At 38.5% G+C, this 144,179-nt stretch overlaps 2 protein-coding genes and 4 pseudogenes across 2 annotated transcripts in view; 3 read left to right on the top strand and 3 right to left on the bottom strand.

Annotated features, from left to right (window-relative positions):
* LOC121140865 (UDP-glucuronosyltransferase 2B17-like) overlaps positions 1-11,538 on the top strand; it is a 23,683-nt gene extending 12,145 nt beyond the window's left edge. Inside the window, exons 5-7 of the mRNA XM_040747304.1 lie at positions 7,056-7,143; positions 7,916-8,135; positions 9,762-11,538. Of these exons, the coding sequence (XP_040603238.1) occupies positions 7,056-7,143; positions 7,916-8,135; positions 9,762-10,041 (588 nt within the window). The 3' untranslated portion in view covers positions 10,042-11,538. The remainder of the gene's footprint in view (positions 1-7,055; positions 7,144-7,915; positions 8,136-9,761) is intronic.
* A 21,277-nt stretch (positions 11,539-32,815) lies between these two features.
* Positions 32,816-33,189, top strand: LOC121140864 (annotated as a pseudogene).
* Positions 33,190-56,623: 23,434 nt separating this feature from the next.
* On the bottom strand, positions 56,624-59,050 carry LOC106020960 (annotated as a pseudogene).
* On the bottom strand, positions 58,676-68,883 carry LOC110340534 (UDP-glucuronosyltransferase 2B17-like). The gene is made up of 7 exons (XM_040747875.1): positions 68,157-68,883; positions 66,560-66,708; positions 64,927-65,058; positions 61,472-61,559; positions 60,505-60,679; positions 59,774-59,939; positions 58,676-58,867 (listed from the first exon to the last, which is right to left on the bottom strand). The coding sequence occupies exons 1-7, from the start codon at positions 68,881-68,883 to the stop codon at positions 58,676-58,678; spliced, it is 1,629 nt and encodes a 542-aa protein (XP_040603809.1).
* Positions 68,884-85,191: 16,308 nt separating this feature from the next.
* Positions 85,192-102,320, bottom strand: LOC106020959 (annotated as a pseudogene).
* Positions 102,321-121,189: 18,869 nt separating this feature from the next.
* Positions 121,190-121,522, top strand: LOC101844183 (annotated as a pseudogene).
* The last annotated feature ends 22,657 nt before the right edge of the window (positions 121,523-144,179 follow it).

Below are 144,179 nucleotides of genomic sequence, written 5' to 3'. Positions count from 1 at the left end.
GACTGCAAATAATTCTTCAGGGATTAATATACTCATCAAATCAGTTCCAATTCAGCCCCCAGATATGGTAATAATTTTAGAACTCCCTGACAAACCTCATAAAAAGGAGCATTTACTACATGTGAATATCTATTTGTCACAATAAATGAATTTCCAAACTAGAGAAATGGCTCAGTATGTTAAACATTTTCAGTGCAGTGTTATTACCTCAGTTTGAATCCTCCAAACCCAAATCAAATCTGGCATGGTATTGTATGTGTCTGTAATGCCAGCACTCCCATCAGAAATATCAGAAATGGAAGTCAGAAATAGGAGAATTCATGTGGGCCAGGAGCAGAAAAATTGAAACAAACAAATATGAAACTCTTCTCGAAGTAGAGAAACATCACAATAAATATCTGTAGTCCTCACCATTCTACACAATCACCTTGAAGTATTTAAACATGCATTCACACACATGAATTGGTTCATATATCCTCCAACACATGGAGAACAACCAAGGAATGACAGAGACAACTAGACAGAACGGGAGGAAGAAATTTGAGGATCTGGAAACTATTTCAATGTGATTAGCATTCAAAATTCTACATACAATATTGCCTGCCCTTAGTGACTAGAGATCTGTATATCTTCATTATTTTCTCAAAAAAGACAATGATTGCATATGTTTGAATTAATGTGAATAAAAAATTAGTGTGAACAAAACTTGTGCAAACAAAAACAAACAAAATATAAGCAGGGAGATGGGTGGAGGATACACAATCCCACACAAAGCTAAGGAACTACTGACAATTATTAGCTGTGAGAGGTGAAGATTGTACTCCTTGTAAGCTAATCAGTCTCTCCTGGCAAACCACATATCCAAGAATATTTGGAGTATATAAACTGTTCTTCAAATATTCTTTTTTAAAAGGCCGAGTTGAATGGTAAAGGAAGGGGGTGATTTAGGAAAGATTGGGGTAGGAAGTGAGTATGATAAGAGTATATTACATTAGTTTTACTCAGTGTTATCATAGTCACCAGGGACAGCAGATGGAATTCCAATGTACAGATAATGCAGGCATGTTCTGAGCCTGTTTGTCCACAGCATTGATCTACAAAGAACTTATGTCTTTTGGGGTGAAATGGATACAGCAGGTTTACTCTCTTGTTTTGAAACCCACACTGTCACAGGTTTGGTGGCAGTGGCTATTGGGAGAACAGAGCTGATAAATGAGGCAGATTAAAATTTCATGCAATATTCAGCTTTATACAGAGAACCAGACAACTTACACTCTGAGGGTTAACAAACTTCATGAGTAAAGGTCATTCAAGCTATATGCCATCATAACGACAACCTATGTGTGTGGCAAAAATATTCTTTCTACAGAGGCATGCAAAGGACACTTTAAACATTTTTTGATAACAATAGCAAGCAATAGTGGTTAACTAGAAGTAGACACACACTCCTTCTGCTACATGTCATCAGAGGGTAAAAACACTGCAAGAAATTAAAGGATGTAATGATGAAAATAAAAGTTTCCTGTCCTTCCATAGTAATGTATAAATGAAATTTAAAAATCCATAGAGTACTGAAACTCTCTTTTAAACTAGAGGTAATATAATACAGCAAGGATTAAATCCATATCATTGTTGATATTAGGTCCTCCCCTGATTTACTAGCTGAGCAAGAAGAGTAAGGTAAGCAGTTAGTATTTTAGGGTCCTTTTGCTGTAAATAAATCCACTCAAAAGATTTATCGTTTTGTGCTACAAAACTGTAGGAGACAATTTAGTGGTGAAAATAAATAAGTTTAAAGGATTCGCCCAATACACAAACACCTTTTTTTAGTTTCTTTCTTTTCATTTTAAGATAAATTAAGGGCTATCCAATGCTGTCTATCCTATCAGAGTTTTAAGTAGATTAGTTAGATTAGTTAGGGCATAATTAGGTTTTCCCAAATTGGTATGTAGATAATTTATAGTTCCTATTAATTTTTGAAAGTCATTGGGTGTTTTAAAATTGTCTAATGGACATTTGCGCGGTAAGAAAGGTTTGCACTTAGTAGTTATTCCAGTAACTAGTTGCCCAAGATATTACACAGTGTCTGATCATTGTACTTTGTGGTGTGTAGTAATAAGCCTATTTTTATGTAACATATCCTGAGTCGTGTCATATATGGATTGTAACTCTCTTTTGGGGTGGCTAACAGGATGTCATCTATATAACAAATAATATTGAATGAAAAAAAGAAATAAAGAGAAAAGGAAGGACATGATAGCTCTTATGCGTGGTGGAGGAAAAAGTGTATTATACATATATGAGAGAGTATAGCAAGAAGCAGGGACAAGAACATCTGGGAAAGTCAAGAGAGGTCATGAGTGGGCGTTGGTGACGCACGCCTTTAATCCCAGCACTCGGAGGCAGAGGCAGGCAGATCTCTGTGAGTTCGAGGCCAGGCTGGACCGACAGCCTCCAAAACAATACAGAGAAACCCTGTCTCGTAAAAACCGAGAGAGAGAGAGAGAGAGAGAGAGAGAGAGAGAGAGAGAGAGAGAGAGAGAGAGAGAGAGAGAGAGAGAGAGAGAGAGAGAGGTCATGACCAGACGGAGCTATGTCTTGTGAGGAGAAGGAAGAGACGAGAGAGGACCAGGTGAAGCAGCCAGGAGGCCAAATATACAAAAAAGAATGGGTAACAAAAATGGTTGCATTATATCAGGAAGTGCAGCTCAGCCCCCTGGGCCAGAGAGTTCAAGACAGGGTGCAGGGTTTGAGAGTCAGGAGAGCCCTGTAACAGGTAGGAACTGAGGGACACAGGGCTTTGAATAGTTAAATAGGCACCTTAGCCATTTGTTGTTGGTTTGAAACTTAACACATGTAAGCCCCAGGGTAGGCCTCCCTCATGTGCTCTAAAACCTTTCCTGCATTGTACTGATACACAATAAGGAGTTTTGTCATGCCTTGAGGATACACAGTCCACTGATATCAGAGCTGCAATTTTTTATGATTGGATGAAAGAACAGAAAAGCCAAAAATTAGCTTGTTATCTGCATGAATAGGTATAGTATAAAATCAAACTTTTGTAAACGCAGAACTATTAAATGCCAATATGTAAAAAGGCTGTAAAGCTCCCATTGGCCACATAGTGGCAATAACATTTAATAAATCAATCGACAATCTCCATTTGCCAGATTCTTTTTAATGATGAAACCAGGAGGATTCCAGGGAGAAGAAAGAGGGATCTATGTGCTCATTCTGCACTGTTTTCTGACAACCTTATAAAGACTCCATACCTTTCTTTAGAAGTATGCTATTGAGGGATCCAAGCAAGGTTGCTGGATTTTTAGGGAATTTTTAGCTCCTATGAAAATCCCAAACCCTGCTCATCTTTGTAATTCTTTTTCTAGTCCTTTTCATTTTGATAACCCAATCTTACCATTAGAAATCATCATAATTGTGAAGAATGGGTAGCATTAGAGTGGGAATATAGATTTCTTCATGAGCTTGTATTTGAAAATCTCTTCCCCAAATATTAATCATAACATGAGTAACATAAGGCTATAGGACTTCCATTATGCCTTCTGGGCTCATACATTGAAATTCTGTAGCATTCTGTTTCATCTTGTTAGAGCTCATATCTCCACACCCTGTCAGTGTTGAATTTACTCCCATAACAGACCATTCAGGTGGCAATTCTTCCATGGTTATAATATAAATATCAGTTCCATAACCAACTGACCCTATAAACATTTTTTCTTATTTTAAATCCAATAATGGTTTATCATTTTTCTTTAGTAGGGGGGCTTAAGGCCACAGTTTTATTTGTACTACTGAAGCCTTCCTTATGAAGCACATGTCTTCATGAATGGATTATATAGACAATAATAATAACTGCAGTCTTTTCCTCTCACTTTAAATGGCCAATTAGTAGGTACTGTGATCATGACTGCAATTGCTCCTGTATAATAATCATCAAAGACTCCTGTATGATCTATTATTCCTTTCATGTATAAACTACTGCATGTCAATGGAAGTTCACCAGTTTGAGGTAATATAGGTCTCCAGTATCCTGTGTGTATCTTAAAAGGATACTGAAGGGAGGAAACAGCAATACTTTAGAACAAGTACTATCAATAGCAGTACTTCCTTGAGTAACAGCTTGTAACAAAAGAACAGATTGATTACAAACTGAAGCTGGCATAAATGTTATTGCTTTAGATTTAAAGCCTTTAATTTTGTGGGCCCTTTAGGGGAACCCTCATTTTTTTTGACTGGCACTGTTAGTGTTGCCAGGCTACGTAATAAAATCCTTATCATATTTAGACCAGAATTTCTTAACTCAATGTTTTCCTTTCTTGCATATAGGTCATCAGTCAGGAGCTCATTGATACTGAGCATTCAATCATTGCAAGGAAAATTTACATTGTTTTTTCAAGTGGCCACTTTGCTAACATCTGTTTTTGTACAGCATAGATTTCTATAGCAGCTAATTTTGCTCTATGTTTATAGATCTCCACATTTCTACATACCTTTGGAAAGTCCATAACATTTTCTGTCTCACTTTGACGATTAATTAATCCATGGTAAACTTGACTGGCATTGTCAAAATCTAACTGGTTTAATAACTCATGAGTTTGTCCTCCCTTTACTTATTATTTAATAGCATCTTTGAGTCTCCCTATGAAATTAGCATAAGTTTCAAGGTAATTTTGTATATTTTTATGTAATTTGACCCAAAGTCATCCTCCATATCAATTTTCATTCAGGCAGTAATAAGATAGCTACATTCCTAATGTGTGGCAGCAAGCAAATTGTGCAGCTGAGAAACTGTGATAACCTTCTACCAGTTCTTGTCAGCATTTCATATGTGACATTTCTAGAATTACCACTCAGTCTTAGCTGTAGACTTTTTATGGACTTTATCAGTGAGAGCTGACACTTAAGGAATTGGAAAGAGCTAAGAATAATTTTAACAATTATATGACAATCATATAGAAAGTATTGTACATTATTGTTCCAGTAAAAAGATATTAGTAACTACAGGGAGCAGTAGGTCCACATGAAGAGCAAATCCTCTTAAAATCTTTAATCGTATCCCTGTCTAGTCCATGATAAATATTTTGATTTTATTGAAATTTCACTGGAAATAGTAAGCTTAGTTCAGGAGGAACACAAGTTTAGATTTATTATCAGATTCTTCACACCATGCTTCAGAATTGTCTTTAGGCAATAAAGGAAACATATTTAAAGAAATTTCCAGTGAGGGAGCTGGGAGAGCTATCAGCTGCATAGTTGTGCAGGGTGCTGTTTTTACTTTTGATTTACCTACATTAGAAAAGTCATCTCTTCCTCATTTTTTGCTTATTTTACCCATTTAAAGATATAATCATCTAGTTTATATTCATGCAAAGAATTAGACATGTCTTCTTCATGATTAATAATCTTATTAATACTCTTTTTATCTTCTTTACATATGTTATTAATAGTCCAACTCAATGTACAAGTGACCCAAAACTTAATGGGGTCTCCTCTCCTTATGCCTTTTCAATATTCATTCAGACTCTGTCCCATACATTATCTGAGGTGCCTTCTTCTGGAAAATAGGGATTATGATCACAGGCTATTTCTATACAGTTGTAATTTTGATACTTTTCCTCCTTTTTTTTAAACATAAAAGGATACACAAGCCTTGACACAACTCAAAGTCTTCCCTAGTTTCAGCCCCAATATTCTCCATCATCTCCTTCTATGAGGTTTCCCACTCTCCTATTGTGTAGCCAACTCCATCTCTTTGTGCAGGAACAATTTGTCACATCTCCAGAGAAAGTGAGCCTTAGGAGAATAGAGCCAATAAATGAGGCAAACTAAAGTCTCATGTGATAGCCAGCTTCATCATAGAACCAGGAATGTATACTCTGAGGGTTAAGAAGGGACATATGAGTAAAAATCACATGAATTGGAGCCATATACAATCACAAGGACAAGCCACGTGTGAAAAACAAAAAGAAAAAAAGCAAACAAAAAATGTTTTTGCGTAGAGGTTGTCTGAGTTAGGTTTTTATTGCTGCGAAGACAGATCATCACAAGGTGCCTCTTATAAAGACAACATTTATTTTTGGTGGCTCACTTACAGTTTCAAGATATTTAGTCCATTACCATCATGAAGATGAATGTGGCAGCATTCAGGCAAATGTGATGTGGGAGCTGACAGTTGCAGGCAACAGGAAGTCTTCTGAAAGGCACACAGAGGGAAGCTTGAGCAGAAGACACCTCAAGCCTGCACCCACAGAGATACAATTCCTCCAACATGGCCACACCTCCTAATAGTGCCATGCTCTTAGGAGGCCATTTTTTTCCAACTACCACAGAGGCACACAAAGGACAGTTTAAACATTATCTGGATAAAAACAGCAAGCTGCAATGGTTAAACTAGAATATAAAAGCCCCTATCTGGTATACCTGGAAAGAAGATGAAAATACATTCCAAAAAATCATGTATTTTGAAGAAATTGAGGTCATAAGACTTTTGACCTGTTTTCTTAGAGTGTTCTCTCAAATACGCAGAATTCTCCTCATGTGACTCCATTCCAGGATCATGCTCCAAAACTATACAAGTTTACTCCTAATATGTGTCCAATAACTGACTCCATATTCTCATTGGCCAACATTATGGCATTGTTTCAAAGAAGTCCAGACCACAGAGAATTATTGATCAGGAATGTTTCTCATAAATAAATAAAGACAAAAAGTTAAAAAATTCAGTAAGAATAGCATAGGAGAAGCAAATAAAAGTAAACTGTAAAGTATTTAGAACATAATATTAACACTGACTAATAGAGCTATCAAGATATATTTATGTAAAATATAAATTAGTAGTAATGCGCCACTCTTTTCCTTTCACTGCTCCTCCCCAGGTCCCCTCATATCCATTCTGCCTTTCAAATTCATAGCATCTATTTTTTCATTAATGTTGTTATATACAAATTCATTTACATTTAAATTCCTAAATATAACCTGTTCAGCTTTTATAATGTTAAATTGGGCTCTAGCAATAAAGACTAAACAACCTTTAACAGGTTCTTTGGAGATTCGATGGCAAAACACCAGACACCTTAGGACCCAATACCAGAGTCTACAAATGGCTCCCCCAGAATGACCTTCTAGGTAAGACTCTGGAAAGCAAACCTATTCTAGTTGACTTCAAAATCCTTTCTATTTCACTTACTGAATGGCTTATCTAAAATAATAATTTCTGATATGCACTTTGTCTTTTTTAACATTCATTTTCCCTTAACTACCATGTATTCCATGTGTTCAACTGGAAATCAATATTTCATAATTTAAGACTCAAGTCACAAGTAAATCTGCAGGATATCTGCCTGTACATTTACTTTCTTCGTGCTCTAAGAAAGGAAAGAAATAAAACTGAGGTTATGAGTATAAGAATCTTCATGTAGGTTTTCATTTCATGAGACACGTAGGCAACCTGCAGTCATGATACAAACTAAATTAATAAATCCAATTATTAACAAAAGAATCTTCATGTAAAATAATGTTCTTTCAGTTCCTCATAGGACACATTTCTCATTTCATGTCTAAGACTGTTATGGGACCTCTGGCAGTGGATCAGCACTTATCCATATTATGCAAATGGATTTGGGAGCCCATTCCACATGGAGGGATCTCTTAGTCTAGACACACAGGGGAGAGCCTAGGCCCTACTCCAAATGATATGACAGTCTTTGAAGATGTCCATGGAAGGCCTCACTCTCCCTTGGGAGCAGAATGGGGATAGGATAGGGGGTCAGTAGGGGCCATGGAAGGGAGGGAAGGAGAGGGATTGACATGTAAAACAAGCTTTTTTTCTAATTTAAAGAAAATATGAAGGTAAAAAAGGGCTGCCAATTAATATTAATCTGAATTCATCTTATTCTAGGTCATCCAAAAACCAAAGCCTTTGTAACTCATGGTGGAGCTAATGGCATCTATGAGGCAATTCATTTTGGAATCCCTATGATTGGCATTCCTTTGTTTGGAGAACAACATGATAACATTGCCTACATGGTGGCCAAAGGAGCAGCTGTTGCATTAAATTTCAGAACACTGACAAGGTCAGATTTGCTCAGCGCACTGGAGGCAGTCATAGATAATCCTTTGTGAGTATAATCTTTTAAAAAATCATCATTCATTTATTTCTTATTCATTGTGCTTCTTACTGAAGGCCAAAGGAGCAAGAATTATCCTGAAGGCAAAAATAATGGTAAGTACAAAGACAGGTTAGGGCATGTAGAAGGACAACAGAACTCCGCCATTAGGATTCACTGTCATAGGTTTTTCTCTCTTTTGTTCCTGTGTTTTATTTGCATGTTATACTTTATATTTCTTTCTTATGTAAATATGACAGGTCCTAAATGTGTAACCCTTCTACTTCAACCACCAAACTGCTTGGTCAACAGGCACATGCCACCAGCTGTCACCAATTTTTCTTTTAAATTCTTTTAGTAAACTAACTGATCAGAGTTTTAAGAATAATACAAAACTTAAATAGCCAATAAATGAAGTAAAATGAAACATTATGGGTGGTACCAGATGTATTATACCTAGAAGCTATAGGAAAACATTAATACAGAGAAACTTGAAAGTTATAGAGATATGTATGGAAGTTGAAACTTTCTGCATTGAAATAACATAGATATTAACATAAAAGTAGGTGTATGGCTAAATATTTAAATATACAATCTGTTTTAGGATATTTCAAATAGTGAAAACATATTAGAGTGAAGCAAATTATATGATAATATGCCCATCATTATTTTTCTTTAATTTAAAAAAATACCATGTGGAAGCTCTTTCCTGGAAAAGACTATTTCTCTCCCACTCTCAGCATTACTTGAGTGCCTATAATAATTTTGGATAGAGTTGGAAACATTGTGAGATTGACCTCTTTCCACGTTTGCCTGACTATTGGTGTCAACCTTTTTTAGATCTTGTTTAGGGACAAATGTTGTTGAGAATGACTATTGGTGACACCATTATTGAGATCTTGTTTAGACATCCATATTGCTGACACTTCGAGATTATAGCTTATCAAAGATGCAACTTCACCACAAATATCTTGGCCCTCTCTGGCTTTTAAAATCTTTCAATCCTCTCTTCTATGTTATACAATGAAAGCTAGTTTTAAGTAAGGAGCTTTCAAATCAGTTCCAGCTCAAAGATCCCTGGGCTCTGTTTCTCAGTTCATGTCCTTTCAGCAATAGAAATTGTGTTCCATCCCTGGAGAATAAGCATCATCTATAAGTTGTAAGTTTTGGGAGTCTCTTTAACAGATGGGGCCACTACTCACTGATAGTGCTCCATAGAAGTTTCATTTCAAGTCTTCATCAGCTTTACCACCATTGAGACTTGAGAGGGACTTTCTTTTGACTTATACATACTGACACTACTATATGCTTTGAAAACAAAGTTTATTAATAGTTGCTTATGCATAACTGAAGTTTTATATACTCAAATATCTCTTTTTGATATTTTGTATTTAAGGCTTAGCTGGTCTTCAAACTCTACTTTGGGAATATTTTACCTTCCAATTTTCTTTTTAGATGCTTATTCTTGCATGCTCAAGGAGCTCAAATATACCTCTGAAGATCTTCCTAATCATAAATGTAAAGCATAATTAATTTTCCTTCTATGTTTGTGCAATTTACTTTACTATTTACACAAAAATTACACATGTGCATCTTTCATTCATTATATAAGCTGATGTCCCATTTTATTTCTTTCAGCTATAAAGAGAATGCTATGTGGTTATCAACCATTCACAATGACCAGCCCATGAAGCCTCTGGACAGAGCCATCTTCTGGATTGAGTTTGTCATGCGACACAAAGGGGCCAAGCACCTGAGACCACTTGCATACAACCTCACCTGGTACCAGTACTACTCTCTGGATGTGATTGGATTCCTAATGGCCTGTGTGGCAGCCATAGCTTTCCTTGTTATAAAATCCTGCTTATTCATTTATCAAAAGTTTGTAAAGATGGGAAAGAAAATGAAGAATGACTAGAGCTCATTAAGAATGTACTACATAAACTAAATTTCAGCATCATTCTAGTTTACAAACCACTTTCTGAACATTCACTGATTACTTGATCAAGGAATATATTCTTTGGATGGAAGAAAGGGAAGGGATAATAATAGATTATGTTACAATCTCAAAAAAAGGCATAATGAAAAGAAAAAGTCTGAGATAGCTGTAAGGAACAATCTAGTAAGCAGAGTTCCTCCATCTGTCTCAGTCCATTATCCTGATTCCTGCCTTTAACTCCTGACCTATTTTTCCTCAGTAGTTTACAGAGAGCTATGATATTAAGTAAACCCTCACCTTAATCAAAGAAAAATTAAAATTTTACAAACTCATAAAAAGGAGGACACTGGATTGAGTCAGATCAGGCAAAACTATGATGAGCAAATATGTGTTTGAGAAATTAAGAGCAAAAGCAAAAGATAAAATCAAAGGAAGTCATAAAATATATTGCAGTAACAAAGTACAAATCATATTTTAGGAAACCGTAAGATAGTGTGTCTTAAAACCACAACCTGTGGCCATTTAATCAAGCTTAGTATGTTATAAATAATAAAAATGTTTTGATTTAACGTTGGAAATTGCATTTTAGCATAGATTTTGAAAGTAAACAAGATATTAGGCTGGTACGTTTAGGGCTAACTGATGAAATTTTGTTAATTCATGTTAATAGATACTAACCATTAGATTACCACCCTAGTGGTGTGATAAGATTTAATATTTGCAGCGTAACTCCTCTATTTATTGCTTTGTGTTTCTGATTAGATCTCACAATTCTGAGAAGCCAAGTGGAATTAATGTCTGACTGCATGAGTATGAAAAGTTGGTCTTAGGATATGGTGAATCTATTGTTTCTTTTCTATGCTCTTATGTATATGCAAATTCTCTGTCTGAAATTTTCAACTGAGCTGAAAATTTAACACTAGTTAGCATTACTTCAGATATACTTCTCCCTGCCTCTCCCTTTCCCTTTCCTTCTCTCCCTCCCTCTTCTTCTCTCTCCCTCTACTGATTCTCCCCTTACACCTTTTCTCCCTTCCTCCCCCCCTCTCTTGCTGCAGATACCTATAAATCACAAAGTATAAACTCAATAGGTTCCTTTCTTTTGGTGCCGATAGGTGCACTGTTGACTATTCAGTACTCATGAAGAGCCTCCCTCCACTTAATGACTTATAACAACATCTTTCCAGAAAGCTAAATTTAAGGTAGCTAAATGGAAGGGCTGATTGTGTTCCCATTCCGGTATTAGATACACTCACTTGCTTATTTCCAACTACTTCACCTATGCCAGGACTGCTTTACTTTTTTAATATAAAGTTATATACAAGTATTTTTTGTGAATTATGTGAGTTTATATCATGTCATCTCTATTACTGGTGTAAATTAATGGACAAGGCTGCTTCTCACTTTAAGTTCAAAGACAATCTACATATTTGAGTGAGCATTTATACATTATTAAAATAAGTAATTTAATTTTAAGAGTGCCTTTTTCTTTAAATACATATAGTGTTCCGTTTATACATCTTTCTGTATGTCTTTCCTTATTTGCAACAAATAAAATATTACCTAAAATTCCTGGTCTTGTCCTATATTTCCATTGGGACATCTTTTTCTAACATCTTATCAAGTTTCACGGGTGTACCATAAAAATTATTGACATTGGAAGTGATTTTATTTTATATACTTTACATAAAATAAGCTCAACCAAAACTTGGGAGATGTTCACCAAATATCAAAAGAGAAGTGACTCCAAGACAGGAAATACCTAATATGTAGGCTTTCCATTTCTAATGACCATATTCTCATTACTTGTGATTTGGAATGGTGAGTTATACATACAGATTGGAACTCATGTGGACAATGGCTATACTTATGTTTAATACTGCTGTCCTATACAGGCATACTATACTTGCATATCATGTAGTTACCATGACATATTATGCATTATCAGGAAACATGGGCCATGGCAAACTATTGACTAAAAGGTATGTCAAATTTTTGCACGATCTCTCCAATATCATTAACAACACCATAATCCTAACTCCTGTTGGCTACCTAGGATTAATACACATCCTCTTCCTTAATAGGAAGAAGTTTTATTGTTTTGTTAAAAGATTTTAGATATGACATAGAAAGAACCCAGGAAGGGGATTTCTGTGGGTAGATTTATAATAGGGTTTTATCTGTATAAAAATTTAAACAAAAAGTTTAAATAATGACTAAAACTGGGAGAATTATTCATATCTTCAAAATTTCACCATTTTCTTTGTATATAGACTTGGTTTAATAGGGTGAAGGTTTTATAAGCATGCATTCACAAAAATACATACACAGCTCATTGAGAAGAGACAATGACATTATTATTTGTAGGGATCAAATGAAATCCTGAGTGAATTGTTACTGAAATGAGAATGTCACATCACCAAGAAATGTATCTAATTAAAAAATGGTACCAGGAAGGAAAGCTACTGCCGGGGTAAGTCTGAGCATAGGTCTTTAGGAATTGATATGCATGAGGGATGTGGAGTGTTAGATCAGAATGCTATAGGCAGACCTTAACGAGCTATTGGGCTTTGTAGAACAAATGAGAATGTATGGAAAATGTCAACAACTGAGATTTGACTCATAAGAATTCAGAAAGGAGGGAGGACTCTATGGACAATCGGATTATGGGCCTTTTAAGTTGTATTTTGGCAAATAATCTGACTGTTTTCTTCTGCCCATGTCCTGAGAAGTTGATTGAAGACAAATTAAAAAATAGGGGGCTGATTAATTTGGCAGGAGAAATTTTTTCTCTTTTTTTTAGTTAAAAACAATCTTATATTATATAGCAATCCCATGTCTCTCTCCCTCCTGTCCTCCAACTCCCCCCAACAACCTACCATCCCACCCTCCTACTCACTCCCCAGGAAGGTTGAGGCCTCCCATAGGGGATCAAAAATGTATATCACATCACTTGATGCAGAGCCTAGGTGTTCCTCCATGTTTCTAGGCTGAAAGATTATCCCTGCATAGGAAATGGGCTCCCAAATTTCCTTCACTAGGGATAAATACTGGTTCCACTGTCAGTGGTCCCATAGACTGCCCAGGCATCCCAACTGACATTCACGTTCAGTGAGCCTGGTTCAGTCCTGTGCTTGTTCCACAGCTGTCAGACTGAGGTCCATGAGCTCTCACTTGCTCAGGTTAGCTATTTTTGTGGGTTTCCCCAGCATGGTCTTGACCCCTTTGCTCATCACCCTTCCCTCTCTATAACTGGATTCCAGTAGTTCAGCTCAGTGCTTAGCTGTGGAACTCTCTCAGGAGAAACTTAAAACAACTTGCACTCAGGATGCGGTATGGCTATGACTCACTGTTTTAATTCAGATCTGCACTGAGATACAGCAGATAGTTATGAAAAATGGGAAAACTGTCAAGGAAAGGAGTATGACAAAGTTTTAAGTTGCCAACAAGAAGGGTTGTTGAAAAAGTAGCTGTAATTGCTGAAGAGGTTAGCACCATTAGAGAGAAACAATGTGCCTTGTACTATTCCAACTTGAAAAGTACTTTTCAGCATAATTCACCCATTGAAAGCTCTAATTAATGAAAATTTAAAGCAAGTAGAAAAGAAAGAGCCCAAATTAAAACTATTGCACAAAGTGTTCCCTCTCAGAAACAAAAGCCCAGAAATGTAGTTAGTGAGGGTTAGCACATCTCCAGATACAACCATTTTCCAGGGTGACTGGGGCACATATTTATCTTGCCTGAAAATTTGGCAGCATCACTCACATAGTGGTGGTTTTACAGACATGAAAGATATGATATCAAGATGATCATGAAGGCATCTGCTGGACTTCCTGGCCTCAGACAGAATGTGAGCCTATGTTAGGATGTCCTGATAGGCTTATTGCATGATGCTGTTAAGGTGAAGCCTAAGTTACAGTGGAGATACCAAGCTATTGGAGATGCCAGGGCCATGGGACATCCACTGATAAAAAAACCTATATGTACAGAATATAGTATAAATAATATAAAGGATCCTTATCCACCACACCCAATCCCTCCACTCAGCCAGGACATATGCATCTTGTGTCATAACCTAGCTGTAGAAGTCTATCAAATCCTCCCTTAATTCACTACATATCCCATCTGGGTTCCATAGCCAGTACCCTGAACTTGTCTAGACAGCCCTGCTTGTCATGCTCTCATTCTCCAGTCTCCACCCCAGACTCATATCACCCATGTTCAAAATACAACTGTCACATTCAACCCCTTAGTCAAATAATATACATTCAACTCAGCACCTCTTGCAAGATTATCCAAAATAGGCAGCATACTGAGACACAAAACAAATATATCAAATTTTGGCCCTCCATGGAGGATCTCTAGAGTTTGTCATTTCATTCTGGGGAGGGACCAGGCCCTCCCCAAAGTGTCCGAATTAAAAAAGCATTTGGGATGGGTCCCCAAAGTCCATTTGTGTGCCAGGGATAAATATTGATCTACTACCCAAAAAACCCATAGATTGCCTGAGTCTCCTCACTGACACCCACATTCAGGGGGTCTGGATCAGTCCTATGTTGGACTCTAAGCCATCAGGCTGGGGTCTAAGTTCTTCCCCTTGTACAGGTCAGCTGTTTCTCTGGAATTCACCAGTCCAGGCTTGACCTCTTTGCTCATCATTGCTCCCTCTCGGTCACTGATTTCCAGTTCAGTTCAGTGCTTGGCTATGGGTGTCTGCCTCTGCTTCTGTCTGTCACTGGATGGAGGTTCTAGGATGGTATGCAAGATCGTCATCAAAGTCATTATTAGGGAGGGGCATTTAAAGTAGTCTCTCCACTACTGCTTAGTTTGCCCAGTGGTGTCATTCTTGTAGATCTCTGGAGTTTACATTAGTGCCTGATCTCCCCTCAAACCTAGAATGGCTCCATCTATTATAGTATCTCTCATCCTGCTCTCCTCTATTCTTCCCCCAACTCAACTTTCCTGCTCCCCCATGTCCTCCTCTCCCTTCCTCTTGTCTCCCTCCCTTTTTCCTGGCTCTCTTTCCCCTCCTCCACCCCATGCTCCAAATCTGCTGAGGAGATCCTGCCTCATTCCACCTTCTCTGGGGTACTATGTATCTCTCTTAGGGTGCTTCTGGTTTCCCTGCCTTTCTGGCAGTGGGATTGTATACAGACACTCCCATGATTCATGTCTAAATCTATATATGAGTGAGTACATACAATGTTTGTCTTTTTGTGACTGGGTTACCTCATTCAGGATGGTTTTCTTCTAGTGCAATTCATTTGCCAGCAGATTTCAGGATTCCATTGGTTTTTTTTCTGCTGAATAGCATTCCATTGTGTAAATGTACCACATTTTCTCTATCCACTCTTCAGTTGAGGGGCATCTAGGTTGCTTCCAGGTTCTGGCTATTACAAATAGTGCTGCTATAAGCATAGAGGAACAGACATCCTTGTTGTATGAATGAGCATTTTGGGGTATATGCCTAAGAGTGGAATTGCTGGATCTTGTGGTAGACTGATTCCCATTTTCCTAAAGAATCTCCATACTGATTTCCATAGTGGCTGTACGAGTTGGCACTCCTACCAGCAGTGGAGTAGTGTTCCCCTTTCTTCAAATCCTCTCCAGCAGGAACTATCATTGGTGTTATTGATTTTAGCCATTCTGACAGAAGTAAGATGGTATCTCAGAATTGTTTTTATTTGCATTTTCCAGATGGCTGAGAATGTTGAGCACTTTCTTAAATGTCTCTCAGCCATTTTGGTCTCCTCTACTGAGAATTCTGTATTTAGTTCTGTACCGCATTTTTCATTGGATCTTTTGGTACTTTGGAGACTTGCTTCTTGAGTTCTTTGTAGATTTTGGAGATCAGCCCTCTGTCAGATGTGGGGTTAGTGAATATCTTTTCTCATTCTATGGGCTGCCTTGCTGTATTGTTGAATGTGTCCTTTGCCTTGCAAAAGCTTCTCAGCTTCAGCAGGTCCCATTTATTAATTGTTGATCTCGATGTCTGTGCTGCTGGTGTGATGTTCAGGAAGCAGTCTCCTGTACCAATTCGTTCAAGGGTACCTCCCACTTTCATTTCTAACAGGTTCAGTGTTACTGGATTTATGTTGAAGTCTTTAATCCATTTGGACTTAAGCTTTGTGCATGAGCATAGACATGGATCTATCTACAGTCATCTACATACCAGCATCCAGTTATGGCATCACCATTTGTTGAAGGTGCCTTCTTTTTTCCATTGTATAATTTTTGTTTCTCTGTCAAAAACCAAGTGTTCATATGTGTGTGGGTTAATATCATGGTTTTATATTCAATTCCATTGGTCTACATGTCTATTTTTGTGCCAATACCAAGGGGTTTTCAGGACTATAGCTCTATAAAATAGCTTGAAGTCAGGGATGGTGATGCCTCCAGATGTTGCCTTGTTGAAAAGGGTGGTTTTGGCTATCCTGGGCCTTTTGTTTTTCAATATAAGGGTGGTTTTGGCTATCCTGGGTCTTTTGTTTTTCCATATAAAGGTGAAATAAGACTTTTTAAAATTTAAATAGAAATTAACTAAAAAAATCCCTTTGTTCACATACCAAATCCTGCATGGGACTATTTCAGACAATTTCAGCTGCTGGGAGGTAATGACTACACAGGCTGTGAAGCAATTTCATAACCTTCCTCCCTATGCATAGGGTCACAATATTTGTGTTTCCCCTTCTATGATATTTCTTCACCCACAGATATGGTTATGAAAATGCCCTTTCTGGACATGATGATGTAGTGAGATTGTTGTACAATACTTTATTTAAAATTTTCAGTATTAAAGATATATTTGCATCAAAAATATCTTTAAGAGCAATGAAAGTTATTCCATCACCCTGCTGATGAGAGACATAACTTACCTAAAATTTTACTGAATATTGGATCCCAATCCTTAGCAGGAAATGACTCATATAAAAGTCAAAATAAGGCAAACATATCATATTTTCTACCAGCTCCATGAATGTCATCTGACCACTTAATCCTTACAAAATAATAGGTACATATGAGGGAGGGAATAGAAGTCCTGCACTGTGCTTTTCTATTGCCTAGCCATTACCAAGGGAAGATTGTACACAAAGGATATTTGGAATAACTCAGCTATTAGCTCACCACAGGGATCAATAGCATTTGAAAGAACAACATCAAAATTGGAGTCTTTTAGTTTTGCCATAAGTTGTTTGTTTGAAGCTACTTCTCTACAAAAGTTTAACCACAAATCAGAAAATCATCCAAACATTATGTTTTTTGATTTTAATATGTCCAACATGTATCTTTTGGCATATCATATACCCACATATATACCCACTGGGTAAAAAAACTTTTATGTTCCATCTTTATTGGAAGCTGTAGGAAATGGGGATTACAGGGATCAAATTACGGTCACCAGACTTGCTAACATGCATCCTCCCAACGAAGCCATCTCACTGGCCACTGAAATAGTTTTAAATGATTAATATATAACAATGGTTTTGAATGTTAGTCACTTAGACTACACACAGTAATTTTCCACAATCAAAAGTTGATTCCACATGTGTGTAGGCTTTACACATATTATCCAGTACTTGAAGGATTCCTTGATTTCCATTAAGAGAAACAGTGTTAGTATTAAAAAAGGGAAAGAAAACAATAAAACAATGTTTATAATTGGTATAACAATTGCTATAATTATGTTTCACAAACAAGATTTAACCTAATACATATTATAAACTTCTTTACTTTGTCTTATGTTGTATTAAAATTTTTGTATTTAAAACCAGGGGTGGGGTGGGGTTTGGGGGTTGGGGGTGGCACATGCCTTAAATCCCAGCACTCAGGAGGCAGAGGCAGGCAGATCTCTGTGATTTCAAGACCAGCCTGATCTACAAGAGCTAGTTCAAGAACAGCCTCCAAAGCCACAGAAAAGAATTGTCTCGAAAAACGGGAAAAAAAGGAAAATTCTGTATTTAGTCTGCAAATATAGCTCAGCAGATAAAGGACAAGAGTAAAGGTCTGATAACCCGAGTTTCAGTCTTAGAAATAAACACAGTGATGGAAGGGGAAATCTTCTGAAGGTTGTTTTTTCATCTTCTGTCCTTCTCATGGTTACTGTTACACACACACACACACACACACACACACACACACACATATATACACACACACTAAATAAAAATAATTGTTATAATGTGTATTTTCTTTCTATCAGAATATGTTTTTACATCACTTATCAAATGTTCTTGTGATTTTTTCTTTAAAAAAATCAGAAGTTTAGAAATTATATCAAGTGTCCCATCAATATTTATATAAGAACACTACATAGTATATATATCAGAACTATACATAGTAAAGTAAATTTGTGTATAATCAAAGTGTATCATAATTTTATGAACAGTGGAAATGTCTTCTTCAAACACTGTTTCAGAAAATTATTATATAAATTGCATATGTAAATACCACATTTTAATTGTTTTAACAGAATTCTTTAGTACCCTAAAACAATAAGGGTACAAAATTTATATTAAGTTACTCAAATACAAATATGTCAGAGCAATAAGTTGTTTTATACCACTGTACTTATTAATATAAAATCAACAGTCACAGGAAGTGTGGTTGTAAATGAAGAAGAGACAATCATATTTTCTATAGTTTAAGAAATAATGGACACCCCCATGGAAGGCCTCACCCTCCCTGGAGGAATGAGGGGATAACGGGGGGTTTGGGGGGAGGGCACGGGAGGAGGGGAGGGAATGGGAGAGGGACCTGGAACTGACTTGTGAAGCAACCTCGTTTCTTATCTAAATTTAAACTGGAAAATAAAATATAAAAAAAAGAAATGCAAAAAAAAGTAATAAATGTAAATGAGGATTGCGATTTTTCAATAACCTCTTATGATATACATACTGCAGTTTCAATTTTTTTCAGATAATATTTGGAAAACTTGTTGCTCAAAGATGAGCATGAGATGATTAAGACAGCAATAACTGTCTTATGAGTGCTTGACCAAAAAGTAAAAGGTGCGCCACGGGAGGTGATCTACTGAATTTATTAAAGTCTGGAAAGGTCTCTTGCTTGAAGGACCCTTTGTGTAAAATCAAGTATTATGATTTGCCTTGGCCAATTTAAAAGTAAAGATAAATACAGCAAATTCCACGGAATGTGTTTTTGATAACAATAACAGTGGCACAAACATCATGATTACAGAGAAACATGATGAGTGAACAAAATCTAAATTTTTTTTCTATTCTGGCAATATGGTAAGCAAAATCACACAAAAAAATAAAAAAACTCTCAACAGTCACTGCTTTTCCTTCAACCTTGTTTGAATTCAGTGAAAACAAATAAGTTTTATTAATAACTTTATTAGCTAACACTGAAAAAGAAATGTTTGCAGCATAACATGTAGTAGACTTCTAGACATGTAGTAGAATATAGATTTGCCAGGTAATCCTTCCCTCTTTATGAGAATCCTGCAATGGTGTTGCTTAGTTACCATTTAGAATACTTTTAAGAGAAAGGGGGAAGAGGTTAGCCATCTCATTCCTTTTGTACTATATTCACTGAGAAAAATAGAAGAATCAGCCCTTCTAGAATCTGACAAAACCTAAAACAGGAAGTTGTAAAAAAGAACATGGAGTGGTCCCTGTCCTTATGGTGAACCATATATAACCAATCATCATTCATTGGACTATGTCTCTAACCTAGTAGAGGAAAATGCCTGCCATTTAGGAAGGAATGGGTAGATAAGAGATAGTCCAGTAGAAATAAGCTTGATTCCAGAAAAGGTCCAGGTGGCTGTCTTCATAAGGGATATGAAGATAATTTACCCCAGCTGAACTCTAATCTGGAGTACTTAGGAACTAGAATTTAGTTTCCTGTCACATGAAGTTTCCCTCTAATAACTTTGCTGGTTGTCCTTGAGATCCTGAAGTTAAGTGTAAACATCTTGTAGCAAACGGATACTAAACATGTAGGTGATGCTCCTATTTATGAGGGTAATTTGGGATTTCTAAAATTAGCACCATTTGAGTCGCCTGGTTTTGGAACTGCTAGTGTTTTCATGAAGTATATTAACCTGGAAGTGTTTTGTAATCTATCATGTGCAACAAATGTATCACCAGTATGACTTCATCCTTTTTTCTACAGCTACTATCACTGATGAGCAGCAAACCCATTTCCTTTTCTATATGAAAGGAATGTCCATTGTCAGTGACAGTGATGTGACCCGTGTGATGACATGCTCTACCATTCTTATGATTCCTAAGCTGATTCTTCACTAAAGATGGGGAATGTTACATTTTATTTCTTGTTTGTTTATTAAAAATATGCCAAATTCGCCCTCTGTGATTGCTATTTTCATGGTGGGTGTACCCAGCACCTCCTCAACATTCAGAAGAGTGCAAGCAAGCATGTGTAACTTTATTCCATGTGAAAATACTCTGCCAGCAAACACATCACTGGAAGTAAGTGGACAATTTAAAACCTATACTCTGAAATTATTGCCAGAATGAGATATATAGATAACTCAATTCTGCTTAACTTATTCTCCAAAGAAGTTCTAAACAAAATTGTGGATATGAAATATTTAACACAAAATGAATAATAACAACAAATGTCAAACTGTCAAAATAACAGAGGACAAATGATTATAAGTAAAATATGGAATTATTTTAAACTGGCATGAAATTTAAAACGGGAAATTAGAAACATACTTCCTTGTGGTTAAATTATGATCACATAAATTTTTCTTAACTGCTTTCATGTTTCCTTAACTCTCTCATGTGTGTACATAATCATGGTGACAGTCAAGTGGTAAAGTCTAAAGAGAAGCACAGGCAATGTTGCCACACTCTGCCTCAATTTATTTGTAGCTCTTCTTGACCAATGTCTCTTTTCCTGGTTTCCATACTTGGGCTATGAATGACATTTAACTAAGCACCATCCAAGTTCTAAAATAATCTAGTTTAAGTTTTAAATCCTGATATGAATTATTGTCAAACCGCTCACAGGTTCTTTGGAGATTTGAGGGCAATAAACCATACACATTAGGAACCAACATTAGGATTTCCAAGTGGATGCCCCAGAATGACCTTCTGAGCAAGACTCTGGAAGACAAATACCGAAACCATGAGTCACAAGCTATAGTGAAATAGGAAATAAACTGATTCATTTTAGACAACTCAAAAACAAAACCAATTATTAAACACTGATTTTTTAGCTTGAAATAAAATGAAATATGAACTGATGCTATAATTTTGTATTTCAGAAACAGTATGCACTGTAAAAGCAACTGCCTCTCACAGACAGCATTTTCTACTTACCTTGGCTTTTATGAATTCAATTTTATACCTGTCCCCCTTTCTAAAGTAGGAATTTTCAAAAACAACTAAGAAACAACATTCCTTTTTAATTACAAATGACAATATTTTTCAATATAAAACATTCACAATTTTTATCATAAAACAATACAATACACTGATAACCGTGGTTGTCCTAGATGCCCAAAAAGCCTTGTATCAGATTTAGTAAACGTGTTAGTTACAATTTTTCTTTTGTTAAATATTGCATTTTTGAGAAAATCATATATAAGTACTATATTATGTCATTTTCAGCCTTCTGTCTATCATAGTGAAGGTAACTGATACTTGGCCACCAAAGCAATGGCTTGTGAGTGTACATAGAGACTTGTTTTTTCCTCCATTGTTATTGACTACAAGAAGACAAAATTCTATTATGCTTTGTTCTTTCTGGTCCTTGTTAAAAGCAGAAACCAATGTACTCTATGAATAAGTACATTTATCCTTCTATCCTCAAAGTTCATCAATCATTTGAACTCCAAACAAAACCCACTTTCTTAATAATACAATCATGGAATACTCTACTAGGCTAAGAAACAGTTCTTATGGAGTTGGCTGAATGTGTTATTCATTGTTGATTTTTCTTAGGATGTGTATATATTCTCAGGAGTGGCAAAGGGTGGCATCCATTTTGATATTTCTCTCTATTATACCAAGGAGACTGAAAAATATGTATAGTACTACTCATTCTTCTCATCAATCACTTGGTTATATTTCCCTACAGATTTATATCATGTAAACATGTCAAAATTTTCAAAGGCTTCTTCTATGATCTTCCCAGAGTTTAATTATGCAAAATAGATCATAATCATGCACCCCTGAAAACAATGCATGCATTCTCATACAACCTCTGTACATTTGATAAACAAATTATGCTAATTGGAAGTATATATATACACACACACACACACACATATATATATATACTCAATTTGCCTAAATATCATAAAATGACAATGTCTTTCCTCAATCATTTTAATTCATCAGGGTTATCTAGTGGAAGGCTGTGAAATTAGATAGTCAGTTCGATCTTGTTATTGCACTGAGCTATTATGGATAGTCTTTATTTTCACTGAGAGGTTTTCTTTTTTCCCATGGCATTGTAAATCATTTTACACATTTTGGGACTGCATCTTTGTCTGTAACTCAGTCTGGAGGCACAATAAATACCTACGTGTTCACACAACCACAAGTCCTTTAAAAGTACTAATCTGAAAGCTCTAATGCCTGTGTTGGCGTGGTACTTCGAATTTCATTCTCAGTGAGTTTATATGATCCGTGCTCTGTTGATTCAGAGGACCTTTTTACTCTGGTGTCCTCCATTCTCTCTCTGGCTCTTTCTCTCTTTCCCCCTTTTCTCCCTTGGAGTCACTGATCTCTAAATTAAGGTATTTCATGGAGACATCCTATTTAGAGCTCCCTGTTTCAAGGACGTTTTTCTCTTTCTCATTCAATCATGTTCACTTTCCCTTACTCCCTCATTCATCCCCGTCTCTTTATACAATATCTGGCTGTGGGTCCCTGCATCTGTTCCTGTCTGCTGCAGAAGGAAGCATCTCTGATGGTGACTAAATAGGCACTGATCTATGAGTAGAGCACAATATTATTAAGAGTCATTTTATTGATACTTCTTTTTTCTTTAGACAATACTGTTTGGTATCACCTTCGGTCTCTGTGCTATCAAGTCTCTGACTCTTGATCACCAAACTATCTTATGGAATGACCTTCCCTCTAATCAAATTTTGTGGAAATAACACTAAATCAAATCAAACATTGGTTGCCTATTTCCATAGGTTCTAAACTACCATTGTCCTAGCATATCTTGCAGGCAGAATGGTTAGTAGGTCAAAGAATTAGTGACTAGGTTGCTGTTCATATTTCTCTTTTGGTAACCTGCAAAGAATATTCTCACACCAAAGATATTAGAACATAGGGATGAATGCTCCATGTTAGCCCAGTTTGTGTACTCCAGGTCAATGTGTTGTATGGGCGTTGTAAGCAATGGAACTCTGCAGTCAGATTATAGAGAGCAACCCATTGTCTAAGCAATGGTCTAGATTGCCTAGACCCTATCTCCCATACCCCTCCTCACCTGATTTTCCCTGCCCCCTGTTCCCATCTCCAGTCTAGCCATACATTTATTCTATTTGCCCCTGCCAAGGAGATCCAAGTGCATCCAGCCCATCCCAATTTCTACACCTCACCTCTCTGTATCTATGGATTATAGGTTGGTTGCCATTTATTTAATGGTTAATATCTATATAAAAGCAAATACATACCACATTTCTCTTTCTTGGTCTAAGTTACCTAACTCAAGTATTCATTTGCCTGCAAATTTAATGAAGTCATTTTGGTGGAGTCAGGCTGGGAGACTGTTAGCAACAGCTTGTATATCACTAGGTGTTATAGATTTAAATTACTTATCTGATATTGATGTAAGTTTGGCAAGTGGTACCTATCAAGAAAATTATCCATTTTTTTTTACATTTTCCAACTTAGTGGTATGCAGGTGGTTTTTCGTTTCTTTGTTTGTTTGTTTGGTTGGTGTTTTTTAAAGAGGATGGCAGGGGATGCAAGCTTTGCCCTTATTTATTTATTGTTTGTTTATATATGTATTCATTTGTTCTTGTCTCACACAATAAAACCCAGGCAGAGTATCTCCTCCCTCCTCTCCTTCCACTGGTTTTTCCAATACATGTTATTATTAAATTAGAAACATGCATGCTTCACATGACAATCCCAGCTCCCTCTCACACCCCTCCTTCATTGTCCCTTCACCAGCCCCCAACCAATCACCCCACCATTCCCCAGGGAGGGTGAGGCCCCCTATGGGGGGATCTCAGAGTCTGTCATTTCATCCAGGGCAGGACCTAGGCCCTTCCCCATGTGTCCAGGCTGACAGAGCATCCCTACATGTGGAATGGGCTCCCAAAGTTCATTCCTACGCCATGGTAAACACCGATCTACTACTCAAGGCCCCAGAGATTGCTGAGGCCTCCTCATTGACACTACATTCAGGGAGCCTGGATCAGTCCCCTGCTGGCTTCTCAGTTATCAGTCTGGGGTTCAGGAGTGCCTGCTTGTCCAGTCAGCTGTCTTTGTGGGTTTCACCAGCATGGTCTTGACCACTTTGCTCTTCAGTCCTCCATTTCTGTTCCTGGTTTCCAGGGGTTCAGTTCAGTGTTTAGCCTCTGTTTTCATCGGTCACTGGATGAAGGTTCTAGGATGAAGGTAGTCATCAATCTTATCATCGGGGGAGGGGCTATTAAAGTAATCTCTGTGCTATTACTTAGTTTGCCAGTTGCTGTTTTCAAGTATGTCCTTATGATTCTCTGGATTTCCTCAGTGTCTGTTGTTATATTATTGAGAGCTTTGGTATGTAATATAATCTGTGATGACATCTCTGATCTCTTAGTGTCTGCAGCACATGTATGCAGGTCCCTCTGGCTTTCAGACAGTGCTCACTGTTATTACTTAATCATTTCTAGGTCTCACCTTATCTAATCAAGTATTTCTGGTTAATTATTATCCTTTTATCAAACCTTAATTGACCTTATTTCTCGGAGTGAGACTATGAGTAGTATCATCATGATTCAGCAGCTTGAGGAAAGATTAAGGTCATTCTAATTTTAACAAAACAGATCCAATGGAAAAAATACCACAGAATATAAGTTGCAGAATGCAAACAAAAGTACATGAAGGTATCAAAAACTTAGGGAGATGATTATTCAGATCATTAAGTAGAGATTTTCTACTTGAATATCTGAAAGATTTTATGTGACTTATATTTAGAAAAATAAATACCATAGTGAAGGTAACTGATACTTGGCCACTAAAGCAATGGCTTGTGAGTGTACACAGAGACTTGTTTTTACCTTCATTTTATTGACTACAAGAAACCAAAGTTCTGTTGTGTTTGGTTCTTTCTGGTCCTTGTTAAAAACAGAAAACCATTGTACTATATTAGAATACATTGATACATCTATCCTTAAAGTCCACCAATCATTTGGATTCCAAGCAAAATCCACTTTTTTAATAATGCAAACCTGGGATACTCTAGTATGCTAAGAACCAGTAGATATCATCTATTCTTTATAGAGTTGGCTGAGTGTGTTTTTCGTCATTGCTTTTTCTTTAGGATTTACATATATTCATAGAAGTTGCAAAGGGTGACATCCATAGTGATCATCTCACTCTATTATACCAATAAGACTGAAAAATGCATACTAGAATTATTTTCCACATTTAGGACTGTCTTTCAGTCTCTAACTCAGTCTACAGGCAAAAGAATCAGAGACCGACTTGTTCATACAACCACCAGTCCTATAAAAATACCAATCTGAAAGCCATAATGCATGTATGGTGCAGGTTTGTGTCGGCCCTGTACTTAGCTTCAGTCTCCGAGTTCATAAGAATCTTGCACAGTTGACTCAGATGACCTTGTTCTCCTGGTGTCCTCCATCCTTCCTGTCTCTTACACTCTTTCATCCACTTCTCCCTAAGAGTTCCCTGAGCTCTAACTCAGGACAATTTTTTGTAGTTCCATCTATTAGCATGAATTTTTTGGCTATGTGATTTTTGATGACAGTTTCCATTGTACTAGGGGTGGTAGGTTTCTTTAAATTGCTTATTTGATCATGATGTAAGCTTGATAAATGGTCCCTATCAAGAAAATTATCCATTTCTTTCAGATTTTCCAATATGGTGAGAATAGGGTTTTTGTTTCTTTCTTTGCTTGCTTGCTTGCTTACTTGCCTGATTGTTTTGGTTTCAGGTTTTTTTTGTGGGGTTGGGACAAGTATTTATTTATTTATTTGCCCAAGCACAATTTGTCTTCCTCTACACCTTCCAGTTGTTTTTAGAAGTATTTATTTATGATTTTTTGGATTTCCTCAGTGTCTGTTGTCATGGTGCTATATTGGAACTTTGGTTGAAATAGGAGTCTGGATTGGCATCTAAGGTCTCTTACAGTCTGCAGCACATGTGTCCCAGACTTTCTGGCTTTTAGAGTCTCCATTGAGAAATCAGGTGACTTGGTATTTTTCTTTAACAATTTTAATAGTCTTTCTTTGTTCTGTACATTTAAATTTGTTTACTATGTGATCCAATATTGGGTGTTTTGTATGTTTCCTGTACTTTGACAAATGTTCCCTTCTTTAGGTTCGGGAAACATTCTTCTAAGTTTTTGTTGAAAATATTTTCTGGCCTTGGATCTACATTTCTTAAACTTCCTCCATTGCTATTATTCTTATATTTGGTATTTTCGTTGCGACCCAAAATTCTTGGATGTTTTGTTTAAGGAATGTTTTAAATTTATCATCATCTTTCACCAATGTATCCTCCATTTATCTATTTTATCTTCAGTGCCAGAGATTCTCTCTTCCATACCATTTATGTCCTTCCACTGTCTGTGTTTTCCTTGATTTCTTTAAGGGATTTTTTCCTCTTTAAGGACCCCTATTATCTTAATACAGACTGTTTTAAGGTTTTTTCCTTGTGTTTCAGTTATGTTGGAATTTTCAGGGCCTTCTGTGGTAGAATAGCTGGGACCTAGTAGAGACGTAAAACCCTTGTTTTATTGTGGTTTTTTTAACATTTCATTATGTCACTTTTATCTTTTTATTTTTTTCTTTACATTACAAACAAGCTTGTTTCACATGTCAATCCCAGCTCCCTAACCCATCCCTCTGTCCCCCCACACCAATCCCTCAAAACCCCCACCCAATCACCATTCCACACTCCAAGGAGAATGAGGCCATCCATGGGGGATCTCCAAAGTCTATCATATCATCCTCCATGTGTCCAGGCTGAAAGAGCATCCCTACATGTGGAATGTGCTCCCAAAGTCCATTGTATGACAGAGATAAATACTGATCTAGTACAGAAGGCCCAAAAGTTTGCCGAGGCCTCCTGAATGAAACCCAGGTTGATGGGGACAGGATCAGTCCCATGCTGGCCTCTCAGCCATCAGCCTGGGGTCCATTAACTCCCCCTTGTTCAGGTCAGCTATTTCTGTGTATTACACCTACCAAGACATGACCATTTTGCTCATCACTCCTCCCTCTTTGAATCTGCTTACCAGGAAGGAGTTCAGTTCAGTATTTAGCTATAGTTTTCTGCCTCTTATTCCATCAGCCAATGGTTGAAGGTACTAGGATGGCATACAAGATAGTCATCAATCTTATTATTGAGGAAGGGCTTTTAAGGTAGCCTCCAACTATTGCTTTAATAGCCAGTTGGCGTCATCCTTGTAGATCTCTGGAAATCTCATTACTGCCAGATCTCTCCTCAAACCTACAATGACTTCCTCAATTATGGTATTTCTCATCCTGCACTCCTCTATTCTTCCCCTGACTGAAATTTCCTCTTCCGCCATGTCCTCCTCACTCTTCTATTCTCCCCCTATCTTTTCCCTAGTTCCCTCACCCCTGCCCCAATGCTCCCAGTCCTCTCAGGAAATCCTGTCCCATTCCCCTTCCCTGTGGCACCATGCATATCTCTCTTAGGGTCCTCTCTCTCTTTGCAAGACTCTATGGCAGTAGGATTATAGACTGGCACATCCCTGATTCATGTCTAAAATCCATACATAAGTAAATACATACCATGTTTGTCTTTTTGTGACTGGTATACCTCACTCAGAATGGTTTCTTCTAGTACCATCCATTTGCCAGCAAATTTCAAGATTCTATTGTTTTTTTTTTCCCTGAGTAGTACTCCATTGTGTAAATGTACCACATTTTCTCTATCCACTCTTCAGTTGAGGGGAATCAGGTTGCTTCCAGGTTCTGGCTATTAAAAATAATGCTACTATGAACATAGTAGAACAGATATCTTTGTTGTATGAAAGCACATCTTTTGGGTATATATCTAAGAGAGGAATTACTGGATCTTGTGGTAGGCTGATTCCCATTTTCCTAAAGAAACTCCATACTGATTTCCATCATGGCTGTACAAGTTGGCACTCCCACCAGCAGTGAAGGAGTTTTCCCCATTCTCCACATCCTCTCCAGTATAAACTGTCATTGGAGTTTTTGATTTTAGCCATTCTGACAGGAGTGAGATGGTGTCTCACAGTTGTTTCGATTTGCATTTACCTAATGCCTAAGGATGTTGAGCACTTTCTTAAGTAACTGTCAGCCATTTTAGACTGCTCTATCGAGAATTCTCTATTTTGTTCTGTACCCCTAATTTAATTGGATCTTTTCATGTTTTGGAGACTTGAATCTTGATTTCTTTTTTATTTCATTTTTATTTTTTTATTTAGGTTAGAAACAATCTTGTTTCACATGTCAATCCCAGCTCCCTCTCTCTCCCCTCTTCCCTTGCTCTCCCCAGCAGGTCCCCCAGTCCCGCACCCAATCTCCATTTCCATCCCCAAGGAGAGTGGGGCACTCCATGGTGGATCTCCAGTAACTGTCATTTCATCCAGGGGGTCCTAGGCCCTCCCCCAAGATTCCCAGCTGAGAGAGCCTCCCACATTGTGGCATGGGCACCCAAAGTCTATTTGTACACCAGGAATGAATACTACCTAAGGCCCCATAGATTACCTAGGCCTCCTCACTGACACCCACATTCAGGGGGGTCTGGGTCAGTCCCATGCTTTCCACACAGCCATCAATCTGGAGTCCAAGAGCTCCCGCATGTTCAGGTCAACTGTTTCTGTGGGTTAAACCAGCTCACTCCTTTGCCCATCAGTGCCGAGGAATTCAATTCAGTGTTTGTCTGTGGGTATCTGCCTCTGCTTTCATCAGTCGCTGGATGAAGGTTCTGTTTGGTAGACTCTTTGGCAATGGGATTGTATGCTGGTACTCCCCTGATTCATATCTAAAATCCATAAACAAATGAGTACATAACATGCTCCCCTTTTTGTGACTGGGTTACCTTATTCAGTATGGTGTCTTCTAGTGCCTTCCATTTGCCTGTAAATTTCAAGATTCCACATGAGTTCTTTTTAAATTTTGGAGATCAGCCATCTGTCAGGTGTGGGGTTAGTGAATATCTCTTGCCATTCTGTGGGCTGCCTTTTAGTCTTGTTGACTGTGTCTTTTGCCTTACAGACGCTTCTAAATTTCAGGAGGTCCCATTTGTTAGTTGTCGATCTCAGTGTCTGTGATAGTGGTGCTATGTACAAGAAGCAGTCTCCTGTACCATTTCGGTCAAGGGTACCTCCAACTTTCTATTCTAAGAGTTTTAGTGTGGTTGGATTTATGTTGAGGTCTTTGATTCATTTGTACTTCAGTTTTGTGCACAGCGATAGACATGAATCTATCTGCAGTCTTCTACATACCAATATCCAGTTTTCCAGCATCATTTGAAGACACTTTCTTTTTTCCATTGTATAATTTTAGCTTCTTTGTCAAAAATCAAGTGATCGCAGGTGTGTGTGTTAATACCAGGGCTTTCAATTTGATCCCATTGATCTCCCTGTCTATTTTTGTGCCAATACCAGGGTGTTTCCAGGACAATAGCTGTATAATAGAGCTTTAAGTCAGGGAAGGTGATGCTTCCAGAAGACCATTTATTGTACAAAGTAGTTTTGGCTATTCTAGGTCTTTTGTTTTTCCATACAAACTTGATTATTGTTCTTTCAAGGTCTGTGAAGAATTCTGCCAGTATTTTGATGGGGATTGCATTGAATACGTAGATAGTTTTTTTGTAAGATTGTCATTTTTACTATGTGGATCCTACCTATCCAAGAGCATGGGAGATATTTCTATTTACTGGTGGTTTTTTTAATTTCTTTCCTTAAAGCCTCAAAGTTCTTGGTATATAGGTCTTTCACTAGTGTGGTTAGTGTTACCCCTATTCTGTTTGTGACTATTGTAAAGGGTGATGTTTCCCTGATTGCCTTCTCAGCCCATTTATCATCGGTAAAAAGAAGGACCAGTGATATTTTTTGAGTTAATCTTGTATTCTGCCACTTTGCTGAAGGTGTATATCAGCTGTCATAGTTCCTTGGTAGAATTTTCCAGGTCACTTATGTGAACTATCATATCATCTGCAAACAGTGAATGTGTGAGGTCTTCCTTTCCAATTTGTATCCTCTTGATCTCTTTTTGTTGTCTTATTGCTCTAACTAGAACTTCAAATGCTTCAACTTCAAATGCAGTATTGAAGAGATATGGAGAGTGTACACTCTTGTTCCTGATTTTAGAGGGATTGCATTGAGTTTCCATTTAGTTAGATGTTAGCAGTTGGTTTATAGTTTATGGCTGTTATGTTCCTCTTAACCCTTACCTCTTGGGCCTTTATCAGGAAAGGGTGGTGGATTTCATCAAAGGCTTTTTCAGTATCAAGTGTGATGATCATGTGAATTTTCTTTCTGCAATTTTTATATGGTGGATTACATTCATATGTTTTTATATGATTAACCATCCCTACATCCCTGGGATGAAGCCTACTTGATAATGGTGGATGATTTTTCTGATGGGTTCTTGGATTAAATTTGCTATTTTTTATTTAGTATATATGCATCAGTGTTAATGAGGAAAATTGGTCTCAAGTTGTCTTTCTTAGTTGTGTCTTTGTGTGGTTTGGGTACCAAGGTAATTGTAGCCTCGTAAAAAGAGTTTGGCAAGGAAACTTTTGCTTCTATTGTGTGGAACATTTTGAGGAATATGAGAATTAGCTCTTCTTTGAATTTGTGGTAGAATTCTGCTTTGAAGTCATCTGGGCCTTGGCTTAATTTGGTTAGGAGACTTTTGATGACTGCTTCTATTTCATTAGGGATTATGGGTGTGTTTAAATTATTTATCTGTTCTTGATTTAATTTTGATAAGTGATATCTATCCAGAAAATTGTGCTGTTATTTCTCTCGTGTGACTATTCTCTAGTTTCTTCATATGAGCACTTAGTGCTTTGAACTTTCCTCTTTTTACTGCTTTCAAAGTGTGAAATAAGTTTAGGAATGTTGTGTCTTCATTTTCACTGAATTCTAAGAAGTCTTTAATTTCTTTATTTATTTCTTCCTTGACTGACCCAGGAATGGTACAATTTCACATTGTTCAATTTCTATGAGTTTGTAGAGTTTCTGTAACTTGTGTTGTTGTTGAATTCTTAATTTAAAGCAAGGTGGTTTGATAAGATACAAGAGGTTATTCCAATTTTTTGTACCTGTTGAAGTTTGCTATGTTGCAAAGTATGTGGTTGGTTTTAGAGAAGGTTCCATGTGATGCCAAGAAGAAGGCATATTCTTTTTTGTTTGGATGCAGTGTTCTATAGATATCTGTTAAACCCAATTGGGTCATAACTTCTGTTAATTCCTTTGTTTCTTGTTAAGTTTCTGTCTGGTGGTGAAGTCTAGCGGTGAGAGCAGGGTTGTTGAAGTCTCCCAATATAACTCTGTGAAGTCTTCTGTGTGGTTTGAGTTTTAGTAATGTTTCTTTTACGAATGAGGGTGCCTTAGTATTTAAGGCACAGATTATGAATTGAGAATTCTTTCTGATTGATTTTGCATGTGATAAGTATGAAATGCCCTTCTTCATCTCTTTGACTGATTTTAGTTTTAAGTATAATTTGTGCAATACTGGAGTAGATATACCAATAAGCTTAGAGTACAGCTTTTAAATTGCCCACTAACTTACCAGTGATGCAGTTGTTGGCAGAGCATTTTCATATGGAAAAAAGGATACATGCTTCCTTGCACTCTTCTAAATGTTGCAGAGGTGCTGGGTATACCCACCATGAAAATAAGTGTCACAGGGAGTGACTTTGACTTTTTTAATAAACAAACAAACAAAAGGTAACATTCCTCATCTTTAGTGAGGAATCAGCTTTACTTAGGAATCATAAGAAAGGTAGAGCATGTCATCACACAGGTCACATCACTGTAAATGACAATGGACATTCCTTTCATATAGAAAAGCAAACAGCTTTGCTGCTCATCAGTGATAGTAGCTGTAGTAAAAAGGATGAAGTCCTAATGGTGCTGCATTTGTTCTACCATAGATTACAAAACACTTCCAGGTTAATATGCTTCATGAAACCCCATGCAGTTCCAATACCAGGTTATACAAATGGTGCTAATTTCGAAATCTCAAATTACCCTCATAAACTGGAGCTTCACCTACATATTTAGTATCTGTTTGCTACAAGATGTTTAAACTTTACTTCAGGATCTCAAGGAAAACCAGCAAAGTTATTCCAGGGACACTTCATGTGACAGGAAACTAAACTCTAGTTCCCACGTACTCCAGATTAAAGTTCAGCTGGGATAAATTATCTTCATATCCCTTATTAAGACAGCCACCTAGACTGCATTGTTCCTAGGTCCTGCTCTGTGTTAGCTGCAGCCACCTTCCCGCCTGACTCCTCCTCCGTGGAGCACTCCTGCAGCTCTATCGCCAGAATCCTCGAACTCGGTTTCTCTCCTCCCTCGCTGCAGCACATCACCAGTGTGCCCCACCATGTCAGACGCGGCCGGGGACTTCAGCTCTGAGATCATCACCAAGGACTTGAAGAAGAAGGAAGTTGTGGAGGAGGCAGAGAATGGAAGAGACGCATCTGCCAATGGGAATGCCAAAATGAGGAAAATGGGGAGCAGAAGGCTGACAATGACATAGATGAAGAAGAGGAACAAGGTGGGAAGGAAGAGGAGGAGGAGGAAGAAGGCGATCTTGAGGAAGAGGATGGAGATGAAGATGAGGAAGCTGAGGCTCCTACGGGCAAGCGGGTAGCTGAAGATGATGAGGATGATGACGTTGACACCAAGAAGCAGAAGACCTATGAGGATGACTAGACTACAGAAAGGAAAAGCTAAACTTAGGCCACCGTGACCTATTCACCCTCCACTTCCCGTCTCACAATTTAAACGTGGTCACCTTCGAGTAGAGGAACAAGCCCTGCCTGCCCATAGGGGGCAGTGCCACCCACAGATGACCTGTGCTCTCCACCACCCCATCAAAAGCACAACATGAATTTGCAACAGGGGAGGAAAAAAGAACCAAAGCTTCCAAGGCCCTACTTTTCTTTCTTAAAAATACTTTAAAAGAAAAATTTGCTTGTATTTTTTGTTCACATTTTATATTTTTGTACATATTGTTAGGGGGTCAACCGTTTTTAATGATAACAGGTGACCAAAGCAGCCTTCAGTGTGTTCTCTCTCCTGCTTCTTACTTACTTGTGGTGTGACCATGTTCATTATAATCTCAAAGGAGAAAAAAGCCTTGTAAAAAAACCAAAACAACAATAACAAAAAAAATCTTATTCTGAGTATTCCGGTAACCTTTTTGTGTTTGTGTGAGATGGTTAAAAATGCCAAAGATAAAAGGTTCATTTTTATTTTGTCTATGAAATTGATGTTTTTTAATTTATTTATTTTGGCCTGTTTGATGTATATGTGAAACAATGTCCAACAGTAAACCAGAATTTGATTAAAAAAAAAAGATAGTCACCTGGACCTTTTCTAGAATCAAGATTATTTCCACTGGGCTATCTCTTATCTACCCATTCCTTCCAAAATGGCAGGCATTTTCCTCTACTAGGTTAGAGACATAGACCAATGAATTATGTATGGTTATGTATGGTTCACCATAAGGACAGGGACCACTCCATGTTCTCTTTTACATCTTCCTGTTTTAGGTTTTGGCAGACTCTAGAAGGGCTGATTCTTCTATTTTTCTCAATGAACACAGTAAAAAAGGACTGAGATAGCTTACCTCTTACCCCTTTCTCTGAAAAGTCTCCTAAATGGTAACTTAGCAATCCTAGTTTAACCTTCTCAGAAAGAGGGAAGGGTTACCTGGGAAATTCAGATGCTACTACAAGTCTGGAAGTCTACTACATGTTACACTGCCAATATTTTTTCAGTATTGGCTAACAAAGTTATTGTATAAAACTTAATTTTTTTCATTGAATGCCTAGATTCAAACAAGGTTCAAGAAAAAGCAGTGACTGCTGAGAGTTTTTTATCTTTTTGTGTGGTTTTGCTTACAGTAAAAATTAGATTGTTTTCACTCACCATGTTTATCTGTAATCACGATGTTTGTGCCACTGTTACTGTTATCAAAAGCATATTCCGTAGAATCTGCTGTATTTATCTTTATTTTTAAACTGGCCAAGGCAATTCATAATACTTGATTTTACACAAAGGATCCTTTAAGCAATAGACATTTCCAGACTTTAATGAACTCAGTAGATAATCTCCTTCTGTGGGGTACCTTTTACTTTTTGCGCTATCTGTGTAAGGGCTGATGCAATTGTGTTGGCCCTTTCTTGTGTTATGTTTCTGATCATCAACCCCAGAGGAAACACCACCACACCATGTTCCCCAGAGCTCTGTGAAAACTCTTCCATTTCCTGTTGATGCAGAAATTGTTTTACTGTTGAAAATCAGCAGCAGATGAAACACCATTGAAATTGCTGTTAAATCCAATTAAAAAGTGGGCTGCAGAACTAAATAGAGACTAACTCCAGAAGCAGCTGACCTGACAAGGGTTAACTCTTGAATCCCAGGCTGATGCCTGGGAATTCAACATGGGACTGATCAAGACCCCCTGAATGTGGGTGTCAGTGAGGAGGCCTAGGTAATCTATTGAGCCTTGGGCAGTAGATCAGTACTCATCCCGAGTGTACACACAGAGTTTGGACTCCCATCCAACAATGTGAAATGCACTCTCACCCTGAACTCTTGGGGGAGGGTCTAGGCCCTGCCCTGTATGAAATGACAGACTATGGACATCCCCATGGAGGACCTCACCCTCCCTGGAGAGATGAGGGGATAATGGGGGAGTTGGGGGGACGACACAGGAGGAGGGGAGGGAAGGGAGAGGGACCTGGAACTGACCTGTGAACGAACCATGTTTCTAATGTAAATTTAAACTTACAAATAAAAAAATTTAATAAAAAAGAAATTGCTGTTAAACCAGGAGAAAATTGAAGTATTATAGGAATGACAAGCACCATTGGTCAAGCACTCATAAGAAAGCTATTGCTGTCTTAATCATCCCATGTTCATCTTTGAGCAACAAGTTTTCCAAGTGTTATCATCTGAAAAAGTTAAAATTGTAATATGTATATCATAAGAGGTGACTGAAAAATTGTAATCCTCATTTCCATTTATTTCTTAAACTATAGAAAATATGATTATCTCTCTTCTTCATTTACATTCTTCATTTACATTCCTGTGACTGGTGATTTTATATCAGTAAGTACAGTGGTATAAAACAATTTATTGCTGTGACATATTTGTATTTAAGTAATTTAATGTAAATTTTGTACCCTTGTTGTTTTAGGGTACTAAAGGATTCTGTTAAAACAATTAAAATTGATATTTACATATGCAATTTATATAATAATTTTTGAAGCAGTTTTTAAGAAAGCATTTCCACTGTTTATAAATATATGAAACAAATTAATTATTCACAAATTCACTTTACATTGTATAGTTCTGATACATATACTATGTAGACTATGTAGTATTCTTGTATAAATATTGATGGGACACTTGATATAATTTCTAAAATTTTGTTTTTTTAAGGAAAGAAATCACAAGAACATTTGATATGTGATTGAAAAGCAGATAATTCTGATAAACAAAAATACAAATTTTAACAGTTATTTTTATCTATTGTGTTTGTGTAACTGTAACCATGAGAAGGACAGAAGATGAAAAGACAATCTTCAGAAGATTTCCCCTTCCACCATTGTGATATTTCCAAGATGAAACTCAGGTTATCAGTCCTCTAGTCTAGTTCTTTGTCTGCTGATCTATCTTTGCAGACTAAATACAGAAAATTTAATACAGCATAAGACAAAGTTTATTATATATAGCAGGTTAAAATCTTGTTTGTGAAACATAAAAATAGCAGTTGCTATATCCAATTATGAGCACTGCATTGTTGGACAATGTTTTTATTGTCTTCTTTACCTTGTTCTAATACTCCTAACACTGCCTGTTTCTCTTAATGGAAATTAAGGACTCCTTCAAGTACAGGATAATATGTATAAAGTCTACACACAAACGGGATCAACTTTTGATCATGGAAAATTACTGTGTGTATTAGTTTAAATGACTAGCATTCAAAACATTGATAGATATTAATCATTTAAAACTATTTCAGTGGCCAGTGAGTTTGTCCAGTTGCAGGATGCTTGTTACCACTTCTGATGACCTGAAGTTGATCCCTATAATCCATGTCCTGGAAGAAAGAACAGACTTCTGGAATTTACCTCTAGCATTCTTACATATGCCATGCTGTCTCTCTCCCCACATGCACACACACATAGTAGTGTATATTTACACATATACATCACACAAACTAAAAATAAACAAATGAAATATATTTTAATATTATGTGGTTGCTAGTGACATCAAGTTCTTTGGATATCACGTCTTATGTCTTTAAAATGATTACTCAAGCCAGTGCCTGGGAACTGCCGCAGAACCTCACCTCCTGGCAGGAGCCATGCACCAGAGAATCCTGCTTTTCTTTTCTACCAATGGGACCAGGGGACCAGGTAAACCAGGCCCTGTATCCAGGCCTGCCTTCCAGTGACTGGGGACTGCCTGGGGACTGCCAGAGAGCCTCCCCTCCAGGCTGGAGCATATGAGTCCCAATTTCCTCGTCTTCTTCACCCTCTGGACCAGTAATGCAGACTGCCAGTGGGAGCCTACACACCCCAGATTCCCAGTCTTCTTCTCCACCTATGGGAACCAGACTAGGACCAGTAAGAGAACTACCGGAATATTGGACTTGCTTGTACCCACCAAAAGGAAACTCTGGTTCCCTAACCACCAGACTAGTAAGGGGCTCTTTCTGTGACCAGTAAGGGGCTCTTTCTGTACCCACTAGAAGAAGGGATGGGAAAGAGACAATACAAAAACACACTCAGCAAAAGAAAAACAAATATGACACCACCGGATTCTAGAGACTTCACACCAGCAAGACTCCAACATTCCAGTGTAAATGAAGTAGAAAACAATGACCTTAAAAACAACTTCATGAAAATGATAGAGGCCCTAAAAGAGGATATAGGAAAATCCCTCATAGAAATGGAAGAAAAACAAATGAAAAACTGCAGTAAATGGAAGAAAAAGCAAACCAAAAAGAAAGGAATAGAAGAAAAAACCCAGAAAATGCAAGAAATGGAAGAAAAAACATACCAGAAATTCAGAAAATGCAACAAGCAGACGAAAAGACAAAGCAAAATATTGCAAGAAACAATTCAAACAGTGAAAGGGTTGAAAACTGAAATTGAGACAAAAAAAAACACAATCTGAAGGAATGGTGGAAATAGAAAATCTGGGCATACAGTTAGGTACTACAGATGCAAGCATAACCATCAGAATACAAGAGATGGAAGAGAAAATCTCATGTGTTGAAGATACACTAGGAGAAATTGATTCATCCTCCAAAGAAAATGTTAAGTCCAACAAATCCATAACACAAAACATCCAGGAAATATGGGACACCATGAAAAGACCAAACTTAAGAATAATAGGTATAGAAGAATGTGAAGAAAATCAGCTCAAAGAGGAAGAAGATATATTCAACAAAATCATAGAAGAAAACTTCCACAAACTAAAGAAAGACATGCCAGTGAAGGTACAAGAAAATTGACAATGGGGAATTGAAATTTAGTAACAGTATACAAGGTACTGGTATTAAGTGAAGGAAAAGGAAAAGTTGAAAGCATATGGAATGGAAAATACACAGACAGTCTGGGTACTGTTTGCTGTTATGTTTTCTTTAAATTGTTTAATTGCTAAGAAAAGGACAAAAAATGATAAAAGACATTTGATTATCAATGCTGCTAAATTAATCCAATTTATATATTTTGAAAATGCTTTGATTTCTAGATTTAAATATAAGGACAGGGTACTTGGGAAAAGGATTTCTGCTTTTGGTTCTACAGAAAATAAAAAGCTATGAGTTCCTTCCAGACTAGTATGGTTTGATGAAGCAAGACCATCTGAAGCAGTGGCCCAGGTAATCCAATATCTAAAAGAGCTGAGATGATGCAACCTTGCAGACCACAAAACAACAAGGATTTCAACAGGTTTCTGGTTTTTTTTCAGGAAACCCATGAACTACAACCAGAAAAACATAGCCAATAGATAATACCACTTTACCAACAGGCAAAAGAAAAAGTTGTGGAAATCCACATACAATTCCACCAACAACAACCATTCCAAAACAAACAAGAATGAGCTATCAATGGTCATTAATTTCCCTCAATCCAGGTTAACAGCATGGATTCAAAGACAGAATCCATCCTTCTGCTGCATACAAGAAACATACCTCAGCTTCAAAGACAGAAGTTATTTCAGAGTAAAGGGTTGGGAAAAGATTTTCCAATCACAGCGACCCAAGAAACAAGCAGGGGTATCAATCCTAATATCTAACAAATTGGACGTAAGAAACATTACTAAAAATCAAAGTACATATAAAACCTCACACACTTGTAGTAGGAGACTTCAACACCCTACTCACACCAATAGTCATGACCACAAGACAGAAACTTAACAAGGATACGAAGGACCTAATAGAAGTTAAGACCCAATTGGGTTTAACAGATATCTACAGAACACTCCATACAAACACAAAGGAATGTATCTTCTTCTCAGCTCCACATGGACCTTCTCAAAAATTGACCACATTCTTGGCAACATATCAAACGTCAACAGGTACCAAAAATATTCGAAAAACTCTGTGTATCTTATCTGACCATCAGGCCTTAAAGTTAGAATTCAACAATACCTGAAACTTTAGAAACCCTACAAACTCATGGAAATTGAATAATACACTATTGCACCACTCCTGGGTCAAAGAAGAAATTAAAAAAAGAAAATAAAGACTTCCTAGAATTCAATGAGAATGAAGACACAGCATACCTAAACTTATGGGACACTTTGAAAGCAGTGCAAAGAGGAAAGTTCATAGCACTAAATGTCCACATGAAGAAACTGGAGAATAATCACACTAGAGAATTACAGCACAACTGAAAGCTCTAGAACAAAAGGAAGCAAACTCACCCCAGAGGATCAGATGCCAAGAAATAATTAAGTTGAGGGCTGAAATCAATAAAGTAGAAAAACAAGGAAAACAATACAAAGAATTAATGTAACAAAGATTTGATTCTTTGATAAAATTAACAAGATAGACAAACCTTTATCCAAATTTACGAAAAAGCAGAGTATGAACATGCAAATTAATAAAATCAGAAATTAAAATGGAATCATAACAAAGGACATTGTGGAAATCCAGAGAATGATCAGGTAATATTTTGAAAAGCTGTACTCCAAAAAATTTGAAAATTTAAAGGAAATGGACAATTTTCTGGATAAACATCACTTACCAAAATTAAATCAAGATGAGATAAGCAATTTCAATAGCCCTATAACACCTAAGGAAATAGAAGCAGTCATCCAAACTCTCCTAACAAAACAAAGCCCAGGGCCAGATGGATTCAGGGCAGAATTTTTCCACAAATTAAAAGAACAGATTATACCCATTCTTCTCAAATTGTTACATGCAATTAAAACAGAAGAGTCTTTGCCAAAATCATTTTACAAGACTTTAATAACATTGATATCCAAGTCACACAAAGACACAACTGAGAAAGAAAACTTCAGACCAATATCCCTCATGAACATTGATGCAAAAATACTCAATAAAATACTGGAAAATCAATACAAGAACACATAGGATATCTCATCCACCATGATCAAGTAGGCTTCATTCCAGTGATGCAGGGATGGTTCACCATACGAAAATCTATCAATGTAATCCACCATATAAACAAGCCGAGAAACAAAAACCACATGATCATCTCACTAGATGCTGAAAAATCCTTTGATAAAATCCAACACCCCTTCATAATAAAGGTCTTGGAGAGATCCACGATAACAGGTACATACCTAAACATCATAAAATCTTTATACAGCAAACCAACAGGCAACATCAAACTAAATGGAGAGACACTCAAGGCAATTCCTCTAAGATCAGGAACAATGCAAGGCTGTCCCTGCTCCCCATATCTCTTCAATATTTTACTGGAAGTTCTAGCTAGAGCAATACAATAACAAAAGGAGATCAAGGGGATACAAGGTGGAAAGGAAGAGGTCAAACTTTCACTATTTGCAGATGATATGATAGTTTACATAAGTGACCCAAAAAACTCTACCAGGGAACACTTGCAGCTGATAAACACCTTCAGCAATGTGGCAGGATATAAGATCAACTCAAGAAAACCATATACAGGTGATAAAAGGGATGAAAAGTAAATCAGAGAAACATCGCCCTTTACAATCACCACAAACAACATAAAATACCTTGGGGTAATGCTAACCAAACAAGTGAAAGACCTGTATTGCAAGAACTTTGAGTCTTTAAAGAAAAAAATTAAAGAAGACACCAGGAAATGGAAACATCTCCCATGCTATTGGATAGGTAGGATCAATGTAATAAAAATGGCAATCCTGCCAAAAGCAATCTACAGACTCAATGCAATCCCCATCAAAATCCCAGCAAAATTCTTCACAGACCTTGAAAGAACAATTCTCAACTTTACATGGAAAAACAAAAAACCCAGGATAGCCAAGACAATCATGCTCAACAAAGCAATGTCTGGAGGCATCACCATCCCTGGCTTCAAGCTCTATTATAGAGCTATAGTCCTGAAAACAGCTAGGTATTGACAAAAAATAGACAGGTAGACCAGTGGATCAAAGAACTCAACATAAATCCAGCCACACTGAACCTCTTAGAAGAGAAAGTAAGAGGTACCCTTGAATGAATTCGTACAGCAGACTGCTTCCTGAACATAACACCAGTAGCACAAATATTGAGATTGAAAATTAATAAATGGGATCTCCTGGAACTGAGAACCTTCTGTAAGGCAAAGGACACAGTCAGCAAGACATAAAGACATCCTACAAATTGGGAAAAGAAATTCATTATCCCCACATCAGACAGGGAACTGATCTCCAAAATTAGCAAAGAACTCAAGAAGCAAGTCTCCAAAACACCAAAGGATCCAATTAAAAAGTGGGGGACTGAACTAACTAGAGAATTCTCAAGAGAGAAGTATAAAATGGCTAAGAGACACTTGAGAAAGTGTTCAACATTATTAGCTGTTAGGGAAATGCAATTCCAAGCAACTCTGAGATATCTTCTTACTCCTGTCAGAGGAAAGTCAAAAACACCAACCACAGTTTGCACTGGAGAGGATGTGGAGAAAGGGGAATACTCCTCCACTGCTGGTAGGAGTGCCAACTCGTATAGCCACTATGGAAATTCCTCAGGAAAATGGGACTTTTAGGCATATACCCAAAAGATGCCCATTCAGACAACAAGGATGTCTGTTCCACTATGTTATTAGTAGCATTATATGTAATAGCTAGAGCCTAGAAGCAACCTAGATGCCCCACAACTGAAGAGTGGATAGAGAAAATGTGGTACATTTATACAATGTAGTACTACTCATTGGGGAAAAACAATGGAGTCTTGAAATTTGCATGCAAATGGATGGCACTAGAGGAAACCTTCATGAGTGAGGTAACCCAGACACAAAGAGACAAACATGATATGGACTCACTCATATATGGATTTTAGATATGAATCGGGGTAGTATCAGCCTACAATCCCAGTGTCAATCAGTCTTGGAAACAAGGAGAATCCCAAGAGAGATGCATGATACCCCAGAGAAGTGGAATGAGGCATTTCTCTGGAGCAGATAGGGAACATTGGGGGAGGGGAGAGGGAACCAAGAAAAAGGCATTTCTTAATAAAATCAAGTTAATAATTAAAGTTAGCCAACACGCCATTCTACATACAAAAGCAATAAAGTTGACTTGTTTTATGGACAAATCACAACACAGTGGTACAGAATTATGAGGCAATAAGACATCATATAGCTCAAATGGAGAAACATACTTCTAGGAAACTGAAATTGACATATTTATTTATAAATATAATAAATTAGAAATAAGAAATTGGGTTCATCATATAGCCAAAAGGCAATATTGGAATTAAACTATTATCATAACCCAACTGACCTAACCAATGTTGATAGCATATACTACACAAGAGTTATAGGATGTGTATTCTATCATCAGAACATGGTACATTCACCAGGATCCATCTATTATAAATTAGGCTCACAAAATTATTCTCAGCAAATTCTGAAGACCTAAAAAATCAATCTCTCGCTATTTATTCTTTTGCAGTTTCAACAAAATGGCCACTCTCATTTTATTTTTGAAGTATCCTAGTGGTTTGACAGCCAGGAGAAAGATGATAAGTAAAAGCAGAACCTTGCAACGTTAGGAGTGTTACATGTGGCCCCTGTAGATGCCCTATAGGCTGTGTTACTTGTCAATATACCAAAAACTAGAAGTTTGGAGTTCATGTCTTCTGAATTCTAACCTCTGTAGCAACCAGAGATCATTTCTATGGTTTCAAGGTCTCCTAGCACATTGTCTTTCCTTTGGTGGCAACTCAGGTTAAGAATGTCTCTCCCTATAAAATTCAGTGCCTTCCTCACTTACCTCCTTTTGTATTGCATAGTGTGTGGGTATTTATTTGATATTGGGCTTCCAAGTAATCTTCAGAGGAGTACCTTAAACAGACCACCCTTTAGTGATCAGTGTAAATAACTAAAACTGCATGTTAAAGAGACTTGAGTCTCCTCTCCCTCCCTCCCTCAATCCATCCCTCCCTCCCTACCCTTCCTCCAAGGTATCAGTTTAAGTTTATGCTCACTTATCTGCAGTCTGATGAAAAAATACAATAATCTCAATCACAGAAAAATTATCAGGAAGTCTGTCCTGAGGGTCTTTGCACAGATAGGCCATAAGAAGCAGAAAAGTAGTCCTGTCCAGGTATTACTAAAACTCATATGCTCTTATGAAGCACTCAGGTAGCCTTACTCATTCTTGATTTTCCTTACTTGTTCTTATTAGGGACCCCAAAAGATGTTGAAGAGTTCATTCTCAGAAACACTAACTAAAAACCTGAGAAGCAACATGGTAGTATTTTCATAAATTCACATCCTGCAGTGAGTGGTTGAAGTACTCAGTGAGAAGAATGTATCTTCCTTGAAATAACTGTTACAGATCTTGGATACTGACAGAAGGCACCCTGAACACAAAGGTATGGCTTCACTCCTATGTAATAAAACCATTACTCTATCTTGCTAGTCGATATGATACCAAGTACAGCAAATGTTATCAGTATAATGCTCTAGCCAACAGTTAATCAGACATATAATAACAATTGCTTAAAACCAAGCTAACAGGGTATAATTTGCATTATAATGCTTATTTATTTTCAATCCTACTTTAGTTATGAAGTTTGTATATTATGGACATGTTTAGAAACAGCCACCAAGGATTGACTATTCAAAGGATACCTGAAAGAAATATGTGGTAATGAAGAGTTATAGAATGAAGACAGGATACATAAAATGATATAAAAGATTAGAAGATAAGTTTCATTTAGGAGTGGCAAACAAACTAATCAAATGTTTAAAACAAGGAATTGCTTTAAATTTTATTGGTATTCAGAGACATGTTCTCAGACTAATCACAGACATATCCTAAAGTAACAGAGAAAATAATAGAGGTAATTATCCCTTAAGAAAAATATTCTCAGGTTTGAGATAGCAAGTTCTATTCAAACTGATAATGGGCCTCCTCTTCCTCTGCTTCTTCCTTCTTCATCCTCCTCTTCTTCCTTTTATTGAGACAGTGTCCCATATAGCTAGCAAGAAGCTAGATTTTCAAGATTATACACCTCTCTTCACTTGGTGAAAATGGATCATCTTATTGAAGATCCTACTATGTTCTGATATCTGTCAGCCAGTGTTAATAAAGCTTTTGCCTAAAACATGATTCAACTTTGAACTTTCTCTTGAACACTTCTTTTCTAGTTCCTCTAGCTATGTAGATGTTTAACTCTAAATGTCTGACATTCTTACTTATGAGAACTATGTGATGTACTAATTGAATAGGACAACACTTTCAGCTTCATCTTTTGTTTCTAGTTACAACAATGTTAGCGAAACATTGCAAACAGTAGAAATCATAATCCCTGCAAACAGTGAAAGAGATGAACCATGTTTTGAGAAGGAATCTTTAATATTTGTGAGAGAACTAGTTATAGTCAGATAAAGTTTAAATTGTTTTTCTGCTCTTAATTAGAAAGGCACCCTGAAATGAATATTGTGAGAGTTTATAGTGCCTTCAAACCTAAACAAAGAAGGCTCAAAACAGGGCATAAATCCACACTGTTCCCTCTTTGCCCAGATACAAGGAGAACCTGACTATATTTATTGGCTACAGACCACATTATAATGACTCCCAATTACCTACCCAAAGAGCAAGCCCTGCTACATAGCTTATGTCAAGTGTGCTCCTTTCTGCTGCCTCTGTTACAATGTGCAGATCACATGTTAATAAGACACTTAGTACATAAACTCCTAATGAACTTTGAAGAATGGACACATCCTTTTACTCGCTGATACAGAATCATCTTACTGAAGACTCCCGCTGTTCTGGGATGCTCATCTGTCTGCTGGTGTTAATAAAGCTTTTGTCTGAAGGATAATTCAATTTGAACCTTCTCTTCAACCCTTTTCCTATCCCTCACTAATAATCTTCAATACATAATTTAAATCCTTTTGGAATTGTATATAAGAGCACATCTAGCCTGTGTGACAACTTGTATACACCATTGCAGTCAGAAAATAAAGCTAGGATTAAGCAATGCCTACAGAAATTGAATTAGATACCAATCAGTTTTCATTTCTATTCTCTTTGGTTTGTATATTTAATGTATATACCAGTTTCTTCCAAGATACAAGGTGTTGCAGCCCACCCCTGAATATTTTAATTAGTAATTTGAGGAAACATACAAGTGCACATATGACATATTTCCTAGTATTCAGATGTTAACTATAACCAGAAAAACATAGGCATTAGAGAATCCTTCTCTACCAACAGCCAAAAGAACAAATGGGTGAAATTCCACACATGATTCCACCAACAACAAACATTGCAAATTGAAGAAGAATGAGCAATCAATGGTCATTAATAACCCTCAACACTAATGGCCTTAACTAAGCCATGAAAAGATACAGACTAGCAGAATGGATTCAAAGACAGAACCCTTCCTTCTGCTGCATACAAGGAACACACCTCACCCTCAAAGACAGACATTACCTGAGAGTTAAAGGTTGGGAAAAATTTTCCAATCAAATGGACCCAAGAAACAAGCAGGGGTAGAAATCCTAACATCTAACAAACTAGACTTTAAAATAAAATCAATCAAAAAGGATGAAGGAGGTCATTACATACTCACCACAGGTGAAATCCACCAAGATGAAGTGTCTATCCTGAACATCTACACCCCAAATACAAAGGCATCCACATTCTTAAAAGAAATATTACTAAAACTTAATCACATGTAAAGCCCCACAGAGTTACAGTGGGAGATTTCAACACACCATTCTCACCAGAAGTAATGACCCAAATGGGATTAACAGACATCTATAGAAAATTTCATCCACATAAAAAAGAATATACCTTCTTCTTCTCACCACCATATGGAACCTTCTCAAAAATCAATCACATAATTGGAAACATATCCAACCTCAGCAGCTACAAAAAAATTGGAATAACCCCATACATCTTATCAGACCACCATGCTTTAAAATTAGAATTCAACAACAACACAAATTGCATAAAACGTACAAACTCAAGGAAATTGAATGCTGCAAAACTGCACCATTCCTGGGTCAAAGAAGGAATAAAAAAGGAAATTAAAGACTACCTAGAATTCAATGAGAATGAAGACAAAACATACCCAAATCTATGGGACACTTTCAAAGCAGTGTTACGGGGAAAGTTCATAGCACTAAGTTCCCACAAGAAGAAACTGGAGAATAGTTATACTAGAGAATTAACAGCACAGCGGAAACCTCTAGAACACAGAGAAGCAAACTCTCCCAGGAGGAGTAGATTCCAGGAAATAATCAAATTGAGGGCTGAAATCAATAAAGTAGAAACTAGGAAAACAATACAAAGAATCAACGCAAGGAAGACTTGGTTCTTTGAGAAAATCAACAAGATAGACAAACCTTTGTCCAAACTTACCAAACAACAGAGAGTGAACATGCAAATTATCAAAATCAGAAATGAAAAGGGGGACATAACAACTTACTCTGAGGAAATCCAGAGAATCATAAGGTCATACTTTGAAAACCTGTACTCCACAAAATTTGAAAATTTAAAGGAAATGGACGACTTCCTGGATAGTTATCACTTGCCAAAACTAAATCAAGAACAGATAAACAATTTAAATAGACTTACAACCCCTATGGAAATAGAAGCAGTCATCAAAAGTCTCCCAACCAAAAAAAGTCCAGGTCCAGATGGCCTCAGTGCAGAATTCTACCAGAAATTCAAAGAACAGCTTATACCAATTCTTCTCAAAGTATTCCACAAAATAGAAGCAGAAGGGTCTTTGCCAAACTTTCTATGAGGCTTCAATAACCTTGATCCCCAAGCCAGAAAAAGACACAACTAAGAAAGGGAACTTCAGACCAATATCCCTCATGAACATTGATACAAAAATACTCAATAAAATACTGGCAAATCACATCAAAACAATCATTCACCACGATCAAGTAGGTTTCATCCCAGGGATGAAGGAATGGTTCAACATATGAAAATCCATCAATATAATCCACCATATAAACAAGCTGAAAAACAAAAATCACATGATCATCTCACTTGATGCTGAAAAAGCCTTTGACAAAATCTAATACACTTTCATGATAAAAGTCTTGGAGATATCTGGGATAACAGGGACATACTAAACATAATAAAAGCTATATACAGTAAACCAACAGCCAACATCAAACTAAATGCAGAGAAACTCAATGCAATTCCTCTAAAAAAACAAGGCTGTCCACCCTCTCCATACATTTTCAACATGGTACTTGAAGTTCTAGCCATGGCCATACGACAACAAAGGTGGATCAAGGGGATACAAATTGGGAAGGAAGAGGTCAAACTTTCACTGTTTGCAGACGATATGATAGTTTACATCAATGACCCAAAGAACTCTACCAGGGAACTCTTACAGCTGATTAACACCTTCAGCAAAGTGGCAGGCTTCAAGATCAACTCAAGAAAATCCATAGCCCTACTATATACAGATGAGATGATAAAAGGACTGAGAAAAAATCAGAGAAACATCACCCTTTACAATTGCCACAAACAACATAAAATACCTTGGGGTAATGCTAACTATACAAGTGAAAGACCTGTATCGCAAGAGCTTTGAATCTTTAAAGAAAGAAACTAAAGAAGCCCTCAGAAAATGATAAGATCTCCCATGCTCTTGAATAGGAAGGATCAACGTAGTAAAAATGGCAATCCTGCCAAAAGCAATCTACAGATTCAATGCAATCCCCAATAAATTCCCAGCACAATTCTTCACAGACCTTGAAAGAACAATAATCAATTTTGTATGTAAAAACAAGAGACCCAGGATAGCCAAAACCACCCTGTTCAACAAGGCAATGTCTGGAGGCATCACCATCCCTGACCTCAAGCACTATTATAGAGCTATAGTCCTGAAAACAGCTTGGTATTGGCACAAAAATAGACAGGTAGACGAATGGAATCGTATTGAAAACCCGGATATTAACCCACACATGTATGAACATCTGATCTTTGACAAAGAAGCTAAAGATATACAATGGAATAAAGAATGGATCTTCAACAAATGGTGCTGGCATAACTGGAGGCTGGCATGTAGAAGAATGCGGATCAACCCATGTTTATCGCCATGCACAAAACTTAAGTCCAAGTGGATAAAAGACCTCAACATAAATCCAGCCACACTTAACTTCTTAGAAGAGAAAGTCAGTGGTACCCTTGAACGAATTGGTACAGGAGACAACTCCCTGAACATAACACCAATATCACAGACAGTGAGATCAACAATTAATAAATGGGACCTCCTGAAACTGAGAAGCTTCTGTAAGGCACAGGACACAGTCAGCAAGATAAAAAGGCAGCCAACAGAAAAGGAAAAATATTCACTAATCCCCCATCAGACAGATGGTTGATCTCCAAAACTTACAAAGAACTCAAGAAGCAAGTCTCCAAAACACCAAAGGATCCAATTTAAAAGTGGGCTGTAGAACTAAATAGAGAATTTTCAACAGAGGAGTCTAAAATGGCTGGGAGGCACTTGAGAAAGTGCTCAACATCCTTAGCTATCTGGGAAATGCAAATCAAAACAACTCTGAGATACCATCATACTCCTGTCAGAATGGCGAAAATCAAAAACACCAAGGACATTTTATGCTGGAGAGGATGTGGTGAAAGGGGAACACTCCTCCATTGCTGGTGGGAGTGCCAACTTGTTCAGCCAGTTTGGAAATCAGTATAGAGATTCCTCAGAAAAATGGGAATAAACCTACCACAAGACCCAGCAACTCCACTCTTAGGCATATATCCAAAAGATGCCAATTCATACAACAAGGATGTCTGATCCACTACGTTCATAGCAGTGTTATATGTAATAGCACGAACTTGGAAGCAACCTAGATGCCCCTCAACCGAAGAGTGGATAAGAAAATTTGGTATATTTACACAATGTAGTACTATTCAGCAGAAAAAAATGGAATCCTGAGGTTTTCAGGCAAATGGATGACACCAGAAGAAACCATCCTGAGTGAGGTAACACAATCACAAAAGAGAAACATGACATGTAGTCTCTCATATATGGATTTTAGACATAGATCTGGGGACTACCAGCCTACAATCCCATGACCAGAGAGTCTGGGAAACAGAACCTTCATTCAGTGGCTGATGGAAGAAGAGGCACACTCCCATGTCTAAGCACTGAGCTGAACTCAAGAAAGCCAGTAACAGAGAGGGAGGACTGATGATCAAAGAGATTAAGACTGGGCTGGTTTAACCCCCAGAATCAGCTGAACTGACAAAGGTTAATTCTTGAATCCCAGGCATCAGCCTGGGAATCCAGCATGGGACTGAATGTGGGTGTCAGTAAGGAGGCCTAGGTAATCTGTTGAGCCTTGGGCAGTAGATCAGTACTGATCTCCAGTATACACACAGACATGGACTCCCATCCAACAATGTGAGATGCACTCTCACCCTGAACTCTTGAGGGAGGCTCTATGCCCTGCCCTGGATAAAATGACAGACTATGGGCACCCCACATGGAGGGCCTCACCCTCCCTGGGGAAATGAAGGGATAAAGGGGGGTTGGGGGGAGGGCACAGGAGGAGTGGAGGGAAATGGAGAGGGACCTGGAACTGACTTGTGAAGCAACCTTGTTTCTAATCTAAATTTAAACTTAAAAAAAAAACAGATGTCATTGAATCTCGTAGGCAATGTTGCGTGACATTTGTACACACTGTGAAGATACAGTGCTGTGTTGGTTTAGTAAAGGAATGAATGGCCAACAACTAGGCAGGAGATATAGGTGGGACTTCTAGGCCGAGAAAGGAAGTAGGAGGAGATAATTCCATGTATTGGAGATGCCAGGAGACACTGAGAAGAAACAGGTGGTGCAAGATGAAATAAAGATAGCAGCAAGTGTTATAGTATAGATTAATATAAATGCATTAAGTTCTAAGGGTTACTTGAGACAAGCCTATATTAAAGGCCAAGCTTTCATAATTAAAAAGTCTCATTATTATTTCAGGTTGACAGCTGACAAAAAAGCTTATTGCATAGGAATGAATATTTAGAATGCAGCTAGGAATTATACTGATTTAGTAAAGTTCATTGTAAGTTCTCTTCAAACACTAATGATGTCATTAGCTCCAAATCGTTAGCTAGGTTGCCAGTACTAGGCATGATTTCTCTCTTGTTGAGTGGGTCTTAGGTTCAATTAGAGAGCTTTTGGTTACCCCCAGTATTGGAGTGCCATTATTGCACTCTTAGGGCTATTTTGCCATGCTAGTTATTGTTATAGTTCAAATACATCATAGCCAGGTAGGGATGTTGTTATCTTCCCTCTCCCTTACATAATATATACTGTTACCAGGAAGGAGACTTTCAGGTCAGATTTAGCTGACCTGTGAGTCCTTTGTCTGAAGTACATGGTGTCTTCAGAAATAGGAACTTACCTTCCACCTGTGGGGAGCAACCAAAATCAATAGCAATGATCTTTCATGTTTTGGGAGTCTTTTGGACAACACAAAGCAGCAACTCAAAAGGTGAATTCTCACGCATGTTATCAGGATTTTTCCCCAGTATATGGCTCCTGTAGGAGTCTTTTCAATTAAGGTAGGAAAATTTCATTTAAAATGTTTACATATATTTATATACATAGACTTATATGAATTATGTGTAACTTTAGGTAAAGAGATCCTTACTAATTTTTTACCCTCTTCTCTTTTTATCCTTTAGATAAGACACAAAGAATTATTTTAATTTTTCTAAATTTGATATATTTGTTTTGTGTCTTAGTGTGTTGCCTATTTTGGGAAAGCTTGCAAGAGATGCTGAGTTGAATGTATATTATTTGACTAAGGGGTTGGATGTGACAGTTGTATGTTGAAGATGGGTTATCTGAGTCTGGAGTGGAGCCTGGAGAATGAGAGCATGACAAGTAGGGCTGTCTAGACAAGTCCAGAATACTGGATGTGGAACCCAGATTAGATATGTAGTGCATATGTAGACTTCTACAGCTAGATTGTGGTACAAGGTGTGCATGACCTGGCTGAGTGGAGAGATTGGATATCATGGATAAGGGATCGTTATGTTATTTGTACTATACTCTGTACATATAGGTTTTATCAGTGGAAGCCCCTTGGTCCTGGAAGCTCTAATAACCTAGTATCTCCATTATAACTTAGGCTTCACCTAATAGCCTCATGCAATAAGCCTATCAGGACATCCTAGTGTAGGCTCACATCCTGTCTGAGGCCAGGAAGTCCTGCAGATGCCTTCATGATCATCTTGATATTATTTCTTTCATGTCTGTAAAACCACCACTACGTGAATGATGCTGCCAAATTTTGAGGCAAGATAAACATGTGCCCCAGTCACCCTGGAAAATGTATCTGGAGATGTGCCAACCCTCCTTAAATACACTTCTGGCCTTTTGTTTCTGAGAGGCAATACTTTGTACAGTAGTTTAAATTTGGGCTCTTTCTTTTCTAGTTGCTTTGAAATTTCATGAGATAGAACTTTCAATGTGTGAATTATGCATTAAATGTACTTTTCAAGTTGAAATAGTACAGGGCACATGGTTTCTTTCTAATTATGCTTACCTCTCCAGCAATTAAAGCTGCCTTTTCAGTAACCTTGTTGGCAATATAAAATTTCTCATAATCCTTTCCTTGACAGTTTTCCAAACTTTCATAACTATCTGCTATATCTAAGTGCAGATCTGAATTAAAGCAGTGAGTCATAGCCATAACACATATTGAGTGCAAGTTGTTTTAAAGTTTCTCCTGGCAGAGATCCACAGCTAAACACAGAGCCAAACTCCTGGAATCCAATTGTAAAGAGGGAAGAGTGATGGGCAAAGGGGTCAAGATGATTCTAGGGGCCCTTGAGAGATGGCTCAGGGGTTAAGAGCTCTGGCTGCTTTTCCAGAGGTCCTGAGTTCAATTCCCAGCAACCATATGGTGGCTCACAACCATCTGTAATGAGATCTGGTGCCCTCTTCTCTCTTGCAGGCAGACATACAGGCAGAATACTGTATGCATAATAAATAAAAATCTTTAAAAATAAATAAATGTTCAGCCAATAGCTTAACAAAAGAAAACAAAAACAAAAACAAACAAACAAACAAAAAAGACCCTGCTAGAGAAACCCACAGAAACAGCTAACCTGAGCAAATAGGTGCTCATGGACACCATCTTGCTTGGGAAACAGCATAAGACTGAACCAGTCAACCTGAAGTGGATGTCAGCTGGGGGTCCTGGGGAATCTATGTGACCTCTGGCAGTGGAACTAGTATTTAACTCTAGTGCAGAAACTTTGGGAGCCCCTTCCCTATGGAGAGCCCCTCTCCCTTAATACATGGGGAGCATTTAGGATCTGCCTGAAATGATGTGATAGACTTTGATGATCCCCCATGGGAGGCCTCAACCTCACTGGGAAGTGGATGGGAGTGGGATGGTGGGTTTGTGGGGGAAATCAGAGGACATAGGTGAGAGGGAACTGGGATTACCATATAAAATATAATTGTTTTTAATTTAAATTAAAAACACAGAAAAAATGTCTCCTGCCAAATAAATCAGCCCCCTACTTTTTAATTTACCTTCAATCAACTTCTCAGGACACGGGCAGAAACAGCCAGATTCTTTATCAAAATATAACTTAAAAGATCCATAATCCAATTGCCCATAGAGTCCTCCTTCCTTTCTGAATTGATATGAGTCAAATTTCAATTGTTGGCATTTTCCATACATTGTGCTCTTCCTCATTTGTTCTACAATAGCCCAATAACCCATTAAGTTCTACCCATGATATTCTAATCTAACCCCTCCATATTCCTCAGTTGTACAAGTTCCTAAAGACCTATGTTCAGGCTTATCACAGTAGTAGCTTTACTTCCTGGTAACATTTTTTTTTGTGTGTGTGTTAGATACATTTCTTGGTGCTGTGACATTCTCATGTCAGTAACACAATTCACTCAGGATTTCATTTGATCCCCACAAATAATAATGTCGTTGTCTCTTCTCAATGAGTTGTATACATTTTTTGTGAATTCGTGCTTATAACACCTCTACCCTATTAAAATAAGTCTGTAAACAAAGAAAATAGTGAAAACTTGAGGATATGAGTAATTCTCCCAGTTTTAGTCATTATTATTCTTTTAAACTTTTTATTTTTTATATAGATAAAGCATTATTATAAATTTACCCAAAGAAATATCCTTTCTGGGTTTTTTCTATATCATATCTAAAATCTTTTAACAAACTAATAAAACTTTTTCCTGTTAACAAAAAGGATGAGTATTAATCCTAGGTAGCCAACAGGATTTTTGATTATGCATTTTAGCAAATGATATTGGAAAGATCATGCAAAAATTTGCCATAATATCTATTAGTCAATACTTTGTCATGGCCCATGTTTCCTGATAAAGCATAATATGCCATGGTAACTTCATGAACTGTAAGCATAGCATGATTGTATAGGCCAAAACTATAAGTCACAACCATAGCTATTATCCACATGAGTTTCAATCTGTGTATATAACTCACCAGTACAAACCCCAAGTAATGAGAATATGATCATCAGATATGGAAGGGTATAAGAAATCCTACATATTAGATATTTCATTAACTTGGGGACACTTATGATCTTTTTAACTTTGATGAACACCCCCAAATTTTGGTTGAGTTAATTTTATAAATTGCATAAAATAAAATCATATCTAATGTTGATAATTTTTATGTAACACCTGTCATCACTAACCAGATGTTAGACTCAAAAGTTGCCCCAATAGAGGTTTTGAACAAGTCTAGGAATTTTAGGTCATATGTTATTTGTTGTAAATAAAGATATACAGCAAGATGTGTAAAGAAAACATTATATAAATTTAAAGAAAAAGAGGTACTCTTTTAAATTTAAATTCCTCATTTTAATAATGAATAAATATACAGAATTGTCTCTGAACTCAAAGAGGGCAACAGCCTTGACAATTTACACTAGTAATAGAGATGACACAATATAAACTCATAGAAATCACTAAACTTACATATACATAATCTTATGTCAAAAAAGACACCAGTCCTGGCTTAGGTCAAGGAGTTGGAAAGTGAATTGTAAACATCAAGCAAAAAAATGAATGAGTGTATCTAAAACCAGAATGAGAACACAATCAGCCCTTCCATATAGCTAGCTTAAATTTAGCTTTCAGGGAATACAGGTTGTCAAGATCTTCTAAGAAGTCACTAAGAGAGGCTCTTCATGAGTACTGAATAGTCAACAATATTCCTATAATCACCAAAATAAATGAACTCGTGGGTTTATATATTGTTATATACAGGTGCCTGCAGTGAGAGAGAGAGAGACAGAGAGGGGAGAGGGAGAGAGGGAGGGAGGAATGCAGAGAGTGAGGATGAGGTAAGGTGAGGGTGAGAAGGAGAGGGAGAAGGAGAGGGAGAAGTACATCTGAAATAATGCTGACTGGTATTAAATTTTCAACTCAGTTGAATGAATTACCAGATAGAGAATTTGCACATACATAAGACCATGGAAGAGAAGCAATAGATTCATCATATCCTAAGGCCAACTTCTCATAATCATGCTGTCAGACATAAATTCCACTTGACTTCTCAGAACAGTGGGCTCTAATCAGAAACAATGTAACACAAAACAATAAGTAGCAGAGTTATGCTGCAGGTATTAAATCTTATCACACCACTAGGGTGGTAATCTAAAGGTTAGTATCTGTTAACATGATTCAACAAAATTTCATTAGTCTGGGGTTCAAGAGCTCCCCCTTGTCCGGTCAGTTGTCTTTGTGGGTTTCACCAGCATGGTCTTGACCCCTTTGCTCACCACTCCTCCATCTCTGTCACTGGGTTCCACAACACAAGACTGATGGCTGAGAGGCCAGCATGAAAGTGATCCAGACTCTCTGAATGTAGTGTCAGAGAGGAGGCCTCAGCAATGTCTGGGTCTTTTAGTAGTAGATCAGTGTTTACCATGGTGTAAGAATGAACTTTGGGAGCCTATTCCACATGGAGGGATGCTCTCTCAGCCTGAACACATGGGGAAGGGCCTAGGTCCTGCCCTGCATGAAATGACAGATTCTGGAAATCCCCCTCACGGAGTGCCTCACTCTCCCTGGGGTATGGTGTGGTAATTGGGTGTAGGGTTGAGGGGGGCTGGTGGAAGGACAAGGGAGGAGGGGTAGGAGAATGGAGCTGTGATTGACATGTGAAGCAAGCGTGTTTCTAATTTAAATAAAAACATATAAAAATGTAAAAAAATTCATCAGTTAGCTCTAGACACACCAGTATAATAGCTCTTTTACTTTCAAAATCTATGTTAAAATGCAGTGTCCATTGTTCAGTCAAAACACTTTTATCATGTATAACATACTTACTTTATTAAAATGGCTACAGATTGCAGTTTTATGACACACTAACTTATGGTTTCTTAAACTATGGTCTGTACTTTGGTACTGTAGTAGACTTTATGACTTGCTTTGATTTTACATTTTGACTTTACACTTACATCTTCCTACTTCAGACATTCAGTGATGGAACCAGGAAAAAGAGATGGGGAGAAAAGGAGTGGAGTGGAGGACATGAGGAGCAGGAAGTTTGAGTCAGGGGAAGAATAGAGGAGAGCAGGATGAGGGATACCATAATAGAGGGAGTCATTATAGGTTTGAGGAGAGATCAGGTACTAGTGAGATTTCCAGAGATCTACATGGATGACACCAATTGGTAAACTAAACAGTAGTGGAGAGACTACCTTAAATGCCCTTCCCTTATAATGAGTTTGACAACTACCTCATATGCCACCCTAGAACATTCATCCAGTGACTGATGGAAGTAGAGACAGATATCCACAGCTAAATACTAAATTGAACTCCTGGAACCTAGTGGCAGAGAGGGAGGAGTGATGACCATAGTTTTCAAAATTTGCCTGGTGAAGCCCACAGAAATAGCTGACCTGAAAACGTGGAGTTCATGGACACCAGGCGGATGGATGGGAGGCCAGCATGGGACATATCCAGACCCCCTGAATTTAGGTGTAAGTGAGTAGGCCTAGGCAATCTATGGGGCATTGGGTAATAGATCAGTATTTGATCCTGGCATACAAATGAACTTTGGGTGCACCTTCCACAATGAGGGATGGTCTCTCAGCCGGGACTCCTGGGGGAGGGCCTAGGCCCTGACTTAAACAAAATAAGAGACTCTAGAGATCCCCCATGGAGGGCCTCACAATCCCTCAGGAACAGAGTTGGGATTGGGTGGGAGACTGGGGAGGGAACTGGTGGGGGGTAGAGGAGGAGGGGAGGGAGTGGGAACTGGGATTGACATGTGAACAAGTTGCTTTCTAACTTAAATAAAAATAGTTAAAAAAGAATCCATGTTTCTCAATATAGGAAAAAGCTACTTTGTTCAAAATCAAGTTTAAGTTTTTATATAAATACTTCTGTTTAATAAACATTTTTTAAAATCTAAAAAATGTCTTTTATCATTTATAACATACTTCATTATCACGCCACAGATTGTGGTTTTTTTTTCAGGAAAGAAGTTCTATTTCCAACCCCTAGCAAAGCATTAAAAATAATAAAGATAGAAACCCAAATCAAACCCTAAAACAAACGGAAATGGGGTGGCCGAGGGCAACCGGGCAGGCAGGGACACAGAGATTCATTCCAGTTGGGTACTTCACCTATCAGCCTGGGTCTGTATATTCATGAGAATATTCCAGGAAAGGGAGTTGGGAATCAGAGACGTCCAGCCCCACCTCCCCATGTGGCCCTGGCTGGAAGAGAAGACAGCAACACTGAAGGCAAGGACCATACCAAGTTTGACCTTGGTGTCTGTTGCCTGCTCTGACTCCCCAGTAGGGCATATAAGTTACCCTGTATGGATCAGGGGGTGAGGTAGGGGATCCTGCAAGCAAACCAGTCAGCCTCTGAAAGACCGGGTGGGTCCACACTGTGTGAGGCAGAGTTAGAGAAGAACACTCAGGCTTCGACCTCTGTCTCTGCTCTCTGGCTGGGCGTCCAGCTGTGGCTCCTCTCCCCCGGGGTGCAGGGGCCCTGGCTTGTACAGGTTGGACTGCTTGTTGCTGTTGGTACTCCTCTTGCTGAAGCTGCTGGGCAAGTTCCAGGTCGCTAAGGCCCAGCATGCCTTGTGGCTGCTGCTGCTGCTACAGGGACAAGGCAATAAGATAGTCCTGATCCACCTGCAGCAGCTTCTCTGGAGAGCTGCCCCCACCTTCTGCTCCCTGGTGTTTGCCTAGGGAATGACTTAGGTGGAAGTCAGAGTCGCAGAAGCAAGTGTCGTCATCCACATTATGCAGGCTCTCCCACACCACCTGTTCCTCCTGTAGACAACCCTGGTCAGTGACCAGCAGGTACAAGTGACTCTTGTGCTTAGTCATCGTGCTAAAGTGGTTGTTTCAGAAAAAGACACCGAGTTCATCTTCCTTAGCAGTCGCTGTAAGCTCACCCAGGCCATGATAGGTCAGCTGTGCCGCAGTGGTCTCCAGGAACTGCTCGGCAATCAAGCCTTCTGTCACGAGGTTGGGGTCACTTGAGTGTTTACAGGTGATGGTTTTCTCTACCAGTTGGTTGTAACTGAGTTTCCCAACAGCACTCACAGCCTCAGGACTCTGTGGATCACCAAGCCAGCCATGGTACAGAGGTATGCCCAGCAAGTCAAAGATGCTACATTCCGGTGTGTACTCAAAGTCAGAGACACCTGTGAATCGCACGTGGACATCCAGGCCTGTGGCCAGTTTAGGGAGCACTGTCATTGCATCATCCACATTCTGCTGAAAGTTAAGTTGAAGGTCTTCAGACTTCTCCTGGGGCTTGATGGATAGGAGGCAGTTGCCAAGATGTGTCAATAGCTCATCTGATGTGATCATTTCCTTCTGAGGGGGCAGCTTCACCTTCCACTGAAGAAAGAGGATGTTCATGATGGCCAGGAGAGGACAAGGGCCGTTGGTGCTCTGGGTGATGATGGGGTTCCGTTCTCCCTTCCAGGGGACCCACTTGACACAGTAGAGATCCAGATCAGGCCGTTGGCTCCTGGGGGAGATTTTCCGCATCTGCATCCTGGCCTGGTGTCAGAGCTTGGTCTCCTGGCTCCTGTTCTCCAGCTGTCCCATCAGCCTCTGCACCGCCCCTGTCCTGAGGGTTGTCCTGTAGGTGATTTTCTGGTCTGGATTCAACAGTTTCTATACTACCGGCCTTACTGGGGGTGCTGGAGGCTCCGCCTGGCGTTGTTCCATGGTGAGGTTAGAGTGGGCTGAGGGGGATGAAGATGGCCCCTTGACCTCCTGGACCTTTCCTAGGTGACTCTGATAGGTAGAAGAGAGACCTGGCCAATAAGGTCATAGAGTTACAGAGCAAAGGGCAAGAAAAGTCTGGAAGTGAGGAGGGCGGAGGCCACTCTGGCTCCAGTTTCAGCTGTTCTTGGCATGTGAAAACAGAAGTCTGCAGCTCATTCTACCTCTAGCTTGCTGGGACCAGATGGGATTGCCAGGACTTGAGCAGGGATGGAAGACACCAAGTAGAACTGGCTTCCTTTAAAGCGATGGATGCGGTTCAGGGAGTGGGCTAGGACTCAGTTCTGGCGGTTCGACGCAGGAGGAGGGGACATCGTCGAGGGGGGCCACCTGCACCAGCTGCCTCCCGGCTGTCAGCTGACACGGGTTTACTCGCCCGGCGTCCAGCCTGGGTCAGGGCCACTTCCGGACTCATGCCGGGCACCCGGGACGCCGGAGGAGGGCGGGGGCGTCGCCCCAGGCCCTGCCCACAGACTGGTTCTCAGAGGAAGTTTGCGGGTTTTCCTTTTCTTCTTTCCCCCTCTCTCTTCCCTCCCTTGGGACAAAGCCGCCTGAGCCGAGGTCCCCGGAGGAGGAGGGGGCTGCTCAGCCGCGGAGGGTTTCCATCGGGGCTGTCAGGCCGGCAGGAAGGAACCAAGGGAAACAACCGACCCTTCTCGTTCCCCGCCTACCGCGGGAGGGGACAGACAGGGCGCGCGAGCCTCTCTGGTGCAGATTGTGGTTTTATGACACACTATCTTACGGTTTACTAAAATATGTTCTGTACTTTGATACTGTGATAGACTTTATAACTTGCTTTGCATTTTGCTTTTACTCTTAATTTCTCCACCACGTATTTGCTCATCATAGTGGTGCCTGCCCTGACCCAGGTCCAGCTCCCTCCTTTGCTTGAGTTCTGAATTTTTTTTTTTATTTTTGTCTGATTAAGGTGAGGGTTTATTTCATACCATAGTTCTTTGTACACTACTGAAGAAAAGTAGGTCAGGAGCTAAAGGCAGGAATCAGGAGGCAGGACTGAGGCAGATACCATGGATAAACTCTGTTCACTAGATTGTTTCTTACAGCCAGCTCAGCCTTTTTCATTTTGTTATGCCTTTTATTTTTAAGATTGTAATATAATTCCATAATTTCCCCTTCCATTTCCTCCCTCCAAAGAAGATGGTACTTTATCAAGTAATCAGTGAATGTTCAGAAAGTGGTTCATAAATTAGAATGATGTTGAAATTTTGCTTATGTAGTACATTTTCAATGAGTTCTACTCATTTTTCATCTTCTTTCCCATTTTTATAAACTTTTGATAAATGAATAAGCAGGATTTTATGACAAGGAAAGCTATGGCTGACACACAGGCCAGTAGGAAACCAATCACATCCAGAGAGTAGTACTGGTACCAGGTGAGGTTGTATGCAAGAGGCTTCAGATGCTTGGCTCCTTTGTGGCGCATGACAAACTCAATCCAGAAGACGGCTCTGTCCAGAGGCTTCATGGGCTGGTCATTGTGAATAGTTGATAACCACATAGCATTCTCTTTATAGCTGAAAGAGGTAATATGGACATCAGCGTATGTAATGAATAAAAAAATCAGATGTGTAATTTTTGTGTGAAAAGTAAAGAAAATTGCATAAACCAAAGGAAAATAAGTTATGTTCGAAATTCATGACATTTCACTTTACTTCACTTATTGGCTATTTAAGTTTTGTATTATCCTTAAAACTCTGATCAGTTACTTTACTAAAAGAATTGAAAAGAAAAATTGGTGAGAGCTGGTGGCATATGCCTGTTGGCCAAGCAGTTTGGAGGATGAAGTAGAAGGGTTGAACATTGAGGACCTGTCTGATTTACATAAGAATGTAACATAAAGTGTAACATGCAAATAAGAACAATAACACAAAGAGAGACAAATTTATGACACTGAATCATGCCCTAATCTGTCTCTGTACCTACAATTACTTTTGCCTTCTGGATAATTCTTGCTCTGTTGACCTTAAGTAAGCAGCATGATGATTAATAGATAAATAAATAATGAATACACATTTTTTAGAAGATTATACTCACAAAGGATTGTCTATGACTGCCTCCAGTGCACTGAGCAAATCTGACCTTGTCAGTGTTCTGAAATTTAATGCAACAGCTGCTCCTTTGGCCACCATGTAGGCAATGTTATCATGTTGTTCTCCAAACAAAGGAATGCCAATCATAGGGATTCCAAAATGAATTGCCTCATAGATGCCATTAGCTCCACCATGAGTTACAAAGGCTTTGGTTTTTGGATGACCTAGAATAAGATGAATTTAGATTAATATTAATTAGCAGTCCTTTTTTAAACCTTCATATTTCCTTTAAATTAGAACAAAGTTTGTTTTACATGTCAATCCCAGTTCCCCTTCCCTCCATTCCTTCCCTGCCCCCCTCACTAACTCCCTATCCTATCCCATTTCTACTCCCCATGGAGGGTTAGGTCTGTCATGGGAGATCTTCAAAGTCTGTCGTACAATTTGGAGCAGGGCCTAGACCCTGCCCTAGGTGTCTAGTCTAAGAGAGGATCCTTCTATGTGGAATGGGCTCCCAAAGCCCAATCGTATATTAGAGATAAATGCTGATCCACTACCAGAGACCCCATAACAGTCTTAGACATGAAATGAGAAATGTGTATGATGAGGAACTGAAAGTGTATATTTTCTACATGAAGATTCTATTGTTAATAATTGGATTTATTAATTTAGTTTACATCGTGTCTGCAGTTTGCCTTCTCTTCTCACCACAAGAAAACCTGCATGAAGATTCTGGTACTCATAACCTCAGTATTAATGCTTCCCTTTGTCAGAGCAAGAAGAAACTAAATGTGCAGACAGATATCTTGAAATTTTTCTTTTAACTTGAGACATACACTATCAAATACTGATTACCAGTTGAACACATAGAATATATGGTAGATAACAGAAAATTAATGTTAAAAAAGACCAAGTACATATCAGAAATTGTTATCTTAAATAAATAATCCATTCACTAAGTGTAATATAAAGGATTTTGAAGTCAACTAGAATAGGTTTGCTTTCTAGAGTCTTACCTAGAATATCATTCTGGGGGAGCCATTTGTAGACTCTGGTATTGGGTCCTAAGGTGTCTGGTGTTTTGCCATCAAATCTCCAAAGAACCTGTTAAAGATTAAATAATCTTTATTGCTGGAGTCCAGTTTAACATTATAAAGGCTGAACAGGTTATATTTAGGAACTTAAATGTATATTCATATATGTATAAAACATTAATGAAAAAATAGATGCTATGAATTTGGATGACAGCATGATATGAGGAGACTTTGGGGGAGAAAGGAAAGGAAAGGAGTGACACGTGACAAATAATTTATATTTTATATTATTATATATTGATAGCTATATTAGTTAGTTTTAATACTATGTTTTAAATACTTACAGTTTACTTTTATTCTCTTCTCCTATGCTATTCTTAATGAATTTTAACTTTTTGTCTTTATTTATTCATGATAAACATTCCAGATCAACAATTCTCTCTGGTTTGGAGTTCTTTGAAGCAATGCCTTAATGATGGCCAATGGGAATTTGGAGTTTGTCATCTGACCCATCCCAGGATTAACCTTGCAGAGTATAGTTTTTGAGCATAGTGCAGGAATGGAGTCATATAAGGAGAATTCTTAGTGTTTGAGAGAGCACTCTAAGAAAACAGGACAAGAGTCTTGTGACCTAAATTTCTTCAAAACACATCATTTTTCTTGGAATATATTTTCATCTTCCAGGTGTAGCACATAGGGGTGTGTCTATTCCAGGTTAACCACTGCTGCTTGCTGTTTTTTATCCAGATAATGTTTAAACTGTCCGTTGTGTGCCTGTGTTGGCTGGAAAAAAATGTCCTCTTAAAAGAGTGGCACTATTGGGAGGTGTGGCCATGTTGGAGGAAGTGTGCTTGTGTGGGGACAGGCTTTGAGGTGTCTTCTGCTCAAGCTTCCCTCTGTGTGCCATTCAGTAGACTTCCTGTTGCCTGAAACTCTCAGATCCAGCATCACATTTGCTTGCATGCTGCGTCAGTCCCCTTCATGATGGTAATGGACTGAACATCCTGAAACTGTAAGTGAGCCACCACAAATAAATGCTTTCTTTATAAGAGTTGCCATGGGATGATCTCTCTTCACAGCAATAAAAACCTAACTCAGATTGACTCTATAGAAAAACATGTTTTTGTTTGTTTGTTTTCTTTGTTTGTCATGCATGGCTCATCCTTTGTATATGGCTTTAATTCATTTGATCTTTACTTGTATGTTCCTTTCTAACCCTGTGAGTATACATTCCTGGTTGTCTGATGAAGTTGGCTATTACATGAGACTTTAGTCTGCCTCATTTATTGGTTCCATTCTCCCAAGGCTCACGTTCTCTGGAGCTGTGACAAGTCGTTCCTGTGTAGATGGCTGAAGTTGGCTACATGATCAGAGAGTGGGGATACTCACAGAAGGTGTTTTATAATAATGGGGCAGAAGCCAGGGAAGACTGCTTTATGTCAAGGCTGGTACATCCTTTTTCTTCTTAAAGAAAGGAGGACAATTATCAAAGTCACAACTGTTAGACTGCATACAAATGTCTTGTGATCATAATCCCTAGTTTCGAGAAGAAGGCACTTTAGACGAAGTATTGGACAGAGTCTGAATGAATATTGAAAAGGCATATAAATAAGAGGAGGACATCCCCCTTCAATTATGTATCATTTGGGCATTGATTTGGAATATTAACAAAATATGTAAGGAAGATCCAAAGATTACTATTCATGAGGAAAAATGTCTAATCCTTGCATGTATATAAATTAGATCATCACATCTTAAAATGGGTAAAATAGGCAAATAAAGGGAAAGAGAGACATTTCCAGTATAGGTAAAATCAAAAAGTAAATTTGGTTTTGTCAAGAAATTTGCAGGCAAATGCATGACACTAGACACTGGAGGAAACCATCCTATGTGAGGTAACTCATAGACAAACATGGTATGTACTTATTCATATATGGATTTCAGACATGGATCAAGGGAGTGACAGCCTACAATCCCATTGCCAGTGAGTCTGGGAAACAGTGAAGTTCCCAAGAGAGATATACATGAGTCCCCTAGAAAGGGAATGAGGCAAGATCTCATGAGCAGGTTGGAAGCATAGTAGGAGGGGAGAGTGAACTGGGAAAAAGAGAGGCTGGGAAGAAGAGAGGAGAGAAAGACATGGGGGAGCAGGAAGGTTGAGTCAGGAGATGAATATAGGAGAGCAGGTGGACAGATACCATAATACAGAGAGTCATTATAGGTTTGAGGAGAGAGCTGATACTAGTGAGATTTCCCAGATCTACAAGGATGACTCCAGCTGGCCAACTAAGCAATAGTGGAGAGACTAACTTAATAGCCCTTCCCAGATATTGAGATTGAGGACTATCTTATCTGCCATCCTAGAACCTTCATCCAGTGACTGATGGAAGCAGAGGCAGACACCCACAGCTAAACATAGAACTCCTGGAACCCAGTAACAGAGAGGAAAGAGTGATGAGAAAAGAGGTCAAGACCATGCTGGTGAAATGCAGAGACAGCTGACCTGACAAGGGGGAACTCTTGGACCCCAGACAGATGGCTAAGAGACCAGCAGAGGACTGATCCAGACCCCTGAATGTGGTGTCAGTTAGGAGGCCTTGGCAATCTCTGGGGCCTTGGGTAGTAGATCAATATTTACCATGGCTTATGAATGAACTTTGGGAGCCCATTCCACAAGGAGGGATGCTCTCTCAGCCTGGACACTTGGGGAGGACCTAGTTCCTGCCCTGGATAAAATGTCAGACTCTGGAGATGCCCCATGGAGAGCTTCACCCTCCCTGGGGAATGGTGTGGGGTTGGGGGCAGGGCTAGGGGCTTGTGGAGGGGCAAGGGAGGACGGTTGGAAGAGGGAGCTGGGATTGATATGTGAAGCAAGCATGTTTCTAATTTAAATAAAAAATATTCTGGAAAAAAGCAAAAACAAAACACAAGCCAAAATCAAAAGTAAAAACAGCATCCTGAGCAACTATGCAGGTGAGGGCTGCCCCAGCTGTTACTGGTAACTTCATTAGATATGTTTTCTGTATTGCATAAAGACAATCCTGAAGCATGGTTTAAGGAATCTGATAATAAATCTAAACTTGAGTTCTCTGTACTTAATGATGAGGATTCAGGAGAGCCTACAAAAAAGCTAACTTTACAACCTAGACAAGCTAAGGCATGGCAGGGAAAAGGAATTTACTCACCAATTCCTCCCTGGCATCTTGAAGTGAGCTTACTATTTCCAGTGAAATTTCAATCTTCAGGCCCTCACCCAAATCCTTGAAGAGTTTTGTAGCTCGGGCACTACATGCCATGAATTTGTTTCTAAATTTGCTAAGACTAATTTGAGCTTATTTAAAACTTTACCTGTCACACAGTCATTTCTATAATCAAACATTTTAAGCACTTTAACAGACTTACTATACAGTCACCTCCCATGGAGCCCTTTATCTCACATTTTGTGGAATCTGTGCAAGGGCCCATGCAATAGTGTTGGCTTCTTCTTCTGTCATGTTGCTGACCATTGACCCCAGAGAAAACACCACAACACCATGCTCTCCAGAACTCTGGACAAAGTCTTCCATTTCCTGTGAAGAGAATTTGCTTCATGACAAAAATGCCAATTATTGAAAAATCACTTATCATACCTTAATGAAAAAACTAGGAGACTAGAAAATAAAGTGTTCCTAGGAATTTTTAGAACAGTGATATTAAAACATACAGAAGACAAAAATGGCAATGTCAAAGACTTTGAACTTCACAGGCATCACTACAGTGTGCACTCATACATTATGCAGCAAACATTCCAAATATTTCCCTTCAGCAAAATTAAAACTCAGGAGTGAAGCATATAATATGAAATATTCATAAAATTGAAGCTTCATTTACATGTTTTCATTCTACAGCAAAGGTAATACTTTTTCCCTTGCTATCTTATTTTTCTCCTATTATATCTGATTTAATATTACTAATTAGTATTTGATGAAATAATATCTATATTGTAGTGTGTACATATGTAGTAGTTAACACAAACTTCCTACTATGATTATCTATCTTGTAGTGTGTACATATGTAGTAGTTAACACAAATTTCCTACTATGATTAATAAAATGCTTTGGTTCTTTGTGAAATAATCATAACTGCATGGCAAACATATGCCATACAATAATTTTCTGACCTTGTATATAAATAAGGTATTTTCAGAGATGACCTCCACAACTTACGGGTTGGAGAGAAACTATATCCGTGTTGTTTCTCTGGATGACAAACAATTACCTCAGATACATGTTAGTCTTAGCTTTTGATGATCTATAGTTTCTGAAGTGTTGAGTTTAACTGATTTAATATCTTTGTCTTTTGTGCTTGTGTTTATATGTGTGCATGCATGTGTGCACATGTGTGTTTGTGTATGTGTGTGAACATGTGCATGTGTGCTTATGTGAGTATACTTATGTTTGTGTGTGCATGTGTATATACATGCATATGTATGGGGTAGGTGTGTGTTTATCTGTGTGTAATTCATGAGCGTGTGTGTGTGTGTGTGTGTGTGTGTGTGTGTGTGTGTGTGTGTGTGTTTGTACTGGGGTCCTGGTGAGGTTCTCTACCTTTGTTTTAGCACCCAGATGCTGAAAGTCAAAATCTGATGCCTTCCTCCATCAATCTTCAACATAGTTTTTGAGACTCTCACACTGAATACAACACTCAAAATTTTTAACAGATTAGTGGCCAGCAGCCTCGCACTATCAACTCTTTTCTGTATCCTCAATAATAATGTCATAGCATTGTGTTAGGACACCCAATTTTTTCTTGTTTGTTGGGATTCAAAATTACTTCCTCATTGTTGCTCGGTAAGGACTTTATCCAATGACTAACTTCGCAAGTACCCTAACTGACTTAATTTAACTCACTGATATGAATATTTTCCAGGTCTGTCCCATTCATTCCTGAGTTTATTGACCGCCTAGTTAGAGATGCTGAATCCCACATCCATTGTATCACTATCACTGGTAGAAAAAGTATTGAAAGATGTAGAATCTCTTTAACCAGAAATTATATTAAGTGGAAAAGAGATTTTAAAAATGTATTTACCTTAGGCAAGGGTTTAGCAGGTCTGCAGTGGAGTCCTCCTACATAGTCAACATTTGGTAAGGTTGGGCGAGGAAACTCCAAATCCCAGTAGGAGCGAATGAGCCACATTTCTGCTTTGCCTGATGTCTCAGCTAAGGTCGTGTGCCTTCCTATATGGAGAAAACGGGCAAATGAGAAACCAAAAAGTTGACAGGATTGTCTTCTGACTATAAAATATATATTTTCTTTAAAAGGATTGAAGAAATTATGTTCGATGTAGAGCATGCACATTTAAAACCAATGTTCATTGATATATAACATAATTTGCATGTGCAATTGAATTGTGGCTCACATAATATACATAAATGTCAGCTTCGGTTTATTTTTAAAGCAAACAGTAAGATTTGCCTCATGTTTCCTCAGTAATTTGAGATAATTAAGAGTTGTTGAAATGACACACTAATTCACTATATGATGAGCACCCATTTGACTCCTCTTCAATTCTACAGAAGGAACAGTGCAAATATAAATGCACATTGCAGGTTCAAAAGACACACCATGCTGTGTAGCCTGGCGAGACTTCCCCAGGATCATTGTAGTTTGTAGCTAATCCTTCCTCCTTGTTTTTTCAAAGGAGATGTATAGCTTATGAACGGTTGAATTTCTGGTTAGGGCTTCTATTTTTGTTTCATATTAAGAAATTTATTAGCACTTATCCTATAAAACAACCACAATATTTTCAGAAATTATGATAATACAATTATTTGGCCAGTCTTAACTATGGCATATTTTTAAGTGAAAAAAGAAGTTTCCAAATGAATAAACTGAGTGCATGTGTACCAAAGCTTCTGTAGTGTTTAAACAATGGATGATAGGAAATACACAATAAAGGAATGTGTTAGTAGCAACAGCAGTTCCATGTTTAAGCCTGTGAACTAACATAGTATCTTTCAAGCGTAAGGGAATTCTTTACGAAATACAGAGGAAACACATTATGATTTAGCTTTTTGTTTATGTGTGTGTCTGTGTGAGTACATGCTAGTTTATTCTGGTGCCCACAGAGACCATGAAAGGGGAGCAGCCCCCCTAAAACTGAAGACACAGGCAAATTTGAGCCACCACACCTGGGAGGGTGCTACTAAGACAACCCGTGCACTCCACATGAACAGAATACACTCTACATTTTGAACGTTTTCAGACTCCACATTTTAATTTTAAGAAAAGAAAGTGGCCTATGCAGGGGAAAACAATTTCTTCAATGTTATATATTGTAAAATATACCATCTTTTAATCTATTTTAACCAAGATTTGATTAACAAGTTAGTGATTTATTAAAATATATGAAAATTACAGTAAAATAAGGAAAGAATCACTTTCAGAAAGTCTTCTTGCATCTCTATGCAACTATATACCTCACCAGAGTGTCCTGTATTAGAACTGTTCTGCTTCTATTTGATTAATAGTATGAGCTTTTACAGGGTTTGTGAGTTTGCTAGCTAATGTTACAATAGTTCACCTCTAAAAGACAAACCTCACTATGTACTTCATGGATTTAAGGATAGATTTAAATACTTGTGAAATTTTGGTCACTGAACTACAGATAAGAAACATAACTTACCCAAAGTTTCACTGTAAAACTGATCCCATTTCTTCTCATTAAGTGACTGGAACCAAAAGTCAAAATAAAGCATACATATCATATTTCTTACCCTCTCCATGAATGTCATTTGGCCCCCTAATCCTGACAAAATTATAGGTACATAAGAGGGAGGGACTATAAATCCTCCACTGTTCTTTTCCATTGTATAGCCAGGAGTAAAGCGAAGAGTGTACAGAAAAGGGATCTGGAGCAGTTCAGCTATCAGCTCCCCACAGGGAACAATGGCATCCGAGACAAGGACATCAAACTTGGATTTCTGTAGTTTTGTCATCAGCTGTTTGTTTGAAACTGTGTCTTTACAAAGAATTAGATAACTGTCATAAATTTCCTGAAATAAATTTTCTAGCAACGGCGAGTATGACAAACATGTATCTCTTGGCATCTCATAAGTCCATACATTCACAAACCTCATGATAGTCTTATCCAGATCATCTTTACTGAGAGATGTAGGAAAACTCTCAAACTTTAGGTCAGGTGACTTTTCAGGATCAAGAAATATGGAAGCTGAAGGTCTCAGAACAGTCACTTCATGACCTCTCTCTGTAAGTTCACCCAGTATTATCTTTAGATTCAGCCAGTGACTGTATTCTATTGGCCACACCAACACCTTCCCACAATTCCCAGATCTGAAGTAGCAAGTCATCTGCAACAGGAGCAGCAGAAGAGACATCCACTTCACAGGCATCCTGGAAAATCAAAGTCCTCTCTTCACAGTGTGTTCCCTACTGTGGGTGCTAATCATTATATCGAACAAGAAAAAGGGCCATGAGTTAATATCTAACCTGAGTTGGTCAAAGCAAATATACTAAGTGACCACATTGAGCTTGTGAGATGAATAGAGATAGTAAAAGCAAATATCAATTATTTCATATTTGCATACAGGTGTTTAATGTCATATAATTTGTAATGAAACAAACTTAGGAGTCAATGAACTCTTTATATATCTCTTCTATTTCTAAGATATTTAGCTAGAAGTTAGTCTGAAATTTCTTCTCAACAACTAAAATGATTATCATTTTCAAGAATTTTTGCAAGAACGTTGATTAACATATTCACTTATACATGATTTCTAAAATAGCTTGACAGTGTGCCTCACTTACTTGACTGAAAGAAGCTGTGGGAAGCAGACAGACAAGAGCCTGCTCCTACACATGTCCCTAGGGAAACAATTGAACACACAGACCTGAATAATATCATTAGCTAAGGCAGCCAGTTGGTTCAACTAATTTGTCCACTGGTCTTTCATAAGCCCAAGAAATAGCTGAATAGTTTGTTATCATAATCTTAGTCCCGAAGGCCCAGGGAAGTAGAGGAGTACATGCATCTATGTATCCTCCTCTCATGGAAAAAACCACCACCACCATTCCTGAGGTCATCAGTCTCTTTAAGATTGCCCATGAAGGACATACAATCTGTCTATGTCTTCTTGTATGTCCTGAAATTTTGCCAAAGCTATAAATTGTCAAACCATTCCAGGAGGCATCATCCAGAGAAATTCTTTGATTTCAAAAGGCAGTTCCTCATCACCTTTAACAAGTCCTTCACCAAAAGAAAATTGTAGTATTATAAATGCATATTGTCCCATGATTTGAGTTCTAATATCTATCAGTGCTAGCAAGGTCTATAGAATTTTATGTGATAGGAATATGTTGCAAAGACACCGCCACATCATGGAGAACTGAGATTCTTTCTAGAAATTCCCTTATAGATATATACATATATATCATTCAGTTGTGCTTTTGCAAAGTAGCATAGCAATGAGAAAACCATCAATTCACAAAAATGAATAATAAAAATGAAGAAAAGAATGTTAGATACTCAAACAATAAAGAATTAATGAAAGGACAGTATGATTTTTTACAAAGCAAAGTTGGAGCTTATTGAAAATAGCAAGGTACACATGAGTATGTGGGTGTGGACTTCTCAAGAGAAAATCACAACTAAGTGTCTTAGCCATAGCCATATGCCATTTTGGTGTCTCTACAGTTACATCTCAAATGGTTTACTAAGAACTTTTTCTTTTTGTTTTTTTATTATTTATTTTTAAATTTAAATTAGAAACAAGGTTGCTTCACAAGTCAGTTCCAGGTCCATCTCCTTTCATCACATCCTCTCCAGCATAAATTGTCCTTGGTGCTTTTGATTTTACCCATTATGACAGGAGTGAGATGGTATCTCAGAGTTGTTTTGATTTGCATTTCCTGGATGGCTAAGGATGTTGAGCACTTTCTCAAGTGCCTCTCAGCCATTTTAGACTCCTCTATTGAAAATTCTCTATTTTGTTATGCAGCCCACTTTTTAATTGGATCCTTTGGTGTTTTGGAGACATGCTTCTTGAGTTCTTTGTAAACTTTGGAGATCAGCCATCTGTCAGATGTGGGGTTAGTGAATATTTTTCCCATTCTGTGGGCTGCATTTTCATCTTGTTGACTGTGTCCTTTGCCTTACATAAGCTTCTCAGTTTCAGGAGGTCCCATTTATTAATTGTTGATCTCACACTCTGTGTTATGTTCAGGAAGCTGTCTCCTATACCCATTTGTTCAAGGGTACCACCCACTTTTTCTCCTAAGAGGTTCAGTGTGGCTGGATTAATGTTGTGGTGATTGATCCATTTGTACTAAGTTTTGTGCATGGCGGTAAACATGGATAGGACAGTATGATTTATTTCATGATAAATAACATGATTGGAGGTTAAGAATAAATGGAGTTCTATTTTCATATATATGTATATATATATATTATTTTTAAATTTAAATTAGAAACAAGATTGCTTCACATGTCAACTCCAGGTCCCCCTCCCTTTCCCTCTCCTCCTCCTGCTTCCTCCCACCAACCCCCCAATATACACTCATTTTCCCATTGAGTGTGAGGCCCTCAATGGGGGTGTCCATAGTCTGACATTTCAACCAGGGCAGGGCCTAGACCCTCCCCCAAGAGTTCAGGGTGAAAGTGCATCTCTCCGTGTTGGATAGGAGTCCAAAGTATACTTGTATACGTGGGATAAATATTTATCTACTACTCAAGGCTCAATACATTACCTAGGCTTCCTCACTGACACCAATATTCATGGGGTCTTGATCAGTCCCATGCTGGATTCCGAGGCATCAGTCTGGGATTCAAGAGCTAACCCTTGTCAGGCAAGCTACTTCTGGGGGTTAAACCAGCCAGTCTTAATCCCTTTAGTTATCAGTCCTCCCTCTCTGTCCCTGGATTTCTTGAGTTCAGCTCAGTACTTAGCCGTGGGAGTCTGCCTCTGCTTCCATCAGCCAGAATGAAGGTTCTGTTTCCCAGAATCTCTGGTCATGGGATTGTAGGCTGGCACACCACAAATATAGGTCTAAAATCCATATATAACAGAGTACATGCCAAGTTTCTCTTTTTGTGACTGGGTTACCTTGCTCAGGATGGTTTCTTCTAGTTCCATCCATTTGCCTGAAAACCTCAGGATCCCATTGTTTTTTTCCTGCTGAATAGTACTCCACTGTGTAAATGTACCACATTTTCTCTAACCACTCTACAGTTGAGGGTCATCTAGGTTGCTTCCAAATTCTGGCTATTACAAATAACACTGCTATGAACATAGTGGAACAGACATCCTTGTTGTATGAATGGGCATCTTTTGGATATATGCCTAAGAGTGGAGTTGGTGGGTCTTCTGGCAGGTTTATTCCCATTTTCTGAGGAATCTCCATACTGATTTCCAAACTGGCCGAACAAGTTGGCACACCCACCAGCAATGGAGGAGTGGTCCCCTTTCACCACATCCTCTCCAGCATAAAATGTCCTTGGTGCTTTTGGTTTTACCCATTATGACAGGATTGAGATGGTATCTCAGAGTTGTTTTGATTTGTATTTCCCAGATAGCTAAGGATGTTGAGCACTTTCTCAAGTGCCTCTCAGCCATTTTAGACTCCACTATTGAAAATTCTCTATTTAGTTCTGTAGCCCACTTTTTAATTGGATCCTTTGGTGTTTTGGAGACATGCTTCTTGAGTTCTTTGTAAACTTTGGAGATCAGCCCTCTGTCATATGTGGGGTTAGTGAACATTTATTCCCATTCTGTGGGCTGCCTTTTTGTCTTGCTGACTGTGGTGTCCTTTGACTTACATAAGCTTCTCAGTCTCAGGAGTTCCCATTTATTAATTGTTGATCTCACTGTCTGTGCTACTGGTGTTATGTTCAGGAAGCTGTCTCCTGTACCAATTCTTTCAAGGTTATCACCCACTTTCTCTTCTAAGAGGTTCAGTGTGGCTGGATTTATGTTGTGGTCTTTGATCCATTTGGACTCAAGTTTTGTGCATGACTATAGATATGGATTGATCCACATTCTACATGCCAGAATCCAGTTATGCATGCACCATTTGTGGAAGATGCTTTCTTTTTTCCATTGCACATTTTTATCTTCTTTGTCAAAGATCAGATGCTCATATGAATGTGGGTTAATATCAGGGTTTCAATTCGATTCCATTGGTCTACCTGTCTATTTTTGTGCCAATACAAAGCTGTTTTCAGGACTAACGCTCTATAATAGAGCTTGAAGTCAGGGATGGTGATGCCTCCGGACGTTGCCTTGTTGAATAGGGTTGTTTTGGCTATCCTGGGTCTTTTGTTTTTCCATACAAAATTGATTATTGTTCTTTCAAGGTCTGTGAAGAATTGTGCTGGGATTTTAATGGGGATTGCATTGAATCTGTAGATTTCTTTTGGCAGGATTGAAATATTTACTACATTGATCCTACCTATCCAAGAGCATGGGAGATCTTTTCACATTCTGAGGGCTTCTTTAATTTCTTTCTTTAAAGACTCAAAATTCTTGCAATAAAGATCTTTCACTTGTTTGGTTAGCATTACCCCCAAGGTATTTTATGTTGTTTGTGGCAATTGTAAAGGGCGATGTTTCTCTGATTTCTTTCTCAGCCCTTTTATCATCTGTATATAGTAGGGCTACTGATTTTATTGAGTTGATCTTGTAGCCTGCCACTTTGCTGAAGGCGTTAATCAGCTGTAAGAGTTCCCAGGGTCATTTATGTAGACTAGCATATCATCTGCAAATAGTGAAAGTTTGACGTCTTCCTTTCCAATTTGTATCCCCTTGATCTCCTTTCGTTGTCATATGGCTCTGGCTAGAACATCAAGTACAATATTGAAAAATGTATGGAGAGAGAGGACAGCCTTTTCTTGTTCCTGATTTTAGCAGAATTGCATTGATTTTCTGACCATTTAGTTTGATGTTGACTGTTGGTTCGCTGTATATAGCTTTTATTATGTTTAGGTATGTTCCTGTTATCCCAGATCTCGCCAACACCTTTATCATTGAAAGACCCTGGCCCAGTCTAAACAGGGAGCTGAGGCTTATGGAAAATTCCGTTCCCCCACAGCTGCATAGTCATTGCCTATCAGAAGGGAGCTCAGCCCAAGGACACAGGCTGCCGGGTGTCAAACAAGATATCTGCGGGGCGGCCGGATGGCCAGCTCAGCAAGGTTAAACAAACACAGAGATATCTGCGGGGCGGCCGGATGGCCAGCTCAGCAAGGTTGAGCAAACACAGAGACCTATTGTTCCTCAGATAGGGCCAAGACTTGAGTTCCAAGAAAAACCTCAATTGCCCAATCAGGGTCCTGTTACTAGGCTTCTCGCTTCTGTACCGCGCTTTTTGCTATAAAAGAATCCCCGAGTCCCCAGCTCGGCGCACTCAGTTCCTGAGACTGAGACGCCCGGGTACCCGTGTGTTACCAATAAAGCCTCTTGCTGTTGCATCCAAGCTCGTGGTCTCGTTGTTCCTTGGGTTCAGGTCTCCCTTCCGTGAAAGTATCCCTTTTGGGGTCTTTCATCATGAAGGAGTTTTGGATTTTCTCAAAGGCTTTTTCCGCATCTAGTGAGATGATCGTGTGATTTTTGTTTCTCAGCTTGTTGATATGGTGGATTACATTATGGATTTTTGTATGCTGAACATTCCTGCATCCCTGAGATGAAACCTACTTGATCATGGTGAATGATTCTTTTGATGTGATTTTGGATCCAATTTGCCAGTATTTTATTGAGTATTTTTGCATCAGTGTTCATCAGGGATATTGGTCTGAAGTTCTCTTTCTTAGTTGTGTCTTTGTGTGGCTTGGGTATCAGGATTATTGAACCCTCATAGAAAGAGTTTGGCAAAGACTCTTCTGCTTCTATTTCGTGGAATTCTTTGAGAAGCATTGGTATAAGCTCTTCTTTGAATTTCTGGTAGAATTCTGCACTAAGGCCATCTGGACCTGGACTTTTTTTGGTTGGGAGACTGTTGATGACTGCTTGTATTTCCATAGGTGTTATGAGTCTATTTAAATTGCTTATCTGTTCCTGATTTAATTTTGGCAAGTGATAGCTATCCATACAGTCATCCATTTCCGTTAAGTTTTCGAATTTTGTGGAGTACAGGTTTTCAAAGTATGACCTGATGATTCTCTGAATTTCCTTAGAGGACATTGTTATGTCCCCCTTTTCATTTCTGGTTTTCTTAATTTGCATGTTCATGCTCTGCTGTTTGGTAAGTTTGGACAAAGGTTTGTCTATCTTGTTGATATTCTCAAAGAACCAACTCTTCGTTGCATTGATTCTTTGTATTGTTTCCCTAGTTTCTACTTTATTGATTTCAGCCCTCAGTTTGATTATTTCCTGGCATCTACTGGTAGAGTTTGCTTCCTTGTGTTCGAGAGCTTTCAGCTGTGCTGTTAATTCTCTAGTATAATTATTCTCCAGTTTCTTCATGTGGGTACTTAATGCTATAAACTTCCCCCGTAGCACTGCTTTCAAAATGCCCCATAGTTTTGGGTGTGTTGTATCTTCATTTTCATTGAATTCGGGGAAGTCTTTAATTTCTTCTTTGACCCAGGAATGGTGCAGTTGTGCATTATTCAATTTCCATGAGTTTGTAGGTTTTCTGCAATTTGTGTTGTTGTTGGATTGTAATTTTAATGCATGGTAGTCTGATGAGATGTATGGAGTTACTCCAATTTTTTGTATCTGCTGAAGTTTGTTATGTTGCACAGTATATGGTCGATTTTTTAGAAGGTTCCATGTGGTGGTGAGAAGAAGGTATATTATTTTTCATGTGAATGAAATGATTTATAAATGTCTGATAGTGCCAGTTGTGTCACTACTTCTATTAGACCCTTTGATTCTTTGTTGAATTTCTGTCTATGTTGAGAGTGGGGTGTTGAAATCTTCCACTGTAAGTGTGTGGGGCTTTATATGTGTTTTAAGTTTTAGTAATGTTTCTTTTAAGAACGTGGATGCCTTTGAATTTGGGGCCTAGATATTCAGGATAGAAAGTTCATCTTGGTGTTTTTTTGCCTTTGATTAGTATGTAATGACCTCCTTCATCTCTTTTGATTGATTTTATATTAAAGTCTAATTTGTTAGATATTAGGATTGCTACCCCTGCTTGTTTCTTGGGTCCATTTGATTGGAAAAATTTTTCTCAACCTTTAACTGTCAGGTAATTTCTGTCTTTGAGGGTGAGGTGTGTTTCTTGTATTCAGCAGAATGATGGGTTCTCTCTTTGAATCCATTCCATTAGCCTGTGTCTTTTTAAGGGTGAGTTAACGCCATTAATATTGAGGGATATTAATGACCATTGATTGCTCATTCTTCTTTGATTTGGAATGGTTGTTGTTGGTGGAATTATGTGTGGAATTTCACCTTTGTTCTTTTGGCTGTTGGTAGAGAGGAATTATCTAATGCCTATGTTTTTCTCATTGTAGTTAACTTCCTTGGGTTGGAGTTTTCCTTCCAAAACTTTGTGTAGAGCCGGGTTAGTGGATATGTATTGCTTGACTCTAGTTTTTTCATGCAATATCTTGTGTTCTCAATCTATAGTGATTGAGATCTTTGCCAGATATTGTAGTCTGGGATGGCATCCATGTTCTCTTAGAGTTATTAGAATATCTATCCACGACCTTCTGGCTTTCAGAGTTTCCATGGAGATGTCAGGTATAATTCTGATAGGTCTGCCTTTATATGTTACTTGGCCTTTTTCCTTGGCTGCTCTTAATATTCTTTCTTTATTCTGTATATTTGGGGTCTTGATTATTATGTGGCGAGGGGACTTTTTTATGGTCCACTCTATTTGGTGTTCTGTAAGCTTCTTATACCTTCATTGCCTTCATTGGCATGTCTTTCTTAAGGTTAGGAAAGTTTTCTTCTATGGTTTGGTTGAATATGTATTCTGTCCCTTTGAGGTAGTTTTCTTCACCTTCTTCTGTACTTATTATTCTTAGGTTTGGTCTTTTCATGGGGTTCCATATTTCCTGGATGTTTTGTGTTAAGGATTTGTTTGACTTAAGATTTTCTTTGGTTGATGAATCCATTTCTCCTCCTGTGTCTTCAACACCTGAGATTCTTTCTTCCATCTCTTGTATTCTGTTGGTAATGCTTTTAACAGTAGTACCTGACTGTTTGCCCAGGTTTTCTCTTTCCAGCCTTTCTTCAGATTGTGTTTTTTTTATTGTTTCTATTTCAGTTTTCAACCCTTGCACTGTTTGAATTGTTTCTGCAATTTTCAGTTTATCTTTTCTTCCATTTTCTGCATTTTATGAATTTTTGGTTTGCTTTTTCTTCCCTTTCTTGTAATTTTTTGTTTGTTCTTCCATTTCTTGCATATTTTGTTTGTTTTTTCTTCCATTTCTTGCTTTTTTTGGTTTATTTTTCTTCCTTTTGTTTGAGGGATTTTCCTATATCCCCTTTTAGGGCCTCTATCATTTTCATGAAGTTGTTTTTAAGGTCATTATCTTGTACTTCATTTGCATTGGAATGTTGGAGTCTTGCTGGTGTGGAGTCTCTAGAATCTGGTGGTGTCATATTTGTTTTTCTGTTGCTGAGTGTGTTTTTGTATTGTCTCTTTCCCATCTCTTCTTCTGGTAGGTGCAGAAAGAGCCCCTTACTGTTCTGGCAGTTAGGGGACCAGATTTCTCTTTTGGTGGGTGCTAACAAGTCCAATATTCTGGTAGTTCTTCTATTCCTCATTCTAGTTATGTTCCCGTGGGTGGAGAAGAATACCCAGAATCTGGGGTGCATAGCCCCACACCTGGTCCCCTGTTCCCTTTGTTGGAAGAGAAAACTTGGTATCTGTGGTGTGTGGCTCCTGCTGGGAAGAAAAGCTGTGCAGTTCCCAGGCAATCCCCAGGCACTAGAGTGCAGCCCTGGATGCAGTCCTGTTTTACCTGGTCCTGCCAGACCAGCTGGTCTCCTGGTCTCCTTGATGGAAGGAAAGTCCTGGGATCTGGGGTGCTTGGCTCCTGCTCGGATGGGACGTTCTGTGGCTGTCCCCAGTGTCTGGAACACATGCCGGGACATGGGGACTTGTTTACCTGGATCCACTTGTTTCCTGTTTTTTTGTTGGAAGAGAAGACCTAGAATCTGGGGTGCTTGTCTCCTGCTGGTATTGTAAGCTCTGTGCATTCCCCCAGCAATCCCCAGGCACTGGAATGCAGGCCTGGATGGAGGGCCTGTTTTACCTGGTCCTGGTCAGCTGATCCCCTGGTCTCCTTGGTGGAAGAGAATACCTGGGATCTGGGGTGCTTTGATCCTGCTGGGATGGGAAGCTCTGTGGCTGTCCCCAGTCACTGGAAGGCAAGCAGTGATGCAGGGCTTTGTTTACCTGGATCCTCTGCTTTCCTGGTCTCCTTGGCGGAAGAGAAGACCTGGAATCTAGGGTGCTTGGCTCCTGCAGGGATGGGAAACTCTGTGTAGTTCTCAGGCAATCCCCAGGCACTGGAATATCTATGGAGTTCTTAATTGGTCTAAATAATAAAAAACTAGAGTCAGATATAGAGAAAAATGCTGAGAGATCAGAAAGAAGCAAACCACTGTCACACCTTACCTCCTTAGTGTCTCAGCAGACAAGCAAGTGAGTTCCTGTTTCTCCCTGCTTATACCCTGTTTCTGACCAGCTACCTCATTTCCTATCTACCTGTGAAGGCCACCAGACCTTTATGGATATCTTGTGGCAAGGTTCTTTCTCTGACCCTAAAGATGAGCTTATTTGTACAAGCAAGGTACCACCACATATCCCCCTTTCTTTGCTAAATTTTAAGTGTGTACAATATATACAGGCAGTAAGTACAATGTCTAGTCCATTATCATTAGGCATTTTAGAGAAAATACTCCATAATCTATTCTTTCTTGATGAGTCAAAAATTTTGTACTTAATTTACTTTCTATTTTAATTTGAAATATCAAATTATCTTTTAATGTCCTTAAAACCTATTACACTTAGCACATCTTGAGTAAGTTTCTTTACTGAGTCTGGAAAACAAGGAAAACTTTAACTATACTATCTAGTCTTCAACTCCCTCGGACACCTAAGAATGAAATAATATTAACTAAGTAAACACATTCAAGTGACTTCCAAAAATTATGAGAAATGACAGAAACAGCTGGATGTCTGGTCAGTCACCCAAGATTGTTCTGCAACCTGGAGCATCCATCTTCAGCTTATAGGCCTAGCATACCTGACAGATATTTCTGTGAACCAGGATAATCTGACAAACTAGACTTCCTTGTCTTGCCAAGTCACTCTTTTTGAGATCCTGTTTGTCTAATTTGGAAAGCGTACTGTCAGCAGTTGAGGCTAGGCCACTTTCTTGCCCCATGTCTTAACCTTTGCCACAAAGAAAGTAAACTCCATGTGGAGTTTCTTCTATGTTCATCATCTTCTCTGACATAGATTCGTGCTACTGGCAGAAGACATGTTTCATTGCCATAAAAACCTTAAGTTATTAACACATGTCAAATTACATACTTTGTAGATCTCTGAAGTGTTTGGAGATGTTCTGTCTTACTAAAATATCTAACCTTGTAAGCACACCCAAAATGACTACAAGTTTGATTATAACAGTTGACTTATTACTAAACTATAGTTCCTTATTATCTTAATAGTTGATAATAATAACTTTCAAGGACTAGATATTTGTTTAATATTATAAAATAAACTGCTTAGGTACAATACTTTGAGCAATATTAGAAATGTATGTACAGTATGTTATGTAAACTTGAGACTCCCAAAGCCAGGATACATGACAGAGTTTTTTCTTTAAATTTTGCTAAATGTAACGAACTAAATATCATAATTATAACTCTTGCTTGTTAACTTTTGTTATATATAATTTTACTATGCTAAAGTTAAAACCTTCCATTAATTAAGACAGAAAAGAGGAGATGGTGGTGAGGTCTTTCTACGTGGTGTGAATGTATGTTTCTCTTAGAGTTGATGAATAAATCACTGATTGTCCAGTGACCAGGCAGGAAGATAGGTGTGGCTACCAGACGAGGAGCATTCTGGGAGGACAGAGGCAGAGAGTACTGCCAGAGAGATGCCATGTAAACCTCTGAAGGATTTTCAGGTCTTGGCATTATCTGGTAACCCAAAACTATACAGAAATACATTATATTAGTAGAAATGTGTTAATAACTAACAGGCAATTAGCCAGTAAGTAGCCTGAGCCATAGGCCAAGCAGTTTATAATTAATATAAGCCTCAGTGTGTTTATTTGTGGCAGAAGGTTGGTGTCACCAGAAAGGACAGAAACTCTGTCTGAAGTTAACAGGTTAAGTTCCTTAATTAAAATATTAAGACTATCTAGCTCAAACAAACATCTGAATATGAGGCTTTTCACTGAGTCTCAAACTGCTGCCTCTCCTCAGGGTGGCTGGAGAACAAATACCTCTCTGAGACCTTGCTTCTGTCTTATGTACTTTCCTAATGCTGGGATTAAAGGTGTTAGCTATAATTCTCTTTTGAACTGATTCACTCTTGTGTAAATCTAGGTGGTCTTGGACTCACAAATATCTGTCTACCTCTTAATCCTGGGTCCTACGATTAAAAGTGTGTGTCATCACCTCCGAGCTTTTCACTGCTGTGATTAAAAGTACGCATCATCAGTGCCTAATCTCTATATCTTCAGGCTGGCTTTGCTTTTATGACGTCTCTGTCAAGCTTTAATAAATCATAAATAACATATCACTACAATTTCCCCTTCTTTTGCATAATAAAAAGAAGGCAACAACTAACTAGAAATATATCTCTAGTGATGCTGAAGGGAGGCTATAACCTGAAGCTAGTGAGAGCTAATGGAGACTGTATCCATCCATTCAGCCTGGGGTAGAGGTAAGACGCTATGGGCCATTTGCTTTCCTTTTCTGATTTTCAGCTTGAAACCCAACATTGGTCTCTGAGTCATTTATTTTTCCTGTTACAATTTCCTTTAACATATCTTCAATGCCTGAGATTATCTCTGTTATTTCTTGTTTTGCAGGTCATATTTTGAAAACCTGTACTCCACAAAATCTGAAAATTTAAAGGAAGTGGACAATTTTCTGGATATGTGTCACTTACCAAAATTAAATCAAGAACAGATAAGCAATTTAAATAGGCCTATAACACCTAAGGCAATAGAAGCAGTCATCAAAAGTCTCCCTACCAAAAAAAAAGCCCAGGACCAGATGTCCTCAGTGCAGAATTTTACCAGAAATTCAAAGAACAGCTGATGGCAATTCTCCTCAAAGTATTCCATGTGATAAAAGCAGAAGGGACTTTGCCAAACTCTTTTTATGAGGCTTCAGTAACATTGATACCCAAGACACACAAAGATACAGCTAATAAAGAGAACTTCAGACCAATATCCCCCATGAAAGTTGAACCAAAAATACTCAAGAAAATACTGGCAAATCGGATCCAAGAACACATCAAAAAATCATCCACCATGATCAAGTAGGATTCATCCCAGGGATGCAGGGATGGGTCAACATACGAAAATCCATCAATGTAATCCACCATATATACAAGCTGAAAAACAAAAATCACATGGTCATCTCACTAGATGCTGAAGAAGCCTTTGAAAAAAATCCAACACCCTTTCATGATGAAGGTCTTGGAGAGATCTTGGATAACAGGTACATACCTAAACATAATAAAAGCTATATACAGCAAATCAACAGCCAACGTCAAACTAAATGGAGAGAAACTCAAGGCAATTTCTCTAAAATTAGGAACAAGCCAAGGCTGTCCCCTTTCTCTATACCTCTTCAATATTGTACTTGAAGTTCTAGCTACAGCAATAAGACAATAGCAGATCAATGGAATTCAAATTGGAAAGGAAGAGGTCAAACTTTCAGTATATGCAGAAGATATGATATTTATATAAGTGACCCAAAAAAACTGTACCAGGGAACTCCTACAGCTGATAAATACCTGCGGCAAAGTGGCAGGATGCAAGATTAACTAAAAAAAATCACTAGCCGTACTATAAACAGATGACAAAAGGAGCTTTGAAAGATAGCAGACAAACATGACCCTTTGCAATTGCCACAAGCAACATAAAATATCTTGTGGTAATGCTCACCAAACAAGCGGAAGTCCTGTATCACAAGAACTTTGAGTCTTTAAAGAAAGAAATTAAAGAAGACATAGGAAATGAAAGGATCTCCTATGCTCTTGGAGAGGTAGAATCAACATAGTAAAAATGGCAATCTTGCCAACAACAAACCTACAGGTTCAATGCAATTCCCATCAAAATTCTCTTAACACACCTTGAAAGAACACTTTTCAACTTTATATGGAAAAACAAGAGACCCAAGATAGCCAAAACAATCCTGTTCAACAAAGTAACATCCAGAAGCATCAGCATCCCTGTTTTCAAGCTCTATTAAAGACCTATAGTCCATAAAACAGCTTGGTAGTGGCACAAAAATAGACATGAAGACCAATGGAATTGAATTGAACATCCAGACATTAACCCATACACATAGGAACACCTAATCTTGACATAGAGGCTAAAATTATACAATGGAAAAAGAAAGCATCTTCTACAAATAATTCTGGCATAACTGGATGCTGGCATGTAGAAGACTGCAGATAGATCCATGTCTATCATCATGCACAAAACTTAAGTTCAAATGGAACAAGAACTCAACATAAATCTAGCCACACTGAATATCTTAGAAGAGAATGTGGGAAGTACCTTTGAACAAATTGATAAAGGAGACTGCTTCCTGAACATAACACTAGTAGCACAGTCACTGAAATCAACAACAAATAAATAAGACCTCCTGAAACTGAAAAGCTTCTGTAAGGTAGAGAACACATTAAACAAGAGAAAAAGGCAGCCCACAGAGTGGGAATAGATACTCACTAACCACACATCTGACAGAGGAATGATCTCCAAAATTTACAAAGAACTCAGGAAGCAAGTCTCCAAAGCACCAAAGGATCCAATTAAAGAGTGGGCATAGAACTAAATAGAGAATTATCAAAGGAGGAGTCTAAAATGACTGAGAGACACTTACGAAAGTTATCAACATCCTTAGTCATTAGGGAAATGCAAATCAAAAAATCTGTGAGATGTCATCTCACTCCTGTCAGAATGGCTAAAATCAAAAACACCAAAGACAGTTTATGCTGGGGAGGATGTGGAGAAAGGGGAACACTCCTCCACTGCTGGTAGGATTGCCAGTTCCTACAGCCACTTTGGAAATCAGTATGGAGTTTCTTCAGGAAAATGTGACCCATTCTACCACAAGATCAAGCAATTCTACTCTTAGTCATATACCCAAAAGATGCACATTCATACTACAAGGACATCTACTTCACTATGTTCACAGCAGCATTGTTTGTAATATCCAGAACCTGGAAGCAACCTGGATAGAGAAAATATGGTCGATTTACACAATAGAGTACTACTCAACAGAAAAAAAATGGAATCTTGAAATTTGAAGGCAAATGGATGGCACAAGAACAAACCATCCGGAGTGAGGTAACCCAGTCACAAAAAGACAAACATGGTATATACTCAATCATATATGGCTTTTAGACATAGATCTGGGGAGTGCCTGCCTACAATCCCACTGCCAAATCTTTATACAGCCACTGACAGAAGCAGAGGCTGATATACAGAGGTAAACACTGAACTGAGCTTCTGTAACCTAGTGACAGAGAATGAGGAGTGATGAGCAAAGTGGTAAAAACCGTGCTGGAGAAAACCACAGAGACACCTAACCTGGCAAGCGAAAGCTCTTGCACCCCAAACTGATGGCTGAGAGGCCAGTATGTGACTGATCCAGACCCCCTGAATGTGGTGTCAGTGAGGAGGCCTCGGAAATCTCTGGGGCCTTGGGTAGTAAGTAGATCAATATGTACCATGGCATATAAATGAACTTTAGGAGCCTATTCCACATGGAGAAAGGCTCTCTCAGCCTAGACACATGGGGGAGGGCCTAGGCCCTGCCCTGGATGAAATTACAGACTCTCGAGATTCTCCATGGAGGGCCTCACTCTCTCTGGGGAGTGTTCTGGGGACTAGGTGGGGGGAGCAGGGTGGGGGTTGGTGGAGGGCTATTGGAGGAGGTGAGGGAGAGGGAGCTGGGATTGATATGTGAAGCAAGTTTGTTTCTAATTTAAATAAAAAATTGTATTAAAATGCTGAGTACAGCTTATGCTGGAAATGATGTAGAGTCAGAGGGAAACTCCTCCACTGCTGGTGAGATTGCAAAATTTTACATCCATTTTGAAAATCAGTATGGTCATTTCTCAGAAAATTGAGAAACAATCTACCTCAACACTTAGTGATACTAATCTTGAGCATACACACAAAGGGTACTCAAACATACCATAAGGATACTTGGTCAACAACATTCATAGCAGTATTATTTGTAACATCCAGAGCCTGGAAAAAACCTAGATGCCCCTCAACTGAAGAGTGGATAGAGAAAATGTGGTATATTTACACAATGGAGTATTACTCAGCTGTGAAAAGACAATGATGACATGAATTTTGCAGGCAAATGGATGGAACCAGAAGAAAAAACATTCTGAATGAGGTAAACCAGTGTCAGAAAGACAAACAGAGTATGTACTCACTCATACGTGGATATTAGATATAAAGCAAAGGATAACCAGGCTGCAATCTACAGGAGAACCCAGGTAACAAGAAGTACTCTAAGAAGGACACATGGATCTTCTTGGGAAGGGGAGATAGATGAGATCTCCTTGGTAAACTGGGTGAAATATGGTCGACAAAGAGGAGGAAATTGGGGATAAAATGAGGGAATGGGATGTCTGCCATGGTGGAAGAGAGAGAAGGAGTACAAGGATCAAGATAACTACATAGATAGAGTCACTGTAGGGTTATAGAGAAAACTGGTGCCAGGGAAATCTCCCCAAATCCATAAAGATGACCTTAGCTAAGACTCCTAGAAACAGTGGATAGGTTGCCAGTATTGACCTTCCTGTAATCAGTGAGTACACCAACTATCATCATAGAACATTCATCCAATAACTGATGGAATCAGATGTAGAGATCCACAACCCAGTACCAGGATGAGATCTGGGAATCCAGTCAAGGAGAAGAGGAGGGAATACATAAGCAAGGGAGATCAAAGTTGAGATGGAGAAATCTACAAAGACAGCTGTACTCAGCTTGTAGAAACCTATGAGCTCTGGACCCAAATCTGTGGAGACTCCATAGGACCAAACTAAGCCCTCTGCATCTGGCAGACAGTTGTGAAGCTTGGGCTATATGAGGTTCTACAGTCAATATGACCTGTATCTAGCCTTGATTCATGAACTAGCTTGTTCGAGCCCATTCCTTATCGTGGGATTCCATGCTGAACCTTAGCAAAGTGGAGAGGGGCTTGGTACTGCCCCAACTTAATGTGCCAGACTTTGTCAGCTCCCTACAGGAACACTTACCTTTTGGGAGGAGTGGGCTAGGGTGGAGATAAGGTGGGAGGAGGGGTGGGAAGGAGAATTTTGGTTGTAATGTAAAATGAAATTGTAAAAAATAAATTTAATGAATATGATATATCTCAAAATTCACAATAAAACTTCAGGCCTTTCATTTTTCTCTAGTAAACAGGTTGGCATTTCAGTGATTATCATTACTATCAGAATTATTACATCAATAAATTAGTATGAGATAGAATTATGTGAGAAATTAAAGATTGGGAATTGTTAGTGTTTTAACCTTTAAGCTGTAAAATATATGAACTAAGTAGCCCAATGTCCATTCTAAAACAAGAATTATAATCTTGCTGTTCCAGATACAAAGTGTTGGAACTGAATGGAACAATCTTGCCCATCATAACCAAAGATCCTATCCGTTCTATCCTATTCTCTTTTTTATTCTCCATCTTTCCTAAGAACTGGTAAACAATCAAGCAGCACTCTACAGGGAGGAAAACCATGGTTGCCAAGCAGATGACTAGGAATCCAAGCACATCTAGAGAGTAGTACTGGTACCAGGTGAGGTTATAGGCAAGTGGCTTCAGGTACTTGGCCCCTTTGTGTTGTCTAACAAACTCAACCCAGAAGGTGGCTCTGTCTGGGGACTTCATGGGCTGGTCATGGTGAACAGTTGATAACCACATTGCATTCTCTTTATAGCTAAAGAAAGATATGATGGAAATTAACTTATAAAACAAATTAAAAACAGCATTTTTGTTTTCCACAGCTAGGAAAGATGATTACAATACAAGTAGAAGGAAAACAAATTATTTTTTCTTCACTCATAATTAAAGGGATCTTAGTATTCAGGCCAAATATGTGCACAAAATGTTGAATACAGATGAAAAAGATAAAATGCACCAATATTTGTAAGCAACAATCTGGAACCCTAGCACCCCAAACACAAATTAAAAAATAAGTAGAGCTGAGCTGCCATTTGGGTGTATGAAACTTCAGCAATCTGGTAAATAATTATTAGTTTAACAGGTGTGCAAAGTTCAAGTCAGTTATCACAATTTAGAGATAGGACACAAATCTCTGTCAAGTCACCACCTCGATGCATATGTGGGCAAAACTTCCAGGGAATTGGCATTGTTTGCCTCTTTGAATTCATTATTTGTCAGCAACTGATTATGACAATCATTGTGGGTGATTGTTATGCATAATGGCCCTTATTGTTCCTTCTTACCCTTTACATACCTCTTTGAGATTTGATTCCATTGGTAAATTATTGTTGACTAGGAGAAACGTTTTTCCTTTTGTAGATGAGGACATGGCTAATGTAGCACGAATTCTGATGTTTACTATAGGCTAACACTGTAGAATGACAACAGAAACATCATCCTGATATTATAGATGTCATAGTGAGAGAATTGTTTCTCATGTGACAGTAGTAGTCTTAATGAGTTTTATGACATAACATATTATTTTTAAAATAGAAGAAAACACACCATATTCCAGAAAGTCATGGTTTAAATAACCAATATCTCCTAAAATCCTAGAAATGTTGTGTATAAATATGTTTTTATTACCTCTGCACAAACAAAAGTGTTTTATTTGTATTTAAAGTCAGTAAGAAGGAAAATATACAGAATGCTGGTGAGAAGAGAGATGACATAATACAATGAACATAATACATATGTACTGCAGATTTGAAAGATGAATTTTCCTACTTTGGATAGCTTAGGATTTAATTAATTTTCACAATGTTTCATTTATTTAATTTAAAGATTTTCTTCTTCCTTTCACCTTCTCCCTCCCCTTCCTCCACCCCCCAGCCATGTCCGCCAACCCCCATCCACTCCACAGTAAGGGTAAGATCTTCAATGGGGAATCAAAGTATAATGAATTCAGGGAGAAATCTGATGCTAGTTTATGTTTTACACAGATATTTTCCAAATTATAATTTTGAGAAGACTCTTTTATGATTGTTGTCCAAATAATAATAACAGTTACTGAAGCCTAAGCATATGCACACATTTAAAATTATCATCATGTCTCCCCTACTGGTGTTAAACGGGTAAATCAAAAGGCCAAATAATTTGCCGTTTATTGGGAATGGAATAAAAATATTTGTCCAAAATACTTGGGGAGTGTTAATTACCTTTAAAATGAGAGCTTGAGTGTTTCTGGGTGGTTAACAACATAAGTCATTAAAGAAGAATTTTTAAAAAACAAAGAATAATATGCAAAATGAAGTATTTTATTACTTTTTCACTAAAGGTAGGTTTAAGAATATATATTTATCCTAAAGAGAGGTTCTATACTTTAAATATGCACAGTTAATTTATTTATTTTAAAGATTTATTTTCTTTAATGTTTCTGAATATTTTGAATGCATTAATGTTTTGTTCACTATGTGAGTACTTGTGCATTGAGACAAGAGGAGGGTATTCATTAGTCTTTAAATAGGATTACATAAGACTGAGAGACACCATGTGGGTGAAGGAGACTGAAACCAGGTCCTCCATACGAATAGTAATTTTCTTAACCATTGAGATATATCTCAAGCTCTGGATTATTATATTAATATCTGTCCTGAAGTCTAATGCTAAAAATCATAGCTGTGGTAAAAGATTCATATTTACATTTTACATTAATGCTTCTCATTATCAGGGTTTTCCAAATTCTTCCCTGTATCATACCCCTTGTCAATTTTAGTGATTAATTGCATTACACTTATTAGTCGTTTCAACATCTTTTGGGGGGAGAAAAGGGTTTATTTTAGTTTACAGCTTAATAATAAGAAGGGAAGTAAGGACAGGAACTCAAAGCAGGTACTGAAGCAGGGATCATAGAAGAATGCTACTTACTGGTTTGCTCCCCATTGCTGGCTCAGCCTACTTATTCCACATAAGACCACCTGCCAAGTCGCAACAGAACACCCAGTGATAGGTTGGGCCCTCCCACATCAATCATTAACCAAGAAAATACCTACAGAGTCTTGCCTACAGGCCATTCTGGTTAGGACATTTTCTTAGTTGAGGTTTACTTTTCCCAAATGGCTCTAGCTTGTGTCAAGTATCCAAACACCAAAGCAAAGCAAACTACAAAACATAACTAATCAGAACACAGAATCTTCAATTCACCTAACAATTCTACTTTCTGTATTCCCCCTTGAGCATTATAGCTGACGATATGACCTCTTGTGAAGAAAACTCTAAGACATTTTCCAGACTATTAGGCTTTAGGGGCTGAAGCTAGGATAGTTCTCATAGAAACCTGAAGCCTCCAGAATTCCAGTCTTGTAGAACAGGCTTCAGGCCAGTGACAGCTGTCCTGCCTGAAACTTTTACATAAGACCACCAGTAGGTGTTTATGTTCTGCACTGAAAGGCAGTTACTTAGTTAGGCCTCCATGGCAAGGCTGGCTCTGGATAGACCTAGAGGAATGCTTGCAGGATTCGTAATTGATGACATACAGGTGACTATAGGAGTTCAGCCCTGGGTCCTAAGCCTGGCTTCTGCTTCTACTTGGGTCTTCAGGGAGAAGAGGCAGCATCTTAGAGGAGAAGGTTATGACCATTTCTGTGGAGCTTTAACACCCATTTAAACAGCAACAGCCTAGGGCCTGCAGACCTGATAAAGGACTTATGTGTCTCTTTAGTATGGTAGATTCATGGCCTATGGGGTGACAGAGCTACAATCAGCTGCTTTGATTCTCTGGTGCTCTGGCTGTCACCAGCATGTATGCCCTCAGTAGTAAGTCTATGGGTACCACACTGCCCACTACCGTTGGCTATCTATGTAGCTAGTGAGGTTGGTGATCCAAGGACAGTGACTCTTCCTCACTCCATCCCTCTCCCAGGATCACAGCAGTAAAAATAGATCTAGATTTTTTTCACTAGGTCTTGTCAAACATATTTATAACTTTAAGGAACTTTTCTTATTACCAAATGTACATTTATAGCTGCTATCTCCTATACAGACTGGGCAGATGCAATACTGTTTTCAGTTTGAATGTATGGTTTCCTTTTAAATATATTCTTAAAATTTTTTTCCTTTCTTTTTATTTTTTTTTATTTAAGTTAGAAGCAAGCTTGTGTCACATGTCAATCCCAGCTCCCTCTCCCTCCCCTCCTCCCCCGCCCTCCCTACTAGGCCTTCCAGTTCCCCACCCAATCTCCACTCCAATCCCCAAGGAGGGTGAGACCCTCTATTGTAGATCTCTAGTGTCTGTCATTTCATCCAAGGCAGGTCCTAGGCCCTCCCCTAAGAGTCCAGGCTGGGAGAGCATCCCTCATTGTGGGATGGGCACTCTATTTGTATGCCAGAGATATATACTGATCTACTGCCCAGGGCCCCATAGGTTTCCCAGGCTTTTCCCCTGACTCCCAGATTCAGGGGGTCTGGATTAGTCCCATGCTGGCCTTCCAGCTGTCGCTCTAGGATCCAGAGTTCCCCCCTTTTTCAGGACAGGTGTTTCTGCTGGTTTCGCCAGCCCATTCTTTACCCCTTTGTTCATCACTCATCTCTCTCTGTCACTGGGTTCCAGAAGTTCAGTTCAGTGTTTAGCTGAGAGTGTTTACCTCTGCTTTCCACAGTCACTGTATAAAGGTTCTAGGATGGCATATAAGGTAGTCATCAAGCTCATTATCAGGGATGGGCATTTAAAGTAGTCTCTCCACTATTGCTTAGTTTGCCCATTGGTGTCATCCTTGTAGATTACTAGAGGTCTCACTGGTGCCAGATCTCTCTTCAAACCTATAACGACTCCCTCAATTATGGTATTTCTCATCCTGTTCTCCCCCTACTCTTTCCCCAACTCAACATTATTGCTCCCCCATGACTTCCTCTCTCCTCCTCTTCTCCCCTTTTCTTTTTCCCAGATTCCATTGCCCCCCTACCCAAATTTTTAGGACATCCTTCCTAAATTTTGTACCTCAAATTCATGCAATTTTTTACCAGTGAAAGAAGTAAAACGAAAATTATTCTGGGGTGGTAGTGCATGTCTGGAATCTTAGCGCTCAGAAAAATGAAACAAGAAAATTTAAATTTAAAAACGTCTCATCTCTGTAAACAGTCAGACCCACCTAGTCAAAATCCATGAAAACAACAAAAGTGATTCCACTGATCTATCTTTTCTTTGTCATTATTACCTTTGGTTTACTCTTTCTACTGCCCTTTTGTCATTCAGGAAATAGTTAAGAAATAAATACTAAATAAGGGATGTACAAATGAACAGCTAACTAAATGAAATTAAATAAAGGCAGAGCTCACTGGTAAAAGCACATGCCTATCATGTGCAAAATTATGTTCAAAGGTAGAACAAATAAATCAGTAAATACCTAAATCAATATGGAAGAGGTTATACTCACAGAGGTTTGTTAATGACTGCCTTCAGTGCATTGCGCAAATCTGGACATCACACTGATTTCCAACACAACAGCAGCTCCTTTGGCTCTCATGTTTGCAATGTTATCACATTGTTCCCAAATAAAGGGATGACAACCTTGGGGATCCTGTGATGGTTTGCATCATAGCTGCCATTGACTCCACTGTGAATTACAAAAGCTTTAGTTTGGGGATGACCTAGCCTCAGATGAAAGACAGTAAATACCATGAGAATGCAGACAATCGAAGCACAGAAAGTGGAAGGACTTTCTGTAAATACATGTCTTGTAACTGCATTTAAATTGCCTTCGTATATCAGAGCAACAGTCACCTAATTTCATATAAACACTATGGAAGATTATATAGTAACTATTGCTTGTGACCTAGAACTTGAAAAGAGAAAACCTGGTTGTCAATTACACACACAGAAATCATTTAATAGGTAAAAGAAAGTACTGTTAAAAATGTTGAAGTACATGCTAGAACTTCTTCTCCTTTAGAAAGAGTGTATGCACTCATTCTTGCATGAGAGTGTTTAAGGGAATCAGGAGGCTCTGTGACTTACAGGAAGTTTATGATCATTTTATAAAAAAGACTGTGAATTCTTAACCATTTATAATAGAGTACCTAATACTAAAACAGAACAAAGTATCTTTCTTAATGTTATTTGGGAAAACATTACTTCATTCAGAAAAAAGCTGTGATAAGTGAACTAGAGAAAAAGAGTTAAACTTTAGTAATTATAAAAAGTTCTCTACCAGGGAACACTTACAGCTGATTATCACCTTCAGCAAAGTGACAGGTTACAAGATCAACTCAAGAAAATCAGTAGCCCTACTATATACAGATGATAAAATGGCTGAGAAAGAAATCATAGAAACATTGCCTTTTACAATTGCTACAAACAACATAAAATACTAACCAAACAAGTGAAAGACCTGTATTGCAAGAACTTTTAAACTTTCAAGAAAGAAATGAAAGAAGCCCTCAGAAAATGGAAAGACCTCCCATGCTCTTGGATAGGTAGGATCAGTGTGTAAAAATGGCAATCCTGCCAAAAGCAATCTACAGATTAAATGCAATCCCCCATTAAAATACCAGCACACTTCTTCCCAGACCTCAAAAGAACAATAATCAATTTTGTATGGAAAACCAAAAGACCCAGGATAGACAAAAAACCCAATTCAACAAGGCAATGTCTGGAGGCATCACCATCCCTGACTCCAAGCTTTATTATAAGGGTATAGTCCTGAGAAAAAGCTTGATATTGGCACAAAAATAGACAGGTAGACCAATGGAATTGAATTGAAAACCCTGATATTAACCCTCACATGTACAAACATCTGATCTTTGACAAAGAAGCTAAAAATATATATTGGAAAAAAGAAAGCATCTTCCACAAATTGTGCTGTCATGCAGATCAATCAGTGTCTATTGCCATGCACAAAACTTAAATTCAAATAGAACTAAGTCCTCAATATAAATTCAGCCACAATGGACCTCTTAGAAGAGAAAGTGGGTGGTAAACTTGAATGAATTGGTACAGGAGAAAGCTTCCTGAACATAACACCAGTAGCACAGACAGTGAGATCAACAACTAATAAATGGGACTTCCTGAAACTGAGAAGCTTCTGTAAGGCAAAGGACACAGTCAGCAAGACAAAAAGGCTACCCACAGAATGGGAAAAAATATTCACTAACCCCACATCTGACAGAGGGCTGATCTCCAAATTTACCAAGAACTCAAAAGCAAGTCTCCAAAACACCAAAGGATCCAATTAAAAAGTGGGCTACAGTACTAAATAGAGAATTCTCAATAGAGGAGTCTAAAATGGCTGAGAGGCACTTGAGAAAGTGCTCAATATCCTTAGTCATCTGGGAAATGCAAATCAAACCAACTCTGAGATACCATCTCACTCCTGTCAGAATGGCTAAAATCAAAAACACCAACGACAATTTATCCTGGAGAGGATTTGGTGATAGGGGAACAATCCTCCACTGCTGGTGGGAGTGTCAACTTGTGCAGCCACTTTGGAAATCAGTATGGAGATTCCTCAGAAAAATAGGAATAAACCTACCACACGGCCCAGCAACTCAACTCTTAAGCATATATCCAAAAGATGGCCATTCATACACCAGGATGTCTGTTCCACGATGTTCATAGCAGTGTTATTTGTAATAGCCAGAACTTGGAAGCAACCTAGATGACCCTCAACCGAAGAGTGGATAGAGAAAATGTGGTATATTTACACAGTGGAGTACTATTCAGCAGAAAAAAAAACAATGAAATCTTGAGGTTTGCAGGCAAATGGATGGCACTAGAAGAAACCATCCTGAGCAAGGTAACCCAGTCACAAAAAGAGAAACATCTCATTTACTCACTCATATATGGGTTTTAGACATAGATCTTGGGAGTGCCAGCCTACAATCCCAAGCCAGAGAGTCTGGGAAACAGAACCTTCATTCAGTGGCTGATGGAAGCAGAGGCAGACTCCTATGGCTAAGCACTGAGCTGAACTCAAGAAATGCAGTGACAGAGAGGGAGGACTGATGACCAAAGGGATTAAGACTGAGCTGGTTTCACCCCCAGAAACAGCTGACATAACAAGGGTTAGCTCTTGAATCCCAGATTGATGCCTTGGAATCCAACATGGGAATGGTCAAGACCCCCTGAATGTGGGTTTCAGTGAGGAGGCCTAGGTAATCTATTGAGGCTTGGGTAGTAAATCAGTATTTATCCTGGGTATACAAATGGTCTCTGGACTCCCATCCAACAATGAGAGATGCACTCTCACCCTGAACTCTTGTGGGAGGGTCTAGGTCCTGCCCTGGATGAAATGAAAGATTATTGATACCCCCATGGAGGGCCTTACCCTCCCTGGTGAAATGAGGTGATATTGGGGGGTTGGTGGGAGGGCACGGGAGGAGGGGAGGGAAACGGAGAGGGACCAGGAATTGACATGTGAAGCAACCTTGTTTCTAAGTTAAATTAAAAATATATTGTTTTGTCCCCAAATTCTATTTTAATGAAGAGTAACAAATTACCAATGATTCATATTTTGCATATATTTATTTTAGTAGCTATGACGAAGAAACAAGGCTTACGTGGGTTATCTAAACTTCTTTTATATTGAAAACTTTCAACATAGGGTTAATTCTGTTATGTTAGTGCAGTTATTAAGTAAAATTTACCTCTTCCCTGAAATATGTTTAGCATGAACAGAGTCCTCAGACAATCTTCAAGACAAATGAGCAAGTGACTTTGCAGAATAGTTTTGTTCTCTGTACTCCTGATAGAAGTATATCCAGAACACCACAGGTACACATTTCTAAACTAGTTAATGCAGTTCAGATATAATATTTTTAATCACTCAAATACAAAGTTTCTGTAATTAGATCCACTAAGACTTTACAGACTCAGTTCATAGTGGGACCCCAGAGGGTCATTTGACTTCACATTGTGTGGAATTTGCGCAAGGGCTGAATCAACTGGCATGGCCTTTACTTCTGTCATGTTGTTGACCATTGACCCTAGTCAGAATTCCACAATGCCATGCTCTCCAGAACTCTGGACAAAATCTTCTGTTTTCTTTGAAGACAGAGATTGTTTCAACATGAAATTAAAACATCAGGGAAAGGATTATGGAGAAAATTCTATGAAAATATTATTAATAAAAGTCTAATATAATTAGGAATTATATCAAAGGTAAAATACAGATAACACAAAATTTTCTTTCTTGCATAGTTTATAGTTTTCCCACAGTGGTGTTAACTATATTTATATAACTAAGCAACAAGAAATGAGCAAAGCTAAAACTTTAGGTACAACATTTTTCATAGGAAATATTTGAAATTAAAATAGCAACTTGGAGCAGCTGTTCCTGCGGCGGTAGGATCAGGTACAACAGGCCCTGATTCTGGGCCTGTGTTCCAGTGCCTGGGGATCGCCTGGGAACTGCACAGAGCTTCCAATCACAACAGGAGCCAAACATCCCAGACTCCAAGACTTCTCACCCACCAATAAGACCAGGAAACCAGAAGAGCCAGGGAGACCAGGGAAGCAGCTGCTCCGGTGGGATCAGAAGAAGAGATGGGAAAGAGACAATACAAAAACACACTCAGCAACAGAAAAAAAATATGACACCACCAGATTCTAGAGACTCCACACCAGTAAGACTCCAACTTTCCAATGCAAATGAAGCAAAAGAGAATGACCTTAAAACCACATTCATGAAAATGATACAGGCCCTAAAAAAGGATATATGAAAATCCCTCAAAGAAATTGAAGAAAAAACAATCCAAAACCTGCAAGAAATGGAAAAAAAACCAAAAAGGGCAGGAAATGGAAGAAGAAAAGAAGCAAAAAATGCAAGAAATGGAGGAAAAAACAGAGCAAAAAATAAAAGAAATGGAAGAAAAAACATACCAAAAAAAGGCAAGAAATGGAAGAAAAAACAAAGCAAAAAATAAAAGAAATGGAAGAAGAAACAAACCATAAAAGGCAGGAAATGGAAGAAGAAACAAAGCAAAAAATGCAAGAAATGGAAGAAAGAGCAAACCAAAATATTCATAAAAGGCAACAAATGGACAATGAGATAAACCGAAAATTGCAAGAAGCAATGCAAACACTGCAAGGGTTGAAAACTGAAATAGAGACAATAAAAAAACACAATCTGAAGAAAGGCAGCAAATAGAAAAGGTGGGAAAACAGTCAGGTAGGACTGATACAAGCATTACCAACAGAATAGAAGAGATGGAAGACAGAATCTCAAGTGTTGAGGATACACTAGGAGAAATGGATTCATCAACCAAAGAAAACCTTAAGTCCAACAAATCCATAACACAAAACATCCAGGAAATATGTGACACCATGAAAAGACTAAACCTAAGAATAATAAGTACAGAAGAAGGTGAAGAAAACCACCTCAAAGGGACAGAATACATATTCAACCAAACCATAGAAGAAAACTTTCCTAACCTTAAGAAAGACATGCCAATGAAAGCAATGAAGGTACAAGAAGCTTACAGAACAACAAATAGAGTGGATCACAAAAAAGTCCCCTCACCATATAATAATCAAGACCCCAAATGTACAGAATAAAGAAAGAATATTAAGAGCAGCTAAGGAAAAAGGCCAAATAACATATAAAGGCAGACCTATCAGAATTACACCTGACATCCCCATGGAAACTCTGCAAGCCAGAAGGTCCTGGATAGATAGTCTATCAACACTAAGAGACCATGGATGCCAGGCCAGACTACTATACCCAGCAAAGCTCTCAATCACTATAGACAGAGAAAACAAGATATTCCATGACAAAACTAGATTCAAGCACTACGTATCCACTAACCCAGCCCTACAGAAAATTTTGGAAGGAAAACTCCAACCCAAGGAATTCAACAACAACACAAATTGCAGAAAACCTACAAACCTACAAACTCATGGAAATTGAATAATGCACAACTGCACCATTCCTGGGTCAAAGAAGAAATAAAAAAAGAAATTAAAGACTTCCTAGAGTTCAATGAGAATGAAGACACAATATACACAAACCTATGGGACACTTTAAAAGCAGTGCTATGGGGGAAGTTCATAGCACTAGGTGCCCACATGAAGAAACTGGAGAATAGTTATACTAGAGAATTAACAGCACAGCTGAAAGCTCTAGAACAAAAAGAAGCAAACTCCCTCAGGAGGAGTAGATGCCAGGAAATAATCAAATTGAGGTCTGAAATCAATAAAGTAGAAACTAGGAAAACAATACAAAGAATCAATGCAATGAAGAGTTGGTTCTTTGAGAAAATCAACAAGATAGACAAACCTTTATCCAAACTTACCAAACAGCAAAGAGTGAACATGCAAATTAACAAAATCAGAAATGAAAAGGGGGACCTAACAAGAGATTGTGAGGAAATCCAGAGAATCATCAGGTCATACTTTGAAAACCTGAACACCACAAAATTCAAAAATTTAAAGGAAATGGATGACTTCCTGGATAGCTATCACTTGCCAAAACTAAATCAAGAACAGATAAACAATTTAAATAGACCTATAACCCCTATGGAAGTAGAAGCAGTCATCAAAAGTCTCCCAACCAAAAAAAAGTCCAGGTCCAGATGGCCTCAGTGCAGAATTCTACCAGAAATTCAAATAACAGCTTATACCAATTCTTTTCAAAGTATTCCACAAAATAGAAGCAGAAGGGTCTTTGCCAAACTCTGTCTATGAGGCTTCAATAACCTTGATCCCCAAGCCACACAAAGATACAACTAAGAAAGACAACTTCAGACCAATATCCCTCATGAACATTGATAAAAAATACTCAATAAAATACTGCCAATTTGGATCCAAGAACACATCAAAAAATCATTCACCAGGATCAAGTAGGTTTTATCCAAGGGATGCAGGGGTGGCTCAACATATGAAAATCCATCAATATAACCCACCATATAAACAAGCTGAAAAATAAAAATCACATGATCATCTCACTAGATGCTGAAAATCCTTTGACAAAATCCAACACCCCTTCATGATAAAGGTCTTGGAGAGATCTGGGATAACAGGGACATACTTAAACATAATAATAGCTATATACAGTAAATCAACAGCCAACATCAAACTAAATGGACAGAATCTCAATGCAATTCCTCTAAAATCAGGAACAAAACAGGGCTGTCCACTCTCTCCATACCTTTTCAACATGGTACTTGAAGTTCTAGCCACTGCCGTATGACAAGAAAGGGGGATCAAGGGGATACAAATTGGGAAGGAAGAGATCAAACTTTCACTGTTTGCAGATGATATGATAGTTTACATCAGTGATCCAATGAACTCTACCAGGGAACTCTTACAGCTGATTAACACCTTCAACTAAGTGGCAGACTACACGATCAACTCAAGAAAATCAGTAGCCCTACTATATACAGATGATAAAAGTGCTGAGAAAAAAAATCAGAGAAACATCACCCTTTATAATTGCCAGAAACAACATAAAATACCTTGGGGTAATGCTAACCAAACAAGCGAAAGATCTGTATCCCAAGAATTTTGAATCTGTAAAGAAAGAAATTAAAGAAGCCATCAGAATGTGGAAAGATCTCCCATGCTCTTGGATAGGTAGGATCAATGTAGTAAAAATTGCAATCCTGCCAAAAGCAATCTACAGATTCAAAGCAATCCCCACTAAAATCCAGCACAATTCTTCACAGACCTTGAAAAACAATAATCAACTTTGTATGGAAAAACAAAAGACCCAGGATAGCCAAAACAACCCTGTTCAATAAGGCAACATCCGGAGGCATCGCCATCCCTGCCTCAAGCTCTATTATAGAGTTATAGTCCTGAAAACAGCTTGGTACTGGCACAAAAATAGACAGGTAGACCAATGGAATCGAACTGAAAACCCGGATATTAACCCACACACGTATGAACATCTGATCTTTGATAAAGAAGCTAAAAATATACAATGGAATAAAGAAAGCATCTTCAACAAATGTTGCTGGCATAACTGGAGGCTGGCATGTAGAAGAATGCGATTGATCCGTGTCCATCGCCATGCGCAAAACTTAAGTCCAAAAGGATCAAAGACCTCAACATAAATCCAGCCACACTGAACCTTTTAGGAAAGAAAGTGGGTGGTACACTTGAATGAATTGGTATAGGAGACAGCTTTCTGAACATGACACCACTAGCACAGACAATGAGATCAACAATTAATAAATGGGACCTCCTGAAACTGAGAAGCTTCTATAAGGCAAAGGACACAGTCAGCAAGACAAAATGTCAGCCCACAGAATGGGAAATAATATTCACTAGTCCCACATCTGACAAAAGGTTTATTTCCAAAATTTACAAAGAACACAAGAAGCAAGTCTCCCAAACACCAAAGGATCCAATTAAAAATTGGGCTACAGTACTAAATAGAGAATTCTCAATAGAGGACAAAAATGGGTGAGAGGCACTTGAGAAAGTGCTCAATATCCTTAGTCATCTGGGAAATGCATATCAAAGCAACTCTGAGATACCATCTCACTCCTGTAAGAATGGCTAAAATCAAAAACACCAACAACAATTTATCCTGGAGAGGATTTGGTGATAGGGGAACAATCCTCCATTGCTGATGGGAGTGTCAACTTGTACAGCCACTTTGTAAATCAGTATGGAGAAACTAGAGAATAGTCATACTGGCAAAATAACAGCACAACTGAAAGCTCTAGAACAAAAAGGAGGAAACTCACCCAGGAGGAACAGATGCCAGGCAATTATAAAATTGAGGGCTGAAATCAATCAAGTAGAAACCAGGAGAACATTGAGAAGATCAATGAAACAAAGAGTTGGTTCTTTGAGAAAATCAATAAAATAGACAAACCTCTGTCCAAACTAACCAAAAGACAGAGTAAGAGCATGCTAATTAACAAAATCAGAAATGAAAAAGGGGACGTAACAACGGACTCTGAGGAAATCCAGAGAATCATCAGGGCATATTTTGAAAATCTGTACTCCACAAAATTTGAAAATTTGAAGGAAATGGACAATTTCCTGGATAGATATCACTTGCCAAAACTAAATCAAGAGCAGATAAACAATCTAAACAGACCTATAATCATTAATGAAATAGAAGCAGTCATCAAAAGTCTACCAAACAAAAAAAGCCCAGGCCCAGATGGCTTCAGTGCAGAATTCTACCAGAAATTCAAAGAAGAGTTAACTGCAATACTCCTCAAAGTATTCCACACAATAGAAGCAGGAGGCTCACTGCCAAACTCTTTTTATGAGGCTACAATTACCTTGATACCCAAGCCACACAAAGACACAACTAAGAAAGAAAACTATAGACCAATTTCCCTCATGAACATTGATGCAAAAATGCTCAATAAAATACTCGCAAACCAGATTCAAGAACACATCAGAAAAATCATCCACCATGATCAAGTAGGCTTCATCCCAGGAACGCAGGGATGGTTCAACATACAAAAATCCATCAACATGATCCACCATACAAACAAACTGCGAAAGAAAAACAACATGATCTTCTCACTAGATGCTGAAATAGCCTTTGACAAAATCCAGCACCCCTTCATGATAAAGGTCATAGAGAGATCAGGAATAACAGGAACATACCTGAATATAATAAAAGCAATAAAGTAAACCAACAGCTAACATCAAGCTAAATGGAGAGAAACTCAAAGCAATTCCTCTAAAATCAGGAACAAGACAAGGCTGTCCACTCTCTCCATATCTCTTCAATATTATACTTGAAGTCCTAGCTACAGCAATAAGACAACAAAAGGAGATAAAGGGGATACAAGTAGGAAAAGAAGAAATCAAACTTTCAATATTTGCAGATGATATGATAGTTTACATAAGTGACCCGAAAAACTCTGCAAGGGAACTCCTAGAGCTGATAAACACCTTCAGCAAAGTGGCAGGATACAAGGTAAACTCAAAAAAATCAGTGGCCCTAGTATATACAGATGGTGAAGTTACTGAGAAAGAAATCAGAGAAACCTCGCCCTTTACAATAGCCATAAACAGCATCAAATATCTGGGGATAATGTTAACCAAGGAAGTGAAAGACCTGTATATCAAGAAATTTGAGTCTTTAAAGAAAGAAATTGAAGAGGATACCAGAAAAATGGAAAGATCTCCATGCTCTTGGATAGGTAGGATCAGCATAATAAAAATGTCAATCTTGCCAAAAGCAGTCTACAGATTCAATGCAATCCCTATTAAAATTCTGGCACAAGTCTTCACAGACCTGGTAAGAACATTAATCAACTTTATATGGAAAAACAAAAAGCCCAGGATAGCCAAAACAACCCTATAAAATAAAGTAACTTCAGGAAGCATCACCATACCTGACTTCAAGCGCTATTATAGAGCTATAGTCCTGAAAACAGCTTGGTGTTGGCACAAAAATAGGCAGGTAGACCAATGGAACTGAATTGAAAACCCTGATTTTAACCCATACACCTATGAACACTTTATTTTTGACAAAGTAGCTAAAACTATATAATGGAAAAAAGAAAGCATCTTCAACAAATGGTGCTGGCATAACTGGGTACTGGTATGCAGAAGACTGCAGATAGATCCATGTTTATCACCTTGTACAAAACTTAAGTCCAAATGGATCAAAGATCTCAACATAAATCCAGCTACACTGAAACTTTTAGAAGAGAAAGTGGGAGATACTCTTCAATGAGTTGGTACAGGAGACCACTTTCTGAACATAACATCAGTGGCACAGACACTGAGATTGACAATTAACAAATGGGACCTCATGAAACTAAAAAGCTTCTGTAAGGCAAAGGACACAGAAAACAAGACAGAAAGGCAGTCCACAGAATGAGAAAAGATATTCACTTTCCCTACATCTGACAGAGGACTAATCTCCAAAATTTACAAAGAACTCAAGAAGCAAGTCTCTAAAACACCAAAGGATCCAATTAAAAGGTGGGGTACAGAACTAAACAGAGAATTCTCAATAGAGGAGGCTAAAATGGCCAAGAGACACTTAAGAAAGTGCTCAACATCCTTATCCATCAGGGAAATGCAAATCAAAACAACTTTGAGATACCATCTTACTCCTGTCAGAATGGCTAAAATCAAAAACACCGAAGACAATTTATGCTAGAGAGGATGTGGAGAGAGGGGAACACTCCTCCACTGCTGGTGGAAGTGCCAACTCGTATAGCCACTTTGGAAAGCAGTATGGAGATTCCTCAGGAAATTGGGAATCAATCTACCACAAGACCCAGCAATTCCACTCTTAGGTATATATCCAAAGGAGGCAAATTCATACAAAAAGGGCATCTGCTCCACTATGTTCATAGCAGCATTATTTGTAATAGCCAGAACCTGGAAGCAACCTAGTTGCCCCTCAAATGAACAGTGGATAGAGAAATGTGGTACATTTACACAATGGAGTATTACTCAGCAGAAAAAAACAATGGAATCTTGAAATTAGTAGGTAAATGGATAGCACTGGAAGAAACCATCCTGAGTGAGGTAACCCAGTTGCAAAAAGACAAACATGGTATGTACTCACTCATATATGGATTTTAGACATGGATCAAGAGAGTGCCAGTCTGCATTTCCACTGACAGAGAGTCTGGGCAACAGGGAAGAACCTAAAAGATATGAGCAGTGGATCAGTGTTTATCCCTGGAATACTAACAGACATCGTGTGTCCATAACACAAAGAGGGTTGCTCGCTCTGCCTGGACTCTTAGGGAAGTGCTTGGGCCCTACCCTGAGTGAAATGATAGACTCTAAATATCCCCTATGCGGAAGGAATTGGCAATAGGGTTGTAGGATGGGGGGATGGTGGGGGGGTGCGGGAGGAGGGGAGAGAGAGGGAACTGGAATTGGCATGTAAAACAAGAATAAAAAAAGAAAAAATAAATAAATGTATACTATTCATTGTACACAACTCATCCCTAGATGATTTTTTGTTATGTGTTCGCAAAGGCAAAGCATATATCATGACTCTTGTGGTTGTTTATGCTTATTTCTTTGTTTGCACTTAGGATTTCGGGGGGTCTTCTTCAATCAAACATGATTTTCTTTAACCTTGAATCAATCCACAGCCTCTCACTTTCTGAGGAAATAAAAGCATAACCTCTTCATTAAAGCAATATATCATTAAACTTAAATATTGAAGTCAAGACATTTTCAAAATGTATATAATCTGGTGGGTTTTATCCGCTGTTGATCTTTTCTTACCAAAAGGTAATTTATTCTGGAGCCAACTATTTTTTTACCCTAAACTCTGTATTATTAGTCATGAGTCTACATGAAAGTAAACTCCCTCCCCCACCTTTACTTTTTCTTTCTTTTTTTATTTATGTTAGAAACAAGGTTGTGCCACTTGTCTATTCCAGCTCTCTCTCCCTACCCTCCTTTCCTGCTCTCTCCATCAGGCCCCCCAGTCCCTCACCCAATCTCCACTCTGATCCCAAGGGACGGTGTGGCCCTCCTTTTTCGTCCACTCTATTTGGTGTTTGTAGGCCTTTGGTACCTTCATTGGCATGTCTTTCTTTAGGTTGGGAGGGTTTCTTCTGGGGTTTTGTTGAATATGTTTTCTGCCCCTTTGAGATGGCTTTCTTTACCTTCTTCTATACCTATTATTCTTAGGTTTGGTCTTTTCATCCCATATTTTCTTGATATTTTCTGTTAGGGATTTGTTGGACTGAAGATTTTCTTTCGTTGATGAATCTACTTCCCCTTAGTGTATCTTCAACACCTGAGTTTCTCTCTTTCTTCTCTTGTATTCTGTTGGTTATGCTTGCATCTTAGTTCCTGACCATTTACCCAACTTTTCTATTTCCAGCATTCCTTTAGACTGTGGTTTTTTATTGTGTCTATTTCTGCTTTCAACCCTTGCACTATTTGAATTGTTTCTTGTAATTTTTGCTTTGTCTTTTCCTCTCTTTCTAGCATTTGTTTGATTTTTTTTTGGTTTGTCTTTTTCTTCTACTTATTACATTTTTTGCATCTTTTGGTTTGTTTTTTCTTCCATTTCTTGCATATTTTTGGTTTGCTTTCTCTTCCATTTTTAAGGGATTTTCTCATATTCTCTTTGAGGGCCTCTATCATTTTCATGAAGTTGTTTATAAGGTCTTTCTCATCTGCTTCAACTGCCCTGAACCGTTCAGGTCTTGCGAGTGTAGGGTCTCTTCTCTGGCACTGTTGTATTGTTTGTTCTGTTGCTGGGTGTGTTTCTATATTGTTGCCTTCCAATCATTTTTCATGTGGGTGCAGAAGAAGTCTTGTCATCTCCTGGTGGGTATGTGACCACGGTTCCTTTCCAGTGGGTGGTAGCAGGTTCACTACACTGGTGGCTTTCCCCTTGCATGGATGGAGGCTGGCCAATATCAGTGCCTTGGCAGTCTCTGGGTAGGATGGACCCTTGCCTGTCTTGTGGATGTAGAATGGGACTTAGAAGCTAGCAGTCTCGGGTAGGCTGGCTCCTGCTGATATGGGAGCTCAAGTGTTCAGTCCCCAGGTCTCCAATGGTTCTGCCTAAAATAAAATAAGTCTTAAGTGAAAAGAATGCATAGTAGGAAATACTAATTGCCAACCTCACTGAACCTCAACTGCAGTAGCTACTGACAGTCAGATAATTGCACTGGCACTGTCAATAAACAGATTCAAAGGATTGTTTCCACCTCACATTAGGCCCATCTTTATCCCTGATTTACACACCAACCTCCTTGTTTCTGATTATTTTCTCAGTCACAATCACCCATCTTGTTTCATTTAAATATTTGTGATTCACCATGTTTATGTCTATGTTCACTTTATCACACCATTACTCTTGCAAAGAGCTTGTAGTTATGACTGACTTTTGACTTATAAATTTCTCCTTTTATACCTAAAATTTCTAGTCAATTAATGTCTTTTTATGCTATTGGTTCAATTAATTTCTTTGTCAGTTTCTCTTAAGCTGGTTTATCTTCCCTGAAATGGACATTCGCACAACCTGTCCACAAGAGGTCAGTGTAGCCTGTGAAAAAATAAAAAGAACGCATGTGTCTGAAACTGAAAAGATGGCTAATCAACAGGGCCTCTTTTTGCAGCCCTGGCTGGCCTGCAACTCAGTATGTAGGCCAGACATGCCTCAAACAGAGAACCTACCTTTGCCTTCCAAGTGCTGGTATTAAAGGTGTTTGTCAATATCAGCCTAATTTCAAAATTAAAAAAAATGTAAAAGGCTTGTATATAACACAAGAGAAATATGACCCAGGGTAACTCAAACATCTTCTCAACTCCTGGCAGGCAGAATCCAATGTTATACACTTGTTTCTATAATCTGAATTATTACAACATAATAAAAATCTTGTATTGAATTCACAATTCACCCTATTTGTTTTGTAATAGCAACTTGCAAAGGATAATTTGAAACACAATTAGAAGCAAATTGAAACACAGAGGTTGATTGTGTATTTTTAAAGAAAGTGTGCACACACAAGCCTGCTAGCAGCCTCTTTTATGGCCAGCATCATCCTTCTTAGGGAGCTAGAAGATATGGTTTCTTGGGGCCACCAACACTACTCTACCCATGATAACTGTCAAAGTCCAGTAAGACATTGAGTTTGATTTTTTCAAACTCCTTTTTTAATTTTTAAATTTAAATTAGAAACAAGGATGCTTCACATGTCATTCCCAGCTCTCTCTCCCTCTTACTCCCCTCCTCCCATGCCCTCCTACCAACCTCCCATTACCCCTCCCTCCAATCCAAAACCCTTCCTCCTGGAGGGTGAGGCCCTCCACGGGTGGTGTCCATAGTCTGTCATTTCATCCAGGGCAGGATCTAGACTCTCTACCAAGGGTCCAGGCTGAGAGAGCAACTCTCATTGTAGAATGGGCACCCAAAGTCTATTTGTACGCCAAGGATAACTACTAATCTACTACGCAAGGCCCCATAGGTTGCCTAGGCCTCCTCATTGGCACCTGCATTTAGGGGGTCTGGATCATTCCCACAATGGATTCCCAGCTATCAGTCTGGGGTTCAAGAGCTCCCCCTTGTTCAGGTCAGCAGTTTTGTGGGTTAAACAATCCCAGTCTTTACTGCTATGCTCATCAGTCCTCCTTCTCTGTCACTGAGTTTGAGCTATTACCTGTCAGGGGTCAGTGACTAGTCCTTTCCTGATGTTTCCTTGTAATAATTTTTTTCTGGCTTTCAAGAAATAAATGCCAATTTGTGAGAGGTCCACATGGGTAGTCTCTAAGAATAGTCAGCCAGAATATAGGGTCTTGGAATCCACAGTCGTGGGGGAACTGAACTTTTGTAGCAGCCAGAATGAACTAGGAAAACACAAGCTCTGGTCAGACTCAACATCACTGGGTCTTGGTGGCTCACAAGAGCAATCATAGGATTTGGGAAATTGTGACAGTAGATAGTTCAAAGCCAGCCATAGCAACAAAATAAGGATGAGGCCAGCCTGGGTTACATTAAACCCAGTCTCAAAAAAAATAATAGAACTTTGCGTCATTGATTTCATCCTGTGTTTGCCAAAACAGAAACCTCTGAGGCAACAAATGAGATGTCACATTATATCCCTAACCTCCACAGTATTTCCATTGGTACAGAATTTGGTTTTGGCTCTAAGACAAGTTCCTTGCTACTATTTTTTGTTTGTTTTGTGACTTTCTGATGGTATTCTTCCAATGGCTATTGCAGCTGGTCACTCTTCGTTCTCAAAAAAGTGCTGACATCATCTCCTACTTATTTCTATTTCTTCTTGAAATTTGATCTGTCCTTATATCACCTCAGGATCTCTTCAGTTCCCTGAAAACCCACAACACTCAGTAGCAGTGGCTTTCTGGAGCTTTAGTGCTGGTCTGTGCTTGTGTTTGCCTTAATCCCTGCAACAGCCTCTAAGGCTATAAAACAAGCCACAGTGACTCTCATCATCTATAATGAGAGGACTCTGAACAGCTTTCCTAGGGACCCATTTATTCAAAGCTCATACCTAGTTAGGCAAGTGATGGGTGTGGCCAGGTGACTGTTTTTTTCAGAATTTGAGATGGTTCATTTCATCATGGAAGGAAGTGCATACAAAAGATCCCAGTGGTAGAAGTACGTGGTTATGATTTCTCACCTCTCAGCAGCCTGGGGATTAGAGGAATATGGACATGAAATAGGACCAGGCTATAACCCATCAATTGGTCTTACCTCTATGGCTGTAAATCTGCCAGTGGCATTTCATGTAGCAAAGGTGTTACAGTGTGACAGGCAGCACCACCAACAGGGAAACACATAGTGAGCCTGTGAGGCCATTACACTTCCAAATCCTGACAATTCCATTTGGCACAAGCTTCTGCCTTTGTCTATGCTAAACCTCAGTCAGCTTTGTTTTCATACAAATTAAGGTCAGTTTATACTGGTCTACCCCCATTTGAGTGTCTTGCCATAATTTACAAAATGTGACTCTGGAATACATAAAAAAGTACAAAAGAAACCAGTTCACTTGATTATATGTTATTCAAATAGGTTTTTATAATTATTTTTAAATTGAAATTAGAAATAAGCTTGCTTTACATGTCAATCCCAGCTCCCTCAACCTCCCCTCCACTCCTGCCCACACCTAATTCCTATTCTCCTTCCCAGGGAAGGTGAGGCCTTCCATGGGGTATCTCCAAAGACTGTCATATCATAGAGGTCAGGGCCTGGGGTTTTTTTGTAAATGAACAATAGTCATTTTTGTCTTCTTGAACTTCTCAAATCCCCAAGTTGGTGTTTCAGTAAGTCTAACGTTCAGTATTTAATGATAATGTGGCTGTGTCATCACTATATAAAGTATCTGAGTTACTCTTTAATTCGAACTGTACATTTTTAATGTTTGACTGTGAGTAAAGTACACATTATCTCAGGAATGTAAAGTCTTGTAAAATGTGGAAGATGGTCTTGACACACATAGATCATGCCACTACACATCAAAGGGCTTTACCACCATTTTTTTTCTTCCTTTTCTTTACTATACTCTGATAAACAAATGGTGTTTTATGGCACTCAAAGTAATGGTTTCCATAGAAGCCACAGCACACAATCACACAGAGACTGAGAATGAATTTGTGCCAATTGGCTGCAGATACCATTATAGAGGGTCTTCATGGGCTATTTCTCACGGATCACTAGCTAATGCCACATGGATCTTTGTCTTAATAGCTAAAGGAAACTAGATATTAGCTTATGAAATTAAGGAGAAATGACAGATTTATAATTCTCGCAGAGATGACAAAACTGAGAATAAGGAATAAAAATAATGTACTCTCTTTATTTTGTTAGAGACAACTTGTGAACACAGGATTTAGAAACACAAAGAGACGATCCAGAGGTAAATTCGAAATTGTAACCAGTTAGGCCCAAACAGTAACTTGGAGCGACTGTGCCATCCTGACTGTAGGTTGAATAATTAATTAAGCAATGTTAAAGACCATGATGCCCAAGTTGGCCATAAAGTATACCATTCAAGATAATCCCACAATTTCCAGACAGAAAAATTATGTAGTAATATTGAGGTACAAGCTTGGACAATGTAGATAAAGATCTGAAATTTACAATAAGCTGCTATTCAAATACTTTCATACTGATTTGTCATTAAGACTATTTGAGCATATTACCTTTGTGAAATGACAGCAGGCCCCATGGAGTTGAAGTCTCTGATTGATATTACAAATATACTCCTGTTACTGTATAGATAGTTGTGTCTCCTGGTCCATGTTTGGAGCTTTTGGCATGCTACTGGTAACCTTCTGGAAGGTTTTGGAGATTTAGGAAATGGCTTATTGTAGTAGAAATGGATTCATGTCCTTGAAGCTGTTACTGAGATCCTGTCTTTTTTCTTGCCTTACTTTATGTATCCTTGTGTCCTGAGAGAATAACTATGATCTTCCAGGCTTTTACCATTGCATTCTGTCACATTTGTGAGTCAAAGCTACAAACAAGCCTACATTAAGCTTTAAAAATTCTGTGTCATAAAGATGTCAAATATACACAAATCATCCACAAATCTCAGTAAGATGATTGATTAGAAGTTTTGTAATATAATATGAGGCCCGGAATGGGCAGTATTTTCTGCTTAATATTTTTAAAGCAGAGATGCTCATTTAAATTTTTATTATTTCAGAGCAAGAAGCACATACAGTCACGAGAAGTCAGTGAAGGCTATTTGGCAAAAGTGTGTGACTTGGAAAGACACCTTCATGTATCACAAAAGCAAAGTACAAAGAGATATACCATGCATGTTAGAACTGCTATCACTGCTGATCTCAAAAAAAAAGAGAAAACTCTACTTGAAAGTTTCATTCTGAAATGATGGCTGTTTAACATATCTGGAGAGACATGTAGCAATTACAGAGAATGAATTATCAGTTCATGAGAATATTATTTCTTTCAGTAACAATAATTACTCATAATACAACAAAGATGTTATTTCTCAGTGCATTTAGAGACTTGTGCTTTAGAAAAAAACAAATGTAATGAATAAATTGGGGATCAGAGAATTAAGTTGAGTATTTAGAGAAATTTCCAATCAGAGCTAAAATTAAATATTGTTGTAATGGATGTGAGGTATAATAAAAATTCCAAATGGTATAGTTCATTTACCTAAAGGTTGTAAAAATAGGATAAAATTTTATTTTATTTTATTTCTGAAACCTGAATATCAAATGCTCAACTAATCTATTGCATTATTTTCAAATTGATAGTCTCATTGATTGCTACTAAATTTTCATCAGTTATTCTGTAGAATCTTACCACAAATGTCCTTCTGGAGCTCCCACTTGCATAAATATTACTTCCTATTATGTCTGTTTTTTTCTTCTCAAACTTCCAAAGAACTGTTGGATGTGGAAACATAGTACATTAAAATTCTGTAGAGATTTAGAGTTCATGAACCTTACAAAGGAATATAGATAATTATATAATGACATAATGTGAACTACTTAAATATCAAACATTTACAACCTTAGCATCTGTATCATCTACAGACTTTCTGAAGTAACCTTCCTTCACTGTCCATCTCTATTCCAAGGAGACTAAATAAGCAGATCCTGGTTGAACAACCTGCTCTTCCCCATTTTGTGAAACCTTTCTGACTGCTAACCTATTCTCCTTTCTAAGTGTCAGCTCCTAATAACTAGAAGTACAATTTACTTGGAACCCCATAAATGATCAAACTGATCATGTTCACAGATAATTTCCCAACAGACAGCACACAGTCATCACACTCTCCTAAAATCTAGAGAGGACACAGAAAACATGGAACAAAACAGGCACTAAAGAAAGACAAAACCAGAATTCAGCACAGAGACTGTATATTCAAGATGATTAGATGCCAACATAAAAACACAATAAATAAAGGAAACTAATTCCGGTCTACTCCCTCCCCCACTCAGGGCAGAGGTGAGCCCGACTAGGTCCCAACTTCCTTCCTCTTGCCCTCTCTGGGATCTCCTGACCTGGGGACTTCAGACAGTTCAATTGCCCCAAGAGGACCAAACAACCAGGAGCATACTGAGAGTGCTGGTCTACTCCTTCCTCAAACCAGGACAGAGGGCAGACAGCAATATACGAACACAATCAAAAATAGAAAAACCAATATGACACCAATACAGTCTAGGGACTGTAATCCAGCAAGACCTGAATATCACAACACAGGCAAAGCAGAGGAGAACCACCTGAACAACATCTTCTTGTAGATGATAGAGACCCTAAAAGAGGAAATGAGAAAATCGTTTAAAGAAATGGAAGAAAAGAAAAACAAAAAATTTCAAGAAACAATTCAAACAGTGCAAGATTTAAAATCTGAAATAGAGACAAAAGAAAATAAACACAGTCTGAACGAATGCTGGAATTAGAAGAGGTGAATAAATGATCAGAAACTACAGATACAAGCATACAAGCAGAATACAAGAGTTGGAAGAGAGAATCCCTGGCATTGAAGATTCAGTTGGAGAAATAGATTCATTGACCAAAGAGAATCTTAAGTCCAACAAATCCCTAACACAAAATATCCAGAAAATATGGGACACTGTGGAAAGGCCAAATCTAAGAATAAAAGGGATATAAGAAGGTGAAGAAACCCTACTCAAAGGTGCGGAATTCGTATTCAGCAAAATCATAGAAGAAAACTTTCCCAACCTAAAGAAAGACATGCCAATGAAGGTACAATAATCTTACAAAACACCAAGTAGAGTGGACCACAAAAAGTCCCATTGCCACATAATAATGAAAAACCCCAAACATATGGAATGAAGAAAAAATATTAAGAGCAGCAAAGGAAAAAGGCCAGGTAACATATAAAGGCAAAACTATCAGAATTACACCTGACTTCTCCATGGAAACTCTGAAAGTGAAAAGTCCTATATAGATGTTCTACTAACACTAAGAGACCACGGATGCCAGGCCAAACTACTATACCCAACAAAGCTTTCAGTCACTATAGATTCATAAAACAAAATATTCTACAACAAAACCAGTTTTAAAAAATAGATATCCACTAATCCAGCCCCACAGAAAGTACTGGAAGGAAACCTCCAACCCAAGGAACGTTAATACCCTCCCAAAATCAAAGGCAATACATAATTCAACATAGCCAAAAGCCTAAAGAATAAGGGGGATAAATCCACAAACAATAACAATGCTACCAACAAATCAAAAACAAGCAAGTATTAACAGTCACTGGTCCTTAATCTCCCTCAAGGAAAAAATAAATAGAGCAATTAAAGACTTCCTAGAATTCAATGAAAATGAAGATACAACATACCCAAAATTGTCAGACACTTTGAAAGCATTACTAAGAGGAAAGTTCATAACACTAAGTGCTCATATGAAGAAACTAGAGAATAGTCATACTGGCGAAATAACAGCACAACTGAAAGCTCTAGAACAAAAAGAAGCAAACACACCCCGGATGTGTAGACTCCAGGAAATAATCAAATTGAGGGCTGAAATCAATAAAGGAGAATCTAGAAAGACAATGCTAAGAATCACTGTAATGAAGAGTTGGATCTTTGAGAAAATCAACAGGATAGACAAACATTTATCCAAGCTTACCAAAAGGCAGAGAGAAGATTCAAATTAGCAAAATCAGAAATGAAGCAGGGCACATAACAACAGACACTGAGGAAATCCAGAGAATCCTCAGGTCATACTTTGAAAACCTTTACTCACAAAATTCGAAAATTTAAAGGACATGGAAAATTTTCTGGATAGATATCACTTACCAAAATTAAATCAAGAACAGATAAACAATCTAAACAGACCCATAAACCCCAATCAGCCAATAGAAGTCTCCCAACCAAAAAGAGTCAAAGCATTGCTTACTTAAGCGCAGAATTCTACCAGAAATTCAAAGAAGTGTTAATTCTCATACCCCTCAAAATGTTCCACACAATAGAAGCACAAGGTTCCTTGCCAATTTCTCTTTACGAGGCTACAATTATCTTGGGATCTAAGGCACACAAAGACACAATTAAGAAAGAGAACTTCAGACCAATTTGCCTCATGAACACTGATGCAAAAATACTCAATAAAAAACTAGCAAATCGAATCCATGAACAAATCAGAAAAATCATTCACAATGTTCAAGTAGGCTTCATCCCAGGGATCAGGGATGGTCAAACATGCAAAAATCTGTGAATATAATCCACCATATAAACAAACTGCAAAAGAAAATCCACTTGATCATCTCACTTGATGCTGAAAAAGCCTTTGATGAAATGCAAAACCATTTCATGATAAAGGTCCAAGAGATATGGGTTAAGAGGAACATAACAGCAATATACAATGAACCAACTGCTAACATCTAACTAGATGGAGATAAACTCAATGCAATCCCTCTAAAATCAGGAACAATACAACCCTTCCACTCTGTCCATATCTCTTCAATATTGCATTTGAAGTTTTAGCTAGAACAACAAGATATGAAAAGGAGATCAAGGGAATACAAATTGGAAAGGAAGAAGTCAAGAATTCACTATTTGCAGGTGATATGATAGTTTACATTGTTGGGGTACCCCAAATTGAGGAGGGATCCCCAAGCTGGATTTGTCACCCCAAGAATCAAGAGTCCACGCACCAATTGATGCAACATGCAAGAGGCTTTAATTAGGCATCTGCAGATGGGCCTCTCGGTCAGCTTTTAGACTGATTGGCCCCGAGGTTCAGTTACAATCAGCTTTTAAAGACAAAAACCACAAGCTTTTGGGAGGGGTCCCTATCTCGTGACGGGGGAAGAGGGTACGAAACTGCTGACCAAGGGAAGTAGATGTCTTCCTGACCTACAATGTTGTAAATTCCTCAAACCTTGGCATGAGTTAATTATCTCTCCCTAAGTAAGTAGTGTTATCTCCTTGTTTCCCACTAATCTTGTTTGCCCATCTCTGACGCTCTGGTCAGTTCTTCACAGATGGCAGCCCATAATTGGCCTTTTGTGGATTTACAGCCCTTCTGCAATTAAGGTTGCTAAACCATACATTCCATTCTGTGGTATGGCCGGTTCCTGAGATGGGGTCCTTTGTTCACTTCCCAAGTTCTCTAGTGGGGTGCCCTCCCTGTTTAAGCTTATATTTTATTTCTATAAATTCGGGGTCTTTCAACATAAGTGACCTGGAAAACTCTACCAAGGTATTATGACAGCTGATAAACACCTTCAGCAAAATGGCTGAATACAAGATTACCTCAAAAAAAATCTTTATCCCTACTATATACAGATGATAAATGGCTGAGAATATAGTCAGGGAAGCATAACCCTTTACAGTAGTCACAAACAGCATAGAATATCTTGGGGTTACACTCACCAAACAAGTGAAAGATCTGTATAGCAAGAACTTAGAGGCTTTACAGAAAGAAATTATAAAACATACTAGAAAGCAGAAAGATCTCACATGCTCATAGATAGGTAGGATCCACATAGTAAAAATAGCAATCTTGCCAAAAGCAATCTACAGAATCAATGCAATCCCCATCAAAATACTGGCACAATTCTTCACAAATTGTAGTGATCAGTCCCCCATTTTAGCAGCCATTACAGGCTAACATGTGCTTGCATGACCATGCAGCTGCTGTTCTGGTCACTAGGAGCTCATATCCCCTCCTCATTGCAAGGAGCCAATCAGAAGTTATCTGGCAGAGCTGTGCTTTATGACTCTGGGTGTGCTTTATAGACAGTGCACAACAGTCACGTGCAGAATATAGCAACTGCCCTGGGAGGGCCTATGGGCCATAACAACCAGTTAACCAATCAACACAGGGCAGGTTACCCAAACCTGGAAGCACACCAATCCTGAGACTGTCTCATACCCCAAGACATTCCCCTTATGCTGCCCTATAAGATCCCTGCCTTGAGTTTGCTTAGGGTCCTTCTCCAGCCATTCGCCATGGTGGCAGGGTGTAGGGCCTGAGCTAATTGGGTTAGCTGGTTAAGCATCTACAATAAAAGACTCTTTGCTTTTGCATTGAAATGGGTCTCTTGGTGATTTTGGGGTTCAGAATTTAGGCACAGCAAGACCTTCAAAGAACAATAATCAACTTTGTATGGAAAACAAAAGACCTAGAATAGCCCAAACTACTCTGTACAATAAAGGAACTTCCAGAGGCACCACCATCCCTGACCTTAAGCTCTATTATAGAGCTATAAACCTGAAAGCAGCTTGGTATTGGCACTAAAATAGACAGGTAGATCAATGGGATTGAATTGAAAATCCTGAAATTAACACACATGCTGCGCCCGCTGCGCAGCCTGTATCTGAGAATGAGCTGAGGGTGATTACAGAGACCAGAAGGCTCCTCAAAAAGGCTCTCTTTTATACCTACTCTTGCTGGTTATTACATACCCTGACACCAGAGGTAGGGGTGGGTGGGTCTGAAAGAGGTGGTTAGTCTTTGGAAAAGGTCCAGGTCAGGGCATTCCTGTGGGCAAGCCCTTTTCAGGAACTTATTTCCCCGGGAAACTGTATTGTTTGTAGTAAACATGTTTTTAGTAAACATTGCCTTAAAGCTGCCTACTCCCAGGCTGATGGGGAAGTGGGTCTCTGGCCAAGGTATCTTGTCCCCAGAATTCCTCCTTTTATAATTTCTAATGAGGTATTCCTGTCTTAGCTCAAGTAGGGTCACCCTCCCTTGCCCTGTCTTAGGTGGGAGGTCTCTTCCCCACAGGTTGCCCATCCCAGTCATCAAAGAACCTCAGGCTTAAATCATCTTTAATCAGACTTCATGGCTACCGGGATTGCCATGGGCTAAGCTGAGCAAGACTTGGTTATGGATCTCTTGCTCTGGAACAAGGCACATTTGAACTGAGCATAAAGCCAGAATGTCTACCGCCACTGCCACCATTTCCAGGACCCCCATTGACATAGTGCCTCTCCATCACGGTACCCATCCCCAGATCTGGGCCATAACATTCTACCAGCCTTCCTCTGTTACAAGGGTAACCCGCATGTGATTTACAGTTACAGTTTGATGGTCACAACATTAATAAAGTTTACAATCATCAGGAAAGCATTTAGAAAGTGCACTTGCACAGATATATTAGGTACAATTATGATGTTACACATGTAGCATTATAAAATATATGAACAAGAGGCTTGTTGCACTATCCACAGAGCACCTATTTGTTCCTGTGGTGATAATACAGTTTGGTGTTTTAACGTCAGCAGCCTCAGCTGAATATGCGACTTGAGCCAAAGTCTCCTTTTGGTCACATTAGGATAAGTTGCATTTCTCCAGGAAAATACACTGGCATAGACACGATTCCAAAAACAGGAACCACCAAGGCTGATGTTTCAAGTGACCATGTCCTGTTCAAATACTAAAAAGGGGCTTTTGCCACTCATCACAGTCCATACCAATGACCAAATGTTTCACATGGGTCCTTTTTTCCCCAAAGGGAAAAACTGGCAAAATGAATTCTGTTGATTCAAGACGTGTCAAGGGCAGATTGTTAATCTTCCAGTTCTGTTGTTGGCTTTGGGATGAAAACTCACAGGACTGGGAGGTTGATGCAGCAGTCCTGTTGAGAAACTGGAAATCTCGAACTGACTGTTTACTTTCTTTCTCAGGTGTGGATTCAATGACATTAAGGGTCAGGAACACTGCTTTAGGAGATCTCACTCAAACTGGCTTAGGCAGGCTCCCATGGTCGCAGGTCCAGCTTTTCTCTGCTCCATGCATCTCACCAAATGATCTGACAGCTGCTGAAACTTTTCCTGCAAGAAAACACAAACATGCCCTCCACCCCAAATTAGGGTCTTCTCCACTGTCTAGTACATTGATATCTCCATTTGACCTGAGCAGCAGTTGCTCAAGTTCCATTATGCCCGAATCTGTCTGAAGCCGATTGCTCACTGGCATTGACATTTTAAATTTTTAAATGAGGAGCGTATTATTTGATGAGTCATGTGGGGACTGGGGACATTACTCCCCCTGTTTTATTTTCTAAATTTTGTTGGAAATGTTGAAGCTGGACCATAACAGTAGAAGGATTTGTCTACTCTTCTTAGTTAACTACCTAGATAAATTGGGATCACTGTCTGGATTATTAGTAGATGCTCTTTAAAAAGGACATATCCATTAGGTATTTCCCAAAAACTTCTGAAAATGACTCAAAGATTGTAAACTATACTGTATCCCAAATAACTTTTGAAAATTATATGAAATCTGTGAGCTGCCTTTCCCAATCTAAGCGGTAGATCTCTCACTAGTTGACAAGGCCTCATTTCCATCTAAACTTTTCTGTTAAGACATTAACCTACTAGCTGGATGTTCCTTTTGGCTATATCTAAAGCAATTTAGGTAGCTTTTTAACTATTTTTGAAGGGATTTAAGTATCCTTTTAATCATATAAGCAGTACACACTCACGCATTCATAGAAAATATTTTCAACAAAAACATAGAAGAATATTTCCCTATCCTAAAGAAGGGGACATCTGTCAAAGTACAGGAAACATACAGAACACCCAATATTGGATCACATAGTCAACAAATTTAAATGTACAGAACAAAGAAAGACTTAAAAGCTGCATAAGAAAAATACCAAGTAACATATACAGCAGATCTGTTTGAATCACACCTGACTTCTCAATGGAGACTCTAAAAGCCTGAAAGTCTGAGAGAGATTTGCTGCCACTCCAGACTCCTATATCCACCAAAGTTTCAATAACATAACAACAGACACCAAGGAAATCCAAAGAATCATAAGGAAATATTTCTACAAACAACTGGAAGAAGTAGAGGGAGGACAAATTGTACTTGGATAAATAAATAAATACTTGCACCAACCCCACAAAAATAAAGAAAAAACCCAAACCAAAACAAACCATCAGGCAATAAAGCAAGCAAGCAAACAAAGAAACAAAAAACCGTATTCTCACCATATTGGAAAATCTGAAAGAAATGGATGATTTTCTTGATAAGCTTTCATCGTGACCAAAAGAGCAATTTAAAGAAACATACCACCCCACATGAAATGGAAACTGTCATCTAAAATCTTGTAGCCAAAAAAAAATTAAATTCACATACAAATGGATGGAACTAGAAAAAAATTGTCATGAGTTAAAGCTCATGGAACTCGAATGTAGAGGAGGAAGAAAGAGTGCAAGAGCCAGGAAGGATGTATGACACCAAGAGAACCAGGTCATCAGAGTCAACTGAGAAGACTCTTAGTAACTCAGAGACTGAAGCTGCAAGTACATGGCCAACACAAAGCTTCACCACTTCCTCTGCACATATGTATTATAGCTTTCAGATTAGTATTTTTAAAGGACTTTTGGTTGTGTGAACAGGTAGGTATCTCATTCTTTTGCCTGTAGACTGAGTTAGAGACTGAAATACAATCTCAAATGTATAAAATGATTCTAGTATGTATTTTTCAGTCTTATTGGTATAATAGAGTGAGATTATCAATGTGGATGTCACTTTTGCAACTTCTGTGAACATATACAAATCCTAAAGATAAATCAATGATGAACAACACACTCAGCCAATTCTATAAAGAATAGATGATATCTACTGGTTCTTTGCATACTAGAGTATCCCATGGTTGTACTATTAAAAATGTGGGTTTTGTTTGGACTCCAAATATTTGGTGGACTTTAAGGATAGAGGTAAAAATGTACTTATTCATATAGTACATTGGTTTTCTGCTTTTAACAAGGACCACAAAGAACAAAGCATAATACAACTTTGGCTTCTTGTAGTCGATAACAATGGAGGAAAAAACAAGTCTCTGTGTACACTCACAAGCCATTCCTTTGGTGGACAATTATCAGTTACCTCAACTATGGTATTATTTTTCTAAATATAAGCCACAAAAATCTTTCAGAGATTCAAGTAGAAAATCTCTACTTAATGATCTGGATAATCATCTTCCTAAGTTTATTATGTCTTCATGTACTTTTGTTTGCATTCTGCACTTATATTCTGTGGGATTTTTTCCCATTGGATTTATTTTGTTGAATTTAGAATGACCTTGACTTTTCCTCAAGCTGCTGAATCATGATGACACTACTCATAGTCTCACTCTGAGAAAGGAGATCAATTAAGTTTTGTTAAAAAGGTAATGATTAAACAGAAACACTTGGTTAGATAAGGTGAGACCTGGGAACGATTAATTAATAACAGTGAGCACTGTCTGAAGGCCAGAGGGACCTGGACACCTGTTGCAGACTCCAAGAGATCAGAGATGTCAGCCCAGACTATTTTCCCCACCAAAGCTCTCACTGATATAACAACAGACACTTAGGAAATCTGGAGAATCCTAAGAACATACTTAAAATCACCAACTGGCAAACTAGGCAATAGCAGAGAGACTACCTTAGTAGCCCCTCCCTGATGATGATTGATGACTACCTTATATGCTATCCTAGAAACTTCATCCAGTGACCAATGAAAACAGAGGCAGATACTCACAGCTAAACACTGAACTGAATTTTTATGGGACCCAGTGACAGAGATGGAGGAATGATAAGCAAAGAGGTCAAGACCATGCTGATGAAATCCATAAAGACAGCTGCCAGACAAGGGGGAGCTCTTGAACCCCAGACTGATGGCTGAGAGACCAGCAGGGCACTGATCCAGACTCCCTGAATGTAATCTCAATGTTTACCATCGCATAGGATTGAACTTTGGGAGCTCATTCCACATGCAGGGGTGCTCTCTCAGCCTGGACACATGGGGAAGGTCCTAGGTCCTGCCCTGGATGAAATGACAGACTTTGGAGATTTTCCCATGTAGGGCCTCACCCTCCCTGGGGAATGGTGTGGGAACTGGGTGGGTGGCTGTGGGGGGTGTGGTGGAGGGACAAGAGAGGTGAGCTGGGAGAGGGAGCTGGGATTGCCATGTGATGAATGCATGTTTCTTTCTCATTTAAAAAAAACGTATATTGAGAAAAAACAAAATGTAAGGAGTGGAGGGAGGGGACACATTGTTTGGTTTTTACCATATGAGGCAACATCAAATAAATACGTAAGTAAACAAACAAATAAATTCATAATTGCAAAGCTTGCATCCCCTGCCATCTGCTCTAAACAAAACCAACTAATTAACCAACCAACCAACCTAACAAACAAACCAAAAACCACCTGCACTCTACTAAATTGGAAAATGTAAAAGAAATTAATAATTTTCTTGGTAGGTACCACTTGCCAAACTTACATTAAGATACGGTAAGTAATTTAAATCTTTAACACCTAGTGAAACAGAAGCAGTGGCTAAGAGTCTCCCAGCCTAAATGACATCATTAAATTTGCAGGCAAATGAATAGAACTAGTAAAAAATCATCTTGAGTTAGGTAATCTAGACTAAGAAAGAGAAATAACGCATGTATGTGCATATATATATATGTGTGTGTGTGTGTATATATATATATATATATATATATATATACCATTAAATAAATGGTAACCAACCTAAAATCCATAGATCCAGAGAGGTGAGGTTAGAAAATGGGATGGGGTGTTGACACTTGGATCTCCTTGGGAGGGGCAAATAGAATAAATGTATGGATAGACTGGAGATGGCACCAGGGGGCCAGGAGGTTCAGATGAGGAGGGGTAGTGGACATAGGGTTGAGGGAAGTTCATGGAGAGGCAGATAGAATTGAAGGCCATTTGAAGAATGATATAGAAACCTATTGCTGTAGAAATTCCCTAAAATATGAAGGTGGTTCAAATGAAGTCTCCTAAGAATGGAAGTGACTAAGTCCAAGCTGGTCATCTTTTGTCACCAAAGGAAGGTCCTAGTGTCTTACATGGGTTGCATTAAATTGAGTTGTTGGCCAGAGGTGTCCCATGGAAATGTCCAGACAATCTAGACCATTGCTTAGACAATGAGTTGCTCTCTCCAAACTGACTGCAGAGTTCCATTGCTGAGGACAATGCCCACACACCTCATTGACCTGGAGTACACAAACTGGGCTAACATGGAACATTTATCCCTCTGTTCTAATGTCTTTGGTGTGAGAATATTCTTTGCAGGTTACCAAAAGAAAAATATGAATAGCAACCTAGTCACAAAACCTTTGACCTACAAACCATTCTGCTTGCAACATATGCTAGGGCAATGTTGGTTCAGAACTTATGGTTGTAGCCAATGAATGTTTGCTTTGATTTAGGGTACATTCCAAAAAGTTTGATTTGACTGGAGGTCATTCCATAAGACAGTTTTAATGACCAAGAGTCAGAGACTTGATAGCCCAGAGACCTAAGGTGATACCAAACAGTATTGTCTAAAGAAAAATAAGTATCAATAAAATATCTCTTAATAATATTGTGCTATTCTCATAGGTCAGTGCCTGTAGTCACCATCAGAGATGCTTCCTTCTGCAGCAGACAGGAACAGACACAGGGATCCACAGCCAGATGGAGGTGAATGAGGGAACAAGGGAGAGGGAGAGTGAAGGAATAAGAAATAGAACAAGTCCTTGAAACAGGGAGTCCTAAATAGGATGTCTCCATTAAATCCCTCCACATAGAGCTCAGGGAACTCCGAGGGAGAGGAGGAGGAAAGAGTGCAAGAGCCAGAGAGGATGGAGGACACCAAGAGAACAAGTTCCTCTGAGTCAACTGAGCAAGGTTCATATGAACTCACAGAGATTGAAGTTCCAAGTACCAGACCAACATAGACTTTACAGCTTTCAGATTAGTATTTTTATAGGACCTGTGGTTGTGTGAACAGGTAGGTCTTTATTGTGCCTGTAGACTGAGTTACAGACAAAGATGCAGTCCCAAAATGTGTAAAATGATTTTCAATGTCATGAGCCAAAAGAAAACGACTCAGTGAAAATAAAGACTGTCAATAATAGCTCAGTGCAATAACAAGATCAAAGTGACTGTAATTCTATTTTCATAACATTCCACTAGATAACTCTGAGTGAATTAAAATGATTGAGGAAAGAAATTGTCATTTTATGCTATTTAGGCAAATTGAGTATACACTGCCAAGTAGAATAATTCGTCTTTCAAAGACACAGAGGTTATATGAGAATACATGCATTGTTTTCAGGGGTGCATTATCAAGATATATTTTGCATAATTAACCACTGGGAAGATCATAAAAGAAACCTTGAAAATTTTAACATGATATAAATATGTAAGGAAATAAATTCAAGTGATTGATGGGAAGAAAGAGTGGGATTATACATATTTTTCAGTCTCCTTGGTATAATCAATATGGATGCCACCCTTTGCCACTTGTGAGACTATATACACATTCAACTGAAAATTCAACAATGAATAGCTCACTCAGCCAACTCCCTGAAGAACAGATGATATCTACTGTTTCTTAGCCTAGTAGAGTGTTCCATGATTGTATTATTAAGACAGCAGGTATTTTTAGGAATTCAAATGATTGATGAACTTTAAGGATAGAAGTATTAATGTACTTATTCATAGAGTACATTGGTTTCTGCTTTTAACAAGGACCAGAAAGAACAAAGCATAATAGAATTTTGGCTTCTTGTAGTCAATAAGAATGGAATAAAAATAAGTGTCTTTGTACATTCACAAGCCATTGCTTTTTCGAAATCTCAAATTACCCTCATAAACTGGAGCTTCACCTACATATTTAGTATCTGTTTGCTACAAGATTTTTAAACTTTACTTGAGGATCTCAAGGAAAACCAGCAAAATTATTGCAGGGACACTTCATGTGACAGGAAACTAAACTCTAGTTTCCAAGTACTCCAGATTAAAGTTCAGCTGGGGTAAATTATCTTCATATCCCGTATGAAGGCAGCCACCTGGATTGCATTGTTCCTAGGTCATGCTCTGTGCTAGCTGCAGCCACCTTCCCGCCTGACTCCTCCTCCGTGGAGCACTCCTGCAGCTCTCTCGCCAGAATCCTCGAACTCGGTTTCTCTCCTCCCTCGCTGCAGCGCATCACCAGCGTGCCCCACCATGTCAGACGTGGCCGGGGACTTCAGCTCTGAGATCACCACCAAGGAATTGAAGAAGAAGGAAGTTGTGGAGGAGGCAGAGAATGGAAGAGACGCATCTGCCAATGGGAATGCCCAAAGTGAGGAAAATGGGGAGCAGGAGGCTGATCATGAGGTAAATGAAAAAGAGGAACAAGGTGGGAAGGAAGAGGAGGAGGAGGAGGAAGGTGATCTTGAGGAATAGGATGGAGATGACTATGAGGAAGCTGAGGCTCCTACGGGCAAGCGAGTAGCTGAAGATGATGAGGATGTTGATGTTGACACCAAGAAGCAGAAGACCGATGAGGATGACTAGCCTACAGAAAGGAAAAGCTAAACTTAAGGCCACTGTGACCTATTCACCCTCCACTTCCCGTCTCAGAATTTAAACGTGGTCACCTTCGAGTAGAGGAGCAGGCTCTGCCTGCCCATAGCGGGCAGTGCCACCCAAAGATGACCTGTGCTCTCGACCACCGCATCAAAACCACAACATGAATTTGCAACAGGGGAGGAAAAAAGAACCAAAACTTCCAAGGCCCTGCATTTCTTTCTTAAAAACACTTTAAAAGAAAAATTTGTTTGTAGTTTTTATTTTTTATATTTTTGTATAAAATTTTATACTTTTATATTTTTGTACATATTGTTAGGGGTCAACCGTTTTCAATGATAAGGGGTGACCAAACCAGCCTTCAGTGTGTTCTCTGTCCTGCTTCTGACTTACTTGTGGTGTGACCATGCTCATTATAATCTCAAAGGAGAAAAAAACTACAATTTATGCTGGAGAGGATGTGGTAAAAGGGGAACACTCCTCCATTGCTGGTGGGAGTGCCAACTGGTTCAGCCACTTTGGAAATCAGTATGGAGATTCCTCAGAAAAATGGGAATAAACCTACCACAAGACCCAGCAACTCCACTCTTAGGCATATATCCAAAAGATGCCCATTCATACAACAAAGATGTCTGTTCCACTATGTTCATAGCAGCATTATTTGTAATAGCCAGAAATTGGAAGCAACCTAGATGTCCCTCAACCTAAGAGTGGATAGAGAAAATGTGGTACATTTACACAATGGAGTACTATTCAGCAGAAAAAAAACAATGGAATCATGAGATTCGCAGGCAAATGGATGACACTAGAAGAAACCATCCTGAGTGAGGTAACACAGTCACAAAAAGAGAAACATGGCATGTACTCTCTCATATATGGATTTTAGACATAGATCTGGGGAGTGCCAGCCTACAATCCCATGGCCAGAGAGTCTGGGAAACAGAAACTTCATTCAGTGGCTGATGGAAGAAGAGGCACACTCCCTTAGTTAAGTACTGAGCTGAACTCAATAAAGCCAGTAACAGAGAGGGAGGACTGATGACCAAAGGGATTAAGATTGGTCTGGTTAAACCCTCAGAAACAGCTGACCTGACAAGGTTAACTCTTGAATCACAGGCATCAGCCTGGGAATCCAGCATGGGACTGATCAAGACCCCCTGAATCTGGGTGTCAGTGAGGAGGCCTAGGGAATCTATTGAGCCTTGGGCAGCAGATCAGTACCCATCCTGAGTATACACACAGACTTTGGATTCCCGTCCAACAATGTGAGGTGCACTCTCACCCTGAACTCTTGGGGAAGGGTCTAGGCCCTGCCCTATATGAAATGACAGACTATGGACACCCCCATGGAGGGCCTCACCCTCCCTGGGGAAATGAGGGGATAATGGGGGGTTGGGGAAAAGGCAAGGGAGGAGGGGACAGAAAGGGAAAGGGACCTGGAACTGACTTGTGAAGCAACCTTGTTTTGTATCTAAATTTAAACTGAAAAATAAATAAATAAATAAGTAAAGGAGAAAAACTTTGTAAAAAAAAACCAAAACATTAATAACAAAAAAATCTTATTCTGAGTATTCCAATAACTTTTTTTGTGTTTGTACCCAGGTGTACTATAGGTAGTTGGTTTGGGTGAGATGGTTAAAAAAAGCCAAAGATAAAATGATTTTTTTCTTTTCGTTTTTTGTCTATGAAGTTGCTGTTTTATTTATTTATTTATTTATTTTGGCCTCTTTGATGTATGGGTGAAACAATGTCCAAGAGTAAACCGGATTTTATTTAAAAAAAAAAGATAGTCACCTGGACCTTTTCTAGAATCAAGATTATTTCCACTGGGCTATCTCTTATCTACACATTCCTTCCTAAATGGCAGACATTTTCCTCTACTATGTTAGAGACATAGTCCAATGAATGATGTATGGTTATGTATGGTTCACCATAAGGCCAGGGACCACTCCATGTTCTCTTTTACATCTTCCTGTTTTCGGTTTTGGCAAATTCTAGAAGGGCTGATTCTTCTATTTTTCTCAATGAACACAATACAAAGGACTGAGATAGCTTACCTCTTCCCCCTTTCTCTGAAAAGTCTCCTAAATGGTAACTAAGCAATCCTAGTTCAGCCTTCTCAGAAAGAGGGAAGGGTTACCTGGGAAATTTAGATGCTACTACGTGTTATACTGCAGATATTTTTTCAGTATTGGCTAACAAAGTCATTAAATAAAACTTAATTTTTTTTCATTGAATGCCTAGATTCAAACAAGGTTCTAGAAAAATCAGTGACTGATGAGAGTTTTTTATTTTTTTGTGTGGTTTTGCTTACAGTAAAAATTAGATTTTGTTTACTCACCATGTTTATCTGTAATCACGATGTTTGTGCCACTGTTACTGTTATCAAAAACACATTCTGTAGAATCTGCTGTATTTATCTTTACTTTTAAACTGGCCAAGGCAATTCATAATACTTGATTTTACACAAAGGATCCTTCAAGCAATAGACCTTTCCAGACTTTAATAAACTCAGTAGATCATCGCCTTCCGTGGGGGTACTTTTTACTATTTGTGCAATCTGTGTAAGGGCTGATGCAATTGTGTTGGCCCTTTCTTGTGTTATGTTTCTGATCATTGATGGCAGAGGAAACACCACCACACCATGTTCCCCAGAGCTCTGTGAAGACTCTTCCATTTCCTGTCGATGCAGAAATTGTTTTAATATTGAAAATCAGCAGCAGATTAAACACCATTAAAATTGCTGTTAAAGTAGGAGAAAATTGAAGTATTATAGGAATGACAAGTACCATTGGTCAAGCACACATAAGAAAGCTATTGCTGTCTTAATCATCCCATGCTCATCTTTGAGCAACAAGTTTTCCAAATATTATCATCTGAAAAAGTTAAAATTGCAATATGTATATCATAAGATGTGACTGAAAAATTGTAATCCTCATTTACATTTTTTCTTAGACTATAGAAAAATATGATTGTCTCTCTTCTTCATTTACATCCTTCATTTACATTCCTGTGACTGGTGATTTTATATCAGTAAGTACAGTGGTATAAAACAATTTATTGCTGTGACATATTTGTATTTAAGTAACTTAATATAACTTTTTACCCTTGTTGTTTTAGGGCACTAAAGAATTCTGTTAAAACAATTAAAATGAGATATTTACATATGTAATTTATATAATAATTTTCTGAAATAGTTTTTAAAGAAGGCATTTCCACTAATTATAAAATTATGATACAGATTGATTATTCACAAAATCACTTTACTTTGTATAGTTCTGATATATATATACTATGTAGGGTTCTTGTATAAATATTGATGGGACACTTGATACAATTTCTAAACTTCTGATTTTTTTAAAGAAAAAAATCACAAGAACATTTGATAAGTGATGGAAAAACATATCATTCTGATAGATAAAAAATACACATTTTAACAATTATTTTCATCTATTGTGTTTGTGTAGCAATAAACATGAGAAGGACAGAAGACGAAAAAACAATCTTCAGTAGATTTCCCCTTCCACCATTGTGTTTATTTCCAAGGATGAAATTTAGGTTATCAGTCCTCTAGTCTAGTTCTTTGTCTGCTGATCTATCTTTGCAGACTAAATACAGAAAGTTTAATACAGCATAAGAAAAAGGTTATAATATATTGCATGTTAAAATCTTGTTTGTGAAACATAATAATAGCAGTTGCTATAACCAATTATGATCACTACTCTGTTGAACATTGTTTTTCTTGTCTTCTTTATCTTGTTCTAATACTAATAACTCTGCCTGTTTCTCTTAATTGAAATCAAGGACTCCTTCAAGTACAGGATAATATGTGTAAAGCTTACACACATACGGGATCAACTTTTGATCATGGAAAATTACTGTGTGTATTAGTTTAAATGACTAGCATTCAAAACATTGTTAGATATTAATCATTTAAAACTATTTCAGTGGCCAGTGAGTTTGTCCAGTTGCAGGATGCTTGTTACCACTTCTGATGACCTGAAGTTGATCCCTATAATCCATGTGCTGGAAGAAAGAACAAACTCCTGGAATTTGCCTCTAGCATTCTTACGTATGCCATGCTGTCTCTCTCCCCACATGCACACACACATAGTAGTGTATATGCACACATATACATCACACAAATTAAAAATATACAAATGAAATATATTTTAATGTTATGTCGTTGCTAGTGACATCAAATTCTTTGGATATCACATTATATGTCATTAAAAAAGATTACTCTATCCAATGCCTTGGGACTGCCTGGGGAGTGCCACTGAACCTCACCTCCTGGCAGGAGACACGCACCCCAGATTCCTGGTTTTCTTTTCTACCAATGCGACCAGCGGACCAGGTAAACCGGGCCCTGTATCCAGGCCTGCCTTCCAGGGCCTGGGGACTGCCTATGGACTGCTACAGAGTCTCCCCTCCTGGCAGGAGCCATGCACCCCAGATTACTGATTTCCTTTTCCACCAACGGGATCAGGTAAACGAGGTCCTGTATCCAGGTCTGCCTTCCAATGCCTGGGGACTGCCTGGTGACTGGCAGAGAGCCTCCCCTCCTGGTAGGAGCCACACACCCCAGATTCCTGGTCTTCTCTTCCACCAACAGGGTCAGAAGACCAGGACCAGGTAAACCAAGCCCTGTGTATGAGGAAACTTAGGACTGTGCCTTTAGTCATGTGGTGGCTACAGAGGCATATATGGATGTGGTAACAAAAGGGCAAACTGAGCTGCTAGCCACACCCACTTTAGGCATGACTAGAGATGGGGCAGTGAACTATGTCATTAGCCAGGCCCACTTTTGTGCTAGAGTTGTGTATAGAGGTTCTTATAAAAGACTGCAACAGAACCACATTTGCTCTTTTTTCAGTTTCCAGTTTGTTAGTGAAAGCTACTTGACTTATCTGGGTTGCCTGGTTTCTCTTGTAAGTAATTTCAACAATAAACAGTTACCTATACCCTCAACAAGTGTGTCTTTTATTGTTACAGCAACAGCCCTGTATCTGGGCCTGCCTTCCGGTGACTGGGGACTGCCTGGGGACTGTCACAGAGCCTCCTCTCCTGGCAGGAGTGATGTACCCCAGATTCCTGGTTTTCTCTTCCAACAAGGGACCAGCAATGGGACCAGGGTACCAGGTGATATGAGCCCTGCATATGGGCCTGCCTTCCAGTGCCTTGGGAATGCCTGGGGACTGCCAGAGAGCCTCTCCTCCTGGCAGGAGCATACACATCCCACTTTCCTCATCTTCTTCTCCACCCATGGGACCAGGACTAGGACCAGGAAGAGGAGAACTAACAGAATATTAGACTTGCTTGTACCCACCAAAAGGGAACTCTGGTTCCCTAACCACCAGACCAGTAAGGGGCTCTTTCTGCACCCACCAGAAGAAGGGATGGGAAAGAGACAATACAAAAACACACTCAGTAACATAAAAACAAATATGACACCACCAAATTCTAGAGACACCACACCAGCAAGACTCCAACATTCCAATGCAAATAAGGCAGAAGAGAATGACCTTAAAAACAACTCCATGAAAAATGATAGATGCCCTAAAAGAGGATATAGGAAAATACTTCAAAGAAAAAGAAGAAAAACAAATGAAAAGTGCAATAAGTGGAAGAAAAAGCAAACCAAAAATTTTAAAAATACAACAAATAGATGAAAAGACAAAGCAAAAATTGCAAGAAACAATTCAACCAGTGCAAGGGTTGAAAACTGAAATAGAGACAATTAAAAAAACACACTCTGAAGGAGGGATGGAAATAGAAAAGCTGGGCAAATGGCTAAGGACTATAGATGCAAGCAGAATACAAAAAATGGAAGAGACAATCTCAGGTGTAGAAAATACACTAGGCGAAATTGATTCATCCACCAAAGAAAATCTTAAGTCCAACAAATCCCTAACACAAAACATCCAGGAAATATGGGATACTGTGAAAAGACCAAACCTAAGAATCATAGGTATAGAACAACATGAAGAAACAGGAACAGAAAATATATTCCATAAAATCATAGAAGAAAACTTCCCCAACCTAAAGAAAGACATGTCAACAAAAGTACAAGAAGATTACAGAACACCAAATAAAGTGGACCACAAAAAGTCCCCTTGCCACATAATAATCAAGACCCTAAATATACAGAAAAAAGAAAGAATATTAAGATCAGCTAAGGAAAATGTTCAAGCAGCATATACAGGCAAACCTATCAGAATTACAACTGACTTCTCCATAGAAACTCTGAAAGCCAGAAGGTCCTGGATAGATATTCTACTAAAACTAAGAGACCACAGATGCCAGCCCAGACTACTACACCCACCAATGATTTAAATCACTATAGATGGATAAAACAAGATATCCCATGACAATACTAGATTCAAGTAAAACATATCCACTAACCCAGCCTTGCAGAAAGTTCTGGAAGAAAAACTCCAACCCAAGGAAGTTAACTACAACTAGAAAAACATAGGCATTAGATAATCCCAATTTACCAACAGCCAAAAGAAAAAAGGGGTGAAATTCCACACATAATTTCACCACTAAAAACCACTCCAAATCAAAGAAGAATGAGCAGTCAATGGTCATTAATATCCCTCAACTTAATGGTCTTTACTAGCACATAAAAAGACACAGACTAACAGAATGGATTCCAAGACAGAACCCATCCTCAGCCACAAAGACAGACATTACCTCAGAGTTAATGGTTGGGAAAAGATTTTCCAATAAAATGGACCCAAGAAACAAGCGGGGATAGTAATCTTAATATCTAACAAATTAGACTTTAATATAAAAATCAATCAAAAGAGATGAAGGAGGTCATTACATACTCATCACAGGAGAAATCCAACAAGAGGAAGTTTCAGTTCTGCACATCTATGCCCTAAGTAAAAAGGCATACACGTTCGTAAAAGAAACAAACCTAAAACTCAAATCATATATGAAGCCCCACACACTTATAGTGGGAGACTTCAACACCCCACTCTCACCACTAAACAGGAATACTGGACAGAAACTTAACAAAGAAGCAAAGGAACTAATAGAAGTTATGACCCAATTGGGATTAACAGACATCTATAGAACATTCCATCCAAATAAAAAGAATATACCTTCTTCTCAGAGCCACATGGAACCTTTTCAAAAATCGACCACATACTTGGTGACATATCAAACCTCAACAGGTACAAAAAATGGAATAACTCCATGCATCTTATCAGACCACCATGCATTAAAATTAGAATTCAAAAACAACAAAAATTGCAACTCACAAAATGCACAAACTCATGGAAATTGAATAATGCACAATTGCACCATTCCTGGGTCAAAGAAGAAATAAAAAAAGAAATTAAAGATTTCCTAGAATTAAATGAGAATGAGACACAATATACCCAAACCTTTGAGGCACTTGGAAAGCTGTGCTATGAGGGAAGTTCATAGCAGTAGGTGCCCACATGAAGAAACTGGAGAATAGTTATACTAGAGAATTAACAGCACAGCTGAAAGCTCTAGAACACAAAGAAGCAAACTCCCCCAGGAGGAGTAGATGCCAGGAAATAATCAAATTGAGGGCTGAAATCAATAAAGTAGAAACTAGGAAAACAATACAAAGAATCAATGCAACGAAGAGTTGGTTCTTTGAGAAAATCAATAAGATAGACAGATCTTTGTCCAAACTTACCAAACAGCAGAGTGTGAACATGCAAATTAACAAAATCAGAAATGAAAAGGGGGACATAACAATGGACCATGAGGAAATTCAGAGAATTATGAGGTCATATTTTGAAAACCTGTACTCCACAAAATTCGAAAATTTAAATGAAATGGATGACTTCCTGGACAGCTATCACTTGCCAAAATTAAATCACGAACAGATAAACAATTTAAATAGACCTATAACCCCTATGGAAATAGAAGCAATCATCAAAAGTCACCCAACCAAAAAAGCCCAGGTCCAGATGGCCTCAGTGAAGAATTCGACCAAAAATTGAAAGAACGGCTTATACCAATACTTCTCAAAGTATTCCACAAAATAGAAGCAGAAGGGTCTTTGCCAAAGTCTTTTACAAGGCATCACTAACCTTGATCCCCAAGCTACACAAAGACACAACTAAGAAAGAGAACTTCAGACCAATATCCCTCATGAACATTGCTGCAAAAATACTCAATAAAATACTGGCAAATTGGATCCAACTACACATCAAAACAACATTTACCTGTATCAAAAATACTCTAGTAGGGAACACTTACAGTTGATAAACACTTTCAGCAAAGTGGCAGGATACAAGATCAACTAATGAAAATCAGTAGCCCTACTATATACAGACAATAAAAGGGCTGAGAAACAAATCAGAGAAACATTACCCTTTACAATTGCCACAAACAACATAAAATACCTTGGGGTAACACTCAGCAGACAAGTGAACGACCTATATCACAAGAACTTTGACCAAGATACTAAATATATACAATGGAAAAAAGAAAGAATCTTCAACAAATGGTGCTGGCATAACTGGATGCTGGTATGTAGAAGAATGTGGATAGATCCATGTCGCCATGCACAAAACTGAAGTTGAAATGGAACAAATACCTCAATATAAATCCAGCCACACTGAACTACTTAGAAGAGAAAGTGGGTGGTGACCATGAACAAAAAGGTACAGGAGATCACTTCCTGAACATAGCACCCAGTAGCACAGACAGTGAAGTCACCAATCAATACATGGGAATGCCTGAAAATGAGAAGCTTCTGTAAGGCAAAGGACACAGTCAGCAAGACAAAAAGGAAGCCCACAGATTGGGAAAAGTTATTCACTAACCCCACATCTAATGGAGGGCTGATCTCCAAAATTTATAAAGAACTCAAGAAACAATTCTCCAAAACATGAATGGATCCAATTAAAAAGTGGGCTAGAGAACTAAATAGATAATTCTCAATAGAGGAGTCTAAAATGGCCGAGAGACACTTAAGAAAGTGCTCAACATCCCTAGCCATTAGGGAAATGCAAATCAAAACAACTCTGAGATACGATCTTACTCCTGTCAGAATGGCTAAAATCAAAAACACCTATGATAGTTTGTGCTGGAGAGGATGTGGTGAAAGGGGAACGCTCTTCCACTGCTGGTGGGAGTGCCAACTCATACACCCACTTTGGAAATCAGTATGGAGATTCCTCACAAAAATGGTAATAAGCCTACTACAAGACCCTTCAACTCCACTCTTAGGCATATATCCAAAAGATGCATATTCTTACAACAAGGACATCTGACCCACTAAGATCATAGCAGCATTATTTGTAACAATCAGAACTTGGAAGCAACCTAATGCCCCTCATCCAAAGAGTGGAATCAAGAAAACGTGGTACATTTACACAATGGAGTACTATTCAGCAGAAACAAAAACAATGGAATCCTGAAATTTGCAGGCAAATGGATGGCACTAGAAGAATCCATCCTCAGTGAGGTAACCCAGTCACAAAAAGAGAAACATGGCAATTGAATAAAAACACTTACAAAAAAAGACACAGGCTATTAGAATGGGTATGAAGACAGAATCCATCCTTCTGCTGCATACAAGGAACACACCTCAACTTCAAAGACAGACATTACCTCAGAGTAAAGGGTTTGGATAAGATTTCCAATTAAATGTACCCAAGAAAAAACCTGCCAGAATGGAATAGTTAGATGACTCAATACTGATTAACCATGATGGTACCATTTCCAAAGAAGTTCTAAACAAATAAAATTGTGGATACGAAATATTTAACAAAAATAAATAATGAATAATAAAAAACAAATGTCAAACTGTCAGAATAACAGAGGACAAAATATTATAAGTAATATATGGAATTATTTTAAACGCATGAAATTTATGACCACGGATACCTTTCTTAACTGCCTTCATGGTTCCTTAACTCTCTCATGTGTGTACATAATCATAGTGACAGTCAAGTGATTAAGTGTAAAGAGAAGCACAGGCAATGTTGCCATACTCTGTCTCACTTTTTTGGAAGCTCTTATTGACCAATGTCTCTTTTCCTGGTTTCCACACCTGGGTTATGAATGGCATTTAGCTAAGCACCACCTAAGTCGTAAAATAATCTATTTTAAGTTTTGAATCCTGATATAAATTGTGGTCTAACCTCTAACATGTTCTTCAGAGATTTGAGGGAATGAAAACAGACATATTAGGACCCAACACTGGGATTTTCAAGTGGATGCCCCAGAATGAACTTCTAGGTAAGACTCTGGGCAACAAATACCAAAACCATGAGTAACAAGCTATAGTGCAATTAGAAATGAACTCATTCTTTTTACAAAACCCAAAAATAAAACCAGTTTGTAAACACTGACTTTTTTTTAGCTTGAAAGAAAATGAAATGTGAGATGATGCCGTAATTTTGTATTTCAGAAACAGTGTGCACTGTAAAAAGAACTGCCTCTCACAAAGAATATTTGGTACATAGCTTGGCTTTTAGGAATTCAATTTTATACCTGTCCCCTTTCTAAAGTAGGAATTTTTCAAAAACCACCAAGAAACAACACTCATTTTTAATTACAAACGATATTTTTAATCAGAAAATGTTCACAATTTTTATCATGAAACAATACAATACACAGATTACCATGGTTGTCCTAGATGACCTAAAAGCCTTATATCAGATTTAGTAACTGTGTTAGTTACAATTTTTCTTTTGGGAAATATTGTATTTTTGATAAAATCATATGTAAGAGTACTTACATATTTACATCATTTTCAACCTTCTCTGTGCCATAGTGTTGGTAAATGATACTTGGAAACCAAAGCAATGGCTTGTGAATGTACACAGAGACTTATATTTATTCCATTGTTACTGACTACAAGAAGCCAAAATTCTATTATGCTTTGTTCTTTCTGGTCCTTGTTAAAAGCAGAAACCAATGAAGTCTATGAATAAGTACATTTATACTTCTATTCTTAAAGTTCATCAATCATTTGAAGTCCTAAAAAAAACCTGTTTTCTTAATAATACAATCATGGAATACTCTACAAGACTAAGTAACACTAGATATCATCTGTTTTTTAGGGAGTTGGCTGAGTGTGTTATTCATTGTTGATTTTTCTGTAGGATGTGTATGTATTCTCAGGAGTGGCAAAGGGAGGCATCAATATTGATTATACCAAGGAGACTGAAAAATATGTATAGTCCCAATCTTTCTTCGCATCAATCACTTGATTTTATTTCCTTACAGATTTATATCATGTCAAAATTTTCAAGGTTTCTTTATGATCTTTCCAGTGGTTACTTATGCAAAATATATCTTGATCATGCACCCCTGAAAACAATGCATGTATTCTCATAAAACCTCTGTGTCTTTGAAAGACGAATTATGCTACTTGGCAGTGTATACTCAATTTGCCTAAATAGCATAAAATGACAATTTCTTTCCTCAATCATTTTAATTCACTCAGGGTTATCTAGAGGAAGGTTTTGAAAATAGAATTACAGTCACTTTGATCTTGTTATTGGACTGAGCTATTATTGACAGTCTTTATTTTCACTGAGTCGTTTTCTTTTGGCTCATGACATTGAAAATCATTTTACACATTTTGGGACTGCATCTTTGTCTGTAACTCAGTCTACAGGCACAATAAAGACCTACCTGTTCACACAACCACAGGTCCTATAAAAATACTAATCTGAAAGCTGTAAAGTCTATGTTGGTCTGGTACTTGGAACTTCAATCTCTGTGAGTTCATATGAACCTTGCTCAGTTGACTCAGAGGAACTTGTTCTCTTGGTGTCCTCCATCCTCTCTGGCTCTTGCACTCTTTCCTCCTCCTCTCCCTCGGAGTTCCCTGAGCTCTATGTGGAGGGATTTAATGGAGACATCCTATTTAGGACTCCCTGTTTCAAGGACTTGTTCTATTTCTTATTCCTTCACTCTCCCTCTCCCTTGCTCCCTCATTCACCTCCATCTGGCTGTGGATCCCTGTGTCTGTTCCTGTCTGCTGCAGAAGGAAGCATCTCTGATGGTGACTACAGGCACTGACCTATGAGAATAGCACAATATTATTAAGAGATATTTTATTGATACTTATTTTTCTTTAGACAATACTGTTTGGTATCACCTTAGGTCTCTGGGCTATCAAGTCTCTGACTCTTGGTCATCAAAACTATCTAATGGAATGACCTCCAGTCAAATCAAACTTTGTGGAATGAACCCTAAATCAAAGCAAATATTCATTGGCTACAACCATAAGTTCTGAACCAACATTGTTCTAGCATATGTTGCAAGCAGAACGGTTAGTAGGTCAAAGGTTTTGTGACTAGGTTGTTATTCATATTTCTCTTTTGGTAACCTGCAAAGAATATTCTCACACCAAAGACATTAGAACAGAGGGATAAATGTTCCATGTTAGCCCAGTTTGTGTACTCCAGGTCAATGAGTTGTGTGGGCATTTCCCTAAGCAATGGAACTCTGCAGTCAGTTTGTAGAGAGCAACTCATTGTCTAAGCAATGGTCTAGATTGCCTGGACATTTCCATGGGACACCTCTGGCCAACAACACAATTTAGTGCAACCCTTTTAAGACACTAGGATCTTCCTTTGGTGACAAAAGATGGCAAGTTTGGACTTAGTCACTTCTATTGTTAGGAGACTTCAATTTGAACCACCTTCATATATTTTAGGGAATTTGTACTGCAGTAGGTTTCTATATCATTGTTCAAATGGCCCTCAATTCCATCTGCCTCTCCCTGAACTCATTCCCTCAAGCCTATCTCCCCTACCCCTCCTCTCCTGAACCTCTGGTGCCATCTCCAGGCTGGCCATACATTTATTCTATTTGCCCCTCCCAGGGAGATCCAAGTGTCTCCACCCCATCCCATTTTCTAACCTCACCTCTCTGGATCTATGGATTGTAGGTTGGTTACCATTTATTTAATGACTAATACCTATATAAAAGCAAACACATACCTTATTTCTCTTTCTTAGTCTAGATTACCTAACTCAAGATGATTTTTATCTAGTTCTATTCATTTGACTATAAATTTAATGATGTCATTAAGGTGGAGTCAGGCTGGGAGACTGTTAGCAACAGCTTCTATTTCACTAGGTGTTAAAGATTTAAATTACTTAACTTATCTTGATGTAAGTTTGGCAAGTGGTACCTATCAAGAAAATTATCAGTTTTTTACACATTTTCCAACTTAGTGGAGTACAGGTGGTTTTTGGTTTGTTTTTCAGGTTGGTTGGTTGGTTGGTTTTGTTTTAAGGGGATGGCAGAGTGTGCAAGCTTTGCACTTATGTATTTATTTGTTTGTTTATTTATGTATTTATTTGATCTTGTCTCATATGATAAAACCCAAGCAGAGTTTTCCCTCCATCTACTCCTTCCATTTGTTTTTTCTCAATATATGTTTTTATTTATATTAGAAAGAAACATGTATTCTTCACATGTCAATCCCAGCTCTCTCTCCCACCTCTTCTCCCTTGTCCCTCCTCTCCAAAGCCGCCCACCAAGTCCCCATACCATTCCCCAGGGAGGGTAAGTCCCTCCCTGGGGGGATCTCCAGAGTCTGTCATTTCATCCAGGGCAGGACCTAGGTCCTTCCCCATGTGTCCAGGATGAGAGAGCCTCCCTCCATGTGAAATGGGCTCCCAAAGTTCATTCGTATGCTATGGTAAACATTGATCTATTACCCAAGGCCCCAGAGATTGTTGAGGCCTCCTCACTGACACTACATTCAGGGAATCAGGATTGTAGGTTGGTTACCATTTATTTAATGGCTAATATCTATATAAAAGCAAATACATACCTTATTTCTCTTTCTTAGTCTAGATTACCTAACTCAAGATGATTTCTTTTCTAGTTCTATTCATTTGCCTGCAAATTTAATGAAGTCATTTAGGCTGGTAGACTGTTAGCAACAGCTTCTATTTCACTATGTGTTAAAGATTTAAATTACTTAACTTATCTTGATGTAAGTTTGGCAAATGGTACCTATCAAGAAAATTATCAATTTATTTTACATTTTCCAACTTACTAGAGTGCAGGTGGTTTTTGGTTTGTTTGTTAGGTTGGTTGGTTGGTTAGTTGGTTAGTTTTGTTTAAATCAGATGGCAGAGGATGCAAGCTTTGCAAACATGAATTTATTTGTTTATTTACTTATGTATTTATTTGATCATGTCTCATATGATTAAAAACAAAGCAATGTGTCCTCTTCCACCACTCCTTACATTTGGTTTTTTCTCAATATACGTTTTTATTTAAATGAGAAAGAAACATGCATTCTTCACATGTCAATCCCAGCTCCCTCTCCCACCTCACCTCCTTTGTCCCTCCACCACCCCCCAAAGCTACCCACCCAGTTCCCACACCATTCCCCAGGGAGGGTGAGGCCCTACATGGGAAAATCTCCAGAGTCTGTCATTTCATCCAGGGCAGGACCTAGGACCTTCCCCATGTGTCCAGGCTGAGAGAGCACCCCTCCATGTGGAAAGGGCTCCCAAAGTTCGATCCTATGCCATGGTAAATATTGACACTACATTCAGGGAGTCTGGATCAGTGCCCTGCTGGCCTCTCAGCCATCAGTTCAGTGTTTAGCTGTGAGTATCTGCCTCTGTTTTCATCGGTCACTGGTTTCTAGGATATCATATAAGGTAGTCATCATTCATTATCAGGGAAGGGCTATTAAGGTAGTCTTTCTGCTATTGCCTAGTTTGCCACTTGGTGATTTTAAGTATGTTCTTAGTATTCTCTGGATTTCCTAAGTGTTTGTTGTTATATCAGTGAGAGCTTTGGTGGGGAAAATAGTCTGGGCTGACATCTCTGATCTCTTAGAGTCTGCAGCATCTGTCCAGGTCCCTCTGGCCTTCAGTGCTCACTGTTATTAATTAATCATTCCCAGGTTCACCTTATCTAACCAAGTGTTTCTGTTTAATCATTACCTTTTTAACAAAACTTAATTGATCTCCTTTCTCAGAGTGAGACTATGAGTAGTGTCATCATGATTCAGCAGCTTGAGGAAAAGTCAAGGTCATTCTAAATTCAACAAAACAAATCCAATGGGAAAAAATCCCACAGAAAATAATTGCAGAATGCAAACAAAAGTACATGAAGACATAATAAACTTAGGAAGATGATTATCCAGATCATTAAGTTGAGATTTTCTACTTGAATCTCTGAAAGATTTTTATGTGTCTTATATTTACAAAAATAAACACCATAGTTGAGGTAACTGATAATTGTCCACCAAAGCAATGGCTTGTGAGTGTACACAGAGACTTGTTTTTTCCTCCATTGTTATCGACTACAAGAAGCCAAAGTTGTATTATGCTTTGTTCTTTGTGGTCCTTGTTAAAAGCAGAAAACCAATGTACTATATGAATAAGTACATTTTTACCTCTATCCTTAAAGTCCACCAAATATTTTGATTCCAAAAAAACTCATATGTTTAATAATACAATAATGGGATACTCTAGTATGCAAAGAACCAGTAGATATCATCTATTCTTTATAGAGTTGGCTGAGTGTGTTGTTCATCATTGATTTTTCTTTAGGATTTGTATATGTTCACAGAAGTTGCAAAGGTGACATCCACATTGATAATCTCACTCTATTATACCAATAAGACTGAAAAATACATACTAGAATTATTTTATACATTTGAGACTGTATTTCAGTCTCTAACTCAGTCTACGGGCAAAAGAATGAGATACCTACTTGTTCACACAACCAAACGTCCTTTAAAAATACTAATCTGAAAGCTATAATACATATGTGCAGAGGAAGTGGTGAAGCTTTGTGTTGGCCATGTACTTGCAGCTTCAGTCTCTGAGTTACTAAGAGTCTTCTCAGTTGACTCTGATGACCTGGTTCTCTTGGTGTCGTACATCCTTCCTGGCTCTTGCACTCTTTCTTCCTCCTCTACATTCGAGTTCCCTGAGCTTTAACTCAGGACCAGTTTTTTTTTTCTAGTTCCATCCATTTGCATGTGAATTTAATTTTTTTTGGCTACAAGATTTTTGATGACAGTTTCCATTTCATGTGGGGTGGTATGTTTCTTGAAATTGTTCTTCTGGTCATGATAAAAGCTTATCGAGAAAATTATCCATTTCTTTCAGATTTTCCAATATGGTGAGAATACGGTTTTTTGTTTCTTTGTTTGCTTGCTTGCTTGCTTACTTGCCTGATGGTTTGTTTTGGTTTGGGTTTTTTTTTATTTTTCTGGGGTTGGGACAAGTATTTATTTATTTATTTGTTTGTTTATTTATTTATTTATCCAAGTACAATTTGTCCTCCCTCTACTTCTTCCAGTTGTTTATAGAAATATTTCCTTATGATTCTTTGGATTTCCTCGGTGTCTATTGTTATCTGCGTCTGTTGTTATGTTATTGAAACTTTGGTGGAAATAGGAGTCTGGTCTGACATCTAAGGTCTCTTACAGTCTGCAGCAAATCTGTCACAGACTTTCTGGCTTTTAGAGTATCCATTGAGAATTCAGGTGTGATTCTAACAGGTCTACTGCATATGTTACTTGGTATTTTTCTTTTGCAGCTTTTAATAGTCTTTCTTTGTTCTGTACATTTAAATTTGTTGACTATGTGATCCAATATTGGGTGTTCTGTATGTTTCCTGTACTTTGACAGATGTCCCCTTCTTTAGGATAGGGAAATATTCGATGTTTTTGTTGAAAATATTTTCTGTGAATGCATGTGTGTGAACTGCTTATATGATTAAAAGGATACTTAAATCCCTTCAAAAATAGTTAAAACCCTACCTAAATTGCTTTAGATATAGCCAAAAGGAACATCCAGCTAGTAGGTTAATGTCTTAACAGAAAAGTTAAAATGCAAATGAGGCCTTGTCACCTAGTAGGAGCTCTACCGGTAAGATTGGGAAAGGCAGCTCACAGATTTCAAATAATTTTTTTTTTGGTTTTACGAGACAGGGTTTTTCTGTATTGTTTTGGAGGCTGTCGGTCCAGCCTGGCCTCGAACTCAATGAGATCTGCCTGCCTCTGCCTCCCGAGTGCTGGGATTAATGGCGTGTGCCACACCCACCCGGTTATTTGGGGCACAGTATAGTTTACAATCTTTGAGTCATTTTCAGAAATTTTTGGTAAAAAACTAATAGATATCTCCTTTTTAAAGAGCATCTACTAATAATCTAGACAGTGATCCCCATTCACTTAGATAGTTAACTACGGAGAGTAGACAAATCCTTCTACTGTTATGTTCCAGCTCAACAGTTCCAACAAAATTTAGAAAATAAAAAAGGGGGAGTAATGTCCCCAGTCCCCACATGACTCATCAAATAATACACTCCTCATTTAAAAATTTTAAAATGTGAATGCCAGTGAGCAATCTGCTTCAGACAGATTCTGGCATGATGGAACTTGAGCAACTATTGCTCAGGTCAAATGAAGACATCCATGCACTAGACAGTGGAAAAGAACCTAATTTGGGGTGGAGGGCATGGTTGTGTTTTCTGGCAGGAAAAGAATAAAGCTTCAGCAGCTGTCAGAACATTTGGTGAGATGCATGGAGCAGAGAAAAACTGGACCTTAGACCATGGGAGCCTGCCTAAGCCAGTTTGAGTGAGATCTCCTAAAGCAGTGTTCCCGACCCTTGATGTCATTGAATCAACAGCCTGAGAAAGAAAGTAAACAGTCAGTTCAAGATTTCCAGTTTCTCAACAGGTCTGCTGCATCAACCTCCTGGTCCCGTGAGTTTTCATCCCGAAGCCAACAGAGAACTGGAAGATTAACAGTCTGCCCTTGACACACCTTGAATCAACAGAATTCATTTTGCCAGTTTTTCCCTTTGGGAAAAAAGGGCCCATTTAAAACATTTCGACATTAGTATGGACTGTGATGAGTGGCAAAAGCCCCTTTTTAGTATTTGAACAGGACATGGTCACTTGAAACATCAGCCTGTTTTTGGAATCGTGTCTATGCCAGTGTATTTTCCTGGAGAAATGCAACTTATCCTAATGTGACAAAAAGGAGACTTTGGCTCAAGTCGCATATTCAGCTGAGGCTGCTGACGTTAAAACACCAAACTGTATTATCACCACAGGAACAATTTGGTGCTCTGTGGATAGTGCAACAAGCCTCTTGTTCATATTTTTTATAATGCTACATGTGTAATATCAATGATTGTTCCTAATGTATCTGTGCAAGTGCACTTTCTAAATGCTTTTCTGAGTAGATCTAGGGATAATTGTAAACATTATCACTGTTGTGACCATCAAACTGTAACTGTAAATCACATGCGGGTTACCCTTGTAACAGAGGAAGGCTGGTAGAATGTTATGGCCCAGATCTGGGGATGGGTACCGTGATGGAGAGGCGCTATGTCAATGGGGGTCCTGGAAATGGTGGCAGTGGTGGTAGGCATTCTGGCTTTATACTGAGTTCAAACGTGCCTTGTTCCAGAGGCAAGAGATCCATAACCAAGTCTTGCTCAGCTTAGCCCATGGCAATCCCGGTAGACATGAAGTCTGGTTAAAGATGAATTACGGATGAGGTTCTTCGATAATGGGCAAGCTGTGGGGAAGAGACCTCCCACCTAAGACAGGGCAAGGGAGGGTGACCCTACTTGACCTAAGATAGGAGTGCCTCATTAGAAATTTAAAAAGGGGAAATTGTCGGGACAACAGACCTTGGCCAGAGACCCACTTCTCCATCAGTCTGGGAGTAGGCAGCTGTAAGACAATGTTTACTAAAAAACAATACAGTGCCTGGGACGATAAGTTCCTGAAAAGGGCTTGCCCATGGGAACGCCCTGACCTCGACCTTTTCCAAAGACTAACCACCTCTTTCAGACCCACCCACCCCCACCTCTGGTGTCAGGGTATGTAATAACCAGCCAGAGTAGGAATAAAAGGAGCCTTCTTGAGTAGGCTTCTAGTCTCTGTGTCATCAATCCCGACATCCTCTGCATATTCTCGGATAGAGGCCTGTCTATTTTAGTGCCAATACCAAGCTGTTTTCAGGTTTATAGCTCTATAATAGAGCTTGAAGTCAGGGATGGTGGCGCCTCTGGAAGTTCCTTTATTGTACAGAGTAGTTTGGGCTATTCTAGGTCTTTTGTTTTCCATACAAAATTGATTATTGTTCTTTGAAGGTCTTGCTGTGCCAAAATTCTGAACCCCAAAATCACCAAGAGACCCATTTCAATGCAAAAGCAAAGAGTCTTTTATTGTAGATGCTTAACCAGCCAACCCCATTAGCTCAGACCCTTCACCCTGCCACCATGGCGAATGGCTGGAGAAAGACCCTAAGCAAACTCAAGGCAGGGATCTTAAAGGGCAGCATAAGGGGAATGTCTTGGGATATGAAACAGTCTCAGGCTTGGTGTGCTTCCAGGTTTGTGTAACCTGCCCTGTGTTGATTGGTCAACTGGTTCTCATGGCCCATAGGCCCTCCCAGGGCAGTTCCTATATTCTGCACGTGACTGTTTTGCACTGTCCATAAAGCACACCCAGAGTCATAAAGCACAGTTCCACCAGATAACTTCTGATTGGCTCCTTGCGATGAGGAGGGGATATGAGCTTCTAGTGACCAGGACAGGAGCCGCATGGTCATGCAAGCACATGTTAGCCTGTAATGGCTGCTAAAATGGGGTACTCATTACTACAGTATGTGAAGAATTGTGCCAGTATTTTGACAGGAATTGCATTGATTCTTTAGGTTGCTTTTGGCAAGATTGCTATTTCTACTATGTGGATCCTACCTATCTAAGAGCAAGTGAGATCTTTCTGTTTTCTAGTATCTTTTTTAATTTCTTTCTTTAACGACTTTAAGTTCTTGCTATAGAGATCTTTCACTTGTTTGTTAGTGTTACCCCAAGATATTCTATGCTGTTTGTGACTATTGTAAAATGTGATGTTTCCCTGACTTCTTTTCAGTCATTTATCATCTGTATATAATAGGGATAGTGATTTTTTTGAGTTAATATTGTATTCTGCCACTTTGCTGAAGGTGTTTATCACCTGTCATAGCACCTTGGTAGAGTTTTCCAGGACACTTATGTAAACTATCATATCATCTGCAAATAGTGAATGCTTGACTTCTTGCTTTCCAATTTGTATTCCCTTGATCTCCTTTCATATCTTATTGTTCTAGGTAAAACTTCAAGTTCAATATTGAAGAGATATGGAGAGAGTGGAAGGCTTGTCTTGTTCCTGATTTTAGAGGGATTGCATTGAGTTTCTCTCCATTTAGTTAGATGTTAGCAGTTGGTTCATTGTATATTGCTGTTATGTTCCTCTTAACCCATATCTCTTGGACCTTTATCATGAAATGGTTTTACATTTCATCAAAGGCTTTTTCAGCATGAAGTGAGATGATCAAGTGGATTTTCTTTTGCAGTTTGTTTATATGGTGGATTATATTCATAGATTTTTGTATGTTTAACCATCCCTGCATCCCTGGGATGAAGCCTACTTGATCATTGTGAATGATTTTTCTTATGTGTTCATGGATTTGATTTGCTAGTTTTTTATTGAGTATTTTTGCATCAGTGTTCATGAGGGAAATTGGTCTGAAGTTCTCTTTCTTAGTTGTGTCTTTGTGTGCCTTGGATCCCAAGATAATTGTAGCCTTGTAAAAAGACATTGGCAAGGAACTTTGTGCTTCTATTGTGTGGAATAATTTGAGGGGTATGGGAATTAGCTCTTCTTTGAATTTCTGATAGAATTCTGCGCTTAAGTAAGCAGGGCTTTGGCTCTTTTTGGTTGGGAGACTTCTATTGGCTGATTGGGGTTTATGGGTCTGTTTAGATTGTTTATCTGTTCTTGATTTAATTTTGGTAAGTGAATCTATCCAGAAAATTTCCATGTCCTTTAAATTTTCGAATTTTGTGAGTAAAGGTTTTCAAAGTATGACCTGAGGATTCTCTGGATTTCCTCAGTGTCTGTTGTTATGTGCCCTGCTTCATTTCTGATTTTGCTAATTTGAATCTTCTCTCTGCCTTTTGGTAAGCTTGGATAAATGTTTGTCTATCCTGTTGATTTTCTCAAAGATCCAACTCTTCATTACAGTGATTCTTAGCATTGTCTTTCTAGATTCTCCTTTATTGATTTCAGCCCTCAATTTGATTATTTCCTGGAGTCTACACATCCGGGGTGTGTTTGCTTCTTTTTGTTCTAGAGCTTTCAGTTGTGCTGTTATTTTGTCAGTATGACTATTCTCTAGTTTCTTCATATGAGCACTTAGTGCTATGAACATTCCTCTTAATAGTGCTTTCAAAGTGTCTGACAATTTTGGGTATGTTGTATCTTCATTTTCATTGAATTCTAGGAAGTCTTTAATTCCACTATTTATTTCTTCCTTTACCCAGGATTGGTACAATTTTACATTTTTCAATTTCTATGAGTTTGTACAGTTTCTCAATTTGTGTTGTTGTTGAATTCATACTATAAAGCATGGTTGTGTGATTATAATTTTTGTACCTGCTGAGGTTTGCTATGTTGTCAAGTATGTGGTAAGTTTTAGAGAATGTCCTGTGTGATGCGAAGAAGAAGGTATATCCTTTTGTGTTTGGATGGAATGTTCTATAGATGCCTGTTAAAACCAATTGGGTCATAACTTCTGTTAGTTCCTTTGTTTCTTGTTAAATTTCTGTCTGGTGGTCCTCTCTTGTGGTGAGAGTGGGGTGTTGTAGTCTTCCACTATAACTGTGTGAGGTCTTATGTGTGGTTTGAGTTTTAGTAATGTTTCTTTTACGAATGTGGATGCATTTGTATTTGAGGCATATATGTTCTGAATTGAGACTTCTTCCTGATGGATTTCTCCAGTATGAATATGAAATGCCTTCTTCATCTCTTTTGATTGATTTTAATTTGAAGACTAATTTGTTCAATACTAGGATAGCTACACCAGCTTGTTTCTTGAGTACATTTGATTGGAAAGTCTTATCCCAACCCTTTACTCTGAGGTAATGTCTGTCTTTGAAATTGAGGTGTGTTTCTTGTATGCATCAAAAAGATGAATTCTGTCTTCTTATCCATTCTGTTAGTCTGTGTCTTTTTATAAGCAAATTAAGACCATTAATATTGAGGGAGATTAAGGATCATTGACCGTAAGTCTTGCTTGTTTTTGATTTGTTGGTGGCAGTGTTACTATTTATGGATTTTCCCCCTGATTCTTTTGGCTTTTGGTTAACTTGGATTATCTATTGCCTATATTTTTGGGAGGGTAGTAACTTTCCTTGGGTAGGAGTTTTCCTTCCAGTACTTTCTGTAGGGCTGGATTAGTGGATATGTATTGTTTAAATCTGTTTTTGACGTGGAATATTTTTTAATCCATCTATAGTGACTGAAAGCTTTGTTGGGTATAGTAGTCTGGGCTGGCATCCATGGTCTCTTAGTGTTAGTAGAACATCTATCTAGATCTTTTCACTTTCAGAGTTTCCATGGAGAAGTCAGGTGTAATTCTGATAGTTTTGCCTTAATATGTTACCTGGCTTTTTTCCTTTGCTGCTCTTAATATTTTTTCTTCATTCCATATGTTTGGGTTTTTCATTATTATGTGGCAATGGGACTTTTTTGTGGTCCACTCTACTTGGTGTTCTGTAAGCTTATTGTACCTTCATTGGCATGTCTTTCTTTAGGTTGGGAATGTTTTCTTCTATGATTTTGTTGAATATGAATT

The sequence above is a fragment of the Mesocricetus auratus genome, unplaced genomic scaffold (assembly GCF_017639785.1).
Source record: "Mesocricetus auratus isolate SY011 unplaced genomic scaffold, BCM_Maur_2.0 Super-Scaffold_100006, whole genome shotgun sequence".
NCBI lineage: Eukaryota > Metazoa > Chordata > Mammalia > Rodentia > Cricetidae > Mesocricetus > Mesocricetus auratus.
The sequence above is the reverse complement of the archived record's forward strand: the minus strand, read 5'-3'. Positions and strand labels throughout refer to the sequence as shown.

What these genes read in the sequence shown, in the direction of transcription:
- LOC110340534 (XM_040747875.1), bottom strand. Translation starts at nt 68,883, where the DNA reads ATGCCTGTGAAGTGGATGTCTCTTCTGCTGCTCCTGTTGCAGATGACT. An exon ending in GTTTTACAGTGAAACTTTGG is followed by an intron (nt 66,709 to 68,156) that starts GTAAGTTATGTT and finishes TTCTCCATATAG; the next exon opens with GAAGGCACACGACCTTAGCT. An exon ending in TTGCACAGATTCCACAAAAT is followed by an intron (nt 61,560 to 64,926) that starts GTGAGATAAAGG and finishes AATCTTTAACAG; the next exon opens with GTTCTTTGGAGATTTGATGG.